Source organism: Amblyraja radiata, chromosome 5 (genome assembly GCF_010909765.2).
Source record: "Amblyraja radiata isolate CabotCenter1 chromosome 5, sAmbRad1.1.pri, whole genome shotgun sequence".
NCBI lineage: Eukaryota > Metazoa > Chordata > Chondrichthyes > Rajiformes > Rajidae > Amblyraja > Amblyraja radiata.
Genome location: NC_045960.1, coordinates 39,456,920 through 39,601,098, shown reverse-complemented (window position 1 = coordinate 39,601,098; position 144,179 = coordinate 39,456,920). Strand labels below are relative to the sequence as shown.

At 42.5% G+C, this 144,179-nt stretch overlaps 3 protein-coding genes and 1 long non-coding RNA gene across 4 annotated transcripts; 3 read left to right on the top strand and 1 right to left on the bottom strand.

Moving 5' to 3' along the window:
- The first annotated feature begins 8,412 nt into the window (after positions 1-8,412).
- Positions 8,413-9,489, top strand: LOC116972817 (alpha-(1,3)-fucosyltransferase 9-like). The gene has a single exon (XM_033020454.1). It carries the CDS (start codon positions 8,413-8,415, stop codon positions 9,487-9,489), a length of 1,077 nt encoding a protein of 358 aa, XP_032876345.1.
- A 43,257-nt stretch (positions 9,490-52,746) lies between these two features.
- Positions 52,747-53,997, top strand: LOC116973737 (alpha-(1,3)-fucosyltransferase 9-like). Its single transcript, XM_033022047.1, has one exon. It carries the CDS (start codon positions 52,747-52,749, stop codon positions 53,803-53,805), a length of 1,059 nt encoding a protein of 352 aa, XP_032877938.1. The 3' UTR covers positions 53,806-53,997.
- An 8,772-nt stretch (positions 53,998-62,769) lies between these two features.
- On the bottom strand, positions 62,770-73,327 carry LOC116973211. The gene is made up of 3 exons (XR_004412021.1): positions 73,227-73,327; positions 70,288-70,292; positions 62,770-62,781 (listed from the first exon to the last, which is right to left on the bottom strand). It is a non-coding gene; the product is annotated as an uncharacterized LOC116973211 (long non-coding RNA).
- ufl1 (UFM1 specific ligase 1) lies at positions 65,955-120,872 on the top strand. Its single transcript, XM_033021059.1, has 19 exons — positions 65,955-66,518; positions 72,834-72,979; positions 73,109-73,137; positions 76,534-76,631; positions 77,712-77,826; positions 82,000-82,130; positions 83,727-83,785; positions 89,879-90,025; positions 92,206-92,381; positions 93,274-93,453; positions 96,353-96,476; positions 100,128-100,244; positions 102,589-102,709; positions 103,409-103,575; positions 110,876-111,006; positions 111,092-111,172; positions 113,044-113,129; positions 115,588-115,768; positions 118,747-120,872. Exons 1-19 carry the CDS (start codon positions 66,442-66,444, stop codon positions 118,966-118,968), a joined length of 2,388 nt encoding a protein of 795 aa, XP_032876950.1. The 5' UTR covers positions 65,955-66,441; the 3' UTR covers positions 118,969-120,872.
- Positions 120,873-144,179: the final 23,307 nt, after the last annotated feature.

Here is a 144,179-nt window from a genome sequence, read left to right as displayed (position 1 = left end):
GGGAACCCTGGAACGGCCGCTTCCGTACTGGAGGCCGCGGCTTCCGAAGCCAACAAGGCCGCGCCGGTTGGAGCTCCACAACTGGCGATCTCATCTAGAGATCCCAGGCTCCCGGTGTAAAGTTCGGCGCCTCCGCCCGCGGCTGGTCGCTCCACATTCCCGCAGCTCCGCGATGTTTTACTCGGCGGTCTTCAGCTCACCGGAGCTCCAGCGCGGCGACCCAGGCAAGGCATCGCCCGCTCCACGATAGCGCTCCAGCGCTGTGCCGCTGCCGAAGCCGTGGTTCTGGGCAGTGCCCGACAGGAAACGCCGCTCCAGGCCCGCTGGTAGGCCGCGAGGACGGGTCGAAGCTGCAATCCGGAGAAAAGCTGCCTCTCCGACCAGGTAGGGACCCTGAAAGGTAGTTTCCCCCTTTCCCCCCCCCACCCCTCACATAAAAAAGTCTAGAACTCCAGAAACAAAAACACTTTAACTAACTAAAAATAAAAAAAAGATGAAAAGACAGACAGCTGCAGGCTGGGCAGCCGCGCACAGGTCAGCGCCCCCTGTTGGTCAGATAATGGGTTATTGATAATCAGAGTTTTGTCCGAGCCAGGTTTAATAGCCTGATGGCTTTGGGGAAGTAGCCATTTCTGAACCTGGTATCCATTTTCCTGTTGCCGGAGTATAAACAGAGGATAGTTTGGGAAGCGGTAGAGACGAGGGACGTAAAGCGGTGGTCCAACCAGTCAGAGGCCATGCTGCAAGATGCACTGAGTGATGTCAACTGGAATATGTTCGAAGCAAGTTCCAGTGACGTCAGTGAGTTCGCGGAAGCAGTCACGGACTTCATCGCAACAGTAACCGACAACATCGTCCCCACGGTAAGGGTAAGCACCTTTCCGAACCAAAAACCCTGGGTAGACAGGTCTGTTCGTGTGGCCCTGAATGCTCGCACCGCTGCCTACAACTCGGGCCTGGCATCAGGAAACATGGACGTCTACAAGGCAGAGTCCTACCGACTGCGAAGGGTGGTGAAGGACGCAAAGAGGAGGTACAGAGTCAAGAGGAGTTACAGATTATGCAGCAGGACACCAGAAGCCTGTGGCAGGGGCTACGGACTGTAACCAACTACCGGAGCACCCCTCCCTCATCCGCAAGTGCCGGCACCTCCCTAGCTAATGACCTGAACTCCTTTTACTCGTTTCGAGAGGGGCAACACCACTCCAGGTCTGCCGACTATCGACAATACCGCCAGCGGGCTGGCTACCGAAGCTGAAGGGAGGAATGTGCACACATTCTCGCTGTCCGAGCACGACGTGAGGAGGGCTCTGACAAGGGTGAACACGAGAAAAGCTGCAGTCCCCGATAGCATCTCGGGGCGAGTACTCAAGTCCTGTGCTACGCAGCTAGCTCCAGTGCTCACTACATTATTCAACCTCTCCCTGGACAAGTCCGTGGTCCCTGCCTGCTTCAAAAAATCCATCATTGTACCGGTACCAAAAAATGCCTCCCCAGCCTGTCTGAATGACTACCGTCCGGTGGCCCTTACCTCGGTAGTCATGAAATGCTTTGAGAGGCTGGTGAAGAAACACATCTGCGCCTTCCTCCCTCGGAACATGGACCCGTTGCAGTTCGCATACCGTCCGAACAGATCCACGGACGATGCGGTCTCCCAGGTCTTGCACACCGCTCTCTCCCATCTGGACAGCCAGAAGGGGGGCTACGTGAGGATGCTGTTCATAGACTACAGTTCAGCCTTCAACACGATAGTCCCCACCAGACTGGCCGGGAAGCTAATGGAATTGGGGCTCAACACCTCCCTGTGTGCCTGGGTCCTGGACTTTCTCACCGCCAGGCCCCAGGTAGTCAAGATGGGAGAGAATACATCGAAGTCCCTCACCCTGAGCACAGGATCGTCCCAGGGTTGCGTCCTCAGCCCCCTATTGTACTCCCTGTACACACATGACTGTGTGGCTAGGTTCAGCTCCAACTCAATAATTAAGTTTGCTGATGACACTGTGGTGGTGGGCCTGATCTCAGACAAAGACGAGAAGGCCTACCGGGAGGAGGTGGCTGGTCTAGCACTCTGGTGCCAGGATAACAGCCTCCTCTTGAACATCAAAAAAACGAAGGAGCTGATCATGGACTTTTGGAGGGCACATCATCCGAGGACGTACACTCCATTGAGGATAAATGGGGATCCTGTGGATAGGGTGAACTGTTTTAAATATCTGGGAGTCCACATCTCCGAGGATATGACATGGGCATCACACGCCTCAGCACTCGTGATTAAGGCAAGGCAGCGCCTTTACCACCTCAGGCAATTGAGGAAATTCAGAGTGTCTCCGAGGATCCTCCAGTGCTTCTACGCAGCGGCGGTGGAAAGCATCTTGTCCGGGAACATTACCATCTGGTTTGGGAATTGCTCTGCCAAGGACAAGAAGGCTCTGCAGAGAGTAGTGCATTCGGCCGAATGCACTATGGGAACTTCACTTGCCCCCCTGCAGGAACTATACATCAGGAGGTGCAACTCCAGAGCCAACAATATCATGAGAGACCCCTTCCACCCCTGCAACGGACTGTTCCAGCTGCTACGGTCAGGCAAACGCCTCCGTTGCCATGCGGTGAGAACAGAGAGGTTGAGAAGGAGTTTCTTCCCAGAGGCCATTCGGACTGTAAACGCCTATCTCATCAGGGACTAACTCTACTGAACGTTTTTCCTTCCATTATTTATTATGTAAAAGAATATGTGTGTTATGATTGTGTTTATAGTTTGTTGGTTGTTTGGTTGTTTGTCTTTTGCACAAAAGTCCGTGAGCATTGCCACTTTCATTTCACTGTACATCTCGTATGTGTATGTGACAAATAAACTTGACTTGACTTGACTTGACTTGACTTGGTTGTTGCAGTCTTCAGGCTCCTGTACCTTCTATCTGAAGGTAGCAGGGAGATGAGTGTGTGGCCAGGATGGTGTGGGTCTTTGATGATACTGCCAGCCTTTTTGAGGCAGCGACTGCAATAAATCCCCTCGATGGAAGGAAAGGTCAGAGCCGATGATGGACTGGGCAGTGTTTACTACTTTTTGTAGTCTTCTCCTCTCCAGGGCGCTCAAGTTGCCGAACCAAGCCACGATGCAACCGGTCAGCATGCTCTCTATTGTGCACCTGTAGAAGTTAGAGAGAGTCCTCCTTGACAAACCGACTCTCCGTAATCTTCTCAGGAAGTAGAGGCGCTGATGAGCTTTCTTGATAATTGCATTAGTGTTCTCAGACCAGGAAAGATCTTCACAGATGTGCACGCCCAGGAATTTGAAGCTCTTGACCCTTTCAACCATCGACCCGTTGATATAAACGGGGCTGTGGGTCCCCATCCTACTCCTTCCAAAGTCCACAATCAGTTCCTTGGTTTTGCTGGTGTTGAGGGCCAGGTTATTGTGCTGGCACCATATGGACAGTTGCTCAATCTCTCTTCTATACTCTGACGCATCCCCATCAGTGATACGTCTCACAACAGTGGTGTCGTCAGCGAACTTGATGAAGGAGTTCACACTGTGACCGGCTATGCAGTCATGAGTATAGAGTGAGTACAGCAGGGGGCTGAGCACGCTGCCTTGAGGTGCTCCCGTGCTGATTGTTATCGAGGCTGACACATTTCCACCAATACGAACAGACTGTGGTCTGTGAATGAGGAAGTCGAGGATCCAATTGCAGAGGGATGCACAGAGACCCAGTTCTGCGAGTTTCGTAACCGGCTTGGAGGGGATAATTGTGTTAAATGCCGAGCTGTAATCGATGAATAACAGCCTGACATATGAGTTTTTATTGTCCAAGTGGTCCAGAGCGGAGTGGAGGGCCAGCGAGATCGCATCCACCGTTGATCTGTTGTGGTGGTAAGCGAACTGCAGTGGGTCCAGGTTTTTGTCGAGGTAGGAGTTGATTTGCTCCATGATCAACCTCTCAAAGCACTTCATCACCACCGGCGTTAGTGCCACTGGTCGATAGTCATTGAGGCACGTCACCTTACTATTCATGGTAAGGTGACGTGCCTGGATTAATTGATGCCCTTTTAAAGCAGGTGGGGACCTCAGACCTCAGAAATGAGAGGTTGAAAATGTCCGTAAAAACCCCAGCCAGTTGGTCCGAACAGGTTTTTAGAACACGACCGGGTATACCATCAGGTCCAGGTGCTTTTCGGGGGTTCACCCCTCTGAAGGATTTCCTGACGTCGTCCTCTGTGACTGAAACTGAAATGCCATCACAGCGAATGGGGGCTCGGGAAGGCACATCAGTATTCTCCCTATCAAAGCGTGCGTAAAACGCATTGAGCTCGTCAGGGAGTGATGTTTCGCCGACATTCGAGCTGCCTCCTGGTTTCGCCTTGTAGGAGGTGATTGTATGCAGGCACCGCTACAACTGCCGAAAATCTGTCTCATCCTCCAGTTTGGAGCAGAAGTCCCTTTTGGCCTTCTTGATAGCCTTACCAAGGTCGTATCTGGACTTCTTGTAGGCCACTGTATCATCGGACGTGAATGCTCGGTGTCTGGACTTCAGAAGAGTGCAGATCTCTAAGTTCATCTATGGTGAAAGGATATATATTGAAAAGGTGTAATTAGAGAGAGAATAGTGTCCCTCAGAAACCAAAGTGGTTATCTATGTGTGGAGACGCAGGAGATGGGTAAGGTCCACAATTAATATTTCTCATCTGTTTTTGATGAGATGTGGAGCTTGAGCACAGTCCGCATTACAATCGAGGAGGTGCTGAATGTCCTAATACATATGAATGTTAATAAATCTCCCAGTCCTAATAAGATATATCCAAGGGCACAAGGATAGAGAAGAAATTGCAGGAGTTCTGGTTGATATATGAATTATTGTTAGACACTGGTGATGTGCTGGAAGACTAGAGGATTGCCAGTGTTGTACTGCTATTTAAGAAGGGCTTTAAGAAAGGAAAAACCTGGGAACTATAGACCAGTAAGCCTAACATCTGTGGTTTGAAAGCTACTGGAGAGGATTCTGAAGGGTAAGGTATGTTGATATTTGGAAAGACAAGGGTTGGTTAGGGATAGTCAGCATGGGTCGTATGAGGGAAATCCTGTCTAAATAGTTTAGTGAACTTTTTTAACAAGTAACCAAGTAGGTTGTTGGGGCAGGGCTGTAGACATTGTTTATATGTAGTTTAGCAAAGCCTTGTATAAGATTCTACAGGGTAGGCCGCTGTGGTAGATTGCACAGGATCCAAGGTGAGCTAGCTGACTGGATACTAATTTAGCAAAAAAATTGATACAACCTCAAGGATCAATGCTGGATACATTGCTGTCTGTCATCTATATCAATGATTTGGATGAGAATGTACAAAGTATGAATCGATCAGCCATGATCACAATGAATGTGGTGCTGGCTCGAAGGGCTGAATGGCCTCCTCCTGCACCTATTTTCTATGTTTCTATGTAAACTTTCAGATGGCACAAGGGGTGAGGAAAGGAATTTAATTCAGATATGTGTGAAGTGTTGTATTGGGAGAAGTCCAAGCAAGGCAGGATCTTCATAGTGCATCGTCAGGCTCTGGGGAGCAGACAGTGAGGCATAGCAATACAAGTCGATAATTCCCTGGAAATGGCTTCACATAGATAGGAAGGTGAAAAAGGCTTTTGAGGTACCTATTGACAAGTGTGTTGTCATCTGTCAAGGTGAATGCACAGAGTATTTTTCCCAGATCATAGGAGTGCTGCAAACTACTATTGATAATCAGAAAGCTGTTCTCCCAGAAGACAAATATTTATCTGGCAGAAGAGAAACTATGATTTCTCAGGACTCATGGCAATGATAAGGTTATGGGCGTCTACCACTTTGGGCGATTTTTCAGCAGAATGCTGGTGACTGTCAAGTTGCCAGCAGTCGCCTGAAAAACCAGCAACTGAAACGGGACTGTCAGAGTGGAACACACACACACATACACAAACACATCGTAAAAGCGGGGGCCAGGGCAAGCGGAGGAGCGCTGTCTAAAACAGACACACACCGCGATGAACATGGCTGATCTGCCTCAGGCTTCCTCTTCTGTGACAGTCTCTCATATCCCTCAGTATGTGATCCTACAATATGTTATCTACATTTTGGGAGAATTAGTGGCATTGCACCACAATCTGTTCAAATGATTGCCCCATTATCTTGTAAGCATATCTCCTCATTGCATGACTGGAGACATCTCAGCATCTACACTTTCATAATTCCTGCACAAAAGCAAGGTACCTCTGAACTTTGCTCATCCATAATCTTCCTGCAGTAAATTATCAGTTTTAGTTTAGTTTAGTTTAGAGATACAGCGCGAAAACAGGCCTTTCGGCCCACCGGGTCTGCGCCGACCAGCGATCCCCGCACATTAACACTCACTAGGGATAATTTATTTATTTTTTACATTTCCCAAGCCAATTAACCTACAAACCTGTACATATTTGGAATGTTGGAGGAAACCGAAGTTCTCGGAGAAAACCCACGCAGGTCACGGGCTGCAGTTATTACACAGATGAGCAATTCAATATAACTTTCCAATCAGAACATTATATATCAATTATCCACTTTAATAGCAGAAGTCTATATGCCAACTTCTGCAACATAAAAGTAGGTATGTTGCAAAACGTACCTGAAGCGTCGCTGAAAATCTGTCCCAGCCCGCGTGCGCGATTTTGGCGCCGTTTAGAGGGGGGCGGGTTTAAAACACAATTTTCCCTAGGCTGTTCATATCGAGGTTTTTCAGCCTAGTTAATTATTAACGAAAAATCGTTGGAAGCTTCCCTCGCTTGAGCTAATATTAGTTTTAAGGGCTTTATTAAATTGTAATAGTAGGTTAAAAATTAACCTCTTAAAATTAACCCGACCGCTGGCAACCGGCCAGATCTCATACAGGGGAAAACGGAAGGTAGGCTGTTTATTTTTATGTTAAAAAGGGCTTCTTAAGATCCCTTTATACAAAGTTTAATATTGCGAGAAAGCTAATTTTGGGCCCATTATATCCCGCAGTATTTTTCTGGGCATTTGAGGGTACAAATCTACCGCAATGTGAACGTTCTAAACCAGCGCGTTCACAGGATCCCACTAGAAAATGGACTTTGATTTACAGCAATTAAACACTAAATTCCTTCCATTTGGCCTATAAATTAATGTAAATGAGATTTAAAAATCATGTTTTACTGTGAATTGTGAATATTATTTGGACACTTAGGCTATTTAAAAATGTTAATCATTTATTAAGAAATGGATAGATGTTTAGATCTAGTAATTGAAGTTTGAAATTAGCTACAATTAGGTAACTAACTAATTATATGCTTTAATTTCAGGTCATCCAAGTAAGATTATTTTATATTTGTTTCAGAATGCTTCAATATATGATAACTGAAAATTTCATTCAGTTCTCTTAATTTTTAAGAAAGTTATGGGCTTTTGACTGTCCACGATCACAGCTTTTTTGTTATGTCCATAGAAAATCAATAGGGAACAAGATGCTAATTTCCGAGTATGAAAATGGCCATAACTTTTTAAATACTTGAGATATGAAAGTGAATTAGGTATCAAATTAAACTTATTTTTATGCTTTAACTGATACATATTTGGAATGTTGGAGGAAACCGAAGTTCTCGGAGAAAACCCACGCAGGTCACGGGGGGGACGTACAAACTCAGTACAGACAGCACCTGTAGAGAACCCGGGTCTCCGACACTACATTCGCTGAAAGGCTGCAACTCTACCACTGCGCCACCGTGACCAGTCTCTCTTTAGATTCTTCCAAACAAAAATGAAACCTCACACTGCCCCATATTAATCATAATTTGCTAACTTATTCAGTTGTAGAGGCCTAATGACAATATGTTCTCCCAAACACAGTTCTCTTGTTCATGTCATAAATATAAATATTAAATAACTGAGGCCAAGAATTATATTATATTTCAAGAGAGAGTTAGATTTATCTCTTAGGGCTAAAGGAATCAGGGGGTATAGGGAAAATATATATTTTCCCATACTGGCCTTTCTGTCCCAAGCCTCCTCCATTGTCAGATTAAGGCCACATGTAAATTGGAGGAACAGCACCTCATATTTTGCTTGGGCAGTTTACAAACCAGAGGTTTGAAACCTTGAAACCTTGATTTCTCTAATTTAAAGTAATTCATGCGTTTCTCAAACCCCCCCCCCCCCCCCCCCCCCCACCCGCCCCTCCCCCACCCTGGTCATTCAACTAGTTCCACTGTTCCAATTCATGTATCCCTGATTTTTACACATTCTATCACCTATTCCTTTTCTCCAGAGATGCCGCCTGACCCGCTGAGTTACTCCACCATTTTGTGTCTATCCTAGATATTGATCTAGTTATAGTGAATGAGGACCCATGTTCCTTGGATCCTAATGGTTTTTATTCTTCTCTTTCACAGGACATATTATGCCTTCATCTAATAAATGGATTTTGCAGATCTTTCTAATTCCCATCATCAGTTTATTCTGCATTTATGCCTCGTTTATGCTCTATGCTAAGCCAACAAACAGATGGATTCTTCCTCCCATGAAATCGGCCACCTCAAATCAAAGCATGAAAAACATCCTTGGTTCACGACACGAAGATAATCAAACTATTGTGCTCATTTGGCTGTGGCCTTTTGGTCAGAAATTTGAGCTCAATTCTTGTGGATCTGTTTTTAACATCCATGACTGCCATTTGACAGTAGATAAGAACATGTATAACAAATCCCACGCTGTTCTTTTCCATCACAGGGATATCAGAGGAGACCTGTCCAATCTGCCCACACAGCCTCGACCAGTTTTCCAGAAATGGGTTTGGATGAATCTGGAGTCACCTACAAACACTCCCAAAAATACAAAGCTTAACCGACTCTTCAATTTGACCTTAACATATCGAAGAGATTCAGATATCCCTGTGCCTTATGGATCGCTAACAATAAACAGAGTTCAGTTAGCCTTTGAATTGCCAAAGAAAAGCAGCCTAGTGTGTTGGATTGTAAGCAACTGGAATATTAAGCATGCCAGGGTAAAATATTACAATGAACTTCGAAAATATGTTCCAATTAACACATATGGTCGAGCTTTCAATAAATATCTGAGTAATAATGATTTTGTCCCAACGGTATCTAAATGTAAGTTCTACCTTTCCTTCGAGAACTCGATACATACAGATTACATAACTGAAAAGTTCTACAATGCTCTGCTTACGGGTAGTGTTCCTGTGGTCCTGGGCCCATCCAGGGACAACTATGAAAATTACATTCCAGGTGATTCCTTCATTCACGTGGATGACTTTCATTCAGCCAAAGAGCTTGCTGATTACCTTCACAAGCTGGATGGTGATGACAAATTGTACATGAGCTACTTCAAATGGAAAAAATACTATAAAGTGAGGATGGTTCAATTCTGGCAAGAACATGCATGCTCTGTCTGTGAAAATATTCGGAAACATAAAGAATATACGTCCCTCTCCAATTTGATGGAATGGTTTTGGAATTGAACTGAAGTATGTAAATAGTGTCAATCATCAGCAGCATATGATAATTTTTAGTGGCTTTTATCTTCAAAATAACTTTTATAGATTAATTTTCTAAATTAATAATAGAACTTGATTTTATTCTATTGTGCAATAATTCAAAATAGATTGCAGGATTGTTGGAGAGCTCTGGGCTCTCACAGGGGTCTCCTCTATATCCCGCAGCTCTGCTCCTACTCCCCATCCCCCTACTCGTAACAAGGACAGAGGCCCCCTTGTCCTCACCTTCCACCCTCTCAGCCGTCGCATACACCATATAATCCTCCGACATTTTCGCCACCTCCAACGGGATCCAACCACTAGCCACATCTTCCCACCTCCTCCCCTTTCTGCTTTCCGCAGAGGCAGTTCCCTCCTTAAGTCCCTGGTCAATTCGTCCTTTCCTACCCAAACCACCCGCTCCCCGGGTACTTTCTCTTGCAACCGCAGGAAATGCTACACTTGTCACGTTATCTCCCCCCTCGTCTCCATCCAAGGACCCAATCAGTCTTTCCAGATTAGGCAGTGGTTCACCTGCACCTCCTCCAACCTTATCTACTGCATCCGCTGTTCCACATGCCAACATCTCTACATCGGCGAGACCAAGCGCAGGCTCGCCGATCCCTTCGCCCATCACCTCAGCTCAGTTCGTATTAACCAACGTGATCTCCCGATTGCTCAGCATTTCAACTCCCCCTCCCCCTCCCAACTCCCCCTCCCATTTTTCACACAGAGAGCGGTGAATCTCTGGAACTCCCTGCCACAGAGGGTAGTCGAGGCCAGTTCATTCGCTATATTTAAGAGGGAGTTAGATGTGGCCCTTGTGGCTAAGGGGATCAGAGGGTATGGAGAGAAGGCAGGTACGGGATGCTGAGTTGGATGATCAGCCATGATCATATTGAATGGCGGTGCAGGCTCGAAGGGCCGAATGGCCTACTCCTGCACCTAATTTCTATGTTTCTATGTTTCTATGTTTCTATTCCCAATCTGACCTTTCTCTCCTGGGCTTCCTCCATTACCAGAGTGAGGCCCAGCGCAAATCAGTGGAACTTTCTCCCTCCTTCCCCTCCCCCTTCACAGCTCCTTTGTCAGAACTGCAGAAGAAACATAACACGTTAATTTTACATTTCAGTGAGGGTGGGGCGTGAAATGTAATGAATTAAAAGGTGTTATGGGTATGATGCAATTCTGAAGGACGGGCGGGCTGTGCGGCCAGGAGGAGGGACCGGTGGGTCACGGTGGTGCAGTGCTAGAGTTGCTGCCTTATAGCGAATGCAGCGCTGGAGACTTGGTTCGATCCCGACTACGGGTGCTGTCCCTACAGAGTTTGTACGTTCTCCCCGTGACCTGCGTGGGTTTTCTCCGAGACCTTTAGTTTCCTCCCACACTCCAAAGACGTACAGGTTTGTAGGTTAATTTGCTTAGTAAATGTAAAAATTGTCCCTTGTGGGTGTAGGATTGTGTTAATGTGCAGGGATCGCTGGTCGGCGCATACCCGGTGGGCCATAGGGCCTGTTTCCGTGCTGTATCTCTAAACTTAACTAAAACCTGTAGAGGGGAAGCTGCCGAGCCGGCCCTAGCTTGTCCCCCAGGGCCAAAGAACCGGAGAGGAGGATGGAGGGGAGCGTCAACGGCAGGTGCTAGTTCAAGGGCCAGTATTGAACCGGGGTCTTACCTTACCTAAGCTAGACACAAAAAACTGGAGTAACTCAGCAGGACAGGCAGCATCTCTGGAGAGTAGGAATGGGTGACATTTTAGGTCGAGACCCTTCTTCGAACTGAAAACCACGGGATCGGGAAACGAGAGATAATGTAGAGAGATATAGAACTATGAATGAAAGATATGCAAAAAAGTAACAATGTTAAAGGAAACAGGCCATTGTCCATTCCTACACATTTTGTCTTACCTTAACTGACTGTTTTACTTTTCGATTTTTATATTGTCAACGTCACAGATTTTGTACTATTATCAATAAATTCACTTTGTTACATCTTGAAACTTGTAAGTACCATTAACTTTTACTGAAGTAATCAGCTGTTGGAAATGAATGAAATCTTTAAAAGTATTAAAGGTTTGATAATTGCACATTGAAATTTTCAGACTGAATGATATGGGAGAAGAAACATTCCATTCCATTCAAATGTAAATAATATATTCAAATAACTTAAATGTTCTTAATAAAGCTGAAACAAACATAATTATACATAGAGGAAGGAACTGCAGATGCTGGTTTACACCGAAGATAGAGACAAAATGCTGGAGTAACTCAGCGGGACAGGCATTATTTCTGGTGAGAAGGAATGGGTGATATTTCAAGCTGACACCCCTTCTTCAGGCTGAGGGTCAGACAGTTTGAAGAAGGGTCTCGACCCGAAATACCACAGGCTGGTATTGAGAACTTCACAGACACACAGAAACCCAATGCCTGGATGGAGCAGAGCACTTCACAAACTATCCAATATCATTCTTTCCGTTACTCTTTGCTCCGTGTGCAGTAGTGTCTATAGTTCTCACACTGCCACATGTGAACATGCAAAAACAGATGGGGGAAAAAATCATCCTCAATCAATCAATCAATCAATCAATCAATCAGATTTATTCATCACATACACAATAAAGTGCAGTGAAATGAACTTGCCAGCAATGGAAGCAAAGAATGGGGAGATAACGAGCAATATGATAACTGATTAGGAATTGATGTTGGAATGCATCCTAGGTTGTTGTGGGAAATGGCGGTGGAAGCTGCAGAAAATCTTTTCAAAACCTTCCCCTTCCCCCCCCCCCCCCCCCCCCCCCCCCCATCCCTGCTCTTCCCCTCCCCCGCCTATATTCAGCAGAGGTACCAAAGGATTGGAGAATGGGCTGGAGTACAAAGAGAGGCATAAGGGCATACCCGGTATCAGCAAGATGTTGAGTGTAAAGTCAAATGTGGATTCAAGCCAGGAAATTACTGACCGGTCCATTGAACTTCACCTGCAGGAAAATGGTTCGAAATATTACAGGGGAAAATGATAGGAATATGGAGAAATTCAATAAAGGAATATCCGCACATTGCCCAGAGCAGAACTCCAAGGCACATGGAGCAAGCATCTACAACAGCAGGGGGGAGACCATGTTTCTTACCTTTCACCCCAAGCCTCCATATCCAAGCATCATTCCACAACGTTTTTCGCCACCTCCCACCTTATCCCAGTCACATCTTCCCATCTCGTCCCCTCTGCTTTCTGCCAAGACCACTCCTTCCACAGCTCCTCAGTTCACTCATCCCTCCCCACCCAAACCACTCCCTCCCCAGGTACTTGCCCCTGCAACCACAGGAAATGCAACACCTGTCCCCACACCACCTCCTTCATATCCATCCAGAGACCCCAGCTGCCCTTGCAGGTCAGACAGTAATTCACATTCACCTTCTCTAACTTCATCTCCTGCATTGCATCTCCTGATGTGGCCTCCTTTACATCAGTGAGACTAAGCGTAGATTAGGTAACTGTTTTGCCAAACACTTGCACTCGATGTGCCTAGGCCTGTTAGATGTCCCTTTAGCTGGCCATTTTAAATCTTCTGCTCATTCCCATACTGACCTTAGTGTCATGGGCCTCCTCCATTGCCAGTGATTGTATGCCTCATTGTCACCTTCGCCTCAGGTATCAACGATCCATTCTACATTTTCCCTGATCTTCCCCTTTGATCTCTCATTTTCACACTTTACCCTTTCATATCTCTATATCTCTTTCTCCTCTGGCTCTCAGTCCCCTGACTCTCAATCAGAAGAAGGGTCTTGACCAGAAACGTCAACCATTTATTTTCTCCAGAGATGCTGCCTGTCCTGCTGAGTTGTTCCAGCATTTTGTGTCTATCTTCATGCTAGGACTTCATGCTAACTCACACAAAACTTCATGCTAACTCACACAACAGTTTAATGCTGATTGGAGCAAATAACATTTGTGCCAGATATATTTCAGGCACGTTGCAAAAAATATATTTTTAACTAGTGGGCGAGTCTCAAATAAGAGGACATGACTAAAAGAGTGTGTTGAAATTTCTTCTGCAGAAGGTGTCGAATCTCTGCAAATCCCAGAGGGCTGTGGTAACCGGATCATTATATATATTAGGTGGAGGTGGATACATTTTCGAAACGAAGTGTGCAGGCAAACATTCATTGCCATGACCACTTGAAGGGTGAGGCATGATTGCGGAGCTATGTGGTCGACTGATAAGAGTCATAGAGTGATACAGTGTGGAAACAGGTGCTTCAGCCCAACTTGCCCACACTGTCCAACATGTCCAGGCTACACTAGTGCCACATTTGGTCCATATCCCTCCAAACCTGTCCTATCCATGTACCTGTCTACCTGATTCTTGCATGTTGGGATAGTCCCTGCTTCAACTACCTTCTCTGGTAGCTTGTTCCATACACCCACCACCCTTTGTGTGAAAAAGCTACCCCTCAGATCCCTATTAAATATTTTCCTCATTCACCTTAAGATTATGTCCTTGGGTCCTCGATTCACCTACTATGGGCAAGAGACTCTGTGCATCTACCTGATCTATTCCTCTCATTATCTTATACACCTCTATAAGATCACTCCTCATCCTCCTGCACTCCAGCGAATAGAGTCCCAGCCTACTGAACCATTGCCTATAGCTCAGACCCTCTAGTCCTGGCAACATCCTCATAAATCTTCTCTGTACCCTTTCCAGCTTGACAACATCTTTCCTATAACACAGTGCCCAGCACTGAACACAATAATCGAAATGTGGCCTCACCAACGCCTTATAAAACTCAACATAACTTCCCAGCTTCGATACACAATACTCTGGCTGATGAAGGCCAATGTTTCAAAAACCTATTTGACCACCCTATGTACCTGCGACTCCACTTTCAAGGAGCGATGCACCTGCTCTCTTAGATCCCTCTTCCCTACAACACCACCCATAGCCCCACCATTCACTGTATAGGTCCTGCCCATGTTAGACTTGACAAAATGCAACACCTCACATTTTTCTACATTAAATTCCATCAACCTTTCCTCGGCCCACTTGGGAAATTGATCAAGATCCTGCTGCAATTTTTCACAACCATCTTCACTATCCGCAAAACCACCCACTTTTGGATCAACTGCAAACTTGCTAATCTTGTCATGTATGTTCTCATCCCAATCAATGATATAGATGCAAAACAGTAACAGGCCCAGCACCGAATCCTGAGGCACACCACTAGTCACAGACCTCCAGTCCGAGAAGCAACCTTCCACGATCCAATTTTCTATTCATTCAGCTATCTCTCCTTGGATCCCATGCGATCTAACCTTCCAGAGCAGCCTACCATGAGAAACCTTGTTGAATGCTTTACTGAAATCCATGTATACAACATCTACAGCTCTGCCGTCATCGACCATTTTGGTAATGTCTTCAAAAAACTCAATCAGATTTGTGAGACTCGCCCTTCCATGTACAAACCATGCTGACTGTCCCTAATCAGCCCTTAAAAACATAGAAACATAGAAACATAGAAAATAGGTGCAGGAGTAGGCTATTCGGCCCTTCGAACCTGCACCGCCATTCAATATGATCATGGCTGATCATCCAACTCAGTAGCCTGTACCTGCCTTCTCTCAATACCCCCTGATACCTTTAGCCACAAGGGCCACATCTAACTCCCTCTTAAATATAGCCAATGAACTGGCATCAACTAACTTCTGTGGCAGAGAATTCCAGAGATTCACCACTCTCTGTGTGAAAAATGTTTTCCCCATCTCGGTACTAAAAGATTTCCCCCTTATCCTTAAACTGTGACCCCTTGTTCTGGACTTCCCCAACATCGGGAACAATCTTCCTGCATCTAGCCTGTCCAACCCCTTAAGAATATTGTACGTTTCTATAAGATCCCCCCTCAATCTTCTAAATTCTAGCGAGTACAAACCGAATCTATCCAGTCTTTCTTCATATGAAAGTCCTGACATCCCAGGAATCAGTCTGGTGAACCTTCTCTGTACTCCCTCTATCGCAAGAATGTCTTTCCTCAGATTAGGAGACCAAAACTGTACGCAATACTCCAGGTGTGGTCTCACCAAGACCCTGTACAACTGCAGTAGAACCTCCCTGCTCCTATACTCAAATCCTTTTGCTATGAATGCTAACATACCATTCGCCTTCTTCACTGCCTGCTGCACCTGCATGCCTACTTTTAATGACTGGTGTACCATGACACCCAGGTCTCGTTGCATCTCCCCTTTTCCTAATCGCCCACCATTCAGATAATAGTCTACTTTCCTGTTTTTGCCACCAAAGTGGATAACCTCACATTTATCAACATTATACTGCATCTGCCATGCATTTGCCCACTCACCCAGCCTATCCAAGTCACCTTGCAGCCTCCGAGCATCCTCCTCACAGCTAACATTGCCCCCAGCTTCGTGTCATCTGCAAACTTGGAGATGTTGCATTCAATTCCCTCATCCAAATCATTAATATATATAGTAAATAGCTGGAGTCCCAGCACTGAGCCTTGCGGTACCCCACTAGTCACTGCCTGCCATTGTGAAAAGGACCCGTTTACTCCTACTCTTTGCTTCCTGTCTGCCAGCCAGTTCTCTATCCACATCAATACTGAACCCCCAATACCGTGTGCTTTAAGTTTGTATACTAATCTCTTATGTGGGACCTTGTCGAAAGCCTTCTGAAAGTCCAGATATAACACATCCACTGGTTCTCCCTTATCCACTCTACTAGTTACATCCTCGAAAAATTCTATAAGATTCGTCAGACATGATTTACCTTTCATAAATCCATGCTGACTTTGTCCAATGATTTCACCACTTTCCAAATGTGCTGCTATCCCATCTTTAATAACTGATTCTAGCAGTTTCCCCACTACCGACGATAGACTAACTGGTCTGTAATTCCCCGTTTTCTCTCTCCGTCCCTTTTTAAAAAGTGGGGTTATATTAGCTACCCTCCAATCCTCAGGAACTACTCCAGAATCTAAAGAGTTTTGAAAAATTATCACTAATGCATCCACTATTTCTGGGGCTACTTCCTTAAGTACTCTGAGATGCAGCCTATCTGGCCCTGGGGATTTATCGGCCTTTAATCCATTCAATTTACCTAACACCACTTCCCGGCTAACCTGGATTTCACTCAGTTCCTCCATCTCATTTGACCCCCGGTCCCCTGCTATGTCCGGCAGATTATTTATGTCTTCCTTAGTGAAGACAGAACCAAAGTAGTTATTCAATTGGTCTGCCATGTCCTTGTTCCCCATGATCAATTCACCTGTTTCTGACTGCAAGGGACCTACATTTGTTTTAGCTAATCTTTTTCTCTTCACATATCTATAAAAGCTTTTGCAGTCAGTTTTTATGTTCCCTGCCAGTTTTCTTTCATAATCTATTTTCCCTTTCCTAATTAAGCCCTTTGTCCTCCTCTGCTGGACTGAATTTCTCCCAGTCCTCTGGTATGCTGCTTTTTCTGGCTAATTTGTACGCTTCATCTTTTGTTTTGATACTATCCCTAATTTCCCTTGTTATCCACGGATGCACTACCTTCCCTGATTTATTTTTTTGCCAAACTGGGATGAACAACTGTTGTAGTTCATCCATGCAGTCTTTAAATGCCTTCCATATCATATCCACCGTCAACCCATTAAGAATCAATTGCCAGTCTATCTTGGCCAATTCACTTCTCATACCCTCAAAGTTACCTTTCTTTAAGTTCAGGACCCTTGTTTCTGAATTAACAATGTCACTCTCCATCCTAATGAAGAACTCAACCATATTATGGTCACTCTTGCCCAAGGGGGCACGTACAACAAGACTGCTAACTAACCCTTCCTCATTACTCAATACCCAATCTAGAATAGCCTGCTCTCTCGTTGGTTCCTCTACATGCTGGTTTAGAAACTATCCCGCATACATTCCAAGAAATCCTCTTCCTCAGCACCCCTGCCAATTTGATTCACCCAATCTATATGTAGATTGAAGTCACCCATTATAACGGTTTTGCCTTTGTCGCACGCATTTCTAATTTCCTGTTTGATACCATCTCCAACTTCACTACTACTGTTAGGTGGCCTGTACACAACACCCACCAGCGTTTTCTGCCCCTTAGTGTTTCGCAGCTCTACCCATACCGATTCCACATCCTCCAAACTAATGTCCTTCCTTTCCATTGCGTTAATCTCCTCTCTAATCAGCAACGCTACCCCACCTCCTTTTCCTTTCTCTCTCTCCCTCCTGAATATTGAATATCCCTGGATGTTCAGCTCCCAGCCTTGGTCACCCTGGAGCCATGTCTCCGTGATCCCAACTATATCATAGTCATTAATAGCTATCTGCACATTCAACTCATCCACCTTATTACGAATGCTCCTTGCATTGAGACACAAAGCCTTCAGGCTTGTTTTTACAACACTCTTACCCCTTATACAATGATGTTGAAAAGTGGCCCTTTTTGATTTTTGCCCTGGATTTGTCTGCCTGCCACTTTTACTTTTCACCTTGCTACCTATTGCTTCTACCCTCATTTTAAACCCCTCTGTCTCTACGCTCACACATTTAAGAAACCCTTTCCCTTTAACTCCATCCTCAACTAGCCCTTGTCCATCTAAATGCCTGCATATCCAATCCCTCAGAATACCCTCTAGTAACTTTCCAACTACAGATGTTAAGCTCACTGGCCTATAGTTCCCAGAATTTCCCTGCAGCCCTTCTTAACAAACCATATAACCATTTAACAATTACAGCACGGAAACAGGCCATCTCGGCCCTACAAGTCCGTGCCGAACAATTATTTTCCCTTAGGTGGGACTATAACCATATAATAATAACCATATAACTGTAATTGTTATATGGTTATTATTATATGGTTATAGTCCCACCTGCCTGCACTCATACCATAAACCTCCATTTCCTTCTCATCCATATGCCTATCCAATTTATTTTTAAATGATACCAGCGAACCTGCCTCCACCACTTCCACTGGAAGCTCATTCCACACCGCTACCACTCTCTGAGTAAAGAAGTTCCCCCTCATGTTACCCCTAAACTTCTGTCCCTTAATTCTGAAGTCATGTCCTCTTGTTTGAATCTTCCCTATTCGCAAAGGGAAAAGCTTGTCCACATCAACTCTGTCTATCCCTCTCATCATTTTAAAGACCTCTATCGTCCCCCCTTAACCTTCCGCGCTCCAGAGAATAAAGACCTAACTTATTCAACCTTTCTCTGTAACTTAGTTGTTGATACCCAGGCAACATTCTAGTAAATCTCCTCTGTACTCTCTCTATTTTGTTGACATCCTTCCTATAATTGGGCGACCAAAATTGTACACCATACTCCAGATTTGGTCTCACCAATGCCCTGTACAATTTTAACAGTACATCCCAGCTTCTATACTCAATGCTCTGATTTATAAAGGCTAGCATACCAAAAGCTTTCTTGACCACCCTATCTATATGAGATTCCACCTTCAAGGAACTATGCACGGTTATTCACAGATTCCTCTGTTCAACTGCATTCTTTAATTCCCTACCATTTACCATGTACGTCCTATTTTGATTTGTCCTGCCAAGGTGTAGCACCTCACATTTATCAGCATTAAACTCCATCTGCCATCTTTCAGCCCATTCTTCCAATTGGCCTAAATCACTCTGTAGACTTTGGAAATCCTCTTCATTATCCACAACACCCCCTATCTTGGTATCATCTGCATACTTACTAATCCAATTTACCACACCTTCATCCAGATCATTGATGTACATGACAAACAACAAAGGACCCAACACAGATCCCTGAGGCACCCCACTAGTCACCTGCCTCCAACCCGACAAACAGCCATCCACCATTACTCTCTGGCGTCTCCCATTCAGCCACTGTTGAATCCATCTTGCTACTCCTGCATTTATACCCAACAGTTGAACCTTCTTAACCAACCTTCCATGAGGAACCTTGTCAAAGGCCTTACTAAAGTCCATATAGACAACATCCACTGCTTTACCCTCGTCAATTTCCCTAGTAACCTCTTCAAAAAATTCAAGAACATGACCTTCCAGGCACAAATCCATGTTGACTGTTCCTAATCAGACCCTGTTTATCCAGATGCTTCTATATATTATCTCTAAGTATCTTTTCCATTAATTTGCCCACCACTGAAGTCAAACTAACAGGTCTATAATTGCTAGGTTTACTCTTAGAACCCTTTTTAAACAATGGAACAACATGCGCAGTACGCCAATCCTCGGGGACTATTCCCGTTTCTAATGACAATTGAAATATTTCTGTCATAGCCCCGGCTATTTCTACACTAACTTCCCTCAATGTCCTAGGGAATATCCTGTCAGGACCTGGAGACTTATCCACTTTTATATTTTTCAAAAGTGTCAGTACTTCTTTTACTTTGAAACTCATAGTATCCATAGCTACTCTACTAGTTTCCCTTACCTCACATAATTCAATATCCTTCTCCTTGGTGAATACCGAAGAAAATAAATTGTTCAATATCTCCCCCATCTCTTTTGGCTCTGCAGATAGCTGTCCACTCTGTCTCTCCAATGGACCAATTTTATCCCTCGTTATCCTTTTGCTATTAATATAGCTGTAGAAACCCTTTGGATTTACTTTCACCTTACTTGCCAAAGCAACCTCATATCTTCTTTTAGCTTTTCTAATTTCTTTCTTAAGATTCTTTTTACATTCCTTATACTCCTCAAGCACCTCATTTACTTCATGCTGCCTATAATTATTGTAGATCTCCCTCTTTTTCCGAACAAGATGTCCAATTTCCCTTGAAAACCAGGGCTCTTTCCAATTCTTGAGTAAAGGCACAACATTTGCTGCCCTCCAGTCTTCCGGCACCTCTCCTGTATTTAAAGATGACTCGTAAATGTCAATCAGAGCTCCCACAATTTCCTCTCTGGTTTCCCACAATGACCTCGGATATATATGATCAGGCCATGGAGATTTGTCTACCTTCTCGTAACCGATAGTACCTTCAGCATCTCTTCAACTGTAACACTGAATGTTCGCAAGACACTTCCATTAACTGCCTCAAGTTCCTCCTTCCTCCTGTCTTTCTCCTTGATAAATACAGAGAAATACTCATTGAGGACCTTGCCCATCTCCTGTGGCTCCACACAGAGTTGACCTCTTTGATTCCTGAATGGTCCCACTGTCTCTCTAGTTACCCTTTTCCCCATTATGTATTTATAAATTCTCTTTGGGTTGTCCTTGCTATCTGCCAGAGCTATCTCCTGGCCCACTTTTGCCCTTCTGATTTCCTTTTTTACTTTTCTCCTTACTTAGTTGCCAAAACTCCTCCAGGGATGCACTTGATCCCAGCTGCCGATACCTGTCCCATGCGTGCTTTTATTCTTAACAAATGCCTCTATTTCTCTCATCATCCAACTTTCCTTATGTTTGCCTGCCTTGCACTTTGCTCTAACGGGATGTGCATATCCTGAGATTTTGTCAGCTCACTTTTAAAAACATCCCACTTGGCTGATGTTCCTTTCCCCTCATACAACCTGCCCCAATCAACTTGAACGAGACTTTCTCTCATACCCTGAAAGTTGGCCTTACCCCAATTTAGCATTTTAACACGTGAGCCCTCTCTGTCCCTATCCATAACTATCTTAAACCTAATTGAACAGTGATCACTGGTCCCAAAAGGCTCCTCCACGAACACTTCATTCACTTGCCTGTCCCAATTTCCCAAGACTAGATCAAGTGTCACCCTCTCACACGTGGGGTCCTCTACATATTGTTGGAGAAAACTCTCAACACCTTTGAGAAACTGCCCCCCACCTAAACCTTTCACACTATGATGTTCCCAGTCAATATTTGGAAAGTTAAAATCCCCTACTATAACAACCTTATTTGACTTGCAGCTGTCTGCAAACTCTTGGCATTTTGTTCTTCTAATTCCCATTTGACTATTTGGGAGTCTGTAGTAATCATCCCTTTCTTGTTCCTCAACTCCACCCATATAGCTTCATTAGACGAACCATCTGTAATGTCACATCTAATTACTGCTGTGACATCCTCCTTAACCAACAATGCCCCCTCTTTTATCATCACCCCTGTCTCTCCTGAGGCACCTGTTTACTGGAACATTGAGCTGCCAGTCCTGTCCTTCTGTTAACCAGCTTTCTTAAACAGATGCACATACATATCCATGCCCTAAGCTCATCTGTCACCCTTCAGGCCCTTTGCATTAAAATACATGCAGTTTAAACCAACCTACCTTCCTCGCTTGCCGTCTTTCTCCAGCATATTCTGTCCTCCAACTTTTCTCTCACCACCCTCTATACCAACTTCTAGCCTGTCCAACCCTTTAAGAATTTTGTACGTTTCTATAAGATCCCCCCTCAATCTTCTGTACTCGCTAGAATTTAGAAGATTGAGGGGGATCTTATAGAAACGTACAAAATTCTTAAGGGGTTGGACAGGCTAGATGCAGGAAGATTGTTCCCGATGTCGGGGTAGTCCAGAACAAGGGGTCACAGTTTAAGGATAAAGGGGAAATCTTTTAGGACTGAGATGAGAAAAACATTTTTTACACAGAGAGTGATGAATCTCTGGAATTCTTTGCCACAGAATGTAGTTGAGGCCAGTTCATTGGCTATATTTAAGAGGGAGTTAGATGTGGCCCTTGTGGCTAAAGGGATCAGGGGGTATGGAGAAAAAGCAGGTACAGGATACTGAGTTGGATGATCAGCCATGATCATATCGAATGGCGGTGCAGGCTCGAAGGGCCGAATGGCCTACTCCTGCACCTATTTTCTATGTTTCTATGTTTCTATCCTCTCATCTGCTTCTGTCCTGTATGAGACACCACCCTCCATTTCATTTGAGGTAAAAAGTAATGCTGTAGTTGTTCAAAATAATTATATGCTCCCATTCACTAATATTAACCTCGTCAAAGTGATGCAAATACAGTTTCCTTTGCTAATTAGCTCCTCCTGGTGGCGAAGACATACTCTGTAGCTATAATGAGGATCAACAAATACAAGGGCCATTTATTAAGAAGCCAGTAAAAGAAGAATTTTGGTGGTTTTTCAATTCAGTTTAACAATGACTGATTTGGTAGGAGGTCATGATGTCACATTATTTGCAGATGATTGCAGACATAATCAAGTTTGCTGATGACACTGTAGTGGTGGGCCTGATCTCCGATAACAATGAGAAGGCCTACCGGGAGGAGATGGCTGATCTGGCACTCTGGTGTCAGGACAACAGCCTCCTCTTGAATGTCATAAAAACTAAGGAGCTAATTGTGGACTTTAGAGGTGCACAGCATCCGAGGACGTACACGCCACTGGAGATAAATGGGGCTACTGTGGATAGGGTGAGCTGCTTTAAATACCTGGGAGTCCACATCACAGAGGATCTGACATGAACAACACACACTGCTGCACTGGTGAGTAAGGCAAGGCAGCGCCTTTACCACCTCAGGCAGCTGAGGAAATTCAGAGTCTCTCTGAGGATCCTTCAGTGGTTCTACTCTGGGGCTGTAGAAAGCATCTTGTCCAGCAACATCACTAACTGGTTTGGGAACTGCTCTGCCCAGGACAGGAAGGCTCTGCAGAGAGTAGTATATTCGGCCGAACGCACTATGGGAACTACACTCGCCCCCTTGCAGGAACTATACATCAGAAGGTGCAGGTCCAGAGTCAGCAACATAATGAAGGACCCCTACCACCCAGCAACGGACTGTTCCAGCTGCTACGGTCAGGCAAATGCCTCCGCTGTCATGCTGTGAAAACAGAGAGGATGAGATGGAGTTTCTTCCCACAGGCCATCAGGACTGTAAACTCTTTTCTCACCAGGGACTAATTTACTGTTGTGTTGTGTCTTTTTAAAATTGTTGTTTTTTTTCTTACATGGAAATACTAATTCTTTTCTATTCTGTTCTGTAGTTTTTGCACAATCCGCAGGCATTGCCACTTTCATTTTACTGCACATCTTGTATGTGTATGTGACAAATAAAGTTGACTTGACTTGATGTGATTTGATCACTTTTTTCATATGCTTCTTGGACTTGTTTCTTACCTATCAACACAAATGTTAGACAGCACCACCAGGATTGTACCTTCTGAATTTTGTAGTCGGCAGGGCAGTACTCTGCATATCGCCAACTTTGGACAATTTAACATTTTTATCAAGCCAATTAACCTACAAATCTGTGCGTCTTTGGAGTGGGGGAAGAAACCGAAGTTCTCAGAGTAAACCCACGCAGATCACGGGGAGAACGTACAAACTCCATACAGACAGCACCCGTAGTCGGGATCGAACCCAGGTCTCTGGCGCTGCATTTTGCTGTAAGGCCGCAACTCTACCGCTGCGCCACCGTGTACTACCACAGCGTTTCCCACTTGCCCCAGCCAACATTCAGACTCTTTCCCTTCATCCCACCACAATCACCAGGCTAATCCTTCATGGGAATCGTTTTGGCATTCGTCACAATCATTATTATTAGGAAGCTTAGTAACCTGGTATCAGGACAATATTGTCCCTCCCGAAAGGTCCCAAACCGAAACATCACCTATTCATGTTCTCCAGAAATACTGCCTGAGCCGCTGAGTTACTCCAACATTTTATGTCTTCTTTTCCAAACCACCATTCCAAATTCCACATTTCTCCAACCTTTCCCTCATTGATAGCAAGACGAAGGAACTAGATTCGGGAAGTGTGGTGGAGATAATACCCCAATCAGCATCAATAGTGCTGAAGTGGAAATGGTTAAGAACTTCAAGTTCCTAGGCATAAATATTACCAAAGATCTGTCCTGGATCAACATCATTGGAGACGAGAGCAAGAAAAGCACACAAATGCTTCTACTTCCCCAGAAGTCTGAGGATTTGGGACATTTCTCCCTGGGACAACTCTTCCCAATTTCTACACGTGCCCCATAGAAAGCATAGTGTGAGAGGGCATTATGAGACTGCCCGAGACTGCAAGAAATTGCAGAGAGTTAGAGAGTCATACAGCACGTAAACAGGCCCTTTGGTCCATCTTGCCCATGCTAACCAAGGTGCCCCATCTGCACTAGTCTCACGTGCCCATAATTGGCCCATATCACCCTAATCACTTTCTATCCATATGCCTTTCCAAATTTATTTTAAATGTCACAAAGAGCGTGGGGAAGGGATGGATATAACCATATAACCATATAACAATTACAGCACGGAAACAGGCCATCTCGGCCCTACAAGTCCGTGCCGAACAATTTTTTTCCCTTAGTCCCACCTGCCTGCACTCATACCATAACCCTCCATTCCCTTCTCATCCATATGCCTATCCAATTTATTCTTAAATGATACCAACGAACCTGCCGCCACCACTTCCACTGGAAGCTCATTCCACACCGCTACCACTCTCTGAGTAAAGAAGTTCCCCCTCATGTTACCCCTAAACTTCTGTCCCTTAATTCTGAAGTCATGTCCTCTTGTTTGAATCTTCCCTATTCTCAAAGGGAAAAGCTTGATCACATCAACTCTGTCTATCCCTCTCATCATTTTAAAGACCTCTATCAAGTCCCCCCTTAACCTTCTGCGCTCCAGAGAATAAAGACCTAACTTATTCAACCTATCTCTGTAACTTAGTTGTTGAAACCCAGGCAACATTCTAGTAAATCTCCTCTGTACTCTCTCTATTTTGTTGACATCCTTCCTATAATTGGGCGACCAAAATTGTACACCATACTCCAGATTTGGTCTCACCAATGCCTTGTACAATTTTAACATTACATCCCAGCTTCTATATTCAATGCTCTGATTTATAAAGGCTAGCATACCAAAAGCTTTCTTTACCACCCTATCTATATGAGATTCCACCTTCAAGGAACTATGCACGGTTATTCCCAGATCCCTCTGTTCAACTGTATTCTTCAATTCCCTACCATTTATCATGTACGTCCTATTTTGATTTGTCCTGCCAAGGTGTAACACCTCACATTTATCAGCATTAAACTCCATCTGCCATCTTTCAGCCCATTTTTCCAAATGGCCTAAATCACTCTGTAGACTTTGGAAATCCTCTTCATTATCCACAACACCCCCTATCTTGGTATCATCTGCATACTTACTAATCCAATTTACCACCCCTTCATCCAGATCATTGATGTACATGACAAACAACAAAGGACCCAACACAGATCCCTGAGGCACCCCACTAGTCACCTGCCTCCAACCCGACAAACAGCCATCCACCATTACCCTCTGGCTTCTCCCATTCGACCACTGCAGAATCCATCTTGCTATTCCAACATTTATACCCAACAGTTTAACCTTCTTAACCAACCTTCCATGAGGAACCTTGTCAAAGGCCTTACTAAAGTCCATATAGACAACATCCACTGCTTTACCCTCGTCAATTTCCCTAGTAACCTCTTCAAAAAATTCAAGAAGATTAGTCAAACATGACCTTCCAGGCACAAATCCATGTTGACTGTTCCTAATCAGACCCTGTTTATCCAGATGCTTATATATATTATCTCTAAGTATCTTTTCCATTAATTTGCCCACCACGGAAGTCAAACTAACAGGTCTATAATTGCTAGGTTTACTCTTAGAACCCTTTTTAAACAATGGAACAACATGCGCAGTACGCCAATCCTCGGGGACTATTCCCGTTTCTAATGACATTTGAAATATTTCTGTCATAGCCCCGGCTATTTCTACACTAACTTCCCTCAATGTCCTAGGGAATATCCTGTCAGGACCTGGAGACTTATGCACTTTTATATTTTCCAAAAGTGTCAGTACTTCTTTTACTTTGAAACTCATAGTATCCATAACTACTCTACTCGTTTCCCTTACCTCACATAATTCAATATCCTTCTCCTTGGTGAATACCGAAGAAAAGAAATTGTTCAATATCTCCCCCATCTCTTTTGGCTCTGCAGATAGCTGCCCACTCTGTTTCTCCAATGGACCAATTTTATCCCTCGTTATCCTTTTGCTATTAATATAGCTGTAGAAACCCTTTGGATTTACTTTCACCTTACTTGCCAAAGCAACCTCATATCTTCTTTTAGCTTTTCTAATTTATTTCTTAAGATTCTTTTTACATTCCTTATACTCCACAAGCACCTCATTTACTTCATGCTGCCTATAATTATTGTAGATCTCCCTCTTTTTCCGAACAAGATGTCCAATTTCCCTTGAAAACCAGGGCTCTTTCCAATTTTTACTGTTTCCTTTCAACCGAACAGGAACATAAAGATTCTGTACTCTTAAAATTTCCCCTTTAAATGTCCACCATTTCTCTTCTACATCTTTCCCATAAAACAAAATGTCCCAGTCCACTCCTTTTAAATCATCTCGCATCTCATCAAAGTTAGCCTTTCTCCAATCAAAAATCTCAACCCTAGGTCCAGTTCTGACCTTCTCCATAATTATATTGAAACTAATGGTATTGTGATCACTGGACCCGAAGTGCTCCCCAACGCATACCTCCGCCACCTGTCCCGTCTCATTTCCTAACAGGAGGTCCAGCACTGCCCCTCCTCTAGTAGGTACCTCTATGTATTGCTGCAAAAAACTATCCTGCACACATTTTACAAACTCCAAACCATCCAGCCCATTTACAGAATGTGTTTCCCAGTCTATGTGTGGAAAGTTGAAATCTCCCACAATCACTACCTTGTGCTTACTACTAATATCTGCTATCTCCTTACATATTTGCTCTTCCAATTCTCGTTCCCCATTTGGCGGTCTATAATACACCCCTATAAGTGTTGCTACACCTTTCCCACTTCTCAGTTCCACCCAAATAGCCTCCCTAGATGAGCCCTCCAATCTATCCTGCCAAAGCACTGCTGTAATATCTTCCCTGATTAGCAATGCAACACCTCCACCTCTTGCCCCTCCAATTCTATCACACCTGAAGCAACGAAATCCTGGAATATTTAGTTTCCAATCACAGCCCTCCTGCAACCATGTTTCACTGATCGCCACAACATCATACTTCCAGGTGTCTATCCAGACTCTAAGCTCATCCACCTTTCTTACAATGCTCCTAGCATTAAAATATGCACATTTAAGAAACCCCCCGTCTCTTCTTCTCTGTTTATTTCCTTTTTTTTCTCTCTCCTCTTGTGTCCGAGTGCTTCCCTTTTCTGCTTCCTGCCTCCCATTCTGTCTACTAGCTTTCTCTATTTGAGTCCCTCGCCCCAACCATTCTAGTTTAAAGTCTCCCCAGTGACCTTTGCAAATTTCCCCGCCAGGATATTGGTCCCCCTCGGGTTCAAGTGCAACCCATCCTTTCTGTACAGGTCCCACCTTCCCCAAAAGAAGTCCCAATGATCCAGAAACTTGAATCCCTGCCCTCTGCACCAGTCTTTCAGCCACGCATTTATCCTCCACCTCGCTCCATTCCTACTCTCACTGTCGCGTGGTACAGGCAGTAATCCTGAGATTGTTACCTTTTTGGTCCTTTTCCTTAACTCTCCTCCCAACTCCCTAAATCCTCCCTTCAGGACCTCTTCACTTTTTTTACCTATGTCATTTGTACCAATATGTACCACGACCTCAGGCTCCTCTCCCTCTGATTTCAGGATATCTTGGATGCGTTGAGACACGTCCGAGACCTTGGCACCAGGGAGGCAGACCACCATCCTGGTCTCCCGACTGCGTCCACAGAAACGCCTATCCGATCCCCTAACAATAGAGTCCCCAATTACTATTGCCCTCTTCTTTTTTTCCCTACCTTTCGGAGCAACAGGGCCGGTCTCTGTGCTGGAGGCCCGTCCGCTGTTGCTACCCCCGGGTAGGCTGTCATCCTCATCCGTACTCAAACAGGAGTACTTATTTGCAAGGTGTACCGACATTGGAGTACTCCCTCGTTCCTGCCTCTGCCCCTTGCCCTTCCTTAGCGTGACCCACATGTCTCTCTCCCGTGGTTTTGGAGTGACCACCTCCCTATAACTCCCCTCTATGACCTCGTCACTCTCCCTGACCAGACAGAGGTCATCGAGCTGCTGCTCCAGGAACCTAATACGGTCCCTTAGGAGCCCCATCTCTCTGCACCTGGTGCAGTTGTGGACGTCTGGAGGACCATCCGACACCATGACCTCCCACATCTGACATCCAGAACAATACACTGCTCTGACTGTCATTCTCTCGCCTTACCCTGGATCCGATACCAGTATAATACAATAGAAACTGCTGGGAGAAATCAGCAGGTATCTGACACAAACAGCTGCTCCCTCTTGCCCTTTAAACTGTACCTTTATTATATAAACAAAAAGCACTGTACCTTTACTAAAGCACTATACCTTTAGCCCACTGTACCCTTAGCCCACTGTACCTTTACTAGCCCACTGTACCTTTACTAAAGCACTGTACCTTTAACCAGAAAGCAGAAATGCTAACCTGAGGTTGCACCCAATCAGCTGCTTCCACTAGTCTGCTTCCACCAATCAGCGGCTTCCACCAGAAACCCTCCCTATGGAGTGTGGAACGTTACAGACTTTGGTAAGTCCTGACCCTCCTCCACTGTCTCCAACGGTCCCGGGCCTCTGTGAATAAGGATAGGGCAAAATATATATCTTGATAGGGTGAAATTCAAGTTACTATGAGGATAAGTTGATGAACAATCTTTCGAACTATACAATGGTTGGATCAGAGATGAGGTGAGGACTTGAAATATTCTCATGGACATCCTGGCGGCATAACATAGTGCAGCCAGTCACCGATATCACAGGCATTCTATAAGCCTGTATAGGCATCAACATGTTAAGTAGCAGAAGGTTAGGAAGATATTAGATGAGTTGGCACAAGCAGGTGCCAGTTGTCTGCACATGAAGTGGAGTTGTGTCACTTTTTCATACTCAATTCTGCATCACTTAAAAGAAGACTCTTAAAAAGTTCACCTATGGGTAAGGGAATTGCAGTAGATGTCAATAGGTTCTGAAAACACAATGGATCCAAGGACTTAAGATAGACACAAACAACTGGAGTAACTCAGTGGGTCAGGCAGCATCTCTGGAGAAAAGGAATTGGTGGCGTTTCTGGTCGAGACCCTTCTTCGGACTGAGAGGCAGGGAAAGGGGGAATAAGAGATATAGATGGCACATAGAACAAATAAATGAAACATACGCAAAAAGCAACGATGATCAAGGAAAGGTGGAGCCCACAATGGTCCATTATAGGCTGTGGGATAGGTAACATAGAAACATAGACATAGACATTAGGTGCAGGAGTAGGCCATTCGGCCCTTCGAGCCTGCACCGCCATTCAATATGATCATGGCTGATCATCCAACTCAGTATCCCGTACCTGCCTTCTCTCCATACCCTCTGATCCCCTTAGCCACAAGGGCCACATCTAACTCCCTCTTAAATATAGCCAATGAACTGGCCTCGACTACCCTCTGTGGCAGAGAGTTCCAGAGATTCACCACTCTCTGTGTGAAAAAAGTTCTTCTCATCTTGGTTTTAAAGGATTTCCCCCTTATCCTTAAGCTGTGACCCCTTGTCCTGGACTTCCCCAACATCGGGAGCAATCTTCCTGCATCTAGCCTGTCCAACCCCTTAAGAATTTTATAAGTTTCTATAAGATCCCCTCTCAATCTCCTAAATTCTAGAGAGTATAAACCAAGTCTATCCAGTCTTTCTTCATAAGACAGTCCTGACATCCCAGGAATCAGTCTGGTGAACCTTCTCTGCACTCCCTCTATGGCAATAATGTCCTTCCTCAGATTTGGAGACCAAAACTGTACGCAATACTCCAGGTGTGGTCTCACCAAGACCCTGTACAACTGCAGTAAAACCTCCCTGCTCCTATACTCAAATCCTTTTGCTATGAAAGCTAACATACCATTCGCTTTCTTCACTGCCTGCTGCACCTGCATGCCTACTTTCAATGACTGGTGTACCATGACACCCAGGTCTTGCTGCATCTCCCCTTTTCCTAGTCGGCCACCATTTAGATAATAGTCTGCTTTCCTGTTTTTGCCACCAAAATGGATAACCTCACATTTATCCACATTATACTGCATCTGCCAAACATTTGCCCACTCACCCAGCCTATCCAAGTCACCTTGCAGTCTCTTAGCATCCTCCTCACAGCTAACACTGCCCCCCCCCAGCTTAGTGTCATCGGCAAACCTGGAGATATTGCCTTCAATTCCCTCATCCAGATCATTAATATATATTGTAAATAGCTGGGGTCCCAGCACTGAGCCTTGCGGTACCCCACTAGTCACTGCCTGCCATTGTGAAAAGGACCCGTTTACTCCTACTCTTTGCTTCCTGTTTGCCAGCCAGTTCTCTATCCCACATCAATACTGAACCCCCAATGCCATGTGCTTTAAGTTTGTATACTAATCTCTTATGTGGGACCTTGTCGAAAGCCTTCTGGAAGTCCAGATACACCACATCCACTGGTTCTCCCCTATCCACGCTACTAGTTACATCCTCGAAAAATTCTATAAGATTCGTCAGACATGATTTACCTTTTGTAAATCCATGCTGACTTTGTCCAATGATTTCACCACTTTCCAAATGTGCTGCTATCCCATCATTAATAACTGACTCTAGCAGTTTCCCCACTACCGATGTTAGACTAACTGGTCTGTAATTCCCCGTTTTCTCTCTCCCTCCCTTCTTAAAAAGTGGGGTTACGTTTGCTACCCGCCAATCCTCAGGAACTACTCCAGAATCTAAAGAGTTTTGAAAGATTATTACTAATGCATCCACTATTTCTGGAGCTACTTCCTTAAGTACTCTGGGATGCAGCCTATCTGGCCCTGGGGATTTATCGGCCTTTAATCCATTCAATTTACCCAACACCACTTCCCGGCTAACCTGGATTTCACTCAATTCCTCCAACTCCTTTGACCCGCGGTCCCCTGCTATTTCCGGCAGATTATTTATGTCTTCCTTAGTGAAGACGGAACCAAAGTAGTTATTCAATTGGTCCGCCATATCCTTGTTCCCCATGATCAACTCACCTGTTTCTGACTGCAAGGGACCTACATTTGTTTTAACTAATCTCTTTCTTTTCACATATCTATAAAAACTTTTGCAGTCAGTTTTTATGTTCCCTGCCAGTTTTCTTTCATAATCTATTTTTCCTTTCCTAATTAAGCCCTTTGTCCTCCTCTGCTGGTCTCTGAATTTCTCCCAGTCCTCCGGTATGCTGCTTTTTCTGGCTAATTTGTACGCATCATCCTTCGCTTTGATACTATCCCTGATTTCCCTTGTTATCCACGGATGCACTACCTTCCCTGATTTATTCTTTGCCAAACTGGGATGAACAATTTTTGTAGTTCATCCATGCAGTCTTTAAATGTCTTCCATTGCATATCCACCGTCAACCCTTTTAGAATTAATTGCCAGTCAATCTTGGCCAATTCACGTCTCATACCCTCAAAGTTACCTTTCTTTAAGTTCAGAACCATTGTTTCTGAATTAACAATGTCACTCTCCATCCTAATGAAGAACTCAACCATATTATGGTCACTCTTGCCCAAGGGGGCACGTACAACAAGACTGCTAACTAACCCTTCCTCATTACTCAATACCCAGTCTAAAATAGCCTGCTCTCTCGTTGGTTCCTCTACATGTTGATTTAGATAACTATCCCGCATACATTCCAAGAAATCCTCTTCCTCAGCACCCCTGCCAATTTGATTCACCCAATCTATATGTAGATTGAAGTCACCCATTATAACGGTTTTGCCTTTGTCGCACGCATTTCTAATTTCCTGTTTGATACCATCTCCAACTTCACTACTACTGTTAGGTGGCCTGTACACAACACCCACCAGCGTTTTCTGCCCCTTAGTGTTTCGCAGCTCTACCCATACCGATTCCACATCCTCCAAACTAATGTCCTTCCTTTCCATTGCGTTAATCTCCTCTCTAATCAGCAACGCTACCCCACCTCCTTTTCCTTTCTCTCTATCCCTCCTGAATATTGAATATCCCTGGATGTTCAGCTCCCAGCCTTGGTCACCCTGGAGCCATGTCTCCGTGATCCCAACTATATCATAGTCATTAATAGCTATCTGCACATTCAACTCATCCACCTTATTACGAATGCTCCTTGCATTGAGACACAAAGCCTTCAGGCTTGTTTTTACAACACTCTTACCCCTTATACAATTATGTTGAAAAGTGGCCCTTTTTGATTTTTGCCCTGGTTTTGTCTGCCTGCCACTTTTACTTTTCACCTTGCTACCTATTGCTTCTACCCTCATTTTACACCCCTCTGTCTCTATGCTCACACATTTAAGAAACCCTTTCCCTTTAACTCCATCCTCCACTATCCCATTCGACACCCCACCCCCCTTATTCAGTTTAAAACCACCCGTGTAGCAGTGGCAAACCTGCCTGCCAGAATGCTGGTCCCACACCTGTTAAGATGCAATCCATCCCTTTTGTACAGTTCCCCCTTACCCCAAAACAGATCCCAGTGATCTAAGAATCTAAATCCCTGCCCCGTGCACCAGTTCCTCAGCCACACGTTCAGGTCCCGTATCTCCCTGTTCCTGCTCTCACCAGCACGAGGAACTGGAAGCAAACCGGAGATAACAACCCTGGAGGTCCTGCTTTTCAGTATTTTTCCGAGCTCTCTAAAGTCACGCTGCAGAATATTCATCCCCTTCTTTCCGACATCGTTTGTGCCGACATGCACTACCACTTCCGGATGTTCACCTTCGCCCTTGAGGATTTTCTGCACTCTGTCCGTGACATCCTGGATCCTGGCACCAGGAAGGCAGCACACCATCCTCGCATCCCGTCTGTTGCCGCAGAAACTCCTGTCCGTACCTTTCACAATGGAGTCTCCCACTACAATGGCGTTGCCTGCCTTAGGCCTTTTTGGTTTTGGCTCAACAGCCCTATTCGCATCACAAGCCAGTCCGCCGCCCAGTGTAAACACCTCTTCTGTCCCGACAGCTTCTAAGTGGGTGAACCTGTTCACAAGAGGTACAACACCCGGGGATGTTGGCATTCCATGCTTCCCTCCCGTTCTCACTGTCTCCCACCTTCTCTCTTCCAGTACCTTAGGTGTAACAATCGTACTGTAGGACTTGTCGAGGAACGACTCCGTTTCTCGGACGAACCGGAGGTCATCCACTTGCTTCTCCAGTTCCCCAACACGGCCTTTCAGGAGCTCTACCTGGATGCACTTCTCACATTTGTAGCAGCCAGAGGCACCAGCGGTGTCCTTGACCTCCCACATACTGCAAGCATCGCACTGAATCAGCTTGCCTGACATCTCCTTCTTTCGTCTCTACCTCTCAAGCGTATTGCGTGGTCTCCTCTCCTCAGCCTCCTCGCCAAAGACTCTCGAGCCAAAGACTCACACTTTTCTCACAGGGCACTTCCCTCGCAAGGCCGCTCACTCACTGCTGCTCGCTAAGAGCCGTCTTGCTTAAATTGGCTGATAAATTGCCTGATTTACCAATTTACAAACCAAATTCCTCAGTTTTCAACTGTTTTCCCGGCACTGACTCACTTCTCTCCTCCCACTTGGGCTAGAGCCAATCAGTCGTATCTCTTGCTAAACTCCTGCTGCTGTTGCTCCCAAATCTACAGCAGTTATGAGCAAAGTCTGCCTGTCCTTGGCCTCTACTTTAACTGTTTTTCACTTCTCTCCTCCCACTTGGGCTAGAGCCAATCAGTCGTATCTCTTGATAATCTCCTGCTGCTGTTGCTCCCAAACCTACAGCAGTTCTGAGCGGGTTATACAGACAGTGAAACTCAACAGGACCACAGTGAAACTAGTACGACAACTAGGGTGGGGGAGGGATGGAGAGAGAGGGAATGCAAGGGTTACTTGAAGTTAGTGAAATCAATATTCATACCGCTGGGTTGTAAGCGGCTCAGGCGAAATATAATGTACTGTTTCTCCAATTTGCATTTGACCTCACTCTGACAGTGGAGGAGGCTCAAGACAGAGAGGTTGGTGTGGGAATAGGAAGGGGAGTTAAAGTGTTTGACAACCGGAAGATCACGTAGGCCAAAGCAGAGGTGTTCAGCGAAATGATTGCCTAGTCTACGCCTGGTCTCTTAAGAGAAGGCAGGAGAATGAGGTTAGGAGGGAGACATCGATCAGCCATGATTGAATGGTGGAGTAGACTTGATGGGCCGAATGGCCTAATTCTACTGTTTTCACATGACCTTATGACCTTATGAACATTCTGCCGGAGCTACCGACCCCACGACCATGCACTGGGCCCCGAGCGAGAGCGGGTCCTGACATCACGGAGCACCCAAAATCGCGACCCCCTACATTAGGGCCCAAGGAGGCCAAGAGTGAAGAGCGACCTACACTGCAACCTGACCAGGCTGAGTACCCCACCTTCCAGAGTGCCCGATGCGGGACCCAACATCGAGGCCTGACCAGGCCGAGAGCTCGACCTTCCGCAACACTACTGTTACGATATATCCATGAACAGATCGGACATGGAGATAGAAATTATATGTTGTCGAAACTTCATAACAAATATTGGATTATCAAAGCTAACTCCGCTGCAAGAAAGATTATAAAAAATTGTACTATGTGTAAATGACAGCATGGAAACGTTGGAAAACAGAAAATGGCAGACTTACCTCTGGAAAGAATTTTACCTGACAAACCTCCATTTACAAATGTAGGAGTAGATTACTTCGGTCCTATAGAGGTCAAGAGAGGACGAAGTCTTGTAAAAAGGTATGGTGTAATTTTCACTTGCATGGCAATCAGAGCGGTACATCTTGAAGTTGCATCCACACTTGACACGGACTCCTGCATTCTTGCATTACGAAGATTAATCTGTCGACGAGGTCAAGTTTTATCATTAAGATCAGATAATGGTACAAATTTTTTTGGAGTGGAAAGAGAGTTGAGAGAAGCACTTAAAGGCTTAAATCAGGATAAATTCCAGTATGCTATGCTTCAGCAAGGGATACGATGGAATTTTAATCCCCCTGCGGGATTCCATCACAGGAACGATTGATCCGCATGGTTCGAAATGTGCAACGCTCTGTTCTTAAACAACAAGTTCTGGACAATGAAGGATTACAAACTTTATTTTGTGAAAATGAAGCAATTTTAAATGATTGACCCATTACCAGGAGTTCTGATGATCCAAGTGACCTGGAAGCACTTACACCAAATAATCTTCTTCTATTGAAGACCAATCCAATACTACCACCTGGGCTCTTTGTGTAAGAAGATTTGTATACTAGATGCAGATGGAGACAGGTGCAATATATGGCAGATCTTTTTTGGAAACGTTGGACACAAGAATACTTGCCTCTAATCCAAGAACGACAACGAATGTCAAGGGTTAGAAGACATTTTATTCCTGCTGCACCTGCATGCTTACTTTCGGTGACTGATGAACAAGGACACCCAGATCTCGATAAACCCCCTTTTCCTAACTTGACACCATCCAGATAATAATCTGCCTTCCTGTTCTTGCCACCAACATGGATAACCTTAGATTTATCCATATTAAACTGCATCAGCCATGCATCTGCCCACTCACCTAACCTGTCCAAGGTGATATTGTTTAGTTGGTTGATTCAACTGCACCACGAGGCTCTTGGTTGATGGGCAAAATACTGGAGATTATGCCAGATGTTAAAGGTTTGGTGCGTAATGTACGACTTCAGACTAAGAACAACATCTTGGTACCGATACCCAAGATATGTCTGTTACCGATAACCAAGATATGTCTGCTCCTTCAAGCCGAAGAGGAAGAGAAGAATCGCCAAAGAAGTCTGAATGCTCACATATAGTGCATATTTATTTTTATTTATTTTTAATGTTAAGCTTATAGCTCCTATTAATGTTTATTGATAATTGCTTCGTATTTTTACGTAGAACAATTAGGGGCCGGTGTATAGGAGTCATTTATGCTTAGGTTAGTAACTGTTAGTATTTCTGTATCTTTTTCCTAGCTTATGCGTGGGATTATGTCTACACACCGTAGATGGGTGTGTCTACATCTGAGGAGGCTAGCGCAGACTCATAGATTGGGAATTTTAGTTTGCCTCGAGGGATGGTGAGGACAACAGTTTTTACCATGTTCACATTCATGTTCACAAGACGCCACATGGAAGAAACAGTTGGTAAGAACGAAAAGTTATGAATTATTTCTTTGTTTTGTATTACTTCAATAAAAGACCAATTAATCAAGAAACAATGACTGGAAGATTCATTTTTGTTATCTGTTAGTGCGTAAACTATATCTCCAACACATCCTTGAGTAGTAACGGTAATTAAAAGCTGGAAATTGAAAAGTTTAGAAATTGCCGTTACACCTATAATAGCCGGGGACTTCAATCAGGCTAATTCAAGAGTACACTACCAAATACTATCAGCATGTCCCCATCCACCTTTCGCACAAACACGCTCAAGTTTAGACGGACAAAAGGATATTTCATTGAAACCTGCTGAATAATGAAAGGCCTAGTGGGTTGCTGGGACCGCAGCTAGTGAAGGGATTAAAAGTAATATTAGCAAATTTGCAGATGACACAAAGCCTGGTGGAAGTGTGAACTGTGAGAAGGATGCTTTGAGGATCCAGGGTGACTTGGACAGGTTGGGTTAGTGGGCAGATGCATGGCAGATGCAGTTTAATATGGATAAATCTGAGGTTATCCACGTTGGTGGCAAGAACAGGAAGGCAGATTATTATCTGGATGGTGTCAAGTTAGGAAAAGGGGAAGTTCATCGAGATCTGGGTGCCCTTGTTCATCAGTCACTGAAAGTAAGCATGCAGGTACAGCAGGCAGTGAAGAAAGCGAATAGCATGTTGGCCTTCATGACAAGAGGAGTTGAGTATAGGAGCAAAGAGGTCCTTCTGCAGCTGTACAGGGCCCTTGTGAGACCACACCTGGAGTATTGTGTGCAGTTTAGGTCTCAAAATTTGAGGAAGGACATTCTTGCTATTAAGGGAGTGCAATGTAGGTTCATGAGGTTAATTCCCGGGATGGCGGGGCTGTCATATGTTGAAAGAATGGAGCGACTGGGTTTGTATACACTGGCATTTAGAAGGATGAGAGGGTATCTTATTGAAACATGTAGGATTATTAAGGGATTGGACACACTAAAGGCAGGAAACATGTTCCCGATGCTGGTGGAGTCCAGAACCAGGGGCCACAGTTTAAGAATAAGTGGTAAGCCATTTAGATCGGAGATGAGGAAAAACGTTTTCACCCAGAGAGTTGTGAATCAGTGGAATTCTCTGCCTCAGAAGGCAATGGAGGCCAATTCTCTGGATGCTTTCAAGAGAGATTGAGCTCTTAAAGATAGCGGAGTCAAGAGATATGGGGAGAAGGCAGGAACGGGGTACTGATTGTGGATGATCAGCCATGATCACAGTGAATGGCAGTGCTGGCTCGAAGGGCTGAATGGCCTATTCCTGCATCTATTGTCTGTTGACCCCCCCTCCCCCTGTGGGTAAAGCAGGTGAACATAGAGCCTGTATAAGTGCTTGGACTCTGAAATTGTAGTCACAGTTGTGTGAATGACGCAACTGGCAGCTGAATGGTGCATGGTTGCAGTGCTTCAGATATGATAGAGAAGGAGGTAAAAGAGGAGGAGGAGGTGCATTACTGATCATGGAAAGTGTCACTGCCATTCCCAGAGAGATCCCGCTGGAGATTCGTACATGAAGGCGATATGGGTAGAGCTCAAAAATAAAAAGGTACAATCACTCTCATGGGATTGTACAGTAGAACACCCAATAGTCAGCGGGAGATAGAGGAACAGAGATGTAGACAGCTTAAAAAAAGATGCAAAAGCATCAGAGTTGTCTCAGTGAGTGACTTTAACTTCCCCAATATTGACTGGGACTTGCTCAGTGCCAAAGTCCTAGATGGAAAATAATTTGTTAGGGGTACCTAAGAGGGCATCCTAAAACAGTATGTGGACAGTCCAACCTGACAAGGGAACATAGAAACATAGAAACATAGAACATAGAAAATAGGTGCAGGAGTAGGCCATTCGGCCCTTCGAGTCTGCACCGCCATTCAATATGATCATGGCTGATCATCCAACTCAGTATCCTGTACCTGCCTTCTCCCCATACCCCCTGATCCCTTTAGCCACAAGGGCCACATCTAACTCCCTCTTAAATATAGCCAATGAACTGGCCTCAACTACCTTCTGTGGCAGAGAATTCCAGAGATTCACCACTCTCTATATGAAAAATGTTTTCCTCATCTCGGTCCTAAAACATACTGAACCTTGTGTTGGAAAATAAGCCTGGCAAGTGACCGGTCTTTCAGTGGAAAAGCATTTTGTTGACAGTGATCACAACTGAAGAAGGGTCTCAACCCGAAACGTCTCCTATTCTTTTTCTCCAGTGATGCTGTCTGACCCGTTGAGTTATTCCAAGTTTTTGTGTCTATCTTTGGTTTAAATCAGCACCTGCAGTTCCTTCCTACACATATCCATATGTTTTAAGATTGTTTGGATTAAGGATAATTCTGGACGTTGTGTGAAGGTGCTAAATTAGAGTAAAGGCAGGTTATAATGTCTCCCTGTAACTCAGTCTCTTGAGTCCTGGCATCATCCTTGAAAATCTTTTATTCACGCTTTCCAGCTTAATTGCAGCTTTCCTGTTGCAAGGTCACCCATAAATAAACACAATACTCCAAGTGCGGCCTCACAAACATCTTGCGGAATTATAACATAATGTCTCAACTTCCAGAACTCAATTCCATGACTGAGAAAGGCTAGCATGCCAAACACCTTCTTCACTATACTGTCTACCTGTGACGCCCCTTTCAGGGAGCAATGTGTTTGTACTCATAGATTCCTCTGTACTACATCACTCACCAGGGCCCTGCCGCTCATTCTGAAAGTCCTACCTGTGAAAGTGCACATCTTGCACTTATCTGATTTGAACTACTTTTGCCATTCTGCAGCCCACTTACCCAGCTGATCAAGATCTCAACGTAATTATTGATAATTACACATAGTAAATACATCTCCGCATCTTCCTTTCATCAAACTTTTTCACCCAGAGAGTTGTGAAAGTGTGCAATATGCTGCCACAGAAGGCAGAAGGCTAATTCACTGTGTGTGTTCAAGAGACAGTTAGATTTAGCTCTTATGGCTAACGGAATCAAGAGATATGGGGAAAAAGCAGGAGCGGGGTACTGATTTTGGATGATCAGCCATGATCATATTGAATGGCAGTGCTGCCTCGAAGGGCTGAATATCCTACTCCTGCACCTATTTTCTATGTTTCTATGTCTATCACTTCATCTTGCCTTTTATCACCGTATTTTAACTTTTATCTTTTCTTTTTATCACCGTTACCTCTAAAAGCCTCACATTCCTGAAAGGTAATTTCCCACTCTACAACTCAGTCTGGAAATATATGTAAGGCACTGAGCCCTTTCTGGAAATATCAAAGTAGAAAATGCAATTGCAGGTAGTATGTACATTTTATTCCATACTAATGGCTGACTCAAAATTGCTCGAAAGTTCAAATTCAGCCACACCAAACATTTGAATCACATTGTTATACAAAACTATTGTGAGAAACACCAGAGATATTGCATTTTTCAAACATCTGAACTATATATTTCACTACCAGCAATACCACAAATCTCCATCCCAAACAAACACAAAAACTGACCCTTGTTTCTACATAATAAATCCTGTTAAGCTTCAGAAATTTGGGGCAGCTCTTTTAGTTATCGGCTCTGCACATATGAAAAAAATCCAATAAAGCTAAAACAAAATTGAGTACAAATGGGACCCAATGTTCTCACAAATGTAACCAAAGAGGAATTGTTGCCTGAACACTAATTGCTTCTTGGACAGCAATATCTCTCCCAAAGTATAAACAGTGCAGGGTCATATGAACACAATGGTAACATTTCCTTTTCCATCCACATAACAGCCTTCATTAAAGCAAATTCATTCTTAAACCATCTTTCTTTCACAAAATTCACAATGCATTAAACGCAGCCTTGCCAAAATACGTGGGAGACACGTGCAGCAAATCTCCTTCCCTCCAGCATGCCATAGATGCGGGTCCTGACTGCGAGGTGGCTGATCCATTGCCTATTTTGAAGCGGGCAACGTGCCAGCCGCCACCTGCGGAAGACATGATTCAGGGTCCTTCCCACCTGTGAGGGATGAGACAAAGAAAACTGAGAGAAGACGAAGGGAACCCCCCACATCCTGAATTCGTCCGAGAGTCCGGGAATTCTGGTAACTCTCATTAATTACCAAAGATTCCGGGTCAGATCCAGAGAACTAGCACAGTTGGCTCTAAGCCAAGGCCATCAACTTTTTCATGTTTCTCTCTTCACGTTGCTATCTGGAATTCTGAGTATTCTCAGCATTTTCTACTTAAACCCTACTAATTATTTTTACAAAATACAAAACAAAACAATGCAGGCGTTGGAAATCTGATGTGGAAACAAAGTGCTGGAAATGTTCAGTAAATCAGATAAATCGGTGGGAAGGGAAAGCAAATTAACATTATAACTTTCTCTCTCTGCCCAGGTGCCGAAAGACCAGCTGAGTTTACCCAACTGAGTTTGGATTGTTGCCTAACCAATGCATAAATAGGCAAAGGGATATACAATTTAGCATAAATTAAGTTTAATAGATAGTGAAAATGAATGGTGAAAGAGAAAATGAATGTGGGAGACAAGTATTTTGATTGAAGACTGGCAACAATACTGGGGAAACAGCTGATCCTCTGGAACAGATCCTACTTAAAACAAATCAAATAACTTAGGTAGAAACATAGAAAATAGGTGCAGGAGTAGGCTATTCGGCCCTTCGAGCCTGCACCGCCATTCAATATGATCATGGCTGATCATCCAACTCAGTATCCTGTACCTGCCTTCTCTCCATACCCCCTGATCCCTTTAGCCACAAGGGCCACATCTAACTCCCTCTTAAATATAGCCAATGAACTGGCCTCAACTACCTTCTGTGGCAGAGAATTCCAGAGATTCACCACTCTCTGTGTGAAAAATGTTTTTCTCATCTCGGTCCTAAAAGACTTTCCCCTTATCCTTAAACTGTGACTCCCAAAGAAGTTATTTGAATGTTAGAAATAATCTTTTTTTTTCTTCGGGCACGGAGCTGGAAATTTTTTTTTTTTACAAAGGCTACGGAAGTCTTTAGAATTCTAGCCACGTTAGTGTGGCTATCACTAACTACACTAATTGTAGATGTAGTTCTTTTTCTTTCACCCTATACTAACCAACTCTATCACTTTTTTCACTTTAAATATTTTTATAATTTAATGTTTGAATGGAAAAATAAGACTAATACAAGGAGATGTGTTCGGAAGAGCGATGTATATGATTTTAAATTCATCTATTTGAGGTTCGGGAGCAGGGTCAGGTTCTATGTGTTGTACCTTCTGCTCGGTTATAGACCACCTTAGAAACAATATGCAAGATGTTAATATGATAAGAGGGGGTCAGGGAATAACATTTTGTAGTTGGAATGTCAAGGGAATTAATGAACCAATTAAGAGAGGTAAAGTTTTGGCACATCTAAATTTAATCAAAACAGATATAATATTTCTACAAGAAACACACCTTAAAAAGGAATCTCAACATAGACTTAAAGCTAAGTGGATCGCTGAATCATATCATTCCTCCTTTTCCCATAAGTCCAGAGGAGTTGCAATACTAATTCGTAAAGGAATACCTTTTAAGAACTCTTCAACAATAGTGGATATTGATGGTAGATATATTATATTAGTTGGAGAGTTAAATGGAGAAAAAGTGATTCTTCTTAATGTTTATGGGCCTAATTTTGATAACCCCAAGTTTTTTAATAAAACATTTAATAAAATTCCTGAATTTACACAATATAAATTAATAATTGGAGGAGACTTCAATTGTACATTAGATCCATACTTAGACAGATCATCAAGGCAAAAAAAAGTAAAATCTCAATCAAGTGTATTTCTAAATTCATTTATTAATACCACTAATATTAAGGATATCTGGAGAATAGAAAACCCAACGGGACGGGAATATTCATTTTACTCACCAGTACACAAAACATACTCAAGAATAGATTATTTTTTAGTTGACTCTACGTTTATCCCATTTATTTATAATTCAAAATACCATAACATTATAATCTCAGATCACGCACCTGTAACATTCATGATTAAATTAAATGGAATGTCCGAGAAACAATCATATTGGAGATTTAACCCACAAATTTTGAACGAAAGATCATGCCAGGAATATATTATTAAACAGATTCAAATATTTTTTGAGGTAAATGACAACCCTGACACACCTACTTCTCTTATGTGGGAAACGTTTAAAGCGTATGTTCGAGGTACATTAATTTCTGCTCAAGCATTTTATAATAAAGAGAACAGGATTAAGCAACAAACATTGGAAATTGAAATCAAGCAACTAGATATAGAAAATGCGAGAATGCCATCTATTTTAAAACATAATAAAATTGCTGTATTGAAATATAAATTAAATAAAATGTATTCAGAACAAGTAATAAAACTTTATCAAAAAACCAAACAACTACATTTTGAATTTGGAGACAAACCACAAAAATTATTAGCACGTCAGTTACGAAAAATGGAAGGGGAAAAAACAATTCATAAAATTAGAACAGAGACAGGAGAATTATTAAAAATGCCCAAGGATATAAATGATAGATTTCTCCAATACTATCATAACCTTTATTCAACTAAAACCGTAGCACAATCAGAAGGAATAGCAGATTTTTTAATAAAATGTAATTTAAAAGGTTTAGATTCAAACGATAGAGAATTATTAGAAAGGGAGATTACGATAAAGGATATTGAGGAGTCTATTGGCTCTTTAAAAAATGGTAAAGCAGTAGGACCAGATGGTTTAGGTTCCGAATTTTATAAAAAATTTTATGATTTGCTTAGCCCACGTTTACAAAGACTGTATGAGTATATATATACTCAACAGAAACTTCCAGACACTTTAAATGAATCAATAATAACACTTATTCCTAAAGCTGATAAAGATCTGGAAGACCCGGGATCATACAGAGCAATTGCACTTTTAAATACAGATCAGAAAATTTTAACTAAAATACTAGCGCATAGATTAAGTACAGTGATGAATAAATTAATACACCCTGACCAAACAGGCTTTATTCAGAAACGGTACTCATATTATAATCTAAGAAGATTATTTAATATTATATATTCTAAGAGAATTATTAATGAAGATCTAGCAATAATTTCACTTGACGCTGAAAAAGCATTTGATCAGGTCGAATGGCCTTATTTATTTTCGGTGATGGAAAATATGCAGCTAGGGGAGAAATTCTGTACATGGATAAAACTGTTATATACAAATCCCACGGCTAGAATATTTACAAACCAAAGGTTGTCACCTAAATTTAGCCTATCTAGAGGTTGTAGACAAGGATGCCCATTATCTCCATTATTATTTGCGCTTGCTATTGAGCCACTGGCAGAAAGAGTTAGGGGGCATCCGGAAATACATGGGTATAACACAAAGGACACAGTGAATAAAATTTCTCTATACGCAGATGATGTATTAATTTACATTACAAAACCAGAAATTAGTATTCCAAATTTATTAAAGCTAATAACCCAATTTGGTTCACTTTCAGGATACAGAATAAATTGGAATAAAAGTGAAATTATGCCAATAAGGGAACATAACAAACAGACAATACAACAATTTCCATTTAAAATAGTAAATGAAAAATTTAAATATCTAGGTATTTATGTAACTAAGATATATACATCATTATTTAAAGCAAATTTCCCCCCATTATTGAACAAACTACATAAGAATATTCAATACTGGAAAACACTTCCTATCTCAATGGTAGGCAAAATCAATGCCATAAAAATGATTTTTTTACCGCAAATATTATATCTTTTTCAGACAATTCCGATATATCTGGCAAAAAACTTTTTTAAAAAATTGGATTCTATTGTTAATGATTTTATCTGGGATTATAAGAATCATAGGATAAACAAAAGACACTTGTGTAAATCAAAAATAAATGGAGGCTTGGTTTTACCCAATTTTTTGTTTTATTTCTGGGCAGTTAACATTAAAAATATGAATTTCTGGTTGGAAGATATAGATCATCAACCAGACTGGTTAAAAATGGAAAAGGAAGATTGTTTACCTTTTGATATCGGTTCGATATTATTTGCTACGTCTAAATTAAACAAAAAAATTTATAGGGAAAACCCTATAATATTTAGTGCTATACGAATCTGGAAACAATTAAAAAAGACATTAAAATTAGATAATTTATCACTTTTTCTTCCAATTGTGAATAATCCTTTGTTTAAGCCTTCATGGTTGGACGGGGGTTTTACACAATGGAAGAATTATGGAATTAAAAATATGGGACAACTTTACAAGGAAGGCACTTTTCTGACATTTCAGGAATTGCAACAGACTTATGGACTTCGAGGAAATGATTATTTCAGATATCTTCAACTTAGAGATTATGTAAAATCGAACTCCCAAAATTTTCGAATTAGAAATTCAGAAATTCTTGATGAATGTTGGAACAAACATCCTAATACAGAAAAATTAATATCTTATATATACAATATCTTATTAGACAGTGACATTCCCTCGACGGACTTACACAGACAAACATGGGAAAAAGAATTAAATCAAGTAATAACGAAAGATACTTGGGAAGAAAGTTTGCAACACATACATCAGTGTTCACTAAACGCCAGACATTCTCTAATACAATTTAAAGTAATACATAGGTTACATTATTCAAAAACAAAACTACATAAAATTTTTCAACATATCTCACCTATATGTGATAAATGTCAACATTTAGAAGCTACATTATCTCATATGTTTGCAAACTGTATAAAAATTAAAAAATTCTGGGTAAATATTTTTAGTATAATATCTAAAGTAACCAGCACACAATTGGACCCAGATCCAAAATTAATAATACTCGGAATATTAGAATTAAATCAAACACTTAGAACAACACAAAGAAACTTTATTGATTATAGTTTAATAACAGGAAAAAAATTAATTCTAAAATTTTGGAAAGGCCCTACGGCCCCCACAATCAAAATGTGGATTATAGAAATGACGGAGACCTTAAACGTGGAAAGAATCAGATTTTCCCTGTTGGACAAACAGGAATTATTCGTTGGAACATGGTCTCCTTTTATTGATTACTTAAAGGGTCAGAATGGTTCAGCACAGGAACCTGACTAGCACGCGGGCTAAAGAATGGATGAAATACTATACTCTGAAATGTACGAATATATCTCGAATGAAGTCTTTTTTATTTTAACAAATTTTTCCATTCTTCTTTAACTACCTTTTTTTTTTTTTTTTTTGTTGTTTTTGTTTTTTTGTTTTTCTTCTCTTTCTTTTCTTTCTTTACTTCATCTATCTCTTTAGTTCTATCTAGTTTAAAAAAAAAAAAGGCAAAAAGTATTGGAGACAATGTAATAATAATTGACAATATTATCAATTTAAAAATGTAAGACTGTAATGATGTATTTTGGTTATGTACCTATCTCCAATAAAAAATATTTTCAAAAAAAAAAAAAAAAAAAAGGGGAAAAAAAAAAAAAAAAAAAAAAAAAACTGTGACCCCTTGTTATGGACTTCCCCAACATCGGGAACAATCTTCCTGCATCTAGCCTGTCCAACCCCTTGATAGGTAATTGATGGAACTCTAAATCAATGAGTGCATGGGAGGTGCACATTCAGGAAATATTACATTATAAAGCTGCAGAAATCACGACCCAAGTGCAAAGTAACTGCTTGGGTGAATTTGAGCAAAGTATGCTTGGAAAAGTCATTTCAAAACATACCATGAGTTAATGAAGTTAATTCAGGTTAAAAAAAAACTAGAAAAGTATAAACCCAAAGGAACTGTATTAAACTGTGTGAATATATAACAGATTACAAGCCAAACCCTTCTAGCCATCTGCTTTCTACTTTTCTTTCTACTTTTTTTATGGTATCTTCTGGCCTGCCAGGCATGTTCCAATAGTCAAAATCTGCACAACATCACACAAACTATACATTAGCAAAATATCAACAAGTTTATTTGCATAGGGAGCTGGGATCAAGTGAATCCCTTGAGGAATACAAGGGATGTAGGAAAACACTTAAAAGAGAAATCGGGAGGACAAAAAGAGGACATGAGATTAGGTATGTTGCAAAGCCTACCTGAAGCGTCTTTGAAAATCTGCCGCTGAGGGTGTGCGCGATTTTGGCGCCGTTTAGAGGGGGCGGGTTTAAAACGCGATTTTCTCTAGGCTGTTCAAATCGAAGATGTTCAGCCTAGTTAATTATTAACGAAAAATCGCTGGAAGACCCCGTCGCAAAAGCTATTATTAGGTTTAAAGGCCTTGAATAATAGTTATAGTAGTTTAAAAATCAATCTCTAAACCCGCGAGCGCCAGCAACCGCAGGGTCTCATAAAGAAAATAGCAGAAGTTAGGTTGTATATTTTTACATTCAAAAGGGCTTCTAAAGATCCTTTTATACAAAATTTAATATTGCGAGTAGCTCAATTTGGGCCCATTATATCGCGCAGTATTTTTCTCGGCATTTGAGGCACAAATCTACCGCAATGTGAACGTTCTAAACCAGCGCGTTCCACAGGGACCCACTGGAAAGCTGATTTAAATGGGCATTTATTTACAGCAATTGAACACTGAATTCCTTCCATTTGGCCTATAAATTAATGTAAATGAGATTTAAAAATCATGTTTTATTGTGAATTATTTGTGAATATTATTTGGACATTTAGGCTATTTAAAAATGTTAATCATTTATTAAGAAATGGATAGATGTTTAGATCTAGTAATTGAAGTCTGAAATTAGCTACAATTAGGTAACTAACTAATTATATGCTTTAATTTCAGGTCATCCAAGTAAGATTATTTTATATTTGTTTCAGAATGCTTCAATCTATGATAACTGAAAATTTCATTCAGTTCTCTTAATTTTTAAGAAAGTTATGGGCTTTTGACTGTTCACGATCACAACTTTTTTGTTATGTCCATAGAAAATCAATAGGGAACAAGATGCTCATTTCCGAGTATGAAAATGGCCATAACTTTTTAAATACTTGAGATATGAAAGTGAATTAGATGTCAAATTAAACTTATTTTTATGCTTTATCTGATGGGATAAATTACAGACTTGATTTTTAAAATCTCAAAATTTTGTAACATTGCTAATGAGATAGCTTTGGCAGACATGGTCAAAAGGAATAGGAGTAGATTAGGCCATTCGGCCCATCAAGTCTACTCCATCATTCAATCATGGCTGATCTACAGTATCTCTACCTCCTAACCCCATTCTCCCGCCTTCTCCAAATAACCTCTGACACCTGTACTAATCAAGATTCCATCTATCTCTGCCTTAAAAATATCCACTGACTTGGCCTTCACAGCCTTCTGTGGCAAAGAATTCCACAGATTCACCACCCTGCGACCAAATAAATGTCTCCTCATCTCCTTCCTGAAAGAACGTCCTTTAATTCTGAAGCTATGACCTCTAGTCCTAGACACTCCCACCAGTGGAAACACCCTCTCCACATCCACTCTATCCAAGCCTTTCACTATTCTGCATGTTTCAATGAGATCCCTCCTCATTTTTCTAAACTCCAGCAAGTACATGCCCAGTGCCGACAAACGCTCATCATAGGTTAACCTACTCACTCCCGGGATCATTCTTGTAAACCACCTCTGAATCCTCGCCAGAGCCAGCACATCCTTCCTCAGATACGGTGCCCAAAATTGCTCACAATATTCCAAATGCGGCCTTATAGAGCCTTAAGAGAGTTCAAGAGAGAGTGTTTATTGTCACGTGTCCCAGATAGGACAATGAAATTCTTGCTTTGCTTCAGCACAACAGAATATTGTAGGCATAAATAAATACAGAACAGATCAGTGTGTCCATATACCATTGAATATATATATACACACACACATAAATAAGCATATAAAGTGCAATAGGCTATTAAAGTTCAGATTTTTGTTTAAGTTGAGTTTGATAGTCTGATGGCTGTGGGGAAGTAGCTGTTCCTGAACCTGGAAGTTGCATATTTTAGGCTCCTGTACCTTCTACCTGAAGGCAGCGGAGAGATGAGTGTGTGGCCAGGATGGTGTGGGTCCTTGATGATGCTGCCAGCCTTTTTGAGGCAGCGACTGTGGTAGATCCCCTCGATGGTAGGGAGGTCAGAGCCGATGATGGACTGGGCAGTGTTTACAACTTTTTGCAGTCTTTTCCGCTCCTGGGCACACAAGTTGCCGAACCAAGCCACGATGCAACCGGTCAGCATGCTCTCGACTGTGCATCCGTAGAAGTTAGAGAGAGTCCTCCTCGACATATCGAGTCTCTGTAATCTTCGCAGGAATTAGAGGCGCTGATGTGCTTTCTTTATAATTGCATCAGTGTTCTGGGACCAGGAGAGATCTTTGGAAATATGCACCAGGAATTTGAATTTGAATTTCCACCATTGACCTGATGATATAAACGGGACCATCATTACATCCCTGTTTTTGTATACAAGCCCACTTGAAATATATGTTAGCATTGAGTTTGCTTTCCTTACTACCGATTCAACGTGCAGATTAATATTTGGGAATCCTGCACCAGCACTTCCTTTGCACCGCCGATTCTTATATTCTCACCCCATTTAGAAAATAGTCTGCACCTTTATTCTTCATAGAAACATAGAAAATAGGTGCAGGAGGAGGCCATTCGGCCCTTCGAGCCAGCACCGCCATTCATTGTGATCATGGCTGATCGTCCCCTATCAATAACCCGTGCCTGCCTTCTCCCCATATCCCTTGACTCCACTAGCCCCTAGAGCTCTATCTAACTCTCTCTTAAATCCATCCAGTGACTTGGCCTCCACTGCCCTCTGTGGCAGGGAATTCCATAAATTCACAACTCTCTGGGTGAGAAATATTTTTTTCACCTCAGTCTTAAATGACCTCCCTTTTATTCTAAGACTGTGGCCCCTGGTTCTGGACTCGCCCAACATTGGGACCATTTTTCCTGCATCTAGCTTGTCCAGTCCTTTTATAATTTTGTATGTTTCTATAAGATACCCCCTCATCCTTCAAAACTCCCGTGAATACAAGCCTAGTCTTTTCAATCTTTCCTCATATGACAGTCCCGCCATCCCAGGGATCAATCTCGTGAACCTACGCTGCACTGCCTCAATCACAAGGATGTCCTTCCTCAAATTAGGAGACCAAAACTGTACACAATACTCCAGATGTGGTCTCACCAGAGCCCTATACAACTGCAGAAGAACCTCTTTACTCCTATACTGAAATCCTCTTGTTATGAAGGACAACATTCCATTAGCTTTCTTCACTGCCTGCTGTACCTGTAAGCCAACTTTCAGTGACCGGTGTACAAGCACACCCAGGTTTCGCTGAACCTCCCCCTTACCTAACCTAACCCCATTGAGATAATAATCTGCCCCCTTGTTCTTGCTGCCAAAGTGGATAACCTCACGTTTATCTATATTATACTGCATCTGCCACGCATCCACCCACTCACTCAACCTGTCCAGGTCATCCTGCAACCTGCTAACATCCTCTTCACAGCTCACACTGCCACCCAGCTTTGTGTCATCCGCAAACTTACTAGTGTTGCTCCTAATTCCCTAATCATTAATATATATGGTAAACAGTTGCGGCCCCAACACCGAGCCTTGCGGCACTCCACTCGCCACTGCCTGCCATTCTAAAAAGGACCCTTCCTGCCAAAAAGCATGACTCTGCATTTTGCTACACTATATTCCATCTGCCACTTCTTTGCCCACTCTCCCAACCTGTCCAAGTCCTTCTGCAGTCCCTGCTTTCTCTACACCACCTGCCCCTCCAACTATTTTCATTTCATCTGCAAACAGGTTGAAAGGTATAGGAGAAATAAGTAAATTCTGAGCAAAAGGGTAACTAAAGAGAGAATATGGTCCCTTATGGGTCAACACGATTGTCTGTGATAACCACAGGAGATAAGCAAGGCCAATTAATACTTCTTGTCTCTATTTGCCCTGGAGAAGGTCATGGAAACTAGGGAATTCAGGGAAGAGAATAGTGATGTCCTGAACTATATCCATATTACAAAAGAGGATGCCCTGGTGTTTTAAAGCAAATACAAGTGGATAAATCAACAGAATCTGACCAAGTCTACCTGGGAGCTAGGAAAGAAATTGCAGGCAGAGATATTTGCAAGATTGTAGACATGGTTGAGGTACTGGAAGAATGGAGGGTGACTAATGTTGTGTCTTTATTTAAGTCGCTGAGTATCTGTATCTTGTCTCCATTCTTTACTTATTTCCTTCTGTCTACTACCTTGGACAACTCTTTAATCGATCTCCTTATCACTTCATCCTTTTGCAACATTGCTGCTCCGTTCCATGCCTTTAATCTCAACAGCCAAACCGTTGCCAATCTCCCTTGATGATGGGCAATTAAGCCCACCACCCAGAGTATATTTTGTCTCCCTGTTACTCTTAAGAGTACACACGGAAAAAGACCACTGAGAGACTAAGTTACTTGGTATCAGGTGGTCATCTCATTTATATGCATTTTCTACTGTACATTATTGGCTGCTGCACATTCAGGACACTCTGATGTTACAATATAAAAGCAAGTTACCAGTTTCATTAATGGTCTTACATCTGTAACAACATATTACTCCAGCTTACAACACCACATTACCCCAGCTTACAACACCATATCTACAAATCAGTTAGTAAGCCATTCACATAACAACTAAGCTATCCAATCATGTAGGAAGGAACTACACTAAAGATACTCACAGATACTAATCATTAATATATATGGTAAACAGTTGCGGCCCCAACACCGAGCCTTGCAGCACTCCACTCGCCACTGCCTGCCATTCTAAAAAGGACCCTTCCTGGCTGAATGGGAGAAGCCAGAGGGTAATGGTGGATGGCTCTTTGTCGGGTTGGAGGCAGGTGACTAGTGGGGTGCCTCAGGGATCTGTGTTGGGTCCTTTGTTGTTTGTCATGTACATCAATGATCTGGATGAAGGGGTGGTAAATTGGATTAGTAAGTATGCAGATGATACCAAGATAGGGGGTGTTGTGGATAATGAAGAGGATTTCCAAAGTCTACAGAGTGATTTAGGCCATTTGGAAAAATGGGCTGAAAGATGGCAGATGGAGTTTAATGCTGATAAATGTGAGGTGTTACACCTTGGCAGGACAAATCAAAATAGGACGTACATGATAAATGGTAGGGAATTGAAGAATACAGTTGAACAGAGGGATCTGGGAATAACCGTGCATAGTTCCTTGAAGGTGGAATCTCATATAGATAGGGTGGTAAAGAAAGCTTTTGGTATGCTAGCCTTTATAAATCAGAGCATTGAGTATAGAAGCTGGGATGTAATGTTAAAATTGTACAAGGCATTGGTGAGACCAAATCTGGAGTATGGTGTACAATTTTGGTCGCCCAATTATAGGAAGGATGTCAACAAAATAGAGAGAGTACAGAGGAGATTTACTAGAATGTTGCCTGGGTTTCAACAACTAAGTTACAGAGATAGGTTGAATAAGTTAGGTCTTTATTCTCTGGAGCGCAGAAGGTTAAGGGGGGACTTGATAGAGGTCTTTAAAATGATGAGAGGGATAGACAGAGTTGATGTGATCAAGCTTTTCCCTTTGAGAATAGGGAAGATTCAAACAAGAGGACATGACTTCAGAATTAAGGGACAGAAGTTTAGGGGTAACATGAGGGGGAACTTCTTTACTCAGAGAGTGGTAGCGGTGTGGAATGAGCTTCCAGTGGAAGTGGTGGCGGCAGGTTCGTTGGTATCATTTAAGAATAAATTGGATAGGCATATGGATGAGAAGGGAATGGAGGGTTATGGTATGAGTGCAGGCAGGTGGGACTAAGGGAAAAAAATTGTTCGGCGCGGACTTGTAGGGCCGAGATGGCCTGTTTCCGTGCTGTAATTGTTATATGGTTATATGGTTAGTATGCTGGAGTAACTCAGTGTATCTGGCAGCATCTCTGGAGAAAAGGAATAGGTGATGTTTCGGATTGAGATCATTCTCTAGACCGTCTGAGTTAATCCAGCATTTTGTGTCTAACCAATTGTCTGCCTTACTGGCAATGCCCATGTTATGTGAGTAAATTGAATAGACTTTTTTTTTGTGTGGGAGCTGAGGACCTTGTTGTTATTTAAAAGCCAAGAAGCTATGATTGTGATTCTCCACATTTTGTTTTATTTTCACAGAACACAAAATGATAACAGTACTGAATATAAGGATATTGCGCATTTTTTTGCATTCCATTATCATTTTGGGCTGTTTATCAACTTTGCTCTTGCTGTACATGAAACCATTGCATAGCTGGATATATGGACCCACAACAGTTGTCGACATTAATCCTTCTAGTCCTTCGAAGAATGAAACCATTGTGCTTATTTGGCTGTGGCCTTTTGGTCAGCCATTTGAGCTCAGTTCTTGCAAATTAGAGTTCAACATTGAAGATTGTTATTTAACTGCAGACCGGAAACTGTATAACAAATCTCATGCTGTCCTTTTCCATCACGAGGACATCAGAAGGGATTTGGCCAACCTCCCCTTAGAACCACGGCCACCTTTCCAAAAATGGGTTTGGATGAATCTGGAATCGCCTACTCACACTTCAAAAAGGTATGGCCTCAATCAACTCTTCAACTTGACCTTAACTTATAGACAGGATTCCGATATCCAAGTGCCTTACGGATCTTTGACAAAGAGCAAAGTTCCATTAGATTTTAAAATGCCAAGCAAAAATGTCTTGGTATGTTGGATCATCAGCAACTGGGACTATGAACATCCGAGAGTGAAATATTACTACATGCTCCGCAAATATGTGAAAATTATCATATACGGTCGATTCCTCTGGCATCGCCTGAGTGATGACGACTTGATCCCAACGATATCAACTTGCAAGTTCTACCTTGCCTTTGAAAACTCGATACATAAAGATTACATAACTGAAAAGCTCTACAATGCTCTGCTTGCGGGTAGTGTTCCTGTGGTCCTGGGCCCATCCAGGGAAAACTATGAAAATTACATTCCAGCCAATTCCTTCATTCACGTGGACGATTTTCTCTCACCCAAAGAGCTTGCTGATTACCTTCAAATGCTGGATGGTAATGAAAATTTGTACATGAGCTACTTCAAATGGAGAAAATACTATGAAGTGAGAATAACTCGTTTCTGGAGTGAACATGTATGCGCCGTCTGTGAAAATATCCAGCAACACAAAGAACATAAATCCCTCTCCAGCTTGGAGAAATGGTTTTGGAATTGAATATTAGTTCGTCTCCAGTAAATATCATTATTTTAAATACACTATAATTGCCTTTTCAGCAGTACGTATGTTTGATTAAAATGTATGTATGTTCTTGTTTGATCTTATGCTAGATTCTTTGAGAATTTATTGAGCATTGTCTGGAATCCTGAGCATAAATTTGCATTTTAAGCAGACCAGCGGGAGTACGCAATGGCTTTTCAATTTGAACATTCTAATTTTAAAGGAACTTTACATCATGTTCTGATACCATTACAATTGGAGGTAAATAACTGGAAATTATAAACTTCACTAGAAATAAAGAAGTTGTTCTTCCATAAACTGAATGACTGATCTTTCTGCTGGAGCATTGTTATTCCCACCTTACGGTAATTTAAAGAAATGTAAATGATTTCAAAACATAGTAAATGTTCATTTATCTAATGCTTTCTTTTTGTGAATATAATTTTTTTGTCTGTGTGGAGTTTGCACGTTCTCCCTGTGAGACGTGGGAGGAGGCTCCACGGCCAGTGTGAGGACCACTGTAAATTGGAGGAGCAGCACCTCATATTTTGCTTGGGCAGTTTGCACCCCAGCGGCATGAACATTGACTTCTCTAATTTCAGGTAATCCCTGCTTTCTCCCCCCCTTCTCAACTCTCCCTCAGTCCACTGTCGCCGCCTCTTCCTTTTTTCTTCCCGCCCCCCTCCCCCTCCCCCCCCCCCCCATCCTCACATTAGTCTGAAGAGGGTCTCGACCCGAAACGTTGCCTATTTTCTTCGGTCCATAGATGCTGCCTCACCCGCTGAGTTTCTCCAGCATTTTTGTCTACCCTTTCAGATAATTGTGAATCTGTGGAATTCTCTCTTCCAGGCAGCCACACTTTTTTTCCCCTACAAGGGAATCATAGATTATGCGGCAACAAAAGATCAGATAGGTCATCAAGTTGGTTACCACTTGGTCCAGGATGTTTTGATTCACTCCTCCTTCTCTTCCGATATTCATTCCCTTCCCATATAGACAATAGACAATAGGTGCAGGAGTGGGCCATTAGGCCCTGCGAGCCAGCACCGCCATTCAATGTGATCATGGCTGATCATCCCCAATCAGTACCCCTTTCCTGCCTTCTCCCCATATCCCCTGATTCCGCTATTTTTAAGAGCCCTATCTAGCTCTCTCTTGAAAGCATCCAGAGAACACGCCTCCACCGCCCTCTGAGGCAGAGAATTCCACAGACTCACCACTCTCTGTGAGAAAAAGTGTTTCCTCGTCTACGTTCTAAATGTCTTACTCCTTATTCTTAAACTGTGGCCCCTAGTTCTGGGCTCCTCCAACATCGGGAACATGTTTCCTGCCTCTAGCGTATCCAAGCCCTTAAAAATCTTATATGATTCAATGAGATACCCTCTCATCCTTCTAAACTCCAGAGTGTACAAGCCCAGCTGCTCCATTCTCTCAGCATATGACAGTCCCGCCATCCCGGGAAATAACCTTGTAAACCTACGCTGCACTCCCTCAATAGCAAGAATGTTCTTCCTCAAATTAGGGAACCAAAACTGCACACAACACTCCAGGTGTGGTCTCACTAGGGCTCTGTACAACTGCAGAAGGACCTCTTTGCTCCTATATTCGATTCCTCCTGTTATAAAGGCCAACATGCCATTCACTTTCTTCACTGCCTGCTGTACCTGCATGCTTACTTTCATAGACTGATGTACAAGGACCCCCAGATCCCGTTGTACTTCGCCTTTACCCAACTTGACGCCATTAATCTGCCTTCCTGTTTTTGCTACCAAAGTGGATAACCTCACATTTATCCGCATTAAACTTCATCTGCCATGCATCTGCCCATTCCCCCAACCTGTCCAAGTCACCCTGCACTCTCATAGCATCCTCCTCACAGTTCACACTGCCACCCAGCTTTGTGTCATCTGCAAATTTGCTAATGTTACTTTGAATCCCTTCATCCAAATCATTGATGTATATTGTAAATAGCTGCGGTACCAGCACCCAGCCTTGCGGTACCCCACTAGTCACTGCCTGCCATTCTGAACGGGACCCGTTAATCCCTACTCTTTGTTTCCTGTCTGCCAACCAATTTTCTATCCATGTCAGCACTCTAGCCCCAATAGCATGTGCCCTAATTTTGCCCACTAATATCCTATGTGGGACCTTATCAAATGCTTTCTGAAAGTCTAGGTACACCAAATCCACTGGCTCTCCCTTGTCCATTTTCCTAGTTAAAAAATTCCAGACGATTAGTCAAGCATGATTTCCCCTTCGTAAATCCATGCTGACTCGGACCGTTCCTGTTACTGCTATCCAAATGTTCGGCTATCTCATCTTTTATAATTGACTCCAGCAACTTCCCCACCACCGATGTCAGGCTAACTGGTCTATAATTCCCTGTTTTCTCTCTCCCGCCTTTCTTAAAAAGTGGGATAACATTAGCTACCCTCCAATCCACAGGAACTGATCCTGCGTCTATAGAACATTGGAAAATTATCACCAATGCATCCACGATTTCGAGAGCCACTTCCTTAAGTACCCTGGGATGCAGACCATCAGGCCCTGGGAATTTATCAGCCTTCAGTCCCATCAGTCTATCCAGCACCATTTCCTGCCTAATGTGGATTTCCTTCAGTTCCTCCGTCACCCCAGATTCTCTGGCCACTACTATATCAGGAAGATTGTTTGTGTCCTCCTTGGTGAAGACAGATCCAAAGTACCTGTTCAACTCATCTGCCATTTCCTTGTTCCCCATAATAAATTCACTGTTTTCAGTCTTCAAGGGTCCAACTTTTGTCTTAACTAATTTTTTCATCTTCACACACCTAAAGAAGCTTTTACTATCCTGCTTCATATTCTTGGCTAGTTTACCTTCGTACCTCATCTTTTCTCCCTGTATTGTCTTTTTGGTTATCTTATGTTGTTCTTTAAACATTACCCAATCCTCTTGCTTACCCCGCTCATCTTTGCTACGTTGTACTTCTTCGCTTTAATTTTTATACTGTCCCTGACATCCCTTGTCAGCCATGGTCGTCCCTTTCTCCCCTTGGAATCTTTCTTCCTCCTAGGAATGAACTGTTCCTGCACCTATGTGGGCGGCGTGACTCTTGTCAGCAGCGGCCTCTGCAGTCCGTCTGTGTTTTTTTATTTTTTGTCTCGTTTTTATGTAGTTTTTTGGGGGGGTTTTTTGTTGGGGTATGTGTGTGGGGGGGAGGGGAGGGGGTAACTTTAAAATCTTTCCCTGCACGGGAGACCCGACCTTTTCTTTGTCGGGTCTCCGTTGTCGTTGGGGCTGCAGCGTGGAGCGGCTTCCAACAGGAATGACCTGGGGCTCCAGTTGTGGAGCTGCCGACTACTCACCTCACCGTTGCGGAGCTGGCCGAGTCCGGAGCAGGTGGAGCGGTGGTGGAGCGCTGCTGCCTCCCGACCCCTGGAGATTCGGAGGCTGCAACTGCGGGTCTGGCGGATGGCGGCGCCGGGAGCCCGCGGGTCCCTGCTGGGTGACCGCTTTTCGGGGCTTCTGCAACGGCGACTTCTCCCGCCCGAGTTGCGGGGTTGAAGAGCACCTGGAGCGGGGCCTTACAGCACTGCCCCACGCGGCTTGGAATGGCCGCGGGACTTTGCGAGCGCATGCCGGGGGCTCTAACAACAAGACCCGGTGTGCGACCTTGCATCACCCGGCGTGGCTTTAATGGCCGCGGGACAATCGCCATCGCCAGCCGGGGGCTTTGACTTTGACTCTGACATCGGGGGGGGGGGGGGGGAGTGCAGTGGATAGATAAGTTTTTTTGCCTTCCATCGCAGCGATGTGATGGATGTTTGTGTAAATTGTGTTGTGTCTCGGGTCTTTTTGTTTTTGTAATGTATGGCTGCAGAAACGTCATTTCATTTGGACCTCAAGGGGTCCAAATGACAAATAAATTGTATTGTATTGTATTGTATTGTATTGTATTACTCGTAGAAACACCTGCCATTTTTGTTCCACTGTCATCCCTGCTAGTGTATCTATCCAGTCAACTTTGGCCAGCTCCTCCCTCATGGCCCCATAGTCCCCTTTATTCAACTGCAACACTGAGACTTCCGATCTACCCTTCTCCCTCTCCAATTGTAGATTAAACCTGACCATGTTATGGTCACTGCCTCCTAATGGCTCATTAATCTCGAGGTCCTTTATCAAATCCGGTTCATTACATAACACTAAATCCAGAATTGCCTTCTCCCTGGTAGGCTCCAAAACAAGCTGATCTAAAAATCCATCACAAAGGCACTCTCCAAAGTACCTTTCTTGGGGTCCAGTACCAACCTGATTTTCCCAGTCTACCTGCATGTTGAAATCTCCCATAACAACCACAGCATTGCTTTTTCTACATGCCAATTTTAACTCCTGATTCAACGCGCCCTATGTCCAGTCTACTGTTTGGGGGCCTGTAGATTAGTCCCATTAGGGTCTTTTTTACCCTTGAAATTCCTTAGTTCTATCCATACTGACTCCACATCTCCTGTTTCAATGTCACCCCTTACAAGGGACTGAATTTCATTCCTCACCAACAGGGCAACCCCACCCCCTCTGCCCACCTGTCTGTCTTTTCGATAGGAGGTATACCCTTGAATATTCAGTTCCCAGCCCTGGCCCTCTTGCAGCCATGTCTCAGTAATTCCCACAACATCATACTTGCCAGTTTCTAACTGAGCCTCAAGCTCGTCCACTTTATTCCTTATACTTCGCGCATTCATAAACAGCACTTTGACCTCCGTATTCACTTCCCCCCTCGCACCGCTCGCAACTGGCCCTGACCTTACTCTGTTGTCCCTTCTCCAGCTTTCCTTCCCATTAGTTCGAGAATCTTTTGTAATTTTTCCTGTAGTCACCCTCTTCAACTCCATCTTTATACTCCCAATTTGTCAATCCCTCCCCCCCACTATTTAGTTTAAACCCGCACTTGTAGCCATAGCAAAGCACAATGTTAGAAATGTCTGAAATAGAAGAAAACGGTCCATTGACTGTTGAGGCTGACGTGATTGAAAGTGAGGTCAAGGAGAACCTTCCCTACTCTTGGGAGGGAAGAGAACTGCCATCCTCACCTACTCTGATATATGTGGGACTTCAGACCCTTTCCATTGCAATCACAGGAGATATATCACATACCTTTTAAACCTCCTCCCTTCCCACATTCTAAGGTATCAAATATTCAGTGAATCAGTGATTCATATGCACTTTTTCGAGTTGAATTTGTTACTCAGTGCAGTCTCTCCACTAGAACACAATCATGCATTTTGCAATTGTAACCCAAGCTTTTAGACACGAGTGACTTCAATTCTCTATCAAACTCTCACTCTGACCTCTTTGCCATAGGCCTACTACAACCTAAGTTGAAGGTAAGCATTAGAATAGCACTTCATCTTACACATTACAGCCTTCTGGACTCAATTGTTGAGATTACCAATGTCAGTAATGGGTATTTGCCATTATTTTCAATATGATTTCAATTTTCCATCATCCACTTTATTTTCCTTTAATAATTTCAGATAATGGTTGTTTTTTCCCATTCCCACCACTTGATGAGTATTTTGTTATACATATTTTTCTCTTTTTCTTTTGGCACCATGTAATCGTTGAATGTCCATAACTTCATACCTGGTTCACATTTAGTGTTTCTGACCCTCCCCCCTATCTCCAAATCTTAGAACACTACTTTTCATGGTCTGATTACAGGTCATTCATATGAAATTTTAACCCTCTCCACAGATGCTGCCTGACTTACTATTACAGGCATTTTATTTTTACTTCAGATTTACAGCACATGCACTACTTCACTTTGGTTGCAAAGTACTGATTAGTTGCAAGAAATTTAAAAAATATATACTTAAAATAATCTCCAAGTAAATATTTTGCACATATAAATATCGAGGATACTAGATGGTGAAATTATCTTTGTACCAAATCCTGATGTGTTTTGGTTTTTATTGATGTTGAGGTTTCTTTGTTATTAATTATCATCTCAGCAGATAACATATGGGTTTCCTGGATTACGCAAGACCTGATTTACAGATATCTGACAGATTTGTCTATGAATAAGACAAAAGGGCCACTCTCCAGTCATCACTTGTAAACATTTGTAAGGAAGGTTGAACGGCTTGTGTCTTCCTTAAGGGGCTGTCCCACTGCGGCGACCTAATTGACGAGTTTAGAAGAGTTTAGGAAAGTTTGAAAAAGTGTCATGTTGAAGACCTCCTTTGACTATGCAGAAGACTTGCTTCGACCTCCTTCGACTATGTTGAAGACTAGCTTCGACTAGTTTCGGGAAAATTGGACACCGAAAAGTGGAGAGTGAAGACGACCTCCTTCGATCTCCCTTTGACTATGTTGAAGACTATCTACGACTACTTTTGATTACCTTTGATTACCTTCGACTACCCTCAAATACTTACGAATAACATGCCGACTTACTACGACCTACTTCAACTAAACCTACGAGTAAAAAAATATGGATTTTTTCCACGGCAACCTTTTTTTACCTGCGGGCATTTTTCAGCATGTTGAAAAATACGCGCGACCAAGCTGAGGCCTCGAGTACGTGGGGACTACTCTCGAGCATGAAGGAGAGTTACAAAGACCTCCGAGGACCTCGTGTCGACCAAGCTGCGAGTATGAGTCAAGGGCAAACTCTTATAAACTCGCCAATTAGGTCACTGCAGTGGGACAGCCCCTTTATCTCACAATGTTCTACCTCATCTCCCTCTTTATTTCATGAGTTATCTATTATACCCCTTTTATTTAACAGATGGGGTTAACAACATTTAAAAGATGCTTGGACGTGAATATGATTAGGAAAGTTTCAGAGGGATATGGGCCAAATACGGGCATGTGGGACTACAGTAGATAGAGCATCTTGGTTGGCATGGAGAAATTGAGCTGAAGGGCCTTTTTCCTTGCTATATGACTCTAGTTTAGTTTAGTTTATTGTCACCTGTGCCATGGGTATTGATTATAGGTCTACGGGTATACGCTATGTGGTATATGGGTATACAGTGTATGGGTATTGAGTATAGATAGTGGGATGTTATATTAAGTTGTACAAGGCGTTTCTGAGGACACATTTGGAGTACTGTGCTCAGTTTTGGTCACCCTGCTATAAGAAGGATGTCATTAAGCTAGAAAGAGTGCAGAGAATATTTACGAGGACTTGGGGCCTAAGCTAGAGGGAAAAGTTGGGCAGGAATTTTATTCCTTGCAGTGTAGGAGGCAGAGGAGTGATCTTATAGAAGTGTACAAAATCATGAGGTCAGTAGATAGGGGAAATGCACAGAATAGTTTACCCAGGGCATTGGAAACAACAATGAGAGGACATTAGTATAAGGCAAGAGCAGCAAAATATATTAGGAATCTGAGGCATAATTTTTTATTCAGGGCGGTAGGTATAAGGAGCAGGCTGCCAGAGGAGGTAGTTGAAGCAGGTGCTATTACAGTATTTAAGAGACACTTGGACACGTACATGGATAAGGAAGGTTTTGAGGGATATGGAGCAAACGCAGGCAAATGGGACTAGCTTAAATGGGATAATTTTGTCAGCATGCACATATTGGGCATAAGGGTCTGTTTCCTTGCTGCTTCACTCTATAACTATAATTATATTCTAATCGTTTGCAATCTCAGACAACCTTCAGAAGTTAATGTGTTATTAGCCTAACAAGTAATATTAATGTTTTGTGGTATTTACTAACATCTGGATAGAATACATGTTCCATTATTTTAATAATGGCTAATGGTTAGGATGTATGTAGAAGATATTCCATGAAATGAAAGAATTATACGAAGTGTATGCAGCGCGATATGATATGGATAGCTGTCGAAAATGGATGACAGTGCAATGGTGTTCTAAAAGAAAACTAAGTACAGTAATACATCAGCGATTGGAGGGTGGCTAATGTTATCCCACTTTTTAAGAAAGGCGGGAGAGAGAAAACAAGGAATTATAGACCAGTTAGCCTGACATCGGTGGAGGAAAGATGCTGGAGTCAATTATAAAAGATGAAATAGCCGAACATTTGGATAGCAGTAATAGGATCGGTCCGAGTCAGCATGGGTTTACGAAGGGGAAATCATGCTTGACTAATCTTCTGGAATTTTTTGAAGATGTAACTAGGAAAATGGACAAGGGAGAGCCAGTGGATGTAGTGTACCTGGACTTTCAGAAAGCATTTGATAAGGTCCCACATATGAGATTAGTGGGCAAAATTAGGGCACATGATATTGGGGGTAGAGTGCTGACATGGATAGAGAAGTGGTTGGCAGACAGGGAACAAAGAGTAGGGATTAACGGGTCCCATTCAGAATGGCAGGCAGTGACTAGTGGGGTACCGCAAGGCTCGGTGCTGGGACCGCAGCTATTTACAACATGCATCAATGATTTGGATGAAGAGATTCAAAGTAACATTAGCAAATTTGCAGATGACACAAAGCTGGGTGGCAGTGTGAACTGTGAGGAGGATGCTATGCGAATGCAGGGTAACTTGGACAGGTTGGAGGAGTGGGCAGATGCATGGTAGATGAAGTTTAATGCGGATAAATGTGAGATTATCCACTTTGGTAGCAAAAACAGGAAGGCAGATTACTATCTAAATGGCGTCAAGTTGGGAAAGGGGGAAGTACAACGGGATCTGGGGGTTCTTGTTCATCAGTCTATGAAAATAAGCATGCAGGTACAGCAGGCAGTGAAGAAGGTGAATGGCATGTTGGCCTTTATAACAAGAGGAATCCAATATAGGAGCAAAGAGGTCCTTCTGCAGTTGTACAGAGCCCTAGTGAGACCACACCTGGAGTGTTGTGTGCAGTTTTGGTCCCCTAATTTGAGGAAGGACATTCTTGCTATTGAGGGAGTGCAGCGTAGGTTTACAAGGTTAATTCCTGGGATGGCGGGACTGTCATATGCTGAGAGAATGGAGCAGCTGGGCTTGTACACTCTGGAGTTTAGAAGGATGAGAGGAGATCTCATTGAAACATATAAGATTGTTAAGGGTCTGGACACGCTAGAGGCAGGAAACACGTTCCCGATGTTGGGGGAGTCCAGAACCAGGGGCCACAGTTTAAGAATAAAGAGTAAGCCATTTAGAACAGAGAGGAGGAAACTTTTTCACAGAGAGTGGTGAGTGTGGAATTCTCTGCCTCAGCGGGCGGTGGAGGCAGGTTTTCTGGATGCTTTCAAGAGAGAGCTAGATAGGGCTCTTAAAAATAGTGGAGTCAGGGGATGTGGGGAGAAGGCAGGAACGGGGTACTGATTGGGGATGATCAAATAATGATCACATTGAATGGCTCGAAGGGCCCAATGGCCTACTCCTGCACCTATTCTCTATTGTTTATTGGAAGGGTCCAATATTTCTCACGTTTTTTAATTAAACTTTCTTAGGTTTTTATTCTTAGTTTTGTGGGTGATCGCTCATTTCTAACATTGAAAAATCACTTAATGCACAGATATGGACATAACCCTTATGTAACCGAGAGACTGTTTGTTTCTCAATTGGTTTATGTTGATATACCATTCAGAATGCACGATACTAATCAGGGAAACAATCTAGTTGCTTAAGCATTAAACAGTTAACAAGACCCCATTCCATCAGAGGTTTTCTCCTTGTCCAGGAGAATAACCATATTTGGGAAAGCACACGAAGGTTACAGTATTACATAATGGTAATGTTATGAGATATTCTGTTAAAATCTATCTCATTATTATGCTCATTTTTATAAAGGACAGATAAAATATCTAGCTCCCTTTCTTAACTCAACTTAGACACTGTGAAGCGTAGGAAGGAATCAGTTTTGACCCAAAGTAGATTCTGAGCTGGTTTTGCTTGTGGGTGGGGTTAGGTTTAAGTCCCAGAGTGTTTATGACTGTAAACGACTCAGTTTACCTCCTGCTGGACTGTAGGGAAATTGAGGTGGGAGTGTGGGAATGTCCTTGGTGAGGCAATGAGGGGGATCTAATGCAAATTTCTAAGTGGGGCTCAGAGAAGCCATCCCATATACCCTGGCTTCTCATGGAAAATGTGTTGGAACAATTGAAGGCGTCTTTATTCTTCTATAAGGATCAGACTAGTGGAAACGTAACAATGCATGTCTGCTTAGCTTCCACCTTAAATGGTATCAGATTCCTATTAACACAAGGGACAGTTTACACATCTTTTTTTAATTTTATTTAAGACGTGTGTTTAATTTCCTTTGTTATTTTGTAGAGCTGAAAACATCTAATCAACGTGAATACAAGTGCAATATTATGCAGAAAGCAGAACTCCATCATCCTGGGATGGCAGGACTTTCATATGAAGAAAGACTGGATAGACTCGGCTTGTACTCGCTAGAATTTAGAAGATTGAGGGGGATCTTATAGAAACTTACAAAATTCTTAAGGGGTTGGACAGGCTAGATGCAGGAAGATTGTTCCCGATGTTGGGGAAGTCCAGAACACGGGGTCACAGTTTAAGGATAAGGGGGAAGTCTTTTAGGACCGAGATGAGAAAAACATTTTTCACACACGAGTGGTGAATCTGTGGAATTCTCTGCCACAGAAGGTAGTTGAGGTCAGTTCCTTGGCTATATTTAAGAGGGAGTTAGATGTGGCCCTTGTGGCTAAAGGTATCAGGGGGTATGGAGAGAAGGCAGGTACAAGCTACTGAGTTGGATGATCAGCCATGATCATATTGAATGGCGGTGCTGGCTCGAAGGGCTTAATGGCCTACTCCTGCACCTATTTTCTATGTTTCTATCCTTAGTACATCTGAAGAAGGGTCCTGACCTGAAATGTCACCTATCTATGTTCTCTGGAGATAATGCCTGGCACATTGCATTAATAGAACACTGTGTGTAATTTTTTCCATCATGCTGATGGGAGTTATTTGCAGGCCTCTGAGCAGTAGCCAGGATATTGGGGTACAAATTACATCGTGATACAATCGGCATGTAAAAAAGGTAATGTTACAGTGGTCATGGGGGATTTCAATATGCAGGTAGACTGGGAATTTCAGGTTGGTACTGGACCCCAAGAGAGGGAATTTGTAGAGTGCCTAGGAGATGGTTTCCTTAGAGCGGTTGTCGTGGAGCCCACCAGAGAAAAGACAATTCTGGATTTAGTGTTGTGTAATGAACCAAATTTGATTAGGGAGCTTAAGGTAAAGGAACCACGAGGAGGTAGTGACCATCATACAATTCATAAAACTCTGAGCTTGGATGTGCATGTATTTGAGTGTGTGTGTGTCTTTTCATATGTGATTCACATCTCCTCAAAAACCCGACACGGTAACGGTGAAATTTTTACATATTCTGGTAGAGATCCTGTAGGATCTTTGGTCAGTAGATGCAGCTCACGCTTCGGTCGAGGCTTTCCAGGCGAGTGACCAAAACCTCTGGCGACTCATGGAAACCTTGGGTGGGGCGCAAGGTCACCAGAAGTTTCCGTTCAGGTTTCCTAAGTGGGACAGGGCATAAGTAGACTGGCTATTACTGAGGAGAAGATGCATGAGAAGCTGATAGTGGATAGATCACCTGGACTGGATGGACTGCACCCGAGGGTTCTGAAAGAGGTGGCTTCAGTGATTGTGGAGGTAGTTCGATGCGGTGCATTTTCAGGTACTTGTTGTGACTACAGCATTGAGAGATCATGCAGTTGTAAATCGCAACTTTATACACATCTCACCCCTCTCCTCTTGTTTTAACCTATCAATATAATTTTACGCCTCCTTCTCCTTCATTTCCTTATGCATCTTCCCTTTGTATGCATCTTTCATCGAATGCATCTTCCTGTGTGAGATGCGCTGGCAAAGCCACCAATTAATGACTAACTTAAAAAGAAAAGTGGCGAGCGGCTGCCTTTCCGACCACTGCGATAATCCTGAGACTGAACGTGCAGAGGAGGAGATCCAGGTTTTCTGTCCAACCTCGATAAGATACATACGCATGTCCACAAAAAAATATCTACTTGGTTTTAAGTATATTGCACCTTAAATTTTCCAAAATAAAGGACACCATGGTGGGCCGAAAGTCTAATTCTGTTCCTATAACTATGAATACATGACAAAGTACACTTGAGCGAATTTCGCAACACCAAACGATTTTCCCCAAGGGGGAGTTAGTTGGTTTGTGTGCACTGCCTGCCCGTAGCCGCCAGTGTTGACGTGTGGCTTGCAGAGTCAGGGAGAGCGAGCTCCGAGCTGATTGTGGCCGGTCGCAAAGCGCCCATTTGCGAAGAGCAGCCGTCCCTGGGCCGCTGCAGCCCGGAGCGCGAGTCACTGTCCCTGGGCCGCCGCAGCCCGGAGCGCGAGTCACTGTCCCTGGGCCGCCGCAACCCGGAGCGCGAGTCACTGTCCCTGGGCCGCCGCAACCCGGAGCGCGAGTCACTGTCCCTGGGCCGCTGCAGCCCGGAGCGCGAGTCACTGTCCCTGGGCCGCCGGAGCGCGAGTCACTGTCCCTGGGCCGCCGCAACCCGGAGCGCGAGTCACTGTCCCTGGGCCGCCGCAACCCGGAGCGCGAGTCACTGTCCCTGGGCCGCCGCAACCCGGAGCGCGAGTCACTGTCCCTGGGCCGCCGCAACCCGGAGCGCGAGCTGCCGCCACCACCACCATCACCAGCAGCAGGAGCAGCAGACTGAAGGGCGGCTCGCCATGGCTGCAGACTGGGCTGAAATCCGGCGTCTGGCAGCCGACTTCCAGAGAGCGCAGTTCACTAGCACCGTGCAGAGGTAGGTAGGAAGAGAATGGAAAGGATAAGAAAGGAAGCGAGAGAAGGGGGGGTCGGGTCACAGTACGAGCCTTTGCAGCCACTCTCCTGCCTGGCACCAACTGCTTTGCAGGTCAGGCCCGGATAGATCCCCCCCTTTCGCCAGCCAGGATAACTTTTGATGACTACTCACTGGTGATCTTGAGGCAGCCGTGCATCCTGCACTAAAGGCCGCACTGCCTCCAGGTTGTGTGACTACTGAAACAGTTTAGCTCAATCCTTCCATCAAACCCGTTTTCTTATTTAGCAGTAGTGAACTTCAGACGGACTAGTTCTCTAATCGCTGTCATTTTAAGGCTGCGCGACTTCATTAACCGCCAAGAAACAAACTAAACATAACTGCATCGCTGAAAATCAATATTATCACTGTTGACGAAAGGCATTGTTATAAAATTGCCAGTTTTAATAAAAACATGTTTGTGAAGCGATCGAATTATTTTAGAATGGTCATTGCCTCCATATGTTTGGGAAATGCAAAGTTCTTGTGCATAGATAAGACATTGCCTTTTATATAAAAACTGTAATGTCTTACTTTTCCTACCGAATCAGAATATATTCTATAAAAATATGCCCAAGCTATCCTGCATGGTAACATTAAGTTGTTGTTTAGATTGTGTCCTGAAGTTACCTAAAATGCATCTGGGAAAATTAAATCCAGTAACTGTCCAATGTTTTGTCCAAATATTCTCCCAATCTTATTAGCACGTGCTTTAGTTTAGTTATACTTTAGTTATGAAATATTTAAGTTTCAATTTTTTAAAATCATGCGAATACTGCTACCACTGGGACAAGATCACCACAAAGGATTCGTAACTCGAACTGACGTGTATTTCATTCCAATTTGTTGACAAACAAACCTGGATAGTAAACCCAGGAAAAGAATCCGTTATAAAACAGTAAATGGATTTGAAGAAAGAGAAGACCATGTACAACCGTAACATCAGAACACAGTGCATTGGCATTTAAAGACTTAATTATAGAAATTAAATGGTCAGTGTTGATTAGAAGTGAGATTAACATTTGATTAGTTTATTCGTTTTTGGATCAGTAAGGATATAAGGGGGTCATGGGGAGAAGGCATGAGAATAGGGTTGAGAGGGAAAGATAGATCAGCCACGATTGAATGGCGGAGTAGACTTGAAATACTAGGGAACCGAGGATCTAGTGGGAGGGAGGAACTGAAGGGAATCCACATCAGTCAGGAAATGGTGTTAGATAAACTGTTGGGACTGAAGGCAGATAAATCCCCAGGGCCTGATGGTCTGCATCCCAGGGTACTCGAGGTGGCCCTAGAAATTGTAGATGCATTGATGATCGTTTTCCAATGTTCTCTCGATTCTGGATCAGTTCCTGTGAACTGGAGGGTAGCCAATGTAACCCCACTTCTTAAGAAAGGAGGGAGAGAGAAAACGGGGAATTATACACCAGTTAGCCTTACATCGGTAGTGGGGAAGATGCTTGAGTCGATTGTCAAAGTCAGCATGGATTTATGAAGGGGAAATCATGCTTGACTGATCTTTTGGAGGTTTTTGAGGATGTAACAAGTAGAATGGATAAGGGAGAGCAAGTGGATATGGTGTATCTGGACTTTCAAAAAGCCTTTGGCAAGGTCCCAAACAAGAGATGTGCAAAATTAGAGCACATGGTATTGGGAGTAGGGTATTGACATGGATAGAGAACTGATTGACAGACAGAAAGCAAAGAGTAAGAATTAACAGGTCAATAGACAATAGGTGCAGGAGTAGGCCATTCGGCCCTTTGAGCCATTCAATCTGATCATGACTGATTATCCACAATCAGTACCCCGTTTCCCATATCCCTTGACTATGCTATATTTCAGAGCTCTATCTAACTCTTTCTTGAAAGCATCCAGAGAACCGGCCTCCACCGCACTCTGAGGCAGAGAATTCCACAGACTTACAACTCTCTGTGTGGTAAAAGTATTTCCTCATCTCCGTTCTAAATGGCTTACGCCTTTTTCTTAAACTGTGGCCCATGCTTCTGGACTCCCCCAACATCGGGATCATCAGTCTGAAGAAGGGTTTCGGCCCGAAACGTTGCCTATTTCCTTCACTTCATAGATGCTGCTGCACCCGCTGAGTTTCTGCAGCATTTTTGTGTACCTTCGAATTTCCAGCATCTGCAGTTCCTTATTAAACACTCGGGAACGTGTTTCCTGCCTCTAGCGTGTCCACGCCTTTAATAATCTTTCATGTTTCAATAAGATTCCCTCTCATCCTTCTAAATTCCAGAGTATACAAGCCCAGCCGCTCCATTCTATCAACATATCAATAGCAAGAATGTCCTTCCTCAAACTTGGAGACCAAAACTGCACACAATACTCCAGGTGTGGTCTCACTAGAGCACTGTACAACTGCAGAAGGATCTCTTTGCTCCTCTACTCAACTCCTCTTGTAATGAACGGCAACATGCCATTCGCTTTCTTCACTGCCTGCTGTACCTGCATGCTTACTTTCAGTGACTGATGAACAAGGACTCCCAGATCCCATTGTACTTCCCCTTTTCCCAACTTGACACCATTTAGATAATAATCTGCCTTTCCTGTTTTTCACATTTTTCCACATTAAACTGCATCTGCCCACTCACCCACCTATCCAAGACACCCTGCGTCCTTCCTCATAACATCCTCCTCACAGTTCACACTGCCACTCAGCTTTGTGTCATCTTCAAATTTGCAAAAAATACTTTTAATCCCTTCATCTAAATCATTAATGTATATTGTAAATACCTGCGGTCCCAGCACTGAGCCTTGCGGTACCCCACTAGTCACTGCCTGCCATTCTGAAAGGGACCCGTTAATCCCTACTCCTTGTTTCATGTCTGCCAACCATTTTTCAATCCATGTCAGCACTCTACCCCCAATACCATGTGCCCTAATTTTGTCCACTAATCTCCTATGTGGGACCTTATCAAATGCTTTCTGAAAGTCCAGGTACACTACATCCTCTGGCTCTCCCTTGTCCATTTTCCCAGTTACATCCTCAAAAAAATTCCAGAAGATTAGTCAAGCATGATTTCACTTCATAAATCCATGCTTACTCGGACCGATCCTGCTACTGCTATCCAAATGTGCCGCTATTTCATCTTTTATAATTTACTCCAGTATCTTCCCCACCACCGATGACAGGCTAACTGGTCTATAATTCCCTGTTTTCTCTTCCACCTTTCTTAAAAAGTGGGGTAACATTAGCTACCCTCCAATCCACAGGAACTGATCCTGAATCTATAAAATATTGGAAAAGGATCACCAATGCATCCACGATTTCTAGTGCCACTTTTTTAAATACCCTGGGATGCAGACCTTCAGTCCCATCAGTCTACCCAACACCATTTCCTGCCTAATGTGGATTTCCTTCAGTTCCTCCGTCACCCCAGATCCTCTGCCCACTAGTACATCAGGGAAATTGTTTGTGTACTCCTTAGTGAAGACGGATCCAAAGTACCTGTTCAACTCGTCTGCCATTTTCTTGTTCCCCATAATAAATTCACCTGTTTCAGTCTTCAAGGGTCCAATTTTGGTCTTAACTAATTTTTTCCTCTTCACATACCTAAAGAAGCTTTTACTATCCTCCTTTATATTCTAGGCTAGCTTACCTTCGTACCTCATCTTTTCTCCCCATTTTGCATTTTTAGTTATCTTCTGTTGCTCTTTAAAAGTTTCCCAATCCTCTGGCTTCCCGCTCATCTTTGCTATGTTATACGTCTTGAACTGATCCTGCACCTTATGTATTATTCCCGGAAATACCTGCCATTGTTGTTCCACTGTCAAACCTGCTAGGGTATCTTTCCAGTCAACTTTGGCCAGCTCCTCCCTCATGGCTCCATAGTTCCCTTTGTTCAACTGTAATACTGACACCTCCGATTTACCCTTCTCCCTCTCAAATTTTAGATTAAAACTTATCATATTATGGTTACTGCCTCCTAATGGCTCCTTTACCTCGAGTTCACATCAAATCCGGTTCATTACACAACACTAAATCCAAAATTGCCGTCTCCCTGGTAGGCTCCAGTACTAAAGACTAAAAGACTTCCCCTTTATCCTTAAACTGTGACCCCTTGTTCTGGACTTCCCCAACATCGGGAACAATCTTCCTGCATCTCGCCTGTCTTTGTGAAGTTTGTGTATTTTCCACTTTTGTTTTGCCTGGATGATCTACCTGGTTGTCAGGTCAATTGGCTGTTGCACAGTGCCCGCCATAATGTTTGGGACAAAGACCCATCATTTATTTATTTATTTGCCTCTGTACTCCACAATTTGAGATTTGTAATAGAAAAAAAAAATCACATGTGGTTAAAGTGCACATTGTCAGATTTTAATGAAGGGTATTTTTAAAATCCATTTTGGTTTCACAATGTAGAAATTACAGTTTATACATAGTCCCCCCCATTTCAGGGCACCATAATGTTTTGGACACAGCAATGTGATGTAAATGAAAGTAGTTATGTTTAGTATATTGTTACATATCCTTTGCAAGCAATGACTGCTTGAAGTCAGTTGCTGGGTGTCTTATCTGGTGATGCTCTGCCAGGCCTGTTTTGCAGCCATCTTTAGTTTATGCTTGTTTTGGGGGCTAGTTCTCTTCAGCATATAAAAGGGATGCTCAATAGGGTTCAGATCGGGTGATTGACTTGGCCATTCATGAATTGACCTTTTTTTTTTGCTTTGAAAACCTCCGTTGTTGCTTTAGTAGTATGTTTGGGATCATGGTCTTGCTGTAGAATGAACTGACGGCCAATGAGTTTTGACGCATTTGTTTGAACTTGAACAGTTAGGATGTGTCTATACGCTTCAGAATTCATTATGCTACTACCATCAGCAGTTGAATTATCAATGAAGTTAAGTGAGCCTGCACCTTCAGCAGCCATACATGCCAAGGCCATAACACCCCCACCACTGTGTTTCACAGATTAGGTGGTATGCTTTGGATCTTGGGCAGTTCCTTCTCTCCTCCACACTTTGCTCTTACCATCACTCTGATATAAGTTAATCTTCGTCTCATCTGTCCACAAGACCTTTTTCCAAAACTGTGATTGCTATTTTAAGTACTTCTTGGCAAACTGTAAACAGGCCATCCTATTTTTGCAGCGAACCAGTGGTTTGCATTGTGCAGTGTAGCCTCTATATTTCTGTTCATGAAGTCTTCTGTGGACAGTGGTCATTGACAAATCCACACCTGACTCCCGAAGAGTGTTTCCGATCTGTCGGACAGGTGTTAGGGGATTTTTCTTTATTATAGAGAGAATTCTTCTGTCATCAGCTGTGAAGGTCTTCCTTGGCCTGCCAGTCACTTTGCGATTAGTAAGCTCTATCTTCTTAATGATGTTCAAACAGTTGATTTTGGTAAGCCTAAGGTTTGGCTGACGTGTCTAACAGTTTTATTCTTGTTTCTTAGTCTCATAATGGCTTCTTTGACTTTCATTGGCACAACTTTGGTCCTCATGTTGATAAACAGCAATAAAAGTTTCCACAGGTGATGGAAAGACTGGGGGAAAGACTAATGCCCCTGTCCCACTTAGGAAACCTGAACGGAAACCTCTGGAGACTTTGCGCCCCACCCAAGGTTTCTGTGCGGTTCCCGGAGGTTGCAGGTGGTTGCCGGAGGTTGCAGGTAGTGGAAGCAGGTAGGGAGGCTGACAAAAACCTCCGGGAACCGCACAAAAACCTTGGGTTGGGCACAAAGTCTCCAGAGGTTTCCGTTCGGGTTTCCTAAGTGGGACAGGGGTATTAGGTGCTGCGAGCTCTCTTATACCTGCATTAAAGAGGCAATTAAACACACCTGAGCAATTACAATCACCTGTGAAGCCATGTGTCCCAAACATTATGGTGCCCTGAAATGGGGAGGACTATGTATAATCACTGCTGTAATATCTACATGGTGAAACCAAAAATGTATAAAAATACCCTTTAACAAAACGTCATGTAGAGCACTGTATATTATCCCAGTAATAGGTGGGTGGAATGAGAATCAAGGGGATATGTTGAGCAAGTGAGAGGAAACACATTACTGGAAAATATTTGGGGGGAGTGGGATTGCTCTGAGAACACTAATGACTCTGAGCAGAATGGCCTCCAATGTCATGAAGAATATGATAAAATAAATATATGATATAAACTGCAGTGATGTAAATATTTATTTGAAAATTAGATGCTTTCTCAGAGTGGTACTTTCCATTGTTAATGTCTGCATACAAAAAAGAAATGAAAGGCATGGATTACACTTTTAAACTCATATATAATATAATTTCATTTATGTAGGTTGTCTGATCGAAACTGCGTTGAAATTGTTGCTAAACTAATAGCAGACAAACAATTGGATGTGATATATACATTGGATGGTAAAGAGTATATCACCCCAGCTCAAATTGCCAAAGAGATACGAGATGAGCTGTACGTTCATGGAGGTGAGTTTGCAAATTGCATACAATGAGATAACAGATTTGATTAAACCAGAATATTTGTTTTCTGAAGAAAACAAATAATAATTATACAAATTTTAATTTATCCATTTAAATATTTATTTTAATTTTCAGGCAGGATAAATATTGTGGATCTGCAGCATGTGAGTAATATTTTAAATCCTGTTGATTATATTTTAATTGTACACATTGAATATCTAGTTTTAATTTGCATTGAGGTACAGACATACACTGTCCTTTGAACGTTGAATTGTTAGCAGAAGTTGAAACAGTAAAGGTTTCTATCTGGTAGGTGCCTATATGACTACAGATTAGGATACGATTATAAAATCTGGAACATAATCACTGACTAGCTTCCCTTAAAATTCCCGTCCAATCAACAAATCAGTCTCCTCTCGTCCAATCAGCCGCTGTCTCCAAGGGCATTGTGTCCAATCACATAATGCGCTGGTTACTCGGCGACCAATCAGACGCAGGCTCCGAAGGGCGTTGCGACCAATACAGCCAACACCGAGAGAGACAGAGAGAGAGAGAGAGAGAGAGATACACAATAAGCTGTATTACAAATACACAATAAACAAGTGATGCATTCTTGTACTTTTACATAGGTATGACGGCACATTAAAAAACATTTCAGCAAAATGGCACCACGTAAAAATACTGATTTCCTCAGCAAAATACTGATTTACTAGAATACTGAAATACTCTGTCAAAACTTGGCAGCTCTGTATCTAGCCTGTCCAACCCCTCAAGAATTTTATGATTCTACTAGACTAACTGGTCCCCCAACGCAATATTGGATCTGCGCTCACTCCGGAGACAGCCGCCCCCCACAAGTAAAATTATGAAATTTATGGAGGCAATCAATCGTTCCCACGTTTGGGGGGGGGGGGGGGGGGGGGGGGCAGGGGAGAGAGCGGGTGGTTGGGGGGGTGGAAGTCAAGAGTGTTTTATTGTCATATGTTACCGCATAACCTTTTTGGCGAAAATATAAAGACACACACTTATACACACACACACACATATAAAATTAGATTTTTAAAGTTATAGAGGTAAGATATCCTCTCATCCTTCCAAATTCCAGTTTAAGAATAAGTGGTAGGCCATTTATAACGGAGATGAGGAAAAACTTTTTCACCCAGAGCTTTGTGAATCTGTGGAATTTTCATGCCTCAGAATGCAGTGGAGGCCAATTCTCTGGATGCTTTCAAAGGAGAGTTGGATAGAGCTCTTAAAGATAGCGGAGTCAAGGGATATGGGGAGAAGGTAGGAACGGGGTACTAATTGTGGATGATCAGCCTTGATCACAGTGAATGGTGGTGCTGGCTCGAAGGGCCGAATGGCTTACTCCTGCACCTATTGTCTATTGTCTATTGTCGGTGAATATAAGTCCAGTCGATCCATTCTTTCATCATATGTCAGTCCCGCCATCCCGGGAATTAACCTGGTGAACCTACGCTGCACTCCCTCAATAGCAATAATGTCCTTCCTCAAATTAGGAGACCAAAACTGCAAACAATGCTCCAGGTGAACTGTACAACTGCAGTAGGATATCCTTGCTCTTATACTCAAATCCTTTCGCTATGAAAAATTGTACTAAATCTACCTGTACTAAATATATTCCAGCAGATTTTGGTCACCCCGAACATCAATTTAGATCAACTCAACAGAATAGCATGTTGGTATTGTTACCAGCATAAAATAACTTCCGTTCAGTTTGTTGTAATAATTTGTAAACTGTCCAGATTGTAATCCAGGCAATGAAATTATCAATTCTCCTATGGCGACCCAAACAAGCAGTTCAGTCCACACTATGTTTTTAACAAAGTGTATATTCAAACCCAAACAGCTGTGTTGAAGTGATATTTGCTGCAACATTGCTTGGCCTTTGTTGGGTCCATTGTGCAACGATCAGTCTGCTGTAAGAAATTCTATGTGGATGATTAGCCATTGGGAAAGTTAGTAGCTGTGAACCGTCTGTAAGCTCGCCTCCCGTACCATCGGGAAATGCCCTACAATTTTGTGATCAGTTCGGGAAACGGGACATGGCAACCCCAGCGCACGGAAGCGGAGGAGTGGCAGCAACAAGTGACAGATGGCACGGTTGCAGTGTTTGCAGGTTGCGGTGTTGGTGGAGGCAGCCATTGGAGGCCCTACAGCAGCTGGGTAAACGAGCAGATTGAGCACAGCCTGCAGTAGCTGCACGGAGCGGCGGCAAAAGGAACGGGCAGCATGACGCTCAACCAGACCAACCCATACATTGGTGATCCAATGTCACCAGAACCCTTGAGAAAATTAGTAATTGTATATCTCCTTGGGCCACCATCAGACTTCTCAGAGACCCGAAGCACGGAAGTTGCAAGATGTTATTGGAACATGGTGACTCTTTGCATCCCAGAAAAGAATCAATTTACATTTTTTTCACTTGTGTTTGATTATACTTGTGTAGTATGATTTGGCTGGATAGCACGTAAAACACTCTTCACTGTATCACGGTGCACTTGACAATAATAAAATAAATTAAACCCCATCAAGCAATTTTCTGCAGGAAACACACTAAAGCTCCCAAGCTATCCACGTTTATACCATTCTTACCTGTGTGCCTAAAGCTAACATGATTAATGAAAGTTCAGTGATAGGTGGTTAGGCTATTTTGATCAGTTTCACATTTTATTATGTGAGAGGTCCTAGTTTAGTTTATTAATGTCAGGCGTGCTGAGATGCAGTGAAAAGCGATTTTTGTGACATGCTAAGAAATTATTAAGTTATTTATGCAAGGCTCTATCCATATCTTTTCTTCATCAGTTAATTTACATTCTTCTTCTTATGGTCTTCCTTCTCTGAAGTTGGTATGTTTGTTTATCATGTCAATGCTACAACTATATTTCTCACAATGTAGTGAAATACAACTTGTACCCACAACTTCACTCACAGTTAAGTGAGTAATTTGCTCTATAAAGTGATTTGTTGATTCTGTATGTCAAATGGTCCCCTCCACCAATCTTCAGCAGTGAGTATGTGCTATCACTTAGCTTCAGCTATCTCACTCCACCTTCCTTGGCTATTTGCCCAAAGAGTATGTGCTTTATCAATAGTTTGCTGAGGGACAATTAGGTTATCTTGTTAGGTTTCACTCCTTTATGCTGCAGTTAATATTGAAATGTATTTCTTTAGCTCTTGTGATGCACTCTGAGATGATTAGATGTCCATCCACAGATCAGTCTGCACCTCCCTGTATTTTATTCATTTCGAGTTGTTCTTCAAGGTATCCGTCAGTTTAGTTAAACATCCTTCCTTAGATGAGGTTTCCCAAGTAATAGTGCGTGCCGGGATTCCAATTAAATCCAGTCGCATTTAATTTAATCTTTATCCTATCCCACACCAACATCACCCATGGCCAGTTAGCTTCAACTTATAAATTATCTTTCGAAATTTAAAATGGTTCTGTGTGAAGTTAGGTATTTATCCCATATGTTTTTTTATTATTAGTTTAAGGAGTTTAAATCACATTAAAATTATGTTTTTCAATATTTTCTTAGATTCTTAATGTGGACCTAACACACATCGAGAGCAAAGCAAATGACATTGTTAAATCAAACAGAGATATCCAACTTGTGTTGGGCCAGCTGATTGATGAGTGAGTATTGACTGTTTTTTAGCCCTAGCATAGATTATTTACCTAAAACAGCCCAAAGATTTTCATGAATTAAAATTAATTTGATTTCAAAAGTGCATTCGCTTCTGCTTCATTCACCTCTGGTTGGGCACAAAACTAGAATTGTTGCTGCCTTACTTCACCAGAGGCCTGGGTGCAGTCGTATCCTTGGGTGCCGTCCATGTGGAGTTTGCATGTTCTCCCTGTGACCACATAGATTTTCTCGGGTGCTCTGGTTTACTCCAGCATCCCAACAAATTGGATTGATAGGTTGCAGTTAATATTGGTCAAGATAGGTCAATCGGCCAAAAGATTGCCACATAGTTGTGGGTCAGTGCAGACTCTTTTAAAATGCCTGCTTCTATGCTGTATCTGTCGGGTGTTGATGATTTCTCAAACCATTCCTCCAGCTATTTCCCATGTCTGTACTTAGGACTTAACTCCTCATTACCCTCTCAAGCCATTTACTTTGCCCTCAACCCCACTGTTCCATCCAATTCTACATAAATCAAGCTTCTGACCATACATCTTTTTATAGTGTTCGAGAGTAGCTGCCAACATTACCTTGTTCTTACTGCCAAAGACCCTGCTGAATCTTTCCCCAAGATAACCTTTTTTCTCAAAGGCAGCCACATATCTTGCATTAATAAACAATGAACAGCAGATGCTGGTTTACAAAATAAATCCAAAGTGCTGGAGTATCTTAGTGGGTCAGGCAGCATCTCTGGAGAACATGGATAGGTTGTTTCAGGTTAGGACCTTTCTTCAGACTGGGGGGTGGGGGGAGATTTTGTGTATTTTATGTAAATCAGCATCTACAGAATAGAAGTTGACGTCAGTTGTGAAGAAAGTGATGTAAAAGCGATGTAATACATAAAATTCAATAAGCAGTAAACATTTGGATTAACCAAGTTGTATGTTTAGATGATAATGATGAATCAAATAAGTCTGGAGGTATCAAAGTTTCATCAGTAGATGAACCACACCAGGGGTGGAGATGAATTTTAATATTTAACAAGAAAATGGGCAAATAATTACAGCATTTCAATAAATTTTAAACAGAACGTATCTGAATCAGATGGCTGAAGAGGTTAATGACCGACTGCAAGAAGCTGGACATGTTACAATAGCAGAGCTCTGTAAATTGTATGACCTGCCATGTGATTTTCTAACAGAGGTGAGTGGTTAATATTCCACAATATTTGGCATGTAAAAAAAGCAACATGGGAGTGGCCATGGGAGATTTCAATATGCTGGTAGACTGGGAAAATCAGATTGGTACTGGACCCCAAGAAAGGGAATTTGTAGAGTGCCTCTGAGATTGATTCTTGGAGCAGCTTGTAGTGGAGCCTACCAGGGTAAAGGCAATTCTGGATTCAGTGTTATGTAATGGACCGGATTTGATAAAGGGAACTCAAGGTAAAGGAACCATTATGAGAAAGTGACCACGATATGATAAGTTTTAATCTGCAATTTGAGAGGGAGAAGGTGAAATCAGATCAAGTTCGGAGGGATATGGACCAAGCGCAGCCAGGTTGGACTAGTGTAGCTGGGACAAATTGGCCTGGGTGGCAAGTTGGACCGAAGGGCCTGTTTCCACACTATCACTCTATGACTATGAAATGTGTCAGTATTTGCAGCTGAACTAAGGAGACTACAGAGGCATGATGGGTGAGCTGGTCAAAGTTGACTGGAAAGGGACCCTAGCAGGGATGAGGGGTGGAACAGCAATGGCAGGAATTTCTGAGATTAATCTGGAAGATGCAGGATCTTTTCATTCCAAAGAGGAAGAAAGTTTCTTGGGGGAGAAAGAGGCGACTGTGACTGACAAGGAAAGTCAAGGACAAAACTAAAAGAGAATGCGTTAAAAAAAGCAGAGGATTGGGAAGCTACTAAAGAACAACAGAAGGTAACTAAAAAGGCAATATGGGGAGAAAAGGAAATACAAAGGTAAGCTAGCCAATAATATAAAAGAGGATGGCAATAGTTTCTTCAGTTATATAAAGAGTAAGAAAGAGGCAAGAGTGGACGTTGGACCACTGAAGAATGATGCAGGAGAAGTGATAATGGAGAATAATGAAATGGCAGAGGAATTGAATAACTTTTTTGCATCAGTCTTCACAGTGGAAGACACCAGCAACGTGCCTGAAATTCAAGAGAGACGGGGTGGAAGTTAGTGGAATGGCTATTACTAGGGAGATGGTGCTTGGGAAGCTGAAAGGGCTGAAGGTGGCTAAGTCACCTGGATCGGATGGACTGCACCCTAGGGTTCTGAAAGAGGCGGCTTTAGAGATTGTGGAGGCATTCATAGTGATATTTTCTAAATGGGGAGAGAATCCAGAAATCGGAAGTGCAAAGGCACTTGGGAGCGCTGGTGCAGGATTCCCAAAATGTTAATCTGCAAGTCGAATCAGTAGTAAAGAAAGCAAACTCGATGCTAGCATTTATTTCAAGAGGGATTATTTCAAAATAAGGCACTGGTAAGGCCGCATTTGGAACATTATGAGCAATGTTGGGCACCATATCTGAGGAAGGATGTGCTGGCTCTGGAGAGGGTCCAGAGGAGGTTGACAAGAATGATCCCAGGAATGAGTAGGTTGACCTATAATGAGCGAATGTCGACACTGGACCTGTACGCGCTGGAGTTTAGAAGAATGAGTGGGGACCTCATTGAAATGTACGGAATAATGAAAAGTCTGGATAGAATGGATAGGGAGAGGATGTTTCCACTAGTGGGAGAGTCTAGGACTAGAGGTCATAGCCTCAGAATTAAAGGATGTTCTTTTAGGAAGAAGATGAGGATAAATGTCTTTAGTCAGAGGGTGGTGAATCTGTGGAATTCTTTGCCACAGAAGGCTGTGGAGGCCATGTCATTGGATATTTTTAAGGCAGAGATAGATAGATTATTGATTAGTACAGGTGTCAGAGGTTATGGGGAAAAGGCAGGAGAATGGGGTTCAGAGGGAGAGATGGATCAGCCATGATTGAATGGCAGAGTAGACTTGATGGGCCGAATGGCTTAATTCTACTCCTATCACATGACCTAATAGATCTAATATCACAAACAGCCGATGTACAGCAGTAAGGTTTTAAATAATTCACTGACAGTCGGTTGTGAAATTGGTTGCTAATACTACCAGGTTTTCTAACATAAAATTGGCAGAATGTGTTGCCATGGATTCTGTAGTTTTGAACAGTCAGTTGTAAATGGAAAACAATAAATGCTGCAAAACGTGGTACGGACAAATATCGAAGAGCATTATGAAAGTGGCACATAAACTGAAAATCAGGTCTGCATGTGATGCTTCATATTCTTTCACATGATGCCCCATAGTTGGAACCATGAAAATATGCTGAATATTTGCAGCATTTTCTGATTATATTCCAGATATCCATTATCTGAAGAACTTCATTGAGTTAAAATGAAAATTATTATCTGTAATAAATCTGAATAAAATAAAAACACAATATTGCGGAAAAAGTTCAAATTGACTGTGAAGAGAGAAACAAGATTAATGTTTCAGATTGATGGTCTTTCATCAGATTGGAAGCAACTATAAATCTGTGGCTGCTATGAATAGCCATGATACAAAATGTGAAGAATTGATTGATTTTACTAAGTGTGGTAACTTCATACGTCCTAGTCCCCATACTTTTTTAATCTAAACTTCACGTTACCATTATTATTAAGATTATATTTGGTGTGAAAAATCTGTTTCGAAGGATTCACATCTACTGAGGAACTTTGGGTGTTGTCACTAGATGGTGCTGTGATGAGATTTTGCGGACTGGCTCAATAGCATTTTTTTTAACGCCGAAATGCAGGGATTGAAGAGATATGAATTATGTGCCAGCAGATAAGAGGTGATCTAGGCATTAAGTTCGGCACAGATATTGTGTGCCGAAGGGCCTATTCCTGTGCTGTACTGTTCTATATTCTATGTAAACACTATGGCAGCATTCAATTTGAAAATGGTGCGTGTTGCATGTGGAGGCTTTTGTAGTGCATGATCCAACATGTGCTTCATGGGTGATGAAGTGCTATAAAATTATCGAATGCTCATCAGAAATATGCAGAGTAGGCCGACCAAGTCCAGTTAAAATTGAAAGCAGCAATGATATCATGGAGTGGACGAAACTTCTTCAAAGTAGACATACCTTGAGGAGATTTCGTAGTGAAAGCTTGGAGTTCAGTTTTCATTTGATGAGCTTGTAGATAAGTTGTCCAGAGTTGTACCACCAAATGAAACACCTAAAAAAATCTTAACCCACCCCCCCCCCCCCCCACCCCCAAAGCCTCTGCTTAGAGCCGCATTCCCTTGCTTTGCAGAGCTGAATATGTGTTCAAAAATAGGGAGGCCTCTTGCTGCCATTGAGAGAATCATTATTTGGTGTCTTTTCTACTGGCGATTGGTGCTTTCCAGAGTTTTATTTTGACACAGCGTGTGACGTGGAAGATGCTGAAAAACCTTGTCCTAATTTCTGCATCATCCAGTTATTCCAGACGTGGGTGCATTAGTTGTCCTCTAACATGTAGGACTGTAAGGGCAAATGGAAGATGCATGAATAGAAAAAGGAACACTACAGTATTGGAACAGACCCATTGGCCCACAATGTCTGTGCCAAACATGTCAAGCTTCTTAAAACACCACTATCATATCTGCCTCAACCACGACCCCTGCCAGCATGTTCCAGCCCACTACCCACTGTGTAGACAAGATCAAGATAAGACATCTGAGTAAGAGTGGGGGAAAAGGGCACTGCAGGGCCCTGTGCTTTCCTTTAGACTTCAGTGAGAACTTTGACAGGACAGAGCATCGAGATTCTGAAATTAAGTTTTTCTGTCGTGGATCAATTGGGAGAAGCCCTGCTATGCTCAGAATGAGTGTCAAGGATTGTTGCATTCTGGCTACATAACACAAGCTGACCACCACGAGGACCCTTGTTTTCAGCCACACAATAAACAAGAAGCAAGAAGATGTGCTGTGGAAAGAAAAGTATTATATTACTATAATATTGCTAATGGTGATTGTGTTATGGGCAGATTCTTTAAATGGCCTGGCAAGTCTTGGGGGGCAGTTAAGAATGGACAATAATCTTACCAGCCACCCTCAAATCCTCTGAATAACTAAATAATAACAGGACATTCACTTGCTTTTTTTTTAGTAAATTGACACTGCACTTTACTTTTAACTGTTGACTGTTACAAAATCCAAAGCCAGATTCAGAGAAGTAGTTAACTCCAAAAATCCGTTATTTCCAGCAAATGGTTTTAAGAAGTCATTAATTTTATAAAACTAATTTTGCTTTTGTATGCATATGTTCTTATTTTTCTGTCTAAATTTCAAAGGAATTGTCACGGCGTATAGGCAGAATTATAAATGGACAAATGGACACCTATGATCGAGGCGTCATTTTCACAGATGCTTTCGTTGCTCAACACAAGGCCCGGATTCGAGGACTTTTCAGTGCAGTAACTAGGTATCGATCAAGTGATGACATGTATTTATCTATCAAGTTACTCTAAAATAGAAAATATATTAGTCCTTTAGTTAACACTTTCAGCAAGACGCTATTTGTAAATTCCTCAATTATAGACTAGTTGACACATATTTTGTATGAATATTATCTGACCACATACACCTTCATAATCCAAATATTAATGAGTTTTGCTTTATCATTGCAGATACTTTCCAGTTGATAGCAATTCACTTTGCATCAATCTGTGCAGTAACATTAACGTAGTGCGAGACAAAATAAAATAGCCCATCACAATAAGTCTCGAATACAGCCAAATGCTACATTTGAAAAAGATTGTATGATGACAAGTTTGTGTTTACACTTATTTCAGCTTGGAATAAAATCCTGTTACTGCTATTGTGGGGTTTTTAAATCAGTATTAAAAGGAATCTGCTGGTGCAGGAAAAAAACATCCGTCTTTTTCAGATTGCCACATATTTCTTATGAACACTTTATAATATATAAAGTTACTGTAAAAAAATATACATTGCATTATCACAAACCATATCCAAAATAATACACTCCGTTGCCGATCAAATTTTAATAAATATTTCCTTACCCTAAAACTCATTATTTTGACACTTATGGGCCTGTCCCACTTAGGCGACTGCAGGAGACTATGCGGTCGCCACATGTTCGCGGGTGGTTTCCGGATAGTCGCCTTCATGGTCGTGAGGAGTTCCCGCATTCTGGGAACTAGTCGCGGCCTCATTATAGTCGCCGCAGTTTTTTCAACGTTGAAAAATCAGCGGCGACCAGAATGAAGCCACCATGGAGAGTAGCGAGAATTCTCGTGCCGTAGGTGCAGTGGTAGTGAGTTGCCAGGAGGTTGAAGGTTGTTGTTGGTTATCGTAGGTTGTAGCCGGTGCTGACCGGTGAATTTCATTGGCTCGTTGGGAAAAAAAACACGTAAGCAGTAGTTTTCAGAGCCAAGGATAACCGACCGGTAATGTTCATGTCCGCCGAGCTTCACAGCCGTGTATCTGTGGCTTCTTAAAAGTTGTCTTCACTCCTTCTCTCCCCTCTTTTCCCCCCCCCCCTTTCAAAGGACTTACATGACCCTTCCCGTACACTGTGCTTTCACCGTCTTAATTACAGCGCCAAACTTCCTGTGTGACTGTACAGTGGCCTCCTGTGTGTCTGTACCATTGGCTTTGCACAGTGTGAATTTCACGTAGACAGCATTCCCCCCCGCTTGCCCTGTCCCCCGCTTGCATAACGGGCTCAGCAAAGGAAGCGATGTGTGTGTGTGTGTGTGTTCCACTCTGACAGTCGCCGGTTTTTCAGGCAACTGCCGGCGACTTGACAGTCACCGGCAGTCACCTGAAAAATTGCCTAAGTGGGATTGGTCTATTTTTCCTTTTGAATATTATTATATCAAATATTTCTTTAAATTGTGGGGTAAATTTATAAACGTTTTGGATTAGAAAGCTAAACATGCTAACTGGAAGGTGTCTTGTTGAATTATCTTGGTGAACTCAAATTCAGCGCAATATATATTTTAATGTATTTTAGTCATGAATTTAAATGGAAAATTTTAATGTTCCTTTTCAACAGGCCAACGCCAGTAAGCTCTTTGATATCTCAGTATAAATTTCAGGAACATCTTCTTTATTGTAAGTATTCTATGGAATTATAATCTTTTGAGAAAATTGGTACAAAATTTAGTCATTGGAAAGTTATCTCCAGGTCAGTCTGTGCAGGTAAAGACATAATACTTGTAACATAATAGAGAATTTATTTATATTGGAGCAATGTTTGTAAAATATGATGTTCTAAAGAAATTTTAATTGGTTACAGCAATCAGGAACTTGCTGTATAGTGTTCAGTTTTTTCCTTCTGGATTCTCCATACATATTATGCATTAAGGAACAAAAAGCTTCGGACTTAGTCATTGACCTTCAACAGCACCCAGCTGAATGCCACTTCCATAGTTATATTACCACATGTTTTGATGTAATTGAAAGACTATCTGTCTGAGTTGGCCCAGATTCTAAGGCAAGCTTTAAACCAAAATAAATACTCCACCATCTCTAACTCCTCCCTACAATAGATCACAACCTCTCCTTTAAACACCCTTCACACCCCCACCCCTCCGCCATCCACCATCCCCCTCTTCGATTCCCAGACCCAGCATTTGATATCCTGAAGCTGTTTCTCCTACTCGTGCATGCAATGGTTTGGATTTCCTCCATAATGGCAGAGTAATACTCTTTCAGCATGTTAACCAGCTGGGATTTGTTCGATTCCACATAACATCTTCAACCTCACAAAACTCATCTTTAGTAAAAAAATACCTGTTTGCTCTTCCTCTTGTCTCATATATTGAAGCAGCACAGAAAAATGTTGCTTCAACACCATTTGAAAGTGTCACGGTTTATGGGGAATGGTATTAGGCAGGAGAATGGTGTTAGGAGGGAGAGATTGATCAGACTGAATTGAATGGTGACGTAGACTTGATGCCCTGAATGGCCTAATTCTGCTCCTATCACGTAACATGAAAGGCTACAGTACCTGATTTCTGTCAGCAGAGGGACCTTTAATCCACTAAAAACCCACATGTTTGCAAAGTGCCTCTTGATGTTACGGAAAGGTGCGCCCCGCATCTCAGCCCTTCTCCACCTCCCACAACTCTTTCAAAAATGAATCTTCGGACAGTTTGGTGCAGGTAAAGAGATTTGCACTTAGTTTAGTTTAGAGATACATCGCTGAAACAGGCCCTTGGGCCCACCGAGTCCACGCCGACCAGCGATCCCCGCACACTAACACCATTCCACACACACGAGGGACAATTTATACATACACCATGCCAATTAACCTACATACCTGTTTATGTATTTGGAGTGTGGGAGGAAACTGGAGATCTCTGAGAAAACCCACGTGGTCACGGGGAGAACTCTGCACTGACAACACCCGTAGTCGGGATTGAACCCGGGTCTCCGGGGCTGCGAGGGCTATAAGGCGCCACAGTCAAAACAAAATAACACAGTGGCAGACTTAGATTCATTTTTAAAAGCACTTTTTTTTAGTCTTCAATGCAACTTGTTTTCTGAAAGTGGTTGACTAATACTTAACAGTCAGACAACATGAAGGAACAGGCAGCTATAACGAGGTTTCAGTGTTTGCTGAGCTTTGCTGGATCATTATTCTGGTGCAGGCACAATATGATTAAGCATAGTGGAAAATAGTACACAGTCTGCAAATGTGGTGCTGAACTAAGAGAGATGAAGTGAGTCATCTTTTCCTTTTGTTCTTAAAATCGCAATGAAGCCTTGAAATGGCTTCGCTGATATGAATCGGTGTATCGGCAATAAATAAAATTGGTCTTAATAATAAGCAGTTATATAAATGTCCGCACCAAAACAAAATTACTGCATTCAGCCTCTCATTTGAAGAATCTGACAAAATAATTTTTTCCCCATATTGCCTGAAATTGCCTAGATCTTCACCAGGAATGTAGTCAAGGGACAAATATGTGGCTAGATTTCACAAGTTCCATTTGTTCTGTTGGTTTGTCCCAACTTTGTGGCATCACAAGATGTAGACAGATTGGATTACACTTTAATTAATTTAATTAATTTTTGAGCAACAATTTGTGGGACAGTGTGTTAATAACCTCTTGAAATGCCCTAAAAGCAGTGACCGAGGTCAGTGTATCACTGAAATAATAGTGCAGTCACATTTTATATCATTAAACACATGGAAACACACGGGGAACATGGAAATGGCAAAGGCATTAAACGAGTATTTTGTATCAGTCTTCACCATAGAAGACACAAAAAATATGAGGGAGATAGCGGTGGGGATTGTGGATGCATTGGTGATAATTTTCCAAAACTCCCTGGAGGCAGGAACGGTCCCAGTGGATTGGAAAATGGCCAATGTAACACCTATATTTAAAAAAGGAAGTAAACAGAAGGCGGGTAACTATAGACCGGTTAGTTTAACATCGGTGGTGGGTAAAATGTTAGAGACAATTATTAAAGAAACACTAACGGGGCACTTGGATAAACATGACTTCATCGGACAGAACCAGCATGGTTTTGTGAAGGGGAAGTCCTGTTTAACGAATCTGCTTGAATTCTTTGAGGAAGTGGATAAAGGGGAACCGGTGGATGTGGTATACTTGGACTTCCAAAAGGCTTTTGACAAGGTGCCACATAAGAGACTATTGCTAAAAATAAAAAATTATGGGATTGGGGGTAATATATTAGCATGGGTAGAGGATTGGCTAACAAATAGGAAGCAGAGAGTGGGGATAAATGGTTCATACTCGGGATGGCAACCGGTAACTAGCGGGGTTCCGCAAGGGTCGGTGCTGGGACCCCAGTTGTTCACAATTTATATAAATGATTTGGAGGAGGGAACCAAGTGTAATATATCAAAATTTGCGGACGATACAAAAATGGGAGGAAAAGTAGGGGATGAGGAGGATAGGAAGAGTCTGCAAAATGATATAGATAAGCTAGGTGAGTGGGCAACAACTTGGCAGATGAAATTTAATACTAATAAATGTGAAGTCATTCACTTTGGGGAAAAAAATGATAGGGCAAGTTATTTTCTAAATGAGGAGGAGCTGCGTTGTAATGCAACGCAAAGGGATCTAGGGGTATTAGTACATGAATCACTAAAAGTTAGTATGCAGGTGCAGCAAGCAATCAGGAAGGCCAATGGAGTTTTGGCCTTTATTGCTAGGGGGATTGAGTATAAAAACACGGAGGTCTTGCTGCAGCTGTACACAGTATTAGTGAGACCACATTTGGAATACTGTGTATAGTTCTGGGGTCCATACTTAAGAAAGGATGTACTAGCCCTGGAGGCAGTGCAGCGAAGGTTTACAAGATTAATTCCTGCAATGAGGGGATTGACATATGAGGAAAGGTTGGGTAGGCTGGAGCTCTACTCTTTGGAGTTTAGAAGAATGAGAGGCGATCTCATTGAAACATATAAGATCGTGAGGGGCCTTGATCGGGTGGATGCACCGAGGATGTTCCCAATGATCGGGGAAACTAGAACTAGGGGACATAGTTGCAGAATAAGGGGGGGCTCTTTTAAAACTGAGATGAGGAAGAACTTCTTCACCCAGAGGGTGGTTAATTTATGGAATTCACTGCCCCAGGGAGCAGTGGAAGCAGAAACGTTAAATATATTTAAGTCTAAAATAGATGGTTTTTTAGCTGCCAAGGGGATAAGGGGCTACGGGGAGAGGGCAGGGATATGGACCTAGGTATGGTTAGTATAGTAGACCTGAGTGATCTCCTGGACAAGTGTCGATCGCCTGGATTGGGGTCGGAGAGGAATTTCCCGGATTTTTTTCCCGAATTGGACCTGGGTTTTTATCCGGTTTTTTGCCTCCCCCAGGAGATCACGCGGTTCTTGGGGTGGAGAGGGGTGATAGCGGTATAAAGGGGAGGGTAGTGTTTTGTGTTCTGTGTCTTGTGTCTACTGTTTGTGGGTAAGTGTGTCTGTTTAGTGTTCAGCCATGAGCGAATGGCGGTGCGGGCTCGACGGACCTGGTGGTCTACTCTCGCACCTACTTTCTATGTTTCTATGTTTCTATTAGACATGGGTAAAAGTGGAAAATTGTTCTAAATTAATGCAAGTTGATGAAGAGTAAAAGAACCTTGAGGAGAACACAGTGCTGGAGCAACTCAGCAGGTCAGGTAGCGCTTGTGGAGATAAATGGACAGACAATGTTTTGGATCATGGCCCTTCTTCAGACTGATGGAATAGAGCAGGGGTCGGCAACCTTGTTCTGCATAGGGGCTGGGATGCATGTCTGTGAGCGGATGGCGGGCCACATCTATCACGTGTACACATGGATCCCACCCCGGATGGCAGGCACCAAATCACGTGTTCACATAGATCCCGCCCCTCCGAGGACACCACCCGGAGCACTGGCCCCTAGTTACAGGCAAAGATGGTTAAAGGCGCTCACGAACATGGCGCATCTACGGACCATTGCCTTGGCTCTGTCCTGAAGGCGGTGGCTCAAATACTCATACTCACTCGTCCCCGGCCTATTGACAGCCCCGATCCCGACAGCATGTTTAAGAAAGAATTGCAGATGCTGGAAAAATCGAAGGAAGATAAAAAAACTGGAGAAACTCAGCGGGTGAGGCAGCATCTATGGATTGAAGGAATAGGTGACGTTTTGGGTCGAGACCCTTCTTCAGACTGGTCTCAGAGCAATGCCAGCCGCTTCTGAAGAAGGGTCTCGACTTGAAACTTTGCCTATTCCTTCAATCCATAGATGCTGCCTCACCCGCTGAGTTTCTCCAGCTTTTTTGATTACCTCCGATCCTGACAGTGAAGCCCAGACACAAAAGGTGCGTGGCTGTGCCGGTGGCTTTGCGCAGGATGCGGTACAGCCAGAGCTTAGCGCAGCTCAGCGCTGCTTGGCAGCTCGACGGCGTCCACCGCCATTGCAGCCGCCAGCGCATGCATCCTTGCATCACTGCGCCTGGGCACCGCGGCTTCGGGCCCGGGAGGTACCGGAGATGATGGAAGTCAGCGGGCCGGATAAATATGGGGAGAAAAATACAGCTGCGGGCCGGATGATTTCGGGTTATGGGCCGCGTTCGGCCCGGGGGCCGTAGGTTGCCGACCCCTGGAGTAGAGGGAGAAAACTGGAAAAGAGTGTTGAGGTGAAGGCCTGGGACAAAAATTATTAAGTAATACATGGATGCAGATGAGAAGGGGTAATTGGCAGATTGGAGGAGATAGTAACAAAGGCTAGAAGTGAAATGGAATAAAAAAGATGCCAAAAAAGGAAGAAAGAGAAGTGAAATGCCAGAAGGAAGAGGTTTATGGGAAGGATAAAAGTAAAATGGAGGGCTTGAGATGGGGAGGTTGAGGGAGATGAGAAGGAGGAGGGGAAGGAGCAAGGTGAGAGGAGCAGTGGGAGAAAAGTGTGCCTCAACGGTGGAGGCTAATCAGCATGGATGAGATGGAAAGGTCGGGGAATGATCTGAAATTGGAGAATTCAATATTCACGCTGTTCGATTGTAGGCTACCCAAGCAGAATATCAGGTGTTAGTAATATACATATTTGAATAATTACCTGTGCACGTCAACATTTTAAGTTTTAGTAAATATTTATGTTGATAACCAAATTGGCCATTTTTCATTAATTTACAATGATATGTGTGTCATTGACAATGTCATCATATAAAACCCAACCCAACATTATTGGCTTATTATTGCTATGTGTACTGAGATACAGTGAAAACCTTTGTTTGGATGGTGACTGGGCAAAGCATATTCTGTGGAAGTTCATCAAGGTAGTGCAAGAGAAAATAAGAACCAGAATATAGTGTTACAGAGAAAGTGCAGATTTTAAAAAATCAACGGTCACGACGAGGTTGATTTCAGGAAATTTCTATTTTGCATCTATATAAGGTCATCAGTGATGAAGCAGAATTAAGCAATTTGGCCCATCAAGTTTACTCCACTATTCAATCATGGCTGATCTATATCTACCTCCTAACCCCATTCTCCTGCCTTCTCCCCATAACCCCTGACACCTGTACTAATCAAGAATCTATCTCTGCCTTAAAAATATTCATTGACTTGGCCTCCACAGCCTTCTGTGGATATATTTGTTTTTATCATCTGTATATTTGCTGGTTTTGTCATTCTTAAAGCTAAATCATGGATCATTGTTAATTTTTCTCCAAATCATTGTCTGTGTGGATGACTTTTTACAGCTTTTCTTGAAGAGTTTATTACCAATGGTCGCTTGAATGGAGCAGTGATTGGTGGGAGACAGGATAAGGCTGTCTATGTCCCTGATATCTACTCAAGAACTCAAAATAACTGGGTGGATTCATTTTACAAGCAAAACAGCTATTTAGGTAACTTTTAATACTTCAATATTAATTACCTTTAATATTTAACGTTCTGCAGTTTTTTATAATCTTTAGTGATGTGTAATTCAGATCCATTTGGACTGGTTTTAAGGTGATCAATACTCAATGTGGATCCAAACTTGAAGTGATAAGACAATTCATGTTCTTGCACCAAATTATTTCCTCCTTTTTATGAGACCCACACCAGATACCTATAATGGTAAATAATTACCCTCTATTTATGAACTAAAAGCTGACCTGGCAGGATTGTCGATTAAGTTACAGGACTATCACATGTTTAGTGCAGGTAACCAAAGGTGAGTTTCTATCTCATTACCTCTGAGCTGCGACTGCCTGAAGGGCCTGTCCCACTTACGCGACCTTTACAGACGTGATAGGTCGCCAAAATTATCAACATGTTGAAAATTCAGCGGCGACCAGAAAGACGCTACGACTCTTTGGAGACCTCTTACGACCATAGGAGACCTCTCACGGCCATACAGGCGACCCCTGGCGACATGTCGCAGGTGACCTCTCACGACCATAGCTGACCTCTCACGACCAAGGTCGTGAGAGGTCTCCTATGGTCGTGAGAGGTCTCCAAAGAGTCGTAGCGTCTTTCTGGTCGCTGCTGAATTTTCAACATGAGCGGTGGGCTGTCCGTAGCGGCGACTGCGGAGGGCTCCGGAGGCCCTGACCACGGGTGAACATCGAGGAAGAGACTAACTTTGGTGCCTTCCCTCACAGTGGGAAACTTTTGATTCTGCTGTGTGGGGATGTTTTATGTTGAATTCTATCGTGTGTTGTGTTCTTTATTTTATTGTATGGTGATCATATTTCACTGCCGTCTGGCACATGTGACAAATATATCTTGTATAACATGTTGAAAATTTTGGCGACCTATCACGGGTGCCGGCAGTCGCCTATAAAGATCGCGTAAGTGGGACAGACCCTTGACTCTTCTACTTAAAAGTTCAACATTTCTGTATCCTTTGCTATCAGTAGTTGCAATATCAATAGCTTTGTTGAAATATTTATAGATGCTACAACACTTTTGGGATCTTATTTTGTAACTACTATGCTAGAATTTTACATTTTGCCAAGTGCATAGTCTTTTTTTCTTGAAAGGTAAGCATTCCAATTTGTGGAATAAAAACAAGAATATCCAGTGGAAATGTCATTTTTGTTTATTACTCGTTTACTCATGCTTATCTTGAATAGACTGGGGTTTTTGAAACCAGGCTGTAATAAATATAAATTGGGATGGCACGGTGGTGCAACGGTAAAGTTGTAGCCTAGCAGCGCCAGAGACCAGGGTTCGATTCTGACTACAGGTGCTTGTACGGAGTTTGTGTGTTCTCCCCATGACCTACATGGCTTTTCTCCGTGATCTCCGGTTTTCTCCCACACCCCAAAGACATAGAGGTTTGCAGGCTTGCTTGCGAAAATTGTGATTTGTCAAAGTGATAGGAGTAGAATTAGGCCATTCAGCCCATTTGGTCTATTCTGCCATTCAATCATGGGTGATCTGTCACTCCCTCCTAACCCCATTCTCCTGCCTTCTCCCCATTACCCCTGGCATGCATACTAATCAAGAATTTATCTATCTTTGCTTTAAAAATATCCATTGACGGCCTCAACAGCATTCTGTGGCAAACAATTCCACAGGTTCACCACCTCTGACTAAAGATATTCCTCCTCATCTCTTTCCTAAAGGAACGTCCTTTAATTTTAAGACAATGACCTCTAGTCCTAGACTCTTCCCCTAGCGTGTGTAGGATTGTGCTAATGTGCGGGGATAGCTGGTTGGCGCGGACTTGGTGGGCCAAAGGGCCCGTTTCCACCATGTATCTCTAAACTCTGAACTAAACTTTAAAAATGCCATCCTCTCTAGTTTGATGGACACAAGCATTTCAAAAATTATACTGCTGATATTGATATCTGTTCAGAAAAATTATAGTGAATAGTATGAGAATATTGAATATCTGAAGAAGGGTCCTACACAAAATGTTACCTATCCATGTTCTGCAGCCTGACCTGTTGCATTACTCTAGCACTTGTAAACCAGCATCTGCAGTTCCTTGTATCTCCTCTCTGAGAATATTACCATTGGTTAATTCACTCATTGAGAGTTTGTTTTTGAACAGAATATTGTTCTTTCACGGAAATCACCTTATGTTTTCTAGAATTTGACACTTTGAGCAGGCTGGGAATTCCAGATCCAATAAATTATATCAAGAAGAGATACAAATCAGCATCGATGACCACTTTAACAGCCGTGTGTGTCGGCCATACCATTGTGGATCAGGTGGAAGCCTCAGTCGAGGAGGCTATAAGATCTGACATGTGGGTGGATATACAGGTACTGTTTCTCAAAGGCAATGTCATTAAACTTTCTTCTAAGTTAGGAATGGGAAAAGGAGAGTCAACTTTTGAAAAAATTAGTGCGGTTATTAGACCTAATTATATTGTGGAAAGTATAATATTGCATCAAAAATCACCAAATCAGTCACAGATGGAGGTCATGTTAATCATGTATTGTCTTCCCGCTGACTGGTTAGCATGCAACAAAAGCTTTTCATTGTACCTTGGACATGTGACAATAAACTAAATGCAACAGGTATACAGAACATTTCATGGGTAAAGAATGTACATATTTTAATAACATTTAGCTTTTTATACTCACCTTTTAAGAAAACATTTACTGTGGCAAAACTTTTAATCTCGATATCCACTTTGATGAGACATTTATTGATCCTTTGTTCAGAAACAGAAACTGGCAGAACAAAGTTGTGCTCATGTTTTGTTCACGTTATTCCCTTTATCCTCGCCCCGATCCTCACTTGGATTCAAGGCCCAGTTCCAGACTGAGAATCTGAAGAAAGGTCTCAATCCAAAACATCACCTATCCATCTTCTCCAGAGTTGCTCAAACACTTTGTAATCAACATCTACACTTCTTTGTTTCTCCTACTTGTACAATTATATTTTATTATTCGGTAATCCCTGACTGTTATAGCGGACAATCGACAATAACAGACACCATTCCCCCTCCAACATGGTCTGTTATAACGAGAGTTCACTGCACTATGTTTACATATCTGTTGTGCTGCTGCAAATAAAAAAGCAGTTATTCCGTTTTGGAACATACAACAATAATACACTCTTGACTCTTGAATTGTATTACCTTCTTCCTGATTAATAATTGTACAAGGCCCACCAACAGTGTTTGAATACGTGTTGTCTTGCTTGCAGCCCCTGTTGCCCAGTTCGTTCTCTGTGGAAGATGCCTCCATATTGCTCCAGCAGCTGATGAGGACAATGAACAAACAGTCTGATTCTTGGATCTTCGGCGATACCATTGTGGTCAGCGAGCAGTTCATTAACAGCTGTGCAGCACTTTTTGATCAGATGATGCAACACAAAGCTGAACAGGTAAAACTAATTTTCATCTTTGGACCCCATAGAAAATGGCATTAGTTGGGCAGCAGAAAGAATGTGGCATTGTGGATGTAAAGTTGACAAATGGCCTTGTATTATCTAATGATGACTTGTTGACGTGTTGCAGGCATTTTTTTTAGAGTTACAGCGCGGAAACAAGCCCTTCGGCCCACCGGGTCCCCGCCGACCAGCGATCCCCGCACATTAACACTATCCTACACCCACTAGGGGCAATTTTTACATTTACCAAGCCAATTTACCTACTAACTTATACGTCTTTGGAGTGTGGGAGGAAACCGAAGATCGCGGAGAAAACCCACGCAGGTCATGGGGAGAATGTACAAACTTCGTACAGACAGCCACCGCAGTCGGGATCGAACCCGGGTCTCCGGCGCTGCATTCGCTATAAGGCAGCAACTCTACCGCTGCACCACCTCCATTTCTTCACACTGTAACAACTGTTCTAGTCCCAGTCTGGAATTCTAATACTAATCCATTTATCTTGATTAGGCTTCCTAGGACTGATTATTTTTTCCATCATTTTTTTCTATGTGTCTTTTTACAATACTGCACACAAAAATGTGACAAAGGGGGTCAAATTTCAAATTCCTTCAAAAAAAGTTGACAAGCACTTTATTGGGTTCATGACTAACATAGTGTCAACAAAAAAATATAAGAAAAGATAGCATATTGATGGCAAGTTTACAAAAATGGCATCAGATTACACAAATGCATTTTGTGTAACGGTTATCGCGTGGTGTCCACCAGTGACCTGGTTGGCACAGTAAGTGCACGTATTTCTTATTCCTTTCTATGTTTATGATTACCACATGGAACAATAACATTGCAAACACTGTTTCCACTTCACTCACCTGATCATGTAGTAGAATACTACATGTAATGGAGACCGCAATGAGCGATACACATCATATATACAAAAGTACGTTGCGGTGGACACTAAAAGGTTTGGTGTCCCAGAAAACGAACGTTACATTATTAGCGAAAACCAAACATTTTCACCAATGTGATCTAAACAGTACATTACCTTATGGATTTGAGCTATATCGATGGTCGATGATTCGTTAGAATGTTTGATTTGGGCTGATTTTTTAGTGAGTAAAATGACTCAGTAACGATCGTTGCAAAGCTTCCCGAAGTTGACAAGTAGGAATGAAGTTAGCAACTTGGTCCGTACGAAAGGTAAACAAGAGACAGTGTGTTGCCAAATTAACGATTGGCTCAGTTTCTTAGTTTTGATGACCAATATATGTCCAAAAAATTTTTTTTCTTGATTTTAAAAAGTTGGAAAATATATCGTAAACGGTTGTTGCGTTTTTGACACCGCAATGTTTTTGATATATTAAATTGGAAAATACGAAAAAATAATTGACTCGCCCAAAAATCACTACTATCGTAGGATACCTCGTTGGGTTTTTGAAAAGCATTAGAGGTTTGGAGTCTCTGTGATTTAACTTACGGAGGTACCGACCCCGATAACGGTCGTTGTGACAATGGACACCAAGCACAACGGCTGTTACAGGATCTTTACTGTACTGTATTATCTTTATGTCACTGTATGTTTCTCCTGGTATTGATGAAGATATTTCCCTAGATTATTATCAAAACGTATATGTATGAGGGGCCATATGAAGTTTATTTATGAATTCATGACTAAATGTGGCAGCGTTTTTAATGTCACATTTTTGGTGTCCAAATTGGTGGTAAAATTATGAAGATTTGTCTGTCATAAAAAAAGTTTTTGACTTTCAGTCTTGAAGTAATCTAATTTCTATCTGTTATTTATAAGATTTCACATGATGGGTAGATTTTTGTTAAGAACAGTGTATTGGTGTAAAAACCTGAATAATAATCTTGTTCCTCAAAATCCAGCATTGTAAAAAGACACATATCTTATTATTTTACTTCTGTTCAAAGTATACTTTTCCGCTTTGAAACCCTTTATGATCTTTTATACTTTAGTGTAGATAACCACCAGAAAGTTTAGCTACATGCTGTACATATAGATTTACTGTCACTCTATAAATTTAAGAGCTGTGGTTCAAACCCAGGTTGCGATCCCAATAATGTTTGATTCCAGCCCAATAGCCTATGCACCCTTCAAACTATTTATATTATTGAAATGGTCCATTTTTTTAAATCTTGGTTTGTGAACTAGAAATTACTTTTCCTTTTAATATGAAATTCTGATCCCCAATCCACTGAATAAGCTTAAAGAATATCCACAAGCATTTGGTTTTAGCTCCATTGACTGTCATTTACACTTGCTGTTTGTTCTTGATATTCACTGTATGAATTAGGTTTAGTTTATTGTCATGTGTACATAGGTACAGATCACATCTAAGTCCTTGGCTCTCTGTACATTCTTTGTGGGGAATCATTGCACACCAATATATGTTTTCTTTGTTTTTATCAAACATTTAACCCATTTCTCATGTACATTGAGATTCATGTGGATTTATGCATGAATAGAGCAACTTTGAGCTGGGTACAGAATTGCAGTTAGACCCGAATATAGGGTGATACAGTGAGAAAACAGGCCCTTCGGCCCAACTTACCCACACCGGCCAACATGTTCCAGCTACACTAGTCCCACCTGCCCGCGTTTGGTCTATATCCCTCCAAACCTGTCCTATCCATGTACCTGTCTAACTGTTTCTTAAACATTTGGATAGTCCCAGAGTCAACTACCTCCTCCAGCAGCTTGTTCCATACACCCACCACCCTTTGTGTGAAAAAGTTACCCCTCAGGTTCCTATTAAACCTTTTCCCCTTGAATGTAAGCCTAATATCCTAAACCAAATCTCTTAAAGCTGTTGATAAAGAACCCATTTTTCATGTACGTTTTTCCATTGCCTACTTGTCATAATTTCAGGAGATGCAGAACAATCACGCCCACGTGTTGACAGAAGAGGACCTGAAGCAAGCTGCTATTATTGCCGAAAGTATGATTTCAGTTAAAAAGGACAAGCGAGAGGATAGGAAGAAGAAAACATCAGGTAGGTTTATCAATAACAAAGTTCATAGATGTACTTTTGTGAATGTTATCCAATTTTTGCATTCAGTTCCTACACATCATGGGCAATTTGGGGCAGGATCCATTGCAGGACTGAGGACAGTCAGAGGCTGAGAGTTGGGTTGGAAGATAATGAAAGAAAGTTCAGTGGACAGAATAGGCTGGAGCACAGCAGGGGCGAGGAAGGACTGTTGGATTGAATTGCATTTATTTTAATGCGAGAGGCCTGACGGGTAAGACGGACGAACACTGAGCGTGGATAGATGCGTACGACTGGGACGTTGTAGCCATTGCGTAAACAGTTTAAGTATAAAGGGTAGGCCATTTAGGACTGAGATGAGGAAAGACTTTTACACCCAGAGAGTTGTAAATCTGTGGAATTCTCTGCCACAGAAGGCAGTCGAGACCCACTCACTGGAAGTTTTCAAAAGAGAGTTGGATATAGCTCTTGCGGCTAACAGAATCAAGGGAAGAAATGCTGGAGTAACTCAGCGGGTCAGGCAGCATCTCTGGAGAGAAGGAATGGGATCAAGGGATAAGGGGAGAAAGCAGGAACGGGGTACTGATTTTGGATGATCAGCCGTGATCATATTGAATGACGGTGCCGGCTCGTAGGGCCGAATGGCCTGCTCCACCTTTTTTCTATGTTTCCTGGCTAAGAGGGACAGGACTGGCAGCATAATGTTCCAGGGTACAGGTGCTACAGGGGAGACAGAGGTGGGGTAAAAGAAGCTGGGTGGGGGGTCCTTTATTGATTAATGATATGTCTTTGCGGTATCTGAGATGACATTACTGATGCTATATGGATGAAGCTGCGCAATAAAAAGGGGATGATCACCTTGATGGGTGTGTACTACAGGCCCCTAAATAGACAACATGTATTAGAAGAACAAATAGGCCAGGAGATTGCAGGCAGCTATAAAACAAAATAGGTTGTTGTAACTTTCACAATATAGACCAAGAGTTTCATAATGCCAAGTGCTTAAACTGGTTGGAATTTGTCAAATGTGTTCAGGGAATTTCCTCAGGCAATATGTTGAGGGCCCTATGAGGGAGAGGGCAAAGCCTTATCTACACTGAGGAAATTGGGAAGGGCAAGTAGGTGAAGTGTCCATGAGCTAATCTTTTAGGCCCAGCGACCACTATTCTATTAGCTTTAAAATAGTTATGGATAAGGACAGGGCAGGGCAGGCTCACAAGTCAAAATTCCGAATTGGGGTAAGGCCAACTTCAGTGGTATTAGACAGGAACTTACTAAACTTGATTGGAGTAAGCTGCTTATGGGCAAAGGATCATCCAGAAAGAGGGACACTTTTAAAAGTGGGATGATAACAGTTCAGGGCATGCATGTTCCTGTTAGAGTGAAGGGTTAGGCTGTTGGGGGTGAGGAAGCTTGGATGATGTGAGAAATTGGGTTCTCTAATCAGGAAAAAGAAGGAGGCACGACACAAGTATGGGTAGCTGGGATCAAGTGTATCCCTGGAGAAGGTTTGGGGACTGCAGGGTATATTCAAGAAGGAAATCGGGAAGGCAAAATGGGATTCACTTGATCCTAGTTGTCAATACCTGCAGGGAGATGTTTAATCCCTGGTCAACTCGGGCTCCCTAATCCTGCCTGCCTGCCCCTTCGCCCTAGCAGGAAGGAGCATGCTGAGGATATGCTGAAACAGGAATCCTGTGTGTACATAAATCCTAAATGTTGGAAGTAAAATAAATGGGACCTTGGGATTCCAAATTAGAGGCACAGAGTAACAACAGATGGGAAATTATGGTGAACCTGTACAAAACACTGGTTTGACAACAACTGGAATTTTCTGGTCACCGATCTTTAGGAAAAGTGTAGACTCTAAACAGGCTACAAGGAAGAGTTACTAAAATGGTTCCAATGTGAAGAATTTCAATGGTTGGAGGGTGAAGATCTCCCCGTTGGATTGCAACCTTGTCGTGGTCGGGGAGCTTGTGTGTCTCAGTGACCCCTAGAGCTATGCCAGCGGGAGATTTGTCTCCTGTTAGGGTCTCCCGTGCTGGACAGGTCGAAGGGTAGAGGCGAGACGAAGAGCGATCCACTGGTCCTCCAGGTTGGGGGTTGAGCACAGGGCTAACAACTCTGTCTCATAAAACAAATATGTTACGGAAACAGTAACTGAAGGAATCAACACTACTGGGCGTGATGGACTTCCAGAGCTAACGACAAATACTAGGATGAATGTCAATGGTGAAAGCCGAAAGGAAGCCACTGGCAGGAAGGTGGAAGTTCTAAATGCCAAACATAAGAGAAGCTGCTAGAACTGGATTGGCCATATACTGAGAAGAGAACCAGACAGCATCCCAAGAATAGCCCTGCACTGGACACCGGAAGGGAAAAGAAAAGAGGGAGACCCAAAACCACCTGGCGTCGAACTGTAGAGGAGGAAATGAAAACAATGGACCTGACCTGGGGTAGTGTCCAGAAGCCAGCCCAGAACAGACAGGAGTGGAGGACCTTTGTTGCTGCCCTACATACCATGAGGCATAATAGGCAGTAAGTAAGTAAGTAAGTAAGTAAGTAAGTAAGTAAGAGGGTGAAGATATTGATTTTCAAGCTGTTATAAGGGATTTTGAAATTGCGAAAAGATTTTGTTTCAAATAATCTTTTAATTTGCTATTTTGGCTCCCTTTCCCTGTCTTCAGTCGTTCCACGTATAGGTTTTGACAATTAATTCTTCCATTCAAGTTTAAAGTTCCTAATCAACGGTAGATGCCTTTAATTTATTTTCCTTGTTGCACAATCAATTCTTCATTTTCAGCAAACTACCACACGCACAGTAAGGGCCATGTACACGCCAATGACGTTAGATGCTATGCTCAGCCCTATGTCTCTCTAACATAACATCAAAAGAGAACATAATCGAACTAGCGTGAAACATACTTATCAGCCCGCAGACTTCCAATTTGTGTTATTCTAGGGATGCCATTGTCGTTTGGAACTTTACATAGGAGGAATTATTTGGAACCACTTGAATTCATATTTTCTATCAAACAAAGAAGGCAAACCTTCATTGAGTGTTGAGAGCTTAGGGGGACCCGCGCCGTCAAGAAGGAAGGGGACCTGGTGTGGGGTCCCCAAGATCGAAGGGGGACCTAGCGGGGGACTTCTGAGAGCGAAGGAGCCCAGCAGGGGGGCGCCGAGAACTAAGGGACCCAGCGGGGTGATCCCGAGATCAAAAGGGGCCTGGCGGGTTGGGGACACTGAGAACAAGGAGCCACCTGAGGACCAGTGAGGCGACAGGCCTGGTTAGACGCTATGAGAAAAAAATAAGACTGGTCGATGAACCTTTTGTAACCAGAAACATAGTGACTCTTTGTGTGCTGCCTAGGTGAGGTCTGCTGTATGATTTTACCAGATTGTATGCAAGACAAAGAATTTCACTGTACCCAGGTACATGCGACAATAAACTATCTTTGAATACTGAGTCTGAGGCGGGGTCTCGACGCGAAACGTCGCCTATTTCCTTCGCTCCATAGATGCTGCTTCCCCCCTGAGTTTCTCCAGCATTTTTGTCCACCTTCGATTTCCCATAATCTGCAGTTCCTTCTTAAACATTGAATAAATTATCATTGATTTAATGCCTACATTTCAATCATCCTCCACCAGATGGCAGTGGAAGTGCCCGCGCTGGAGGTGGTGGTAACGCAAGGGAAATCAGGACCAAAAAGCACAAGAAGAGAGGAAAGCGAGATGAGGATAGTGATGAAGAGATGCCAATCACAGGTGTGTGTGTGTGTATGAAGACTAATTGCTGTCAATTCTTTCATTTTTTAATACAGTGAATTATAAACAGTACATTTCTAATATTTACTTCAGTTTGTTATAATTTTGTTCCCATTTATATGCCTCCTAAGGCTTAATTTCCTTTTTTTTTTTGTGAAAATCACTTTATAACAATGCACAATTAGTTACAGATTTAGGTTTAGGGCAGGCCCACAAGTTAAAGTTCTGAATTGGGGAAAGGCCAACTTTGATAATATTAGGCAGGAACTTGTTAGAGTTGATTGAAATAGTTTGTTTGAGGGCAACGGGATGTCTGAAAAATGTGATGCTTTTAAAGTATGTGATGGTGAGAGTTCAAAGCATGCATATTCCTGTCAGAGTACAGAGCAAGGACCACTCTCTACGCCACTCCTTCTACCCCCTCCCAAGCAACTGGAACTAAGGAAGTCTAGATGATGAGAGAAATTGTGTCTCAGGCCTGGGATAGTTATAGGCAGCTGGGATCAAGTGAAGGAGTTGAGGAGTACTGAGGGGCATATTTAAGGATGAAATCAGGAGGATAAAAAGGCCGGTGGATAGCTCTGGCAGATAAGATAAATTAAAATCCAAAGATATTCTGTGTATATTAAGGGAAAGAGGGCAACTAGAGAATAGGGCACCTCAGAACCCAAAGCGGAGCCCCATGAGATGAGCAGGATCCCTAATGAGTATTTATCCTGTTTCTACTGTGGAGAAAGACATGAATACTAGGGAACTTGGGATAGGTAGTGGAGATGTATTGAGGATAGCCCACATTACAGTGATGCTGGACATCACATGGAAAGCATGTGAATGCAGTTACATCTCCTAGGCCTGATCAGATATATCCAAGGACACTGGGAAACAAGCAAAGAATTTGTAGGAACTCTGGCTAAGATACATGTATAATCACTAGAGTGTTATGTAAAGATGAACAAATGTACCCCAATGAATGTTAAGAGTATTCCGGTATTGCTTTATTCCTGCCTATAAATTAATGCTTTCTATAACAATAGTTTAGTATAGCCTAGGGAAGTGGAGATTGTAATCCCCTAAACGAGTACTTAAAGGAAACTGAAAAAATAGTGATGACTAGACTAAGTGGGACCCGTTGGGTCCCTAACATAGGAGGCTTGGTCCCCTCAACGCAATATTCCACCACACACCCATAGCCCCGAACTGCACAGGCGTACCTCATTTCCCCTCATCCCTAGCACTCTCTCCCCCTCCTCTTCACCCTCCCTCTTCTTACCCCTCTCCTCCTCCCCTCCCCAATCCCTCCCTCACCTCTCTCTCCCTCTCCTTTCCCCTACCGTCTGTCACTTCCACTTTCCGTGCCACTCCCACTTAACTCCCCTCCCTACCCCCCTCCTATCCCTCTAACCCCCACCTCCCCCACACCTCACCTCCCACTATCCCTCCTCACCTCCCCGCTGCCCTCCTCTCCATCGATTCCCCACTCCCTACCTCCCCAACTCCCCCTCCTCTATTCCACCCCCATCTCCCACTATTCCTCCTCCTCCCCACTCTCCCTCCTCACCACCTCCCTCTTCTTTTCCCTCTCCTCCTACCCTCCCCCAATCCCTCCCTCACCTCTCCTTTCCCCTACCCTCAGTCACTCCATTCCCCCCTCCATAACTCCTCTCTACGCCACTCCTTCTATCCCCTTCTCCCCCAGGATCTCAAGGTTGTCGCTCCTCTCCCTTCTTGAGTGCCCCGGAGGAGCATTAGCCATCGGCGCCCTCAGAGCAGGCCTCTGGGAGCGGGGCGGGGGGGGAGGGGAAGGGTTCAGAGAAAAGACGGGGGAAGAGCCATGGGGGAGAGAAGGGGCAGGAGCCTGCAAGGGGGACCAAAGGGGAAGGGGCTGGAGCTGACGGTGCCCTTGGGACTCACAGCGGGCACCGGACGCTTTCCTCTGCCAGGATCAGATTCATCACTTTCCATTTGGCGACATTGCTGCGCTGGGCTGGGCCGCTTCCGGTCCCGCCGAAAATTGTGTCCGGTTGGAGACCTCCGCCAGTCTCCCTCAGCTCCAGTAAAGGCGCGATGGCGCAGGAAGGGGCAGACCGTATTGGGGAATGACAGGAGAAGAGACTAATCCGCGCGGCGCTGATGTGGGAGAGGAGATAGATCTGCGAACACGCAGTTTTTACGATTTTTAAACCTCGCTAACTTTTACATTATATCATCGATTGGAACGAAACTCGGTGCACTCGCAGCACAGGAGAACGGTGAGTGAGCTGACGAAAAATCGTAGCGCTATCGTGTTTAGAGAATGGTGCTCAACTTAACACTAATGTCTTAGGTTTTTCTTTGTGACTTGCAGGTAAACGCAAGCCAAAGGCAGCAATTTTCATGCCAAAAGAAGAAATTGAAAGCATTTTGAAAAATCATAATCAGGATTGTCCAGAAGAACTAATAAGTGAACTTGCAGAACATTTGATCAGGTAACAGCATAATAGGTGGAAAAGTGTCATCTGGAATGGAATGGATTGGAATACTTTATTGTCACATGTGACCAGGCGCAGTGAAATTCTTTGCGTGCATACACAATGTTTACAAATAGCAGACACCTACGGTGCTGACAAAGTTACAAAGCACGCCAGCACCTCCTTTTGTTCTCCCACGCTGGGTCCTTTGTTTTCCCCCCCCTTCCCCAATTGTCCATTGTCCTCCATGCTCTCGTCGACCCGCGATCTATCGCCACCGCCACGAGGCTTCACCACTGCCGAGACCCCATCGTCGCGAGGCCTCACTGCCGCCTTTGCCGAGGTTATACTGTCCAACCACATTCAAATACAACTTGACAGCTGTATCAATTATGCGATGAATTACAGATTGGGAGTCTGACGGCGAAATTGGTGTTACTGGAAAGATTGAGCTGGAAATTATAATGTCTACGATATTCAATGTCCTGTGAAGGTTGAGTTTTGATGACTGTTAAATGATTATATTGGCCTCTTGCACTGAAAGAGGACAGGTCTCTCAGAAAGTGCCCATGATCTCTTTGAACAGTCTGATTAAAGAGCTGAAGCCCTATTGAATAAAACAGTAAAATATAACTGCACTGTTAAAGAAAATACAGATTTTTAAAACTGATTTTCCATTCTTGCAGAGTTAGATTTACAATGCATTTCTTTTAACAGACGTTTAAATAAAAGCTATCAGGAGGTGTTGCATTCAGTGTTCACATCCACAGCCTCCTCTACCTCAGGAGCTAATCGGAAAAAGACTGTGAAAGAACTGCAGGAGGAGGTCTCACAGTTTCATAACAATATAAGGCTGTTTGAGAGAGGAGCCAGACTCTTTGCAGGTACAATCCCACTGCTTTAGTGCTGCGTAATGTGCTTCTCATCAAATCAATAAGGTGTTCCCATGAAATCAATGGGGATTTCTGGAAATGTACTTGAACCAGCTTATTGAATACAAAAGTACTATGAGTGACATATCGTGATTTACCAACATATTATTAGCCTGTGAAAATTGGATTGTCGTCTATTTACACAGCATGATGGTGATAAAAAAGAATGATGATTTGTTCATAATACGTCAGTGAAGAATAGCTAATTTTTAAATCAACTACATTTTGGAACAATTGGTCCCCATACAATGATTCCATAATCTAACTAATCTATCCTTCTATTTTTTAATCTTCATTTAATTCCATATCCATGGTCTTTTGGGTCACTGTGATTTCAATTTTAGATTACCTGCTTGTTTTCTAAGATCATGCCCTTTTCTGCCTCCCCTCACCAGAGAAAAGAGTTGCACGATATCCTATCCAAGCAACAATTTTAAATATGTTGGACAACTACCATCTAAGTGCAAAGGAATAATGGCTCTCCCTAAAAAAAACATGCCCTCAGTGTAATTAATCTTTTAGCTTCTCAATTATTTGACAAATCTGTACAGCAACCCCAGTGTATCGCCTGCTCTCACCAAGGTCAATAAATATAAACGTAAGACTCCAAATAAGGTCATACTCAATCTCTGTACAAGACAAACATTATTTCCTCAATTTTGAATGGAGCTCCCTTGAGAAAAGGTGAATGAATATTCTGTCAACCTTACTGATTACATCTCATATTGTGATATGTGTACATGGACACTTCATTCTCACATATAAAATTCTCACCTTTATGTTCAAATCTCTTAAAATATATTTGTCTTGTTCCTATCTTTGTTTTGCATAAATTGAAGCCAAGGAATATCTTCTTCTTCTCGCATATGGTGTGCACAGCCTAAAGTTGTAGGACAACTTGTTCTATTTGATTGTGCACACCAGGTTGATTGCATTTGTCGAAACAGGGCGGACCACGTGAAGGTTGCAATCTCCCACTCCCCAGGAATATCAGAGACAGAGACAGTATGGGTACACAAAACTGTTTTTTTTTTTTTAAAAGGCAGAAAGCAGTGTTTGCAATTTTTCTTTGAATAAAGAGATGTCGGTTCCTAGTGCTGTACCTCGAGATTTGGTGTGAGAACTGCTGATGCTTATGATGTCCAAATTTCTAACTTATGGAGCAAACTAAACTGCTGCAAGTATGGAGCAAACTAAACTGCTGCAAGTACTCGGTGGGTCGAGCAGCCTCCGTGGAAGCAGAGAGATAGTTGCTGTTTCAGGTATCAGGACTGTCTCCACGGGTTTCTAAATTTCCAGAGATGGCAAAATCTGGATACGTAGAGAACATTGAGAAAGATAATAATCAGCTTTCAGAGGACATAAACTTTAGGAGTGGGTGGACATAAATTAATAGAGAATAGGGAGAAAACTTGCCATTGGCTGACCATTGCCACATTTACATTGTTGAAAAATGAACCACAAGTCAAATCATATTGCTCAATGAGTTGAGTGAGCATTTGTGTTGAGAGTCAAGAGTGTTTAATTGTCATATGTACTGAAAAGGAACAATGAAATTCTTATATGTATGGTTATAATAACTGATCTCAGACTTGCACTAGAAGCAGCGTAATTGGCTTTTGCATCTCCAGGTAGAGGAACGTAATACTTCTTGGTATTATTCTCCTGATTGGTATCAGCAAGCTCTGTTAGTAATGCGATTGATAAACTATTGGATTTGATAAAATTTGGGATATTACAGAATCATGGGATATGCAGTTAGATCAGGAACTTGATGCTGATGTAAACCATTAGACATACACTGCTTGGATGAAGTGGAATGGACAATGTGCCAAATTGTCTACTTTGCCCTCTATTTCTTTTGTCCATCAAATTTAAAGAAAAGAACAATGAAGATGTTATTGGATGTTGATCTTTAGTTATCCTCAGTATCACATGAGTAAGTCTTCTCTGAATCCTCTGTAAGGCATTGACAGTGGTCTGAAGAAGCATCTCAACCCAAAACATCACCCATTCCTTCTCCTCACAGATGCTGCCTGTCCAACCTGCTCACTCCAGCATTCTGTGTCTATCTTCGATCCAAAAATATGGTACTTTCTCAGTGAAAACTTGTCTTCATATAACCACTGTCCTGTTCCTTTGCACCCCACAAGGTTTTAATTTTGCTAACTGGTTAATAGTTTGGTACTTTGTCAAGCAACTTTAGAAATCCCATAAACATCAACTATACCACCTGGAATAATTGTGCATTGCTTAAAATGTATATCTTTATACTGGCTATCAGGGCCGGCCCTAGGCCGATTGGACCGATTTTTCCAAATTGGGCCCCGCGCCCAAGGGGGGTCCCGCGTTAATTTTCCGTATTTCATATGGAAACTCAAATTCGCTTTGTTAAATAAAGATTTAAAAAAAACATTTGCCATACGTTTTTTTTTACAAAACTTACATGGTGTTATACATGGAATACAAGCGCTGTACGGCTATCAGACACAAACATAGAAACATAGAAATTAGGTGCAGGAGTAGGCCATTCGGCCCTTCGAGCCTGCACCGCCATTCAATATGATCATGGCTGATCATCCGTATCCCGTACCTGCCTTCTCTCCATACCCTCTGATCCCCTTAGCCACAAGGGCCACATCTAACTCCCTCTTAAATATAGCCAATGAACTGGCCTCGACTACCCTCTGTGGCAGGGAGTTCCAGAGATTCACCACTCTCTGTGTGAAAAAAAGTTCTTCTCATCTCGGTTTTAAAGGATTTCCCCCTTATCCTTAAGCTGTGACCCCTTGTCCTGGACTTCCCCAACATCGGGAGCAATCTTCCTGCATCTAGCCTGTCCAACCCCTTAAGAATTTTGTAAGTTTCTATAAGATCCCCTCTCAATCTCCTAAATTCTAGAGAGTATAAACCAAGTCTATCCAGTCTTTCTTCATAAGACAGTCCTGACATCCCAGGAATCAGTCTGGCGAACCTTCTCTGCACTCCCTCTATGGCAATAATGTCCTTCCTCAGATTTGGAGACCAAAACTGTACGCAATACTCCAGGTGTGGTCTCACCAAGACCCTGTACAACTGCAGTAGAACCTCCCTGCTCCTATACTCAAATCCTTTTGCTATGAAAGCTAACATACCATTCGCTTTCTTCACTGCCTGCTGCACCTGCATGCCCACTTTCAATGACTGGTGTACCATGACACCCAGGTCTCGCTGCATCTCCCCTTTTCCTAGTCGGCCACCATTTAGGTGGCCGATGTGTTAACGACTGTAGCAATTGTGTTAACAGCCAGTTGCGTTAACAGCCAGTAGTTAACAAGTCGTTATCCAATGTGTCATCAATGCATGGATCCGCATTCCTCAGTAAATGTGTAATTGTGTTTTAGAAGAAGTATTAATGACGCTGCGTTCCTTTGAATACAATTCACGCGGCGTCATTAAGACTTCTTCAAAACATAATTACATTTTACTGAGGAATGTAGATTGATGTATTAATGACACATTGAGAATTTCTTAAAACTCACCATCATGAGTGAGAACTTCTTCTTGGTCTGCAGCATGTTAGTCATTCAATTTACCTACCGACCCACGTTGTGTCTCTCTGTCTTTCGCTCTCTCCCTCCCTCTCTCCTGTGCGCTCTCTCTCTCTCTCTCTCTCTCTCTCTCCCGTTCCCCACCTCTCTCTCTAACTCTCTCGGCATTCCCGGAATCATTGACGTTTTGCGTTAGACCAAAATGTTAGAGAAACTTAGCGAGTGAGGCAGCATCTATGGAGCGAAGGAAATATGCAACGTTTCGGGTCAAAACCCTTCTTCAGACCCGGCTATTTCCTTCGCTCCATAGATGCTGCCTCACCCGCTGAGTTTCTCCAGCATTTTTGTCTACCTTCGATTTTCCAGCATCTACAGTTCCTTCTTAGACGTTTTGCGGTGATGGCTGCAGTTGCGGTTCCTTTCTGTTGTGGGGGAGGGGGGGGAGAGTCCTGGCCCGTGGCGGGTCCCTCCGTGGGCGCTGCCTTGCCCGCTGAGTTCCTCCAGCACTCTGTTTTTTGTTTGGCTCTGAAGTTGAAGGTGGACCCCCCTGTGTCTACCTTCAACTCCCTGTCTGTGGTGGCTCAGCAGGATTGGCAGGGGCTCTGGGGAGAGGGTTGCGGTTCTGGTCGAGACCCTTCTTCAGCCAATCACAAGTACTCTCACCGACGAGAGTTCAGTTCAGTCTGAAGAAGGGTCTTCTCTCTAGAGTATCTGCGCTACATGTCCTGCTGAGCTACTCCAGCTTTTGTCTATCTTCAATTTCAGAATTAGATAAAATTGCAGACTTGATTTTTAAAATCTCAAAATTTTGTAACATTGCTGGAAAATGTACCTGCTTCTTGGAGGCCGAAGGTTAGGTTGTTAGCCAAGAAGGATAGACTTCGTTATCCCTCAGTACAGCAACATCAAGAACGATGTTGCTGTACTGAGGTATAGCCAAGTCTATCCCTCATTGCTAGCAGCTGATGGGAAGCAGCTGTAAAGTGGGAAGCGGCTGAAAAAGGACAGCGCTGCTGGGGGGGGAGTTCCTTTCACAGCGTGTGGGTAGTCTGTCCAGAGGTAAAGTTGCGGGGAGGGCAGGGGGGTTGAGAAGGAGGGGGTCGGCCGGGGATCATCCAGCTCAAGAGCAGGTCAGGGGGCGATGGATAACAGGCAAGTGGGCGGTGGAGCTTACTCCATATGTCAGTGCGAGTAACCTCAATTGATCCCTTGTTCGCGCTAACACAAGAGTAAGCTCCACCGCCCGCTGTGATGCTATCCATCACCCGCTGACCCACTCCACTCTATGATCTTTGCTCTTGAGCTGGTCCCCTCACTGTTCAGACGGAGAGCACTGCCAGAGGTGAGCGGGCCGGCAGAAGGCGCTGAGATGGCAGTCGGTTCCGCTGTCCGGCGATGGAAGCCGCTCGTAGCCACGCGAGCTGCTTCCCTCCCCGGCCACAATGCGGTAGCGCCCGGAGCGCCGTGGCAGCGGTGAGTGAGTGTTACAGGCATGAACCCGACCCCCTCCTTCTCATCGCTCCTTCCCTCCCCGCAACTTTACCCCTGGCTAGACTCCCCACACGCTGTGAAAGGAACTCTCCCCCGAATTGTCATTTTACTCACGACACGTGACTCATTTATAATTATTTATTTATATTTCTACGAAACATTTTCACAATTGGGCCCCGCACCTCCTAAGGCCGGCCCTGCTGGCTATCTCCCCTCTACACTCTCAGTCGCTTTTGCCTTGCACAATCATTACCTTTGACATCGATTTATCTTCCTATTTCCATCATATTCCCTTCCCCTCTCCCATTTACGTGTCTTTTGTATTTTCCACAAAACACTCGCAACTCCAACAATATATATTTCTGTTGAAAGGTCATTGTTTAGTTTTGAGATACAGTGCGGAAACAGGCCCTTCAGCCCACTAAGTCTGTGCCGACCAGTGATCCACGCACACTAACACTATCCTACCTATCCTAGGGACAATTTTTTCACATTTATACCAAGCCAATTAGCCTACAAACCTATACGTCTTTGTAGTGTAGGAGGAAACGAGAGCTTCCCAGAGAATACCCACGCAGGTCACGGGGAGAAGATGCAAACTGTACAGACAAACACCCGTGTTCAGGATCGAACCCGGGTCTCTGGCGTTTTAAGGCAGCAACACTACCGCTGCACCACCGTGCATTGTAGTATTAGTTTTGTATCTCTCTCCATGATTGTTACTTAACAAACTTTAATTTTAGATTTCTGCTTTCTGCAATACTTCACTTTAGTGTGCAATGTATAGGTGTATGTTTTTTTTTAATGTCGAGTGATTGCATTTAATAAACAGCCTTTATGTATTTGATATTTCAATAATTGTTAGCCTCTTCAAACATCCTTTGTTTAGCATTTTCTTAGAACTATCGCAGCAGACATTTTCTTAGAGCTATTGCAGTGACCATTTTGTGCAGTGCAGCCAGGAAATATGACTGTTTACCAACTGTGATTTATATTGAGAATTTGAAAGCCAACACATGCTTGTTTAACACATTATTGACACCGTCTCCATCACAGGAAACACACTATTGACTGACATCTACTACAAACCTACTGACTCCCATAGCTATCTTGACTGCACTTCTTCCCACCCTGCTTCCTGTAAAGACTATCTCCTACTCCCAATTCTTCCGTCTACGCCGCATCTGCACCCAGGATGAGGTGTTCCACATCAGGGCATCGGAGATGTCCTCATTCTTTAGGAAACGGGGGTTCCCCTCTTGCATTATAGATGAGACTGTCACTACGGTATCCTCTATATCCCGCAGCTCCGCTCTTACACCCCCTCCCCCCATTCGTAACAAGGACAGAGTCCCCCTTGTCCTCACCTTCCACGCTATCAGCCGTCGCATACAGCATATAATCCTCCAACATTTTTGCCACCTCCAACGGGACCCCACCACTGGCACATCTTCCCTTCTCCACCCCTTTCTGCTTTTCGCAGAGACCGTTCCCTCTGAAACTTCCTGGTCAACTCGTCCCTTCCCACCCAAACCACCCAGGTACTTTCCCCTGCAACCGCAGTAGATGCAACACCTGTCCCTTTACCTCCCCCCTCGACTCCATCCAAGGACCCAAACAGTCTTTCCAGGTTAGCCAGAGGTTCACTTGCACCTTCTCCAACCTCATCTACTGTATCCACTGTTCCAGGTGTCAACTTCTCTACATCGGCAAGACCAAGCGCAGGCTCGGCAATCGTTTCGCTGAACACATCCGCTCAGTCCGTCTTAACCTATCTGATCTCCCGGTGGCTCAGCACTTCAACTCCCCCTCCCATTACCAATCTGACCTTTCTGTGCTGGGCCTCCTCCATTGTCAGAGTGAGGCCCAGCACAAATTGGAGGAACAACACCTCATATTTCGCTTAGGTGGTTTACACCCCAGCGGTATGAACATTGACTTCTCTAACTTCAGATAGCCCTTGCTTTCTTTCTCCATCCCCTTCCCCTTCCCAGTTCTCCCATTAGTCTTACTGTCTCCGACTACATTCTATCTTTGTCCCGCCCCCTCCCCTGACATCACTCTGAAGAAGGGTCTCGACCCGTAACGTTGCCCATTCCTTCTCCAGAGATGCTGCCTCACAAAATTACTCCAGCATGTTGTGTCTACATGCTTGTTAATCTCATTTATGTTAATGGTGCTCATTTTGTTGGTCATGCCATGCAAACTAGTCATGTTTTGGGATATTTTAGATGACACACAAGTTCAACTGGAAAAGCATTTATTGAAGACCATTTGCACTGACATCTCCAACCTCCTGTTCAACTTCATGGCTGGAGACCTAATGATGTCAGTCGAAATCTACACATCAATAACCTCTGAGGTAAGGAGAAGTCAGCACAACTATGTAACATTTATCTGAATGTTTCACTTGCAGAGGCTAAAGTTGTGTCCTTTTTAATGCTCAGCTCAGATTGAAAATGTTGGCAAAACTAGCTGAGGAAAGTAGAGGTCCTCTCTTGAAGCTTCATAACTCACTGAATGGCAAAGTAAGTTTTGATTCTTCCACTATGAATCAGTAAGTAGTTTTTCTCAACCTTGATTTTATAGCAGTTTCTGCATGTATGCAAGTTTAAGTTAGTAGGTATGTGTGTATTTATGTACGTATATATGTCTTTCATTATTCCAAGGGAAGGCTGCAAGTTCTCCCTCAAAATACACTCCCTCCAAATTCCATTATTATCACACCCTGTAGGTGACATCTCGCCCAAACGCCACCTATTACCTTTCTCCAGAGATGCTGTCTGACCCACGGAGTTACTCCAGCTTTTTTGTGTGTATCTTCGGTTTAAACCAGCATCTGCAATTCCTTCCTACACACTACCATATTTTATTGTTCACCCCTATTTACCTCTTCACTGAAAAGGCAGTTAAGTGTCAACCATATTGGTGTGTCTGGAAGCACATACTAAGTTAAGAGACCGTAAAGAGCAGAATCATTTGCTCCAGAGACTGAAACAAGAGTCCAGGTTGTAGGGGAATGGTCAGCTTGTAAATGAAATAGAAGTACTGAAGAAAGGATTGAGAGATCTTAGCAGCCCTGGTCTAATCATCAAAGTACTTAGAAAATGTATAACTGGGTTACCCATTGCAGACCTCCTCCACCATCTCTCCCCTCCTGCTATTCATTTGTCTGGAAATCTTTCTCCTGCCAGGAGAAGACATCCTATTTCCCGTTCACCTCCTCTCCCCGTGCTCTCAAAGCTGAGCTTTAAACCAGGCTATGAGAGGGAGTGTTCCTATTCCTGCAGTTGTAGGAAACATTTGGTGACAAAGGTGTACCCAAGTGTGAACTGATTTAAAAGAATAAGTGCTGCCCAATATTCCTACTTTTAGTTTAGAGATACAGCGCAGAAAAGGTCCTTCTGCCCAACGAGTCTGCTCCGACCAGCAATACCGCACACTAACACTATCCTACACACACTAGGGTCAATTTAATTTTTTTTATATCAAGCTAATTAACCTACAAACCTGTACGTCTTTGGAGTCTGGGAAGAATCTGAAGATCTCGGAGAAAACCCACGCAGCTCACGGGGAGAAGGTACAAACTCTGTACAGACAGCACCCATAGTTAGGCAGTAGTTCTACCCCTACACCACTGATATACTTGTGTCTGTTACTTTTATGCTTACCTTTACTGTGTCTTTTTTGTGAAGAGTTTAGTTTAGTTTAGTTTGGTTTGGAGATACAGTGTGGATAAAGGCCCTTTGGCCCACAGAGTCCATGCCAACAAACAATCATCTATCTTACACTTACTACGGTCAATTTTACCGAAGCCAATTAACCTATAAACCTATACATCTTTGGAGTGTTGGAGGAAACCGGAGTTCCCGGAAAAAACCTACGCAGTCACAGGGAGAACATACAAACTCCAGACAGACAGCATCTACAGTCAGGATCGAACCCGGGTCTCTGGCGCTGGAAGGCATTAACTCTACCATTGCGCCACTGTGCCGCACACTAAGAGAGTTGATATTGTAGGGGGTTCATGAAAAATTCATTCAAATTGCAGTTTTCATGACTGAATAATTAATTATAGCACAGAGTTGAAATAGGGTGTGACTTTTCTGCCTTTGCATAGTATTTGAGAAAGATAAATGCCATTAATTTTAAGATTATACATGTATACATTTGAGATTGAAATTAGTAAAATAAATTCTAGGTTAATAAAGGTTAGTTCCAGCTCAGCAATTGTATTTAACCTGCACTTGAAATTGGTGAAGCAACAAATCCAGATGCAATGAGTACTCATCAAAAGGTTCAGTGAAGTATTAAAACAGAACCAGCTCCTTTAAAAGGAAGGTTTCTGATTGACTTAATCAGGACTTTTGGTTGATTTACTTTTGTTTTCCCCATTCAGTGTATTGAAGAGTTTCTTTCCATTTTGGATGGTGTAACAGATGTTTGTGGACTTATGCTCAAAAAGATCGATAAAAAGAAAGAAAGGTAAAATTATAAGAAAAATGTGGACATTGGAAAATGTAATTTACAATGATGGGGTTTATGTTAGTGTGCATTGTACTTAGGTAAATCTGATTGCAGGCCTTTTAAGAGTAAATAACAAATAGTAACACCAGTTGCTTAGAAATTTGATCCATTTGCATCAGTTTATGATTTATAAATCACGTATAAAAAGCGATATTCTCCTGTATTGAAGTTCTTGTGTCCGTTTCCAGTCCAGTCACGCCCACAGGGAAATTGGACCAGATAGATGTAGAAGCCAATCACCCTAACGCAGGTTTCATTTGCCCTTCATGTGCCCCCACCCCCACCCGACAGGTGATGATATCCATGTGCACCGTATTCTTTAAAAAAATTAACAATTAGTTTAAAATGCCGCCATCAACAACCTTTATATAATCGGAGGCGCAAGCGACTGCAGATTAGATTTTAGTTTAGAGATGGGGCGTGGACACAGCCCTTCGGCCCACCGAGTCCAGGCCGAACATCGATCACCCGCATACTAGTTCTATCCTACACACCCTGACATCTTTGGAATGTGGGAGGAAACCGGAGCACCCGCAGAAAACCCACACAGTCACAGGGAGAACGTACAAACTCAGTTCAGACAGCAACTATAGTCAGCATCTAACCCGGGTCTCTGGCACCCTTAGATGCTTTAACCTAGAACAGAATCAAACGGCCTTGGAGGCAGAGGGATGGTCAGTGTTTCGGGTCAAGGCCTGCATCAGGGAGGGATGGCGGCTACTATAAAGAGATGAGATGCAGGGATGAGGCAGAAGATGGCAGACAATAGGTGGAACCAAGTGAGGAGGGAGATATTGGGCAGGCATAGCTAGGTTGAGGGGGGGGGGGGGGGGGGGGGAAAGAGGGAAGATGTTGGGAGACAGTGGCCGGTGGGTGAAAGGTATAGACATATGGAGAAAGAAGAAAAACAAAAAGGGGCAGATGGATCCATGTAGGGAGAGGGAAAGGGTTGGAGGTAGAGACTGAGGCTGGAAGGTGATGAGAGAAAACATAAGAAGGCTGCGGAGGCCAGATTCAGATTGCAGCATCTACAGCCTGTTGTGTATTTATTTATTGCCTTCTAACCGTTGTCTGTACCTCCACCCTCTTCACCCCCCCCCCCCCCCCCAACTGGCTCCATCTGCCTATCATCAACTCCTTCATCCCCAAGTTACACCTACCGTCTGCCAGCTCCTACCTCATCCCTCCGCATCACCTCTTCTTTATACTGGCCATCTCCCCTCTACAGTCCCAGACCTTGGACTGTTTTTGATCGGATTTTACTGGCTTTATCTTGCACAAAACGTTATTCCCTTATCATGTACCTGTACACTATGAATGGCTCGATTATAATCATGTATTGTCTTTCTGCTGACTAGTTAGCACGCAACAAAAGCTTTTCACTGTACCTCGGTACATGTGGCAATAAACTAAACTGAAACCTGACCATTCCTCAGCTTCCACAGATACTAATTGACCTGCTGAGTTCTTCCAGTGGTTTGTTTTTAACAATTATAATCAGCTTGAAATAACCCCTTTTCCCCCATCCTGCATACCCATTTTTAATCATCTCTATGGAGTGATCTCCAAAAGCACGTACCCATTTTGCCTGGGTCAACGTGTGAATGATAAAGCAAATGCAAACAATGAAATGTGCAGGTCATCTTATAAATATTCTTAAAGGGAAGAAAACTACAGTTAACATTTCTTCATCTAATGCTTCTGATTTTGACCATTTGTTCTTCATTTCCAATTTAGCATTCACACCATAAACAATTTTAAATGGATGCTGTGTAAGATCTGATTTCTAGGCAACTCTTTACAAATATCCTTGAAACACATTTACAATGGACTGAGGTGGTTTATTTCCAGAAGGCGATTTGTCTCTCATTTCTTCAACTATTCCAGATATTAATTCCTAATATTCTTTAGGCAATTTGTCAAATCAAAAATGTGAACAGTACTTTTGTTTTAGATTTGGGCTATGTTGTATGCAAGTCAGAGCAATGCAGTCAAAATGTGTAAGAAGGAACTGCAAATGCTTGTTTAAACCGAAGATAGACACAGCATTCCCTCTATCTCTATCCCTCCCCCACCCAAGTCGCACTACCTTCTCATTTTCACCCTACAAACAGCTTGCAATGGCCTGTTTCCTTTATCTTCATTACTTTATTGAATATCTTTCATTCATTATTCTTTATCTCTCCACATCACCATCTATATCTCTCGTTTCCTTTTCCCTAACCAATATGAAGAAGGGTCTCGACCCGAAACATCACCCATTCCTTCTCTCCAGAGATGCTACCTGACCCGCTGAGTTACTCCAGATTTTTGTGTCTATCTTCAGAGCAATGCAGAATAAGTCCAGATCTGAATTCTGGCTAACATGTCTTTGAAACACCAGTTAACTTTCAACCAACATGCCCTCTTGTCCTAGGCAAGTCCTGTTCCAACACAGGCAAGCATTACTTGAACAAGTCAAAACATCTGAGGACCCTGCACTGGTTCTGCATCTGACATCTGTTCTGTTGTTCCAACTTTCATCACACCACATGCTTCATGCGCCTGGCAGATGTGTACCACAGATTATCAGTTTCCTCAATGGCAAGATTCCTGAGGTAAGTTCTCGATGAGGTACTTGGGGTTAGACTGATCCAGAACATTAAGGCACTAGGGATACATGGGGAGTTGGTAGATTTGATTCAAAATTAACTTGATTCTTGATTAGTACGGGTGTCAGAGATTATGGGGAGAAGGCAGGAGGTCATGTGATAGGAGTAGAATTAGGCCATTCGGCCCATTCAATCATGGCTGATCTATCTCTCCCTCCTAACCCCAAAGGTTAGGAGGGAGAGGTAGATCAGCCATGATTGAATGAGCCGAATGGCCTAATTCTACTCCTATCACTTATGACCTTATGACCGTTATCATATTTTAAAATTGCTAGTTCCCCTTTGGAATATGTAGAGAAAAAACTCATATGTTGCATGGCATTATTTTATTTCTTACTATTTATTCATTTTTCCTGTATCTTAGTGTTGTTTGAGCAAAGCAAGTTTCATCAAATAAGCCCTATTTTTTATCATGGTCTTTAGCAGGGAGCTACAAGAGTATTTTCTTCTTGGTTTGTAAGTGAAAGAGAATCTGAGCATCCATTAAGAGAATGACCAAAGAAGGAGAACGTTCCATGTGAACAATATAAAGTAGTGAAGTAACTGCGTGGGTCAGGCAACATCTCTGGAGAACATGGATAGGTGATATTTCGGGTCAGGAGCCTTTTTCAGACACTGTGTAAACTTTGGCCCCAGGGAGGCTAGTGAAATAGCAATTGGAAACAAGAAAATGGCAGATGAATGTAACACACATTGCATCACTCTTCAATAGAGAAGGTGATGTGAACTTCCCATTAAGACAGAGTAATGCCGACAAAGAATTAAATACTATCGCATCACCAGAGGAATAATTACACAAACCAATTGGACTAAAGTAGAAATTGAAAATACTAGAAACACTCAGCTGGTCAAGCTGCAGAAAAAGAAACTGTCTTTGACCCAAGATGTTAATTCTCCATCAGAATGAGACTAAAGGCTAGTAATCCCCAAGGATCTTCAAAGAAATGGGTATTGAGATTCTGGATCCACGAGGTATAATCCTGCATTTTCGGCCTCGCTGTGTTGGCCCAAAGAGTCTGGTTTTGTGCTGCATGACTCTTAGGACTATAAATGATGAGAGGATATTTTCTCTCATGGCAGAGACAAGAACCAAAGGTCATTGTGTTGGAATAAGTGGACACCTAATATAGATGAGGGCGAATTTCTTCTCAGAGTTTTGAGCCTTGGAATTCCTTACCACATGATTTTTCATCAATTAAAAAATTCAATAAGTGTTATGGGTAAAGTGGACTTTGAGTGACGTAGATTGGCCATGAATTGGCTGGAAGAGCGGGCTTTGGGAAGGAATACCCTGCACTGATACTCTTACACTTATCTTTGCAGATTGGCAATGAGAGGATGAATAGACATTTTTTAATAATAGACAATCTTGATTATCTGTGAATTTGCAGGACTTCACATCCAAGATAAATATGTAGAATAACTTTTACACAACTGGTCCAAAGAGGATGTTGCTTGCTTCAGATTATTTAACTGCTTTAAAACCTGATGTTGAATTGACATTGAAGCAGCCAGAATAATCAAATATTTTGGAAGTATTTAACTTGCATCATCTTGTGAATGTATAAAGCCAGAAGTGGGTGGAAGACTAAGCGTTATTGATCTATTATGTCCCTTGTGTTCTCATTAATGAGGCATAAATGTTTAATACTATATTCTCCCCCGCAATGATTGCTTGCCATGCCGATTTGTGATCTGCAGCGGGATTTAAATGTCCCATTGGCACCTTAAGTAGAAAACAAATACTTAATCTGTCCCAAAAATATATATAGATTTTTTGTTAAGGTTATGCTGTTATCTCCAAGGCATGACCTTCAACATAACACAGGTCCAAATGGAACCTGCTTCAATTAGCTGTCTGCCTGCATTTACTCATGTTGAATGAAAAGGAATAGTTTAGCTGTCAGGCCATGCACAAAAATCACCCTAAGCAAAACTGAGGAGGGCACTTCACCTCAGATCAAAGATGGGGGCTTTTAAATGTTTCTGATGTACAATCTATTGAGATTACTTTTTTTAAATAATTCTGGCTGGCGTGAGATTGGAGAGGTGGATTCCCCATCTAAGAGCCAGGGATTCTAACGCGATCAGGCTTCACAATTGGACTGCGTGGTATCAAGCATTGAAAACCAGGGACATTAGCCCAGATTAGGTGAATCGAGGACCAGAGGATATAGGTTTAAGGTGAAGGGGAATAGATTTAATAGGAATCTGAGGGGTAACTTTTTCACACAAATGGTGGTGGGTATATGGAGCAAGCTGCCAGAGGAGGTAGTTGAGGCTGGGACTATCCCAACATTTAAAAAAAGTTGGACAGGTACATAGATAGGATAGGTTTGGAGGGATATGGACCAAATGTGGCTGGTGGGGCTAATGTAGCTGGGACATGTTGGCCGGTGTGGGCAAGTTGGGCCGAAGGGCCTGTTTCCACATTGTATAACGTATGCCACGTTGAGTTTCAGCAGGTCTGCACAAATTTAGAACTTGCAAATTTTAGAACTTGCCAGCTGAACACTTGCAATTCAACCCATTTTTAAAAGCTGGTTTCCCCATCGTTCATATTCTCCAGTGTTCTAACCTGAGAAACTGTTTATTGGGATTTAATTACATCAACAACCACCTCATAAGATAAACACAAAATGCTGGAGTAACTTAGCATGTCAGACAGCATCTCTGGGGAAAAAGAATAGGTGACGTTTCGGGTCGAGACCCTTCTTCAAAGTCTGATGCCCATTCCTTTCCTCCAAAAATGCGGCCTGACCCGTTGAGTTACTCCAGAACTTTGTGTCTATCTTCGGTCTAAACCAGCATCTGTAATTCCTTCCTATACATCATAAGATGTCTTGATGGCTTAGTCAGAAAAGCAGTTGTAACAAAAAAAATCCTAAAGTAGTAAATAGGATCTTTTTGTTTTTCCCCCTCAGGACCAGTACAAACTCCTCGTGAAATATCAAGGTCTAGTCGTGAAACAACTTATTGGTCAGCACAGAAAAGGCAAAGGAGATGAGGACTCTGGCGAATACAGTAACATTGAGAAAGAGGCAGAGAGTGAAGGAGAGGCAGCTCGAAAGGAGCTGCAAGAATTAACACCATTCGTCAAAGATCTTGTATTGAAACCCAGAAAGACATCGGTGACAGAAGAGTGAAATTACTTTGGAAACATAACCTGCTGGAATGGCCAAGTTTGCCAATCGATTTGTGCATTAAAGAGTTATAATTTAAAAATGCCATTTGTATATTAGACAGGAACATTCCTGTTCTACCTTGATTACATTCATTAGATGGGTAATAACAATTGGTTTAATACAATTATTGGACCTTAACATTCTACTTGGGATTATAAAATAAGCATTTAAATGTTGGAGATAGCAGAGTAATTTTGTTTTTCATTGGTTAGTACATTTCAGATACAGAGAGAATAGTAAAATAGACCACATCTGCTTAGGTGAACACTTGCACATTTATTGGGATATTGAATTTTTTTTAGGCTAGAAAGAGTAATTATTTCTGCAGACATTGGCTGATTCACAAAAGGTAAGAAACAAAAATGTCACAATAGGTCCAATCCTCTACAATGTTTTCAACACATTCACAGCCCGATCAGGCACTACCATTCTTTATTAGTCCAAATGGAGTAAATGCACATTAAGTTGAAACAAACTCTTTTTAGCCACTGCAGAAAAGAAAAAAAGGATATACAAAAACATGATTGTGGATGCTGGATGAAAACACGAAAAGCAATTATATGGCTTCATAACTGAAAGAATTACGGAAGTGTTTAAGAACTTTTCTCAGTTCTGGTGCTAGGTTCTATCTTGACCTGTTGGGGACGTGATATGTTAATGTTTTTTTTTTGGAATAAATAGTGATATTTAAAAAAAGATTTGTGCCACCTTGCACATCAAGTCTTGAAGAGCAAAAATTACTAAATGTTGAAATACTCTTTGATGAAAAGTCACAGACCTTACACATGCTGACTATCTTTTAACAGATGCTGCTTGACTTGCTAGTTCCAGCATTTTATGTTTTGGAGTCACAAATCTCATACTTTAAAACATCAAGTCATCTAATACTTTCCTTTGTTTTTAAGTTGTGCATCATGGAATCATGGTGGCACAAATTCCTTGAAAACCAACCTAAAGATTGCTTCTGAAATTTTGAATCCTGTTTTTAAAGGAAAGTTAAAATATTATCTAGTACTACTGTAAGAAAACTATTTTGATTAAATAAAAAAGTGGAATTCGTAAAACAGAACTTTATGAAGAAACTCGCACATTTTTCCCGTCTTTGTCTATGACTAAGACAGACAGTCAAAGACAGATGACTTGAGGTGCTCACTTGGGAGTGGGGGGGGCCTCAATTTGGAGTGGGGGGCTTCAATTTGGGGGGGGGGGGGGGGTTTGTTGGACTGAGGAAGAATGATGGCAAATGAGAGGCAGTTTGTGGAGCAACTGTGGAGGAAATGGGGAAAAAGGTTAACATTTTGTTTTGTGCCAGCCTCTGAACTTGCTAGAATTACTAGCCTGAGTTCACCATATTGTGTTTATGTACATCCGTTAGGGCATACAGTTTGAGATTTCAAATGCTGTTTTACATTTTAAAAGGTATACTCAATGTCTAACAAACATCAATTGAATTGCCATTTCAGAAAAGTTTCCTTAGATTAAAGTTGCTAATAGTTACATTACAAATGATGGTCTGTTTAGTACATTTGTGATCCTTGCTAACACAGAATCAACTTTCCGAAGGGCTCTAATGATATTAGATATTAGATATTTTGTAAGTAATGAGTATTTTGTAAGTAATGCAAAGTGTTAGAAAGCTGCTTCTGGCCACTAATGCTTAGTTTATTGTTACATGTGCCTAGAAAATCACCCTCGGTTGGTACCACCAAATGTATTGTATGTTAGCAGCAGCAACATTTATTACTTTACCTCAAAAACTGAGTTCCAGAGAAGTCCTTGCTACACTACTTAAAACTATTGCAATGTTATGTGCAAATTCAGTGAGAATGGTTACAAAAAAAATAAAAGACATATCTTAAATTCTTCCATGCAGCAGTAAATCAAATTATTATTAATTTGTTGATGTGACATTTCATTCTCAGTAATCTACTATAAATGGTTTTCCACTGTTTTCAGTTTTTTTTTTAACTGTGGCATTCAGAATTCATATAATTTCAAGTTAGGTTTCATGCATTTTTCCAAACAGCTGCTTTTCAATTTACACTGGCAGTGTGTATTCTGTGTGTATGTTCGCCCAGCAGCGAAGTCACTCCAGTAGGGAAGACATGATTCATCGTTGTATTGATTAACCTAGCCCACAGCCAACAATGGGCCATTGTGGGTTCCATCTTTGCTTGGTCATTGTTACGTTTCTTTCATTCATTAGTTCTATATCACTCTCTTGTCAACTGGAACCAGAATGTCAAATATTCCTTTTCTCCAGAAATGCTGCCTGACCTGCTGAGTTACTCCAACTCTTTGTGTCTATCTTTGGGTTAAACCAGTATCTGCAGTTCCTTCCTACACATAACCTCTTTGGGATATTGTTTAGGAGTTTGAAGGTCGGGGCAAGGGTAAGAAGATGGTTGGAGGAAGCAAAATCTCATTAAATGTAGCGGATCAAAAGAATAGCAACATAGGGTCATCAGTTTGGCAAATGCAACTTAATAGGCCTTTCTCACGGGGCGACTTGACGCAAGATGTAACCAGAGTGAAGTGGTCGTGGTCTAGCACGATATCACACGATATAACGGGGGGTAGATAAAGAGTTCCCACGGGTACTCGGCATTTCTGTTATTTGTGCGAGTGACTTGTCCGTCTCCCGAGCTTTCCCGTTAAATATTGAATGAACATTGTGAACTGTGAAGTGTTGTTAAATCATCACGTGGCACAAATGATGTCACTTTTTTTTAGACAAGCATTACAAGTGCTTTGACACATTGACACATGTTCCATTGGCGATATTGAGACCACCTTTTTAAGAATGGATGTTTTACAGAGAGGTGTAAACATACTAGAAGCAATCGTTCCCTTCACATACAGAGAAAGTTGTATGGCATCGCTAAAATCAATATGCATTCCGAGTATTAAATATAATCGTTTATACTCAATGTTAAACGATTACAGATCATAGAAATGTAGTGAGTCCAACGCGATTGTAAACGGCTTATACGGTCCAAATGGGAAAAGCCGGTTTGTGCCAGGTGTATCTGAGTGAGCCGCATACAGAAAACCACTGAAATCTCGAATTCACGAGTTCAGAATTTATAAACAAAGTACTTAGAGAATCATAGGAACAGAAAATAAGTCACATCATTTATATAATAAGTAACCACCATTCCAAAATCAAATAGTATCGAATCAAATGAGTTCAAAAGAGATGGCCAAAGCTTGAAAATAATCAGAGGAAATTCCCTGAAACACTCAAATACATCAGTACCGGCAGTTGGTTCCCTAACTGTAGATCTATGCGTTGACAGAGGAAAGTTCTACAAAAGAAAACGAGCTACTTTCTGGGGAATTCCTCCGTCTTGGAAGGGCTTTGAAGAGTTTTTCTCACAATTAAACCAGCTTGTGCCAAATTACATTGGTATAACTCGTCAGACGCATTGTGGCAGCTGCGAACCCTCACAGTTTACATAAAGATAATAGCATCGATATTCGCCAAGGCAGCAACTTTGTTTATCTAAATGCCACTTTTAGTCTCCCGTTGATTTAATGAGTATTAGAAAAAAATAGGACAAAATCACAGGTACATATTCTCTAAACGCTGGTGACAATTCTACCGAAATTTACCAGACGTTGGAAATAAACACTTCATTTAAAAAGACCTCTTGAAGGCTGCAGATTGCTGGTGAGACACTTTTGGAATGCTCTTTTATATATAAACAGCCTGGAAGCTCCGTAGAGATCGTGTGGGCAGAGAACGACCAGCATGTTCATTCCAGATTACTCACCTTCTGTCCCCTCTGTCCAGCTTCCGGGTTCACCGTTCGCAGGAGTTCCCACGATAAACGCAAGAGTTATTACGGATATCGCACTGGCCACTACGTCCATATAATGTTTCAATGTTCAACCACAAGTGTACAAGTCACTCTTGGAGAAATTCAAACTTGCTTGAATTTTCTCCCGAGTCAACAAGTTACACGAGTACCTGCCGTTAGCGCCACGGTGGTCCACGAATGCCGTACGGTTATCGTACGAGGTTCCCACGATGTTCAACTCTGGTTACCTCTTGCGTCAAGTCGCCCCGTGAGAAAGGCCTATAAGAAACCTCCATGTAAGGAGAGAGACATTGTTTTAATTAATTTGTGTCTCAAGTGTTACCTTTGGAAAGGCCTTGGATTTTTTTTGTTCATTATTCTTCAGATGTTTTGGATTGGTAGGTGTATTTTCTAAAGGCACAGTTGACTGATAAATAGAATAATTATGTCCATTTGTTAAGCCTTTCAATAAACTGGTGTGGTTGTGCCCTAGCAGAATTTATTCAAAGGCTTAACAGATGGCCGTAAATATTCTTATTTATCAGTCAAATATTATTGATAATTATGCAATGCATATTGAACAGAAATAGTGCAAAATCCGATGTTTCATAACTCATAGGAGCAAAATTAGGCCATTTGGACCATTGAGTCTACTCCACTCAATAGTATCTGATCTATCTTTCCCTCTCAACAACTCTCCTGCTGTCTCCCCGTAAACTTTGACCCCCTACTAATCAAGGACCTGTCAATCTCCACTGATCATACTCCCAATTCCAATGTCTACGTCACATCTGCACCCAAAATTAGGTGTTCCTTACCTGGACATCTGAGATGTTCTCATTCTTTAGGGAATGGAGGTTCCCCCTCTTTCATCATAGATGAGGCCCTCACTAATGTCTCCTTGATACCCCGCAGCTCTAGTCTTGTTTCCACCTCCCCCAGTCTCACCAGGGACAGAATTCCCCTAGTCCTCACCTTTCACCCCATCAGCCGTCGTATACAGCACGTAATCCTCCAACATTTTTGTCACGTCCAACGGGATCCCACCACTAGCCACATCTTCCCATCTCCACCCCTTTCCGTAGAGACTGTTCCCTGCGCAACTCCCTGGTTAACTCATCCCCTCCCCAGGTACTTTCCCCTGCAACCGCAGGAGATGCAATGCCTGCCCCTATACCTACTCCCTCGACTCCGTCCAAGGAACCCAACAGTCTTTTCAGATGAGGCAGAGGTTCACTTGTACCTGCTACCAAAGTGGATAACCTCACATTTATCCGCATTAAACTTCATCTGCCATGCATCTGCCCAGTCCCCCAACCTGTCCAAGTCACCCTGCATTCTCATAGCATCATATAACATATAATAATTACAGCACGGAAACAGGCCATCTCGACCCTTCTAGTCCGTGCCGAACACGTATTCTCCCCTAGCCCATCTACCTGCACTCAGACCATAACCCTCCATTCCTTTCCCGTCCATATAACTATCCAATTTATTTATAAATGATAAAATCGAACCTGCCTCCACCACCTCCACTGGAAACTCATTCCACACAGCTACCACTCTCTGAGTAAAGAAGTCCCCCCTCATGTTACCCCTAAACTTCTGTCCCTTAATTCTCATGTCCTCTTGTTTGAATATTCCCTACTCTCAGTGGGAAAAGCTTATCCACGTCAACTCTGTCTATACCTCTCATCATTTTAAAGACGTCTATCAAGTTCCCCCTTAACCTTCTGCGCTCCAAAGAATAAAGACAAAGAATAACTTGTTCAACCTTTCTCTGTAACTTAGTTGCTGAAACCCAGGCAACATTCTAGTAAATCTCCTCTGTACTCTCTCTATTTTGTTGACATCCTTCCTATAATTAGGCAACCAAAATTGTACACCGTACTCCAGAATTGGCCTCACCAATGCCTTGTACAATTTTAACATTACATCCCAACTTCTATACTCAATGCACTGCTTTATAAAGGCTAGCACACCAAAAGCTTTCTTTACCACCCTATCTACATGAGATTCCACCTTCAGGGAACTATGCAGTTATTCCTAGATCCCTCTGTTCAACTGCATTCCTCAATTCGCTACCATTTACCATGTACGTCCTATTTTGATTTGCCTGCCAAGATGTAGCACCTCACACTTATCAGCATTAAACTCCATCTGCCATCTTTCAGCACACTCTTCCAACTGACATAAATCTCTCTGTAGACTTTGAAAATCTACTTCATTATCCACAACACCACCTATCTTAGTATCATCTGCATACTCACTAATCCAATTTACCACACCATCATCCAGATCATTGATGTACATGACAAACAACAGTGGACCCAACACAGATCCCTGTGGCACCCCACTAGTCACTGGCCTCCAACCTGACAAACAGCCATCCACCATTACTCTCTGGCATCTCCCATTCAGCCACTGTTGAATCCATCTTGCTACTCCACCATTAATACCCAACAATTGAACCTTCTTAACCAACCTTCCATGAGGAACCTTGTCAAAGACCTTACTGAAGTCCATATATACAACATCCACTGCTTTACCCTCATCAATTTCCCGAGTAACCTCTTCAAAAAATTCAAGAAGATTAGTCAAACATGACCTTCCAGGCACAAATCCATGTTGACTGTTCCTAATCAGACCCTGTTTATCCAGATGCTTATATATATTATCTCTAAGTATCCTTTCCATTAATTTGCCCACCACTGACGTGAAAACTAACAGGTCTATAATTGCTAGGTTTACTCTTAGAACCCTTTTTAAACAATGGAACAACATGCGCAGTACGCCAATCCTCCGGCACTATTCCCGTTTCTAATGACATTTGAAATATTTCTGTCATAGCCCCTGCTATTTCTACACTAACTTCCCTCAATGTCCTAGGGAATATCCTGTCCGGACCTGGAGCCTTATCCACTTTTATATTTTTCAAAAGTGTCAGTACTTCCTCTTCTTTGAATCTCATAGTTTCCATAGCTACTCTACTTGTTTCCCTTACCTCACATAATTCAATATCCTTCTCCTTGGTGAATACCGAAGAAAATAAATTTTTCAATATCTCCCCCATCCCTTTTGGCTCTGCAGATAGCTGTCCACTCTGTCTCTCTAATGGACCAATTTTATCCCTCGTTATCCTTTTGCTATTAATATAGCTGTAGAAACCCTTGGGATTTGCTTTCACCTTACTTGCCAAAGCAACCTCATATCTTCTTTTAGCTTTTGTAATTTCTTTCTTAAGATTCTTTTTACATTCTTTATAGTCCTCAAGCACCTCATTTACTCCATGCTGCCTATAATTATTGTAGATCTCTCTCTTTTTCGGAACCAAGTGTCCAATTTCCCTTGAAAACCATGGCTCTTTCCAATTTTTACTATTTCCTTTCAACCGAACAGGGACATAAAGATTCTGTACTCTTAAAATGTCACCTTTAAATGTCCTTCATTTCTCTTCCACATCTTTCCCATAAAACAAAATGTTCCAATTCACTCCTTTTAAATCCTTTTGCATCTCCTCAAAGTTAGCCTTTCTAAAAATCAAAAATCTCAACCCTAGGTCCAGTTCTGACCCACTCCATAATTATATTGAAACTAATGGTATTGTGATCGCTGGACCCAAACTGTTCCCCAACACATACCTCTGCCACCTGACCTGTCTCATTTCCTAAAAGGAGGTCCAGCACTGCCCCTTTTCTAGTAGGTACCTCTATGTATTGCTGCAAAAAACTATCCTGCACACATTTTACAAACTCCAAACCATCCAGCCCATTTACAGAATGCGTTTCCCAGTCTATGTATGGAAAATTGAAATCTCCCACAATCACTACCTTGTGCTTACTACTAATATCTGCGATCTCCTTACATATTTGCTCTTCCAATTCTCGTACCCCATTTGGCGGTCTATAATACACCCCTATAAGTGTTGCTACCGCTTTCCAATTTCTCAATTCCACCCAAATAGCCTCCTCACAGTTCACACTGCCACCCAGCTTTGTGTCATCTGCAAATTTGCTAATGTTACTTTGAACCAGCTTTGCGTGAGGTGCTACATCTTGGCAGGACAAATCAAAATAGGACGTACATGGTAAATGGTAGCGAATTGCGGAATGCAGTTGAACAGAGGGATCGAGGAATAACTGCATAGTTCCCTGAAGGTGGAATCTCATGTAGATAGGGTGGTAAAGAAAGCTTTTGGTTTGCTAGCCTTTATAAATCAGAGCATTGAGTATAGAAGTTGGGATGTAATGTTAAAATTATACAAGGCATTGGTGAGACCAATTCTGGAGTATGGTGTACAATTTTGGTTGCCCAATTATAGGAAGGATGTCAACAAAATAGAGAGAGTACAGAGGAGATTTACTAGAATGTTGCCTGGGTTTCAGCAACTAAGTTACAGAGAAAGGTTGAATAAGTTAGGTCTTTATTCTTTGGCGCGCAGAAGGTTAAGTGGGGACTTGATAGAGGTCTTTAAAATGATGAGAGAAATAGACAGAGTTGACGTGGATAAGCATTTCCCATTGAGAGTAGGGAAGATTCAAACAAGAGGACATTACATCAGAATTAAGGGACAGAAGTTTAGGGGTAACATGAGGGGGAACCTCTTTACTCAGAGAGTGGTAGCTGTGTGGAATGAGCTTCCAGTGGAAGTGGTGGAGGCAGGTTCGATTTTATCATTTAAAAATAAATTGGATAGGTATATGGATGGGAATGGAATGGAGGGTTATGGTCTGAGTGCAGGTAGATGGGACTAGGGGAAAATAAGTGTTCGGCACGGACTTGTAGGGCCGAGATGGCCTGTTTCCGTGCTGTAATTGTTATATGGTGTTATATGGTTTGTGTCATCTGCAAATATGCTAATGTTACTTTGAAGGAGATCCAAGGAGAGATAGCTGATATGCTGAATGGATAGCAAATTGGCTCCATGGAAGGAAGCAGAGGGTAATAGTGGAAGGTTGCTTTTCAGATTAGATGCTTGTGACCAGTGGAGTGCCTCAGGGTTTAGTGCTGAGCCCGTTACTGTTTGTCATCTACATCAATGATTGGATGAAAAGGTTCAGAAAAGATTTACGAGGATGTTGCCAGGACTAGAGGACGTGAGCTATAGGGAGAGGTTGAGTAGGCTTGGTCTCTATTCCATGGATGCAGGAGGATGAGGGGAGATCTTATAGAGGTGTACAAAATACTGAGGAATAAATTGGGTAGATGCACAGTCTTTTGCCCAGAGTAGGGGAATCGAGGACCAGAGGACATAGGTTCAAAGTGAAGGGGAAAAGATTTAATCGGAATCTGAGAGGTAACATTTTCACACAAAGGGTTGTGGGTGTGTGGAACAAGCTGCCAGAGGAGGTAGTTGAGGATGGGACTATCCCATCATTTAAGAAACAGACAGGTACATGGATCGGACAGGTTTGGAGGGATATGGACCAAGCGCAGGCAAGTGGGACTAGTGTAGCTGGGATATTGTTGGCCGGTGTGGCTGAGTTGAGCCGAAGGGCCTGTTTCCAAATAGTATCACTCTCTGAGTGTTTGAGGAGGCAGGGTCTATTCCTTGGAGCGTAGGAGGATGAGGGGTGATCTTATAGAGGTGTATAAAAACATGAGAGGTTTTGATCGGGTAGATGCACAGAGTCACTTGCCCAAAGTAGGTGAATTGAGGACCAGAAGACATAGGTTTAAGGTGAAGGGGATTTAATAGGAACTGAGGGGTAACTTTTTCACACAAAGGGTGATGGATGTATGGAACAAGCTGTCAGAGGAGGTAGTTGAGGCAGGGACTATCCCAATGTTTAAGAAACAGTTAGACAGGTACATGGATAGGACAGGTTTGGAGGGATATGGACCAAATGCTAGCAAGTGGGGCTAGTGTAGCTGGGACATGTTGGTCGGTGTGGACAAGTTCGGCAGAAGGGCCTGTTACCATGCTGTATCACTCTGTAACTCTGACCAATTCACAAATATAACCAAAGTAGGAAGGTCAGTGGAATGGAAATGAATGGCAATTAGAAAATTACTTAAAATCAGAGATTGGGCAGATTAAATTTAAACTTGATACAGGTATTGCAATGTACGTACAAAGTAGGAATCATTTGTATGGTCATTCCATGGATAATACGGGAAAATGTTAGGGGTGTTGAAAATACTCCATGCATCACACCTGTGCAAAGTGGCAAATAGCAGAGCTAATTGATAATGGATACGAGATGAAGTAACCAATTCCATGCAGCAATCATCAAAGTGTATTCAGCTGTGCAATGCAAGTTTTTTTAAATAGTTAGTGATGAAACCAGTGCTCTGATCTGGCCAATGTGGAGCTAATTCTAGTCCTGAGATAGAAAGGAGACATTCAAAGGTGAGTGCTATTCTTACATTCAATGCTGTTATAAAAGCTTTAACTTTGGAGCAGAAATCAAGGTCAGGATGCAATTCTATACAACTTTGGTCAGGCAGCATTTGGAATATCGCATGCAGTTCTGATCGCCCCATTACAGAAAAGATGTGGAAGCTTTGGAGAAGGTGCAGAGATTTATCAGAATGCCGCCTGGATTGGAAGGTTTCAGCTACAGGGAGTAGTTGGATAGACTTGGATTGTTTTGTCTGGAATGTCAGAGGTTGAGGCGAGACTTGGTTAAGTATACAAAATAATGAGAGGCATAACTAGGGTAGATAGTCACAACCTTTATCCCAGCGTGAAAATATCCAACACTATAGGTTGAGAGGGGAAAAGTTTAACAGAGATGTGTGGGGCAATGATTTAACACGGAGGGTAGTGGGGGCCAGGAAAACATTGCCAGGGGTGATGGTGAAAGCAGATATGATAGTGGTGTTTAAGAGACTTTTGGATAGGCACATGGAAATGCAGAGAATAGAGGGATATGGATCAGACAAGATCAGTTCAGCTAGCAAGTTCTAGTGGGATTGTTCTAGTGCTGCACTGTTTTATGTTCTGTTGTATTTTAAGCTGAAAACATGCATTCTCATGTGTAATGAGTTCCTAGCTTTCACTGGGTAAGCCCCCTGTCAGGTGACAAACTGTGACGCAGTTGAAATAGAACAACGTCTCTCCACTAGCCCTACACTGCTTGTCTCTGCCTATGGTATATTGTTTCTTCTGATCTCTAAAATTCTGATGGGTAGCATTGAGGACCAGCATTAATTAATACAACAGAAATTGTACACCTTGCAGTAAAACTTAATGAGACAGGAGAATGTCTTTGCTATCTGAGAAACTTGGGTATTATTTTGATCTGCAGTCATTCTTATGTAGTATACCAGGTGAAACTTGACCCCTGGGAGCCTTGGCTTTTGCTTCTCATTTCCACATTTTAAAAAAATGTCCTATGATGCCTTCTGCTGACCCATACATCAGCTCATCTGGATTTTTGTGTGCTAGTTTGCCACTTGACTACAGTGTCCTCCATAATGTTTGGGACAAAGACCCGTCATTTATTTATTTGCCTCTGTACTCCACAATTTGAAATTTGTAATAGAAAAAAATCACATGTGGTTAAAGTGGGCATTGTCAGATATTATAAAAGGGTATTTTTATACATTTTGATTTCACCATGTAGAAATTACAGCTGTGTTTATACATAGTCCCTGGATTTCAGGACACCATGTTAGGGACACATGGCTTCACATGCATTTCTAATTGCTCAGGTGTGTTTAATGCAGGAATAAGAGAGCTCTCAGCATCTAGTCTTCCCTACAGTCTTTCCATCAACGTTGCAAACTTTTATTGCTGTTTATCAGCATGAGGTCCAAAGTTGTGCCAATGAAAGTCAAAGAAGCTATTATGAGACTGAGAAACAAGAATAAAACTTTTAGAGACATCAGCCAAAACGTAGGCTTACCAAAATCAACTGTTTGGGACTTCATTAAGAAGAAAGAGAGCACTGGTGAGCTTACTAATCGCAAAGGGATTGGCAGGCCAAAGAAGACATCCACAGCTGATGATAGAAGAATTCTCTCTATAATAAAGAAAAATCCCCAAACACTTGTCCCACGGGTCAGAAACACTCTTCAGGAGTGGATTTGTCAATGACCACTGTCTGCAGAAGACTTCATGAACAGAAATATAGAGGCTACACTACAAGATGGAAACCACTGGTTAGCTGCAAAAATAGGATGGCCAGGTTACAGTTTGCCAAGTAGTACTTAAAAGAGCAACTGGAAAATTCTGGAAAAAAGTCTTGTGGACAGATGAGATGAAAATTAACATATCAGAGAGATGGCAAGAGCAAAGTATGGAGGAGAGAAGGAACTGTCCAAGATCCAAAGCATACCACCTCATCTGTGAAACACGGTGGTGGGGGTGTTATGGCCTGGGCATGTATGGCTGCTGAAGGTACTGGCTCACTTATATTCATTGATGATACAACGGCTGATGGCAGTAGCATAATGAATTCTGAAGTGTATTGACACATCCTATCTGCTCAAGTTCAAACAAATGCCTCAAAACTCATTGGCCGGCGGTTCATTCTACAGCAAGACAAAGTTACCAAAAGTACTGCTAAAGCAACAAAGGAGTTTTTCCAAGCTAAAAAATTGTGAATTCTTGAGTAGTCAAGTCAATCACCCGATCTGAACCCAATTGAGCATGCCTTATATATGCTGAAGAGAAAACTGATGGGGATGAGCCCCCAAAACAAGCATAAGCTAAAGATGGCTGCAATACAGGCCTGGCAGAGCATCACCAGAGAAGACACCCAGCAACTGGTGATGTCCATGAATTGCAGATTTCAAACAGTCATTGCATGCAAAGGCTATTCAACAAAATAATACACATAACTACTTTCATTTATATGACATTGCTGTGTTCCAAACATTATGGTGCTCTGAAATAGGGGGGACTATGTATAAACACAGCTGTAATTTCTTCATGGTGAAACCAAAATGTATAAAAATACCCTTTATTAAAATCGGACAATGTGCACTTTAACCACATGTGATTATTATTATTATTTTATTTATTTATTTTTTTTTTCTATTACAAATCTCAAATTGTGGAGTAAATAAATAAATGATGGGTCTTTGTCCCAAACATTATGGAGGGGACTGTATATTTTATTTTTTGGAGTTTACATTTTTTCATGTTGACCATCAGCATTCCCCTTCATTTTATCAATGTAAGCAGAATGTTTTTGAATAATTTAAGAATAATGATACATTGGCATAAGATTAAATTTGTGATATTTAGAATGGAGTTGGGAATGCCTTTACAAAGGAGGTTAAAATTGGACAATTTTCCTTTGTACAAGGCAATTGGAATAATAACATTAAATCAAACATCAATCAGATGGAGATTAAATCGTCCACTGATCTGATCCTATCAGTTGCCCACATTATGAATTGATTTAACAAATCCATTTGATCAAAATTTGCTGGCAATTCTGCATCATTACCCAGCAATAACGGGGAATAGAATTATTAAGTAACCACGGGTTACTCTTTTTTAATCTCTCCCTTTTGTTTCTTCAGAATGGGGACCAAAGGGGTGATGTTGAACTTGAATCAAACATAATCATATTCTGTCAGGTTTCAATCGGCACATTGTTGAAAGGATATGTAACACTGTCAGTATGCCACACCACAGATCCGCAAGGTTACTAGCAGAGTTTTACATATTACTATCAGGAAAGGATGAACAAATTGCATCAATTTCTTTTCTCATGAAATGGTAGAGCCGCCACAGATGGCTGTGGAGGGCAAGTCGAATTATATTTTTAAGACGGAGATTGACAAATTCTTGGTTAGTAAGAAATTATGGGGAGAAGGTAGGAGAATGGGGTCTAGAGGGAACGATAGATCAACCATGATTGAATGGCGGAATAGACTTGATGGACCGAATGGCCTAATTCTGTTTAGTAAATCTCCTCTGTACTCTCTCTATTTTGTTGACATCCTTCCTATAATTAGGCGACCAAACGCACTAACGCACCGCACTAACGCCGGTGGTGATGAAGTGCTTTGAGAGGCTGATCATGGAGCAAATCAACTCCTACCTCGACAAAAACCTGGACCCACTGCAGTTCGCTTACCGCCACAACAGATCAACAGTGGATGCGATCTCGCTGGCTCTCCACTCCGCTCTGGACCACTTGGACAACAAAAACTCGTATGTCAGGCTGTTATTCATCGATTATAGCTCAGCATTTAACACAATCATCCCCTCCAAGCTGGTTACCAAACTCACAGAACTGGGTCTCTGCGCATCCCTCTGCAATTGGATCCTTGACTTCCTCATTCACAGACCACAGTCTGTTCGTATTGGTGGAAATGTGTCAGCCTCGATAACAATCAGCATGGGAGTACCTCAAGGCTGCGTGCTCAGCCCCCTGCTGTACTCACTCTATACTCATGACTGCGTAGCCGGTCACAGTGCGAACTCCATCATCAAGCTCGGTGACTGCACCACTGTTGTGAGACGTATTACTGATGGGGATGAGTCAGAGTATAGAAGAGAGATCGAGCAACTGTCCATATGGTGCCAGCACGATAACCTGGCCCTGAACACCAGCAAAACCAAGGAACTAATTGTGGACTTTGGAAGGAGTAGGATGGGGACCCACAGTCCCGTTTATGGTTGAAAGGGTCAAGAGCATCAAATTCCTGGGCGTGCACATCTCTGAAGATATTTCCTGGTCCAAGAACACTGATGCAATTATTAAGAAAGCACATCAGCGCCTCTACATCCTGAGAAGATTACGGAGAGTCGGTTTGTCAAGGAGGACTCTCTCTATCTTCTCCAGGTGCACAGTAGAGAGCATGCTGACTGGTTGCATCGTAGCTTGGTTCGGCAACTTGAGCACAAAAGTTAGAGCACAAAAGACTACAAAAAGTAGTAAACACTGCCCAGTCCATCATCGGCTCAGACCTCCCTTCCATCGAGGAGATCTATCGCAGTCACTGCCTCAAAAAGGCTGGCGGTATCATCAAGGACCCACACCATCCTGGCCACACACTCATCTCCCTGCTACCTTCAAGTAGAAGGTACAGGAGCCTGAAGACTGCAATGACCAGGTTCAGGAATAGCTACTTCCCCACAGCCATCAGGCTATTAAACTTGGCTCGGACAAAACTCTGAACATTAATAGCCCATTATCTGTTATTTGCACTTTATCAGTTTATTTATTCATGTATTTACATATATAATGGTATATGGACACACTGATCTGTTTTGTAGTCAATGCCTACTATGTTCTGTTGTGCTGAAGCAAAGCAAGAATTTCATTGTCCTATCAGGGACACATGACAATAAACTCTCTTGACTTGACTCGACTTGATTTGACTGGATAGCTTGCAAACAAAAGCTTTTCACGATACAAATAACAAAAATAAACCAATACCAATATCAATATCAAGTCTTGGGCTTTATTCCTTGGAGCGCAGGAGGATAAAGGGTGGACAGAATTATGACCGGAGAGGAATATTTTGGGTAAACACACAGAGTCTTTTGCCAGAGGAGTCGAGAACCCGAGGACATAGGTTTAAGGTGAGTTGGGAAAGATTTAATGGGTGATCGTGGGTGTATGGAACAAACATGCGGCGGAGGGGGGCTCTGAGCGAGGTGGCCAAAAATGACGGCCATAGGTGGTGGCGTTCTCTCGGAAATCGCAGCACAGAAGGCCAAAACCGGTCAAGAACAGACTTTTAGTAATATAGATAGATGACTTCATCACTCTCTATAAGTTTAGTTCAGATTACCCTCCTACCATCCGGGAGGCGCTACAGGTCTCTCCGTTGCCGGACCAGCAGGTCCAGGAACAGCTTCTTCCCTGCGGCTGTCACACTACTCAACACTGTACCTCGGTGACTGCCAATCAACTCCTCCCACAGGAAAAACACTATGACTGTATGCATGTAAATAGATTTATTTATTGGAATCATATTCTATGTCGCTCTCCAGGGAGATGCTAACTGCATTTCGTTGTCTCTGTACTGTACACTGACAATGACAATTAAAGTTGAATCTGAATCTTTATTGTCACGTGTACCGAGGTACAGTGAAAAGCTTCTGGTGCATGCTAACCTGTCAGTGGAAAGACAATACATGATTACAATCGAGCCACTTACAGTGTATATATACATGATAAGGAAATGACATTTAGTGCATGGTAAAACAGATAAAGTCCAATCAAAGATAGTCCGAGGGTCACCAATGAGGCAGAGTGTAGTTCAGGACTGCTCTTCAGTTGGTGGTTGGATGATTCAGTTGCCTGATAACAGCCCAGGCAACTGAATCGTCCTACCACAACTGACGACACTTATGTGGCAACTGCTGGTTTTGCTAAAAGTCTTGTCATGTCAGTGGTTTGACAATGGTTAACATTTAAGGAATAATACAAGTACAGCCACGTCTCACATAGGTTGGTTGCTAATGGAGTGTTGAGAGAAATGTTGCCACTGAGGCACCCATTAAATGAATATGTCGGAAACTGAATGCTGGAGAACATAGTTTAAACACCGTCTACTGTCCGGGAATATGGTTTGAGCTGTTAGCACTGAGTTGTGAAGCAGCAGAGTTTCTCTTTAACAAGAAAAGCAACAAGATAACACAATGTGCTCCAAGTTGTATTGAGACTGCTCTGGTTGCAGTGTGGTGGAACTTTGAGCACAAGAGCATGTCAATAAGGATGGAAAAGGCCAAATTGCAGCATCATTAGGCTGTTCACGAAAAACATCAGACTTACTGACAGGGACAGTGTTTGGAATTGTTCAGTCCGATTCCACAATGGATGGGATTTCACTCCGAATTGAGCACTAGTCTTTTCCATTCCAGACCAAATCAATCTTTGTATCATTTGTACATAAAACTGGTCAAATTTCCAGGCTTATGTCTTCATAAAGGAAGAAATATGCCAGTGAGAACACTTGACCCTTGACTATTGAGACTGGTGGGAAATATTGACATGGCATGATAAACCGAATTTCACGTATAAGTTTGGAGCATCATGCCTGTGGAAAACTTTAGGTTTTTGTCTCCAAGACTTTAATAATTATAATTCAATTGATAATGGAGATTGAGAACACATTCAGCCAGAACTGATGAACGTGCCACATCCACTAACTTTTCAGACCAGCCTGTCTATCCCCACAACTATTTCCATACTTTGTGTGATTAGTTTTCCCTTAATCTTTTTAAGTGCCTTAAATGTATGAGCACTGGTTATGAACCTCATGGTTGTGTGAATGAGATGTTTTCTTATTCAACTAAAGAAAGATAGAAAGAAGATTGAATGGCAGAGTAGACTTGACAGGCCAAATGGCCTAATTCTGCTCCTAGTACTTATGAACTTGTAGGGTGACTTAATGGAGGTTTATGAAATATCATGTTTTTCCCCATATTTCTTATGAAAGTAGAAGGGGGCATGCACCCCTTAAGTTTATACTAGCTTTTGGAACAATGACATCCACTTTAATTCCCTGTAGCCTATTCTCACTCGTGTGTCAATTAACTTTGCAGTCCAACCACATTAGGTGTAATTTACAGGACCCAACCAACCGACCTTTGGCAGCAACCAAACCAAAGCATGGGAGGAAGCTCACACAAACACAGGAATAACATGCACGGTACATAGACAACACCAGAGGTCAAGATCAAAGTCGCTGGAGTGTGGGCAGCAAAGTTACCTGCTCCACCAATGGTGGTAATATTGCAGCAAACACTGTGCTTCCATATAGGAAAAGGCAAAACCAGAGACTATCAATAAAACATATTTGAAGAGAAATTAAATGGGGAATGGAAAGGAAGCCTCTTTACCTAGAGATGGTTAGAATGAACTGAGAGATTAATTGAAGTGAGCAGTAAAGTGAGCAGGAAACCGGAGGAAGCCCAGGGAGAACGTGCAAACTCCACACAGACAGTTCCCGCGTTTAGAATCGGACCCGGGTCTCTGGCATGTGAGCCAGCGACTCTACCAGTATTTCATTTATCGCGTGTATCGTCAAAAATAATATTTCTCAGCTTTTTTAAAATAGGGATTGGCAAGTTGTACTGGGCCATAAAGAGTTTTTTGATTTAAATTGTGATTTGGACTGTTTAAAGTGATATGTTATATAGCATAACCGAGATTCAGCAATGGTAAAAAATTATCATGTTTTATTTGAAGTTCCCATTTTCAAAAATTATTTCTTTCTTGCCTCATCCCCCTTTCCCAGTACATACACATTTCTTCCACCACCCTGGTCTCCCTGCTCCTTACCCCTCTTCTGGCCACTCCTCACCCATGCCCAAATCCCATCTATTCATTTTACCCCCCCCCTCCCCCCTTCCATTCCCCTCCCCCATTTCCTTCTACCCATATCGATCACTCCAGCTTTACAGTTCAATCCGCAATTTTCCTTATCTGAGACGCTCTATTTGCTTTTTCAAGGGTGCTTGTCAGAAGAAACATTGAACCACAAAAGTAATAATGGAGCAGGAGTTGAAAAACTTGATTGGTGAATGATTTTCACATATTGCTTGAAGTAGTGGGACAGGAGATAGATGGCCATCAATCACCTGCTCACACTAGGTCTGTTATCCCACTTTTCCATCCACTCCCTCCACACTAGGGGAAATTTAAAGGTCAATCTACAAGCCCTTAATTCTTTGGAATGTGAGAAGGAACCGGAGCACCCGGATGAAACCTACATTGTCACAATGATCACTCGCAAACTCCACATAGACAGCACATGCGGTCAGGATTGAATACATATCTCCAAAGCTATGAGGCAGCAGCTCCCTTCTTGCATATTAGTAGCCCTCTCATACCAATATATTTGATCAACTAAAGTTTGATTCAATTTTGCTGTAGTTGAAACTAAACGAATATTGTGCCAGATACCTTTACTATTTGCAGTACGTTCCATTTCTTGTTGTAAGTTTTCCAAGTTCAGGATATTTTAATTCGTGTCACAAGATTTCTTCAGACAACCCAAATCACTAAATGTTGGTGTGTTTATTTCTAGTCCACATTCCAGCCATATCTATCCTTTTAAAGCCAGTCCATCTTTTGCCAAAGCACAGGAGAGTTGTGCTTCCTGCTCTGTTCTGCTTCCCCCATATTTTTTTTTAATTTGGTCAACCGGGAAGTGTGAATGTCAATACATCAAGGTTTATTTTTCTGAAGTAGTTGCGCAGGGAGGACCTTTGGTTTGCACAAACATTGAACTGAAATAGAAAACTTTCCTTCTCTGACTTCCTCTAAGTGGACATAGACATAAATGTCACTTCTTGTTAGCCAGCTGCTGCTGGTTATTTATTAATTTACCCAAGAATCTAATGGAGAACTAACAAATCTGTATTATGCATCCTGATTCCAAGGTAGAACATATGAGCATACCAATGACATTTATGAAGCTCTTATTTTGCAGGGCGAAAAAAAAATTATTGCAAGGCTTTAAAGAGCTTAGAATTTTTTGGGGGGGACAAAGCGGGTGTTAGAAACAGAAATATAGAACGTAGGTGCAGGAGTAGGCCTTTTGGCCCTTCGAGCCAGCACCGCCATTCAATAAGATCATGGCTGATCATCCAGAATCAGTACCCTGTACCTGTTCCCCCCCCCCCCCCCCCCCTTTCCTTTAAGAATATTATGTTTCCATAAGATTCCCTCCCATCCTTCTAAATTCCAGTGAATATCAACATTTCAACGGTCCTTTATTGCCAGGTATACCATTTATGGTACAGTGAAATTCGATTTACCATACAGTAATACCAGAAAAAAGCAACCAGCCACACAACTACATAAAAGTTAACATAAACATCCACCACAGTGGATTCCATATTCCCCACTGTGATGGAAGGCAATAAAACCTAATCTTTTTCCCTCTTTATAAACCCAGTCGATCCATTCTTTAATCATATGCCAGTTCTGCCACCCAGTGAATTAACCTCAAGAACCTATGCTGCTCTCCCTCAATAGCAAGAATTTCCTTCCTCAAATTAAGAGACCAAACTGCACACAATACTCCAGGTGCGGTCCCCAGTACAACTGCAGTGGGACCTCCTAGCTCCTATACTCAAATCCTCTCGCTATGAAGGCCAAAATGCCATTGGCTTTCTTCACTGCCTGCTGTACGTGCATACTTACTTTCAGTGACTGAAGTGCAAGGACATCCAGGTCTCGTTGCACCTCCCCTTTTCCTAATTTCACACGATTAAGATCAGTGGTGGGGAACCTGCGGCCTTCTAGGCTGTTAAGTTGAACGAATCAACATTTTGTTGAACAAATCATTTTATTTTTATTAATATGTTTTTGTTTGTCTTTTATTATTTTTATTTTTATCTTAAAATGAACGTATTTAAAATACCAAAGAGTAAAAGAAGATTCAACAAAATAATCCTTCCATCCTAGTGAGTGTATGTACAGACGGTGCACCTTCCATGACAGGAAAACGTGAAGGGTTTATTGCACAGATAAAAAAGGTATCAGATCCAGATGCTCTAATTTCTTTTCATTGTATCTTACATCAGCAAAATCTCTGTGCTAAATCTACTATTTTACATGACACTTTGCAACAAGTTATAAGTATTGTTAACTATATTTGTGCAAATGCAACACGGCATCGTCAGTTTCGTAATATGCTAAAGTTGGACGATGAGGCATTCAGTGTGGATTTGCTGCAGCATTGTAGAGCATTGGCTATCGCAGGGAGGACAGGTGTTAGAAAAATGTTTATCTTTGCGAGAACAGATAGTTAAATTTCATGAAGAGCAGAATCAGCAATGTGAATTATTGAAAGAAGATTTTTATAGAAATACTGCATTTCTGTGCGATATCATGTCAAAGCAAAATGACTTGAATGTTTCTTTGCAAGGTAAAACTATGTCTACATATGATATGTGGCAAAAAATCCAAGCATTTCGAAAAAAGCTATCTTTTTTCAAAACTCTTCTTCTTCAAAATGACATTTTGGATGAACATTTTCCCCAGTTAGCGAAGGTCATTGATGAGCAGGAGGATTCATGCGAATCATTTAAAGAATACGCAACTGTTATAGACTTATTAATTAAAGAATACAATGAAAGCTTCACTGACTTTGAGAATCATGATATCACACTCAAATTAGCATTTCAACCTCACCAAGTTGATGTCTCCAAGGCTCCTAAAGAACTACAGATGGAATTGATTGAGCTCTCAAATGATGACATTTTAAAACCCTTATTTGACACTAAGAAAGATCTAGGAAAAATGCAATAGAATACCCACGTCTTGGGCAACATGCACGGAAAATGACTTCTTGCTTTTCAACCACTTATTGCTGCAAATCTACATTCTCCTACCCGACCCAAATCAAGGCGCCCTTAACGTCACAAATGACAGATACCCATCTAGAAGACCAGCTGAAACTGCGTAGCTCCATGTTGCTACCAAATTATTGAAATGCTTTCCCACATAAAGAAGTCACAACAAAGTCATTAAAAGGTTAGTTAACTTTAGAAGTAACAACATTTTTTCATTCTCTTGAAGTTAGTACATAGTAGTTAGATTTTTACAAAATAATGAACATTTTGAACTATATCTAATTGAAGTTTCTTAAAAGCGGCCTTATTAGATTACAGCTAACAATGCAGCTTTCCAACATGAAAAGGTTCCCCACCCCTGATTTAGATGATAATCTGCCCTGTACTTGCCACCGAAGTGCTCATGTGGGAACATCTTTCATCTGTAAAGAAAATGAAAGATGGCCATGAACACATTTTCAGACAACTGTTGTCTCAGTTAATCATTCAAATTACCACAAGCCATAATGGTATTCAAGTACATTTCTGCCATATCATTTTAAAAGTACTTTTTAAATTGAAGTATAAAATATAATAAAATAATGGAACTTGTTATAATTCAATTATCTCAAAGTATAAATATAATCATCGACAACAAATTAAGCCATAAGTAAAACATTGAATTAATACAGAAATATAGAAAAATTAAGGGGAGGGGAGTTGGTCTACCCCAAGACAGAAAGGGGAGGAATTGTACATTGAAACATAGAAAATAGGCGCAGGAGTAGGCCATTCGGCCCTTCGAGCCTGCATCGCCATTCAATATGATCATGGCTGATCATCCAACTCAGTATCCTGTACCTGCCTTATCTCCATAACCCCTGATCCCTTTAGCCACAAGGGCCACATCTAACTCCCTCTTAAATATAGCCAATGAACTGGCCTCAACTACCTTCTGTGGCAGACAATTCCAGAGATTCACCACTCTCTGTGTGAAAAAAGTTTTCCTCATCTCGGTCCTAAAAGATTTCCCCCTTATCCTTAAACTGTGACCCCTTGTTCTGGACTTCCCCAACATCGGGAACAATCTTCCTGCATCTAGCCTGTCCAACCCCTTAAGAATTTTGTAAGTTTCTATAAGATCCCCCCTCAATCTTCTAAATTCTAGCGAGTACAAGCCGAGTCTATCCAGTCTTTCTTCATATGAAAGTCCTGACATCCCAGGAATCAGTCTGGTGAACCTTCTCTGTACTCCCTCTATGGCAAGAATGTCTTTCCTCAGATTAGGAGACCAAAACTGTACGCAATACTCCAGGTGTGGTCTCACCAAGACCCTGTACAACTGCAGTAGAACCTCCCTGCCCCTATACTCAAATCCTTTTGCTATGAATGCTAACATACCATTCGCTTTCTTCACTGCCTGCTGCACCTGCATTCCTACTTTCAATGACTGGTGTACCATGACACCCAGGTCTCGTTGCATCTCCCCCTTTCCTAATCGGCCACCATTCAGATAATAGTCTACTTTCCCGTTTTTGCCACCAAAGTGGATAACCTCACATTTATCCACATTATACTGCATCTGCCATGCATTTGCCCACTCACCCAGCCTATCCAAGTCACCTTGCAGCCTCCTAGCATCCTCCTCACAGCTAACACTGCCCCCCAGCATTGTGTCATCCGCAAACTTGGAGATGTTGCATTCAATTCCCTCGTCCAAATCATTAATATATATTGTAAATAGCTGGGGTCCCAGCACTGAGCCTTGCGGTACCCCACTAGTTACTGCCTGCCATTCTGAAAAGGACCCGTTTACTCCTACTCTTTGCTTTCTGTCTGCCAGCCAGTTCTCTATCCACATCAATACTGAACCCCCAATACCGTGTGCTTTAAGTTTGTATACTAATCTCTTATGTGGGACCTTGTCGAAAGCCTTCTGAAAGTCCAGATATAACACATCCACTGGTTCTCCCTTATCCACTCTACTAGTTACATCCTCAAAAAATTCTATAAGATTCGTCAGACATGATTTACCTTTCATAAATCCATGCTGACTTTGTCCAATGATTTCATCACTTTCCAAATGTGCTGCTATCCCATCTTTAATAACTGATTCTAGCAGTTTCCCCACTACCGATGTTAGACTAACTGGTCTGTAATTCCCTGTTTTCTCTCTCCCTCCCTTTTTAAAAAGTGGGATTACATTAGCTACCCTCCAATCCTCAGGAACTACTCCAGAATCTAAAGAGTTTTGAAAAATTATCACTAATGCATCCACTATTTCTGGGGCTACTTCCTTAAGTACTCTGGGATGCAGCCTATCTGGCCCTGGGGATTTATCGGCCTTTAATCCATTCAATTTGCCTAAAAGCACTTCCCGGCTAACCTGGATTTCACTCAGTTCCTGCATCTCATTTGACCCCCGGTCCCCTGCTATTTCCGGTAGATTATTTATGTCTTCCTTAGTGAAGATAGATCCAAAGTATTTATTCAATTGGTCTGCCATGTCCTTGTTCCCCATGATCAATTCACCTGTTTCTGACTGCAAGGGACCTACATTTGTTTTAACTAATCTTTTTCTCTTCACATATCTATAAAAGCTTTTGCAGTCAGTTTTTATGTTCCCTGCCAGTTTTCTTTCATAATCTATTTTCCCTTTCCTAATTAAGCCCTTTGTCCTCCTCTGCTGGACTGAATTTCTCCCAGTCCTCTGGTAAGCTGCTTTTTCTGGCTAATTTGTATGCTTCATCTTTTGTTTTGATACTACCCCTGATTTCCCTTGTTATCCACGGATGCACTACCTTCCCTGCTTTATTCTTTTGCCAAACTTGGATGAACAATTGTTGTAGCTCATCCATGCAGTCTTTAAATGCCTTCCATTGCATATCCACCGTCAACCCTTTAAGAATCAATTGCCAGTCTATCTTGGCCAATTCACGTCTTATACCCTCAAAGTTACCTTTCTTTAAGTTACCTTTCTTTAAGTTACAGTATGATAGCCACAGGGAAGAAGGATCTCCTGTGACATTATGTCTGGTGCAGAAGGTCTGGTGCAGAAGGTACTCTTCAGGTTGACCGGTGTGTCATGAGGGGGTGAGCTGTATTGTTGAAGATGCTCCGCAGTTAGAGGAGCATTCTCCCCTCTAAGTTCACCTCCAATGAATCCAACTCTGCACCCGTGACGGAGCCAGCTTTCCTGATGTGTTTGTAAATCCTATTGGCGTCCACGTCCTTCGCTCTGCTGCCCCAGCACACGACGGCAAAGAAGACGGCACTGGCTACCACCGCTTGGTGGAACATCAGCAGCATCTTACTGCTGATGTTGAAGGCGTTCCTGGACCAGTCCAGTTTACTGTCCAGGTGCACTCCAAGGCATTTGTACTCCCTGGTAAACTGCACATCCACACCATTGATGGAGATGGGGGACAAGGGTGTTCCTCGCCTCCTAAAATCCACCACTAACTGCTTAGTCTTATCGGTGTTGAGCTGCAGGTGATTCAGCCCACACCACTCAACAAAGTTATTGACGGGGACTTCCGGTGGCGCTATGGAGTGCTAAGATGTTTGTGCCATTTAGCTCGGCTCCGAAAAATGCGTAAAAACACCCGAAAAATAAAAAACGGACTGAAGAAAAACACTTACCGGCAGATGCCCGTTGTCGCGTAAGTGACGTCATCAGAAATCGACCCGATACCAGTATTTTAAATGAGAAATCGGGTCCACAAAAGGAACCTTCCCACTCCACCTGCGAGAAGACATAGAACTCGTGGGCAAACACTACAAGAGGAAGGTGAGGAAACTCCTCAAGAGGAAGAAAGAGCTACTTTTACTATGGAAAAAGAGCAAGAGCAAGCACTAAGACAGGCTATGGTGCAAGAAATTAAAGACTTTTTGGCTGAAAAGCTCGCAAAGTTAGACACAAAACTGAAGAAGGAACTCGACCATGTTTCTGGGCAAGTGGCCGAAATGACCGAAAAATGCGTAGATCTCGAAGGCCGTTCTAAACGCCAAAATCTAAGGATTGTTGGGGTGAAGGAACGAAAAGAAGATGGAAAAGATACTCATGACTTTGCGGCCGACTTACTTCAACGGGTACTTAATCTGGATGAGAGACCCAAACTCGACCGGGCGCATCGAGCCCAGAGAGTCCGGCCGGGACCTGG

What these genes read in the sequence shown, in the direction of transcription:
- LOC116972817 (XM_033020454.1), top strand. Translation starts at nt 8,413, where the DNA reads ATGCCTTCATCTAATAAATGGATTTTGCAGATCTTTCTAATTCCCATC.
- LOC116973737 (XM_033022047.1), top strand. Translation starts at nt 52,747, where the DNA reads ATGATAACAGTACTGAATATAAGGATATTGCGCATTTTTTTGCATTCC.
- ufl1 (XM_033021059.1), top strand. Translation starts at nt 66,442, where the DNA reads ATGGCTGCAGACTGGGCTGAAATCCGGCGTCTGGCAGCCGACTTCCAG. An exon ending in ACATGTGGGTGGATATACAG is followed by an intron (nt 92,382 to 93,273) that starts GTACTGTTTCTC and finishes TCTTGCTTGCAG; the next exon opens with CCCCTGTTGCCCAGTTCGTT. An exon ending in AGGAGCCAGACTCTTTGCAG is followed by an intron (nt 103,576 to 110,875) that starts GTACAATCCCAC and finishes GGGATATTTTAG; the next exon opens with ATGACACACAAGTTCAACTG.